Here is a 102,500-nt window from a genome sequence, read left to right as displayed (position 1 = left end):
CAGTCCCCTAGAAAGCACTTGCAAGTAATGTAGAAGCTAAAGCCAACATGCTGAAAGCACAGAGTGAGAATAGAACTAATTGAAAAAGTGAAACTGAATATGCCTTCTGTAGTTCAGAAACATAGATACCCAGTCCAAGGGAAGCAACTTGGTGTTACAGATAACTCAGTTCTTGGGGTACAGAGTGTTCAACGGGACACTGACGCATAAAGCTGCTCCTTAAGCAGACTGTAGTGTCCATTAGCTTGCCTGAATTATTATTAATATATTATTGTTGATACTTATATAGCACCCTTCTTTGGTCACAAACCAAGCTCTAAGCAGTTTACAAACACAGAGACATCAGTACAAAAGGCTGCCTGTTGAGACCCCTTGCTGTATTCCCTGTGACGAGCCTCTCACTGTGAAACACGTGCTCATTGACTGCTGGGATCTGCATAACATCAGACACAGACATTTCACGACAGATTCTCTTAAGACTTTGTTCCGTGCTGTCCCTCTGTGGACGCTAATGGACTTCTTGAAAGAACTGAACATTTTTAATCAGATTTGAATATCTCAAACTCTGGAAGATTTCTAAGTGTTGAGTTATTATTGTACTTTTTTTTTTTACCCTTGACTTGAAGTAGATGTTAACATGGTGATGGCCATGAGATGGTCTTAGTGGTTGGCGAGGCTCTAATAGTCTACGTACCATGATATGATTTGATTCGAGGCTGCCTGCCTGTGTAGAGCCGACTGACAGCTGCTGCCTTTCGGCACTCTTCATTTCCAGTGTTGACGGGCGCAATAGCCGAGTGGTTAAAGCGTTGGACTTTCAGTCTGAGGGTCCCGGGTTCGAATCACGGTGACGGCGCCTGGTGGGTAAAGGGTGGAGATTTTTACGATCTCCCAGGTCAACATATGTGCAGACCTGCTTAGTGCCTGAACCCCCTTCATGTGTAAACGCATGCAGAAGACCTAATACGCACGTTAAAGATCCTGTAATCCATGTCAGCGTTCGGTGGGTTATGGAAACAAGAACATACCCAGCATGCACACCCCCGAAAGCAGAGCATGGCTGCCTACATGGCGGGGTAAAAACGGTCATGCACATAAAAGCCCACTTGTGTACATGCAAGTGAACGTGGGAGTTGCAGCCCACGAATGCAGAAGAAGAAGAATAATTTCCTGTGTCATTTGGTCAGGCTTCAATCACACACACACACACACACACACACACACACACACAAAGCATGGGATTGAGAAGCATATCAGTCTCTAAGACGTTAATCAGAACGGAAGCGGCGAGTTTTGAGAGAGACACTATATATTCATCAGGTGAGGAATCCACAGGCCAGACTGTTTTTTGTTTTTTTTTCTATATTACTGGGTCAGTATATTAGCAGAAGGCCGTTGAGCTTGTCATCTTTTTGTCATGTCAAGGGACTGTTGTGAGTAATCTGTATGTATGATCAGTCGTGTCTGACTATGACCATCCGAACAGCAGAGGAGGCAACTATTGTCCTGAATATCTGGGCTTGAGTTTGATTTTAGTGGAGAGTGTCTTGCCCAGGTTACATACCCACTCTCTCGGCTAAGGGGGTTTTAGGACAGTCAGTGCTGGGATGGTTCCCAAAGGTCAGCTAGCCCCCAAGGCTGCAGCACTAAGAGCAAGTGCAATCTTTCCATCTAGTTTGAGAGTCATGGTCCTTCACAAAAGACTAAGCTGTAAATGATTTCCCATTGCAATGGAGATACCATTGATAATACAGCTCTCACTTTGCTGTTGGCCCAACTGTAAACTTATATCAATCTGTACTCTGTATATAGATACGTTTACACTACTTTCGTTTCAGCAGATTTTGTATACTCTTTACAAGTTTATTTTTGATCTGATTTTTGAGTTGTGACTGTACAGAGGTGACTGAATGAAAGTAAAACGGAGTTGAGAATGAATTCTAAAACATTTTGAGTTATGAATATACATATACGCAAACTTGAATTTACTTGTGAGTGCTTTATGTGTCGTAGCAATCCCAGCGTTTTCTGGTAGTTAGCAGACACACAAGAGTATAGTTTTCTCCAAATCATTGTTTAAAGTATGAAAGACAGTGATGATCTTGGGGAAGAAAAAAGTTTTTGGATGGTCTTATTAGGTGTGTGAACTGTGATATCTTTACATAGAAATGTTTAGTAGCAGTTTATCAGAACAGCGGTAAAATAGCTCAGTTTTAGACACGTTCATGTTGTTGATCTTTGATTTTTACATCTTTTTAAAATTTTTCTTTAACTGTAAGTGATATTAGATGATATTCATGTTATTAATTTTTATTTGTTTAGATTTTTGCTTTCGTTTTTCTTTTTGTGTGTATGTGTTCATGTTATTTGCTTTTGATTGTTGGGTTTTTGTCTTTCAGCAGGGGGTTGGGAGGGTGTGGGGGGGCATATTTTACCCGGTAATTTATGTGAGATGCTGTCAAGGAGAAAACCTGCTGTGCTCACACTCTCATTGCTGCTTGAGATGTGGAAGAGTGTGTGTGTTGGGGAGTGGTAGATATTTAGTTTTCCAGTTCTGCCACTAGATACTTGGTTTACTAGTTCTGCCACTAGATACGTGGTTTACTAGTTCTGCCACTAGATATGTGGTTTACTAGTTCTGCCACTAGATACGTGGTTTACTAGTTCTGCTGCTAGATATCTGGTTTACTAGTTCTGCCGCTAGATATTTAGTTTTCCAGTTCTGCCACTAGATACTTGGTTTACTAGTTCTGCCACTAGATATTTGGTTTACTAGTTCCACCATGGGTAGTGTCCATCACAAGTGAAACATGGGACCACCAGCACAAGTTTTGATGCATTCAGCCAGTTCATCAACATCCGGAACCGGACATTTTCCCCCACAAGCTCTGTTTTTATATTTCACTCCCATCAAGGGTAACTACTGGAAGCCCCACCCCCACCCTCTCTCTCTCTATATGTATATATATATGTATCTGCCTCATGCATCTCATGACAGAGGAGCTATGGAGTCAGAAACGTAGTGTTCAGTTTGTTGGGTTGGACTGGTTTGTGTGTTGAGAGATGAACAGGGGTCTGTTGCTCTTTTAGAGTTTGTATGTCAACTCCCTTCTTCTTCTTCTTCTTCTGCGTTCACTCGTATGCACACGAGTGGGCTTTTACGTGTATGACCGTTTTTACCCCGCCATGTAGGCAGCCATACTTCGTTTTCGGGGGTGTGCATGCTGGGTATGTTCTTGTTTCCATAACCCACCGAACGCTGACATGGATTACAGGATCTTTAACGTGCGTATTTGATCTTCTGCTTGCATATACACACGAAGGGGGTTCAGGCGCTAGCAGGTCTGCACATATGTTGACCTGGGAGATCGTAAAAATCTCCACCCTTTACCCACCAGGCGCCGTCACCGTGATTCGAACCCGGGACCCTCAGATTGAAAGTCCAACGCTTTAACCATTCGGCTATTGCGCCCGTCATGTCAACTCCCTCAGTACAGCCAGTCCTCTCTTCTCCTCTACACAGACCCCTCGGATGTCCAGTGGGTGTCTGAATGACCCAACTTTTAGCTTCCGTCGTCAGAATTGTGGTATTCTTTGTCAACATTCACCTCTTCAGTATAAGAGCCTTCCGCTTGCAATATTTTGATGATGGTAATTGGGGTGAAACGCTGTTAACGTCGTCTCTTTCGCCGTTCGTATGGAGAGAGTTCATGTTTGATTAACGGCAGTGAAGGAACGGGCTTCAAACAATGTGTAAATGGCAGTCACATTTCAGTAGAAATAGCATCCCCACTTTCCCCATCTTTTTGGAAATAATCTGTTAGAAATTTCCACGTTTCTATTGCTCTCTTTTGTGTTCTTGCCTGTTTTCTGCCTTCCGTGGTCTGTGATTGTGTTCTGTCTGTGCTGTTTAGCTCTGGCGATTAGGTATAGTGATATCGTAAAAACATTGTGATGGGCACCAGCTGTACGTTCTGCAGTGTTATTTGCCTATAATTACGGGCTTTTTTTTTTTTTTTTTAGGGCTTATGGGCCTTTTATGTATTTTTTGTGGGGGGTTTTCCCCTCCTTTTTTTATATAATAATCTGGGGATGACGAATTCAGCAGAAGGGCCAATGCCAGCCTATTAAATTACTGGTTGAAATAATAACTGTATTTTGCAGGCGTTTTGTGTGACAGTTTTGTGCCTGAATCTTTTTATTTTGTAGGTCAGTACCGATATGGCCCTAGGCCCTGTGTGGATGACTGGACCCTAATCAGCAGTATCAAATGGCGTCCATCCCCTTCGTAACTGTCATGAGGAAAACAGCCACACACACACACACAGTGGGTTATTGTAGGGTTTTGTGAGTCGGTGATGCTCACACAGTATTTCATTGATAACCTGTTTCTATCGTTCATGGCTTGTTGACAGATAGTGGGATTTGTGCATGTTTCATTCAGCTGCGAGAGCTTGTTTACACATGTGTGTGTATTTGGATGTATAAAAACTGATCGGTTTATATATGTATATATTGATGACGTAAGTTTTTTAAATCACTGTATATTTTCTTTTTCTTAAAAAGTGTTCAATGTATTTGTGGTCTTTTCTAAATCACTGTATATTTTCTTTTTCTTAAAAAGTGTTCAATGTGTTTGTGGTCTTTTCTAAATCACTGTATATTTTCTTTTCTTTTTCTTGAAGAGTATTCATTCGATGTGTTTGTGGTGTTTTCTAAATCACTGTAGATTGTTTTGTTTTGTTTTTGACATATTCCTTTTCGATGTTTATCTCTTGGATGTTCCAGTTTTTGTCTGGCAGCCACTTGCTGATCAAGCACAATTGCCTGAATGATTGTCAGTTGCCAAAAAAAAGTGTTGCATGCCTGGGTTACTGTATTTTGTTAATTACTTTTGAAATTATTACCAATGAACATTTTTGTTCCTCACCTGAGACTGGTCCTTTTTTTTTTTTTTTTCCATTTTAAACTGTGCCTATGTTGTCTTCTTGCTGGACTGAATCAAAAGCTGGGCAGTATGCCCATCAAGACATAGTGTCTTCCAACCAAGGGTTAACTACAGCAATGTCAAATGTGTCTAATGCAATATATATATATATAAATGTGGCCTTTCGTTCTTTTCTTTTTTAAGGATTCTTTTGTTGTCATTTCACAATTAGTTTCATTGTTGAATTCCTTGCGGCAAATAATGCTACATAATGAGAAACTCATGCCATCCAAAACTGTTCCCAATCTGTGTGTGTGCAAGTCGATCAGTCTGGGGTGATGTTCAAGAGACTATCAAACCTGTGGGCAAAGGTGTGCAAACCGGCCTTGCCTCAAGTAGATTTACACACAGGTACGCCTTTCCCCACGGGTATATGGTATATTGAATACCACCCCCTTGTAGGTATATCAAGAAGTGCCAAGAGTAGCTTTCTTAAAAGCATACAGAATGTTTTTATTTTATTGTTGTTGATTTTAAAAGAACCACTTAAGTGAATGGACCCAGAAGTCAGAAATAAACGTGACAGAAGAGTACTGGGTAATATAAAGGCCGGAAAGAAAGGTTCTTGAAGGGAAAAAAGCAAAAAATCTAAAAACACACAGCAAAGAGTTAGAACAGATTTTCCAGAATGTATTTGTCCCTTGATCGTATACTTGTCAATAAGGCAGTGCTTACAGGTCAGAATATCATTTGTCTTTCTTTTCTTCTTTTTTTTTTTTTTTAATTCTTTGGGAACTTCGCATTTCTTTCATTCAGCAAAATCAGTCAACCACAAACTAGTTACTCAAGAGTGTACTGACTGCACTTCACATTCGATATTCATGCCCCATCAACCTCATTTCACCAAGACTTAGTGGCAAATTAAAGGGTTAACTGAAATAACTTGAAGCTGGTTTCTTTTAAGAAGAATCTATTGTTTCTATGAGAACACTCAATCATATCAAGTTATGGTGCATAGAGCCATGCCAACCTATGTGAATGCTAGCCTAAAAGTTAATAAAACTGCACCTACAAAGATTTACTTTGCCAACATTGAACTCTATAATATTCTTGGCCCGAGTCCATCACACATGAATATTAAGAATTTGTTTTACTTGTATATCTACAAATGTGTAAACTGATGAACTTTCTATTCTCACTTGGCCCGAGTCCATCATACATGAATATTAAGAATTTGTTTTACTTGTATCTACAATTGTGTAAACTGATGAACTTTCTATTCTCACTTGGCCGAAGTCCGTCATACATGAATATTAAGAATTTGTTATACTTGTATCTACAATTGCGTAAACTGATGAACTTTCTCTTCTCAAGGTCCACGAACCTAGCCCCCCCACCAACCCCTCCCCTCAACACCCCCTAAGAAAAAGATGACCTGTATAACCTCAACTTTTATATGGGTAGAAGCTAAGACAATATTACTAGATATGTGGGAAGGTCTGTTCAGTGTCAAAGCACTGTGCAAAGACTCCTGCTGCTAAGTTTTATTTGTTCCCTGTACAATGCAATGTCTACAGTAACCCAGATGCGCACTTATGTGTGTGTGTGTGCGTGCGTGCGTGCGTTTGTATCCACTGATATAGAATGCTCAGAATGTTTGCAAATCGACTCCCTTTGTTTGCATATCGACTCCCTTTATTTTTCAAACACGTCAGAAATGTCAGTGATTGTCTTTAATATTTGTTGGTTTTTGCCTTTGTGGAGCACGTTGTTGTATTTCCTGCATATCAGATGAGGCACCTCATGATGTCAACAGGTGGTGGTGAAGTGTCTATAAATGTTTTTTAAGTTGAAATACTGCTTTAAGTTTACTGTTTAGTTGCTGGAATTACTTACTGGTTTTCTTTGAATTTAATCTTTGTCAGATTTCATATTTTATACAGTGTTAAACAATAAAAATGTATGGCTGTTCTCAGATTTCACTTGGTTTTATACAATGTTAAACTGTATGGCTCTTACTGCATAAAATATTTACAATATATAATATGTACGGCTTTGAGTGTCTTTGTGATGTTCAGATTAACTGAAGGGAGAATTCAAAGTTGAGTGAGAGAAAAGAGAGATCCTGAAAAATGTCGATCTGTTGTGATGTATAAGTTGGGATAAATAATCACTTTGAATTGAAGTGCTTATGTGTACATTTCTGCTGTTTATTTACATTTTTTAATGTGAGGAATAAATAAAATACAGTTTCAAGTGTGTGTGTGTGTGCATGCGCATGCACATGTGTTACATGACAGCCCTTCACTGATGAGCATACTCATCAGCAGCAGTCAAAGGCAAAAATTTTAATTATCAAAATACTTTGTAATATTGCACAATACTTTGTGTAACATTGCACAATCACAACTCTTTCATTTAATTTGTGGAATACCTTACAGTAACACCCTACAATCTCAAGTCTTGTTTTAATTCAGTGCGGCATCCTGTGTGTGTGTGTGTGAAAGGGCGAGTGCACACGTATGTCCGCGTGTTTTGTGTGTGTACATACACAAGACACAGAGAGAGTGCGACAGAGAACATGAATGCATGTTGTTTCCACACTGAAAAGCACTAACCTGTAAAGTTTTTAACTTTTATATAGTTTATTGGAAACTTTTTTTCTTTACTTTTTTTTTTTTTTTTTTGAATGAAATTTCCAATGCCACGTTATTTTAAAATACAGAGAGTGAATGGAACATAGATCACACAAAATAAACCAGTAATGTGAAGTACAACAGATATTCATTTCCCCGGTTTCCACACAAGCAAAATGATACAAAGAAAGAAGTAAGGTGACTGAGAACAGCAAATGAATACACAACATACACAGAGAAATGGAACTATCTACAATTACGAAGAATGTTATGTATGGACAACATGAATAAGATAGCATCATGATTTCTTCAATTATTACAATCAATGTATGGTACATCATGTACAGACACATATATACCAGATTTGTTACAATACATTTAAGTTATTAATACTGACAAAGTCAATATGTCGTAAACCGGCACACCCCCATGCACTGACATCAAATCATATCATGTTGATTTCAGCCTGACCACTAAGGGTCCAGTCAGGGCTGATGCGTTTATGTATCAAACGACGCTTGAACTGAAAGTCCGTAGATCTTATTAAAGTGGTTGCTTTTATCCAGCCTTTATCTTTTTGGCATAAACTCTTCACTTATTAAATACACATAAAAAATATTTTTAAAAACCCGAAGAAAAGAAAGAGAAAGAAAGGTTATTCACTATCCCCAAAAAGCCCAGCAAACCATGTGGCGCATCTTCAAGCCGATCAACACCAGACAAATTTTCCACAAAACTTGTCACTGACAAAAAGTAGACAAAGTACAATAGCCATTTATTTTATAGTCATATCAATTAACTACTAATAACACCAACAAACCTTTGAAACAATCTCCACACCACACAAAGAGTTTTGGTGCTTGTTTTTTTTTTATCACTCCCAGTCATTGGGGAGGGAGAGTAAAACCCAAGTTACAAAAAAAAAAAAAAAAGACTACATGGAGAATACAAGGTGAACAGAAAATGCCAACCTGGCAAACAACATTCAAAGACAGAATTGATTAAATAATGTTACATAAGTATATCATGCTGTGCGGTGCTTCGTGTGCAAGTTCCTGCCCATCCCAGTGCATGCAGTCACAGATCCCAAGTACGGCAGGGATTATCTTTTCACAACATACCGTGACTGCAGAATGCCGACAAACACTGAAACAAAGAAAGGAAGAAAACTGCAAAGACAAAGACAAAACAGAAAAGAATTACTATTCACAGGTGAAAGACGCACCTGGTGGCCCCACCGTGGATTGACAGCTTTTCCTTGCGGTCTCCACGCCGGGCTATGTGATTAATCTCAACTGATTACTTTTCTTCTTTTCACAACATTTTGTCACATTTCAATTACTGAAGATGTGTTTTTTTGGGACACAGTTATTTCTCTTATTCCACGATTTGAATATTTTCACACACACACACACAAACACAAAACAAAAAATCTGGAGATTTCTCAGACTGCCATAAACATCAGAGTGAAGTGAGAGAGAGAGAGAGAAAGATATGTTCTGCCTGTTCCAGCCAGTTAGAACACAGTTTCCAATACAAAAGATTAACCCCTTGACAACTGCTGAAGAGTGTGTGTCAGTGAAGGGCTGTTGCCTGTGATAAGATTGACTGAAGTTACAGGTCAGGATGTATTCACCATTCTTTAACAAGACTTCCTCTCTTGTGGTTGCATTACTTTCAATGACCAAAACCAGTTACACCAGTCAGGATATCAGTCACCATTCTATAAGCCGACTTCTCTTATGGTTGCACTACTTTCAATGTCCAAAATCAAATACACCACTTAAAGGTACACAACAAATAGTGGTTGAAATTTAAATTGATGCCACACTGATTCTATTTCAAAAGGTTCAGCGGTTAAGGGGTTAATGATAGCCATGGAGTGCAAAGAAGAGACATGTATATTTTCTGAGAAAAGCTACTAAACCAAAAAGCATATTTTCTAACATGAAAATCAGGTGTGGAACAAGGACTACCATATTTTTATCTTTTATGTTTTTTTTGAAGAGTGACAGAAAAGTTAAAATCAGATAACGTACAATGCCAAACTGTCAATTTATGCTGCTTAAAAAAAAAGAAAAAAAAAAAAAAAGACCTTCATTACAATTTTACAGGGGTGGGTAAAAAGAACACACACCTGCATCACTCCAATTTGACACAAGACATTCTGTCCCTGAAGAAGAAGACAGGCACACACAGATGAACTATCCAAACTCTTCAACCCATGAGATGCTCAAGGAGGCGCCACTGCGTTCAGACAAATCCATATACGCTACACCACATCTGCCAAACAGATGCCTGACCTGAGCAGTGTAACCCAACATGCTTAGGCCTTGAGGAAAAAAAGAAGGAAAAAAAAAAAAAGAGGTAGATGAATATCTAAAAAAAAAAGATAATAATAAATAATAATTCAAAATAATTACCTACCACCCTTGGCATTCCTGGCAGTTGGGTCAGGAGGTTGGAAAAGGAATCCATTCCTACCATCCTACACTTCCAACTCCCTACACAACACGCAGCGGCTCAAAGTAAGAGTACACACCACACACCAGAAACACAAGACAGGAAAATACAGATCATGTGATTACTTATTGACTGGGGGGTTGAGGGGGATTGGGGGAGGGGGGGGGAATGTAGCAATCTGATGTAGTTCACATCCAGCTTGCTGACAAAAACTCAGTGCTGACAAATCCAGTCCACAAATGAAAACTACCAGTTCATGGCTGGTGTTGTGACCATTTCCATTTATCTTTAAAATAAATAAAAAGTAAAGTAAATTTAAAAGAACAACAACAAAAAACAAAACAAAACAAAAAAAAACCTCTTCAGCTACAAACTAAAATTTCTATTTTATCGACCAAAAATGAGGAAACAAAAAAAAGAGTACACATTCTTATCAAAGGAAATTGGCCCTGAAGACATACCCATTGACACCGTACCCATATATCCTTCTCTCCAAACCAATGTCATAAATCCAGGCCTCCCTGACTCCTTTTTTGTTGTTGCTATTGTGAAAACGGGTGTCCAAAAAAACAGTCCTGGTATGAATTTCAGTCCTCCGACTACAATGGGAAAAGATCAATGAATGATACGTTCTTCAATCAGCACTCTGTCAAGGCCAACAGTTTCTTTCACTGCTCTACAGAGCACTTTCTGAGGACAATATTTATCTGTGTGCATACACATGCTGGTGGCTGCCAACACGTAAAACTAAAAGCCACCCCAGCTCAAAAAGGCAGAAATGACTATGATCCAGTGGGCTTTATTGGTAACCATGCTACTTTTTCTTTTTTTTTCCCTAAGGGGGCATGGTCAGTGGGGGGCATGGGAGTGGGGGGGGGGGAGGCTACAACAGCCTGCCCGGAGTGTTCATATTTTCATAATCCATAATGTACACTTGACATTGTTACTTATCGTCCAGCCCACCACCACAATATATGTGATATTCTGCCTGCATCACGTCCAATTACACAACACACACACACACACAAAGTGATCTGAGGCACTGAACAGATCTGCACATGTGCTGACCCCAAAAACTCGTACTGAAATCAACTGTAACCCTGGTTCAAACCAGAAACCTTTCAGACACATGCACCAAAATTCCACCACTCTCAACCACTTGACTGCCGCACCTGTTAGCCATTAAGCCCTTTGCCTTTTCTTGGTTAAAAAAACATCCTTTAAAAAGGAAGTTGGACTGGAATGGAATGCACAATATAAAATCCAGGAGACAACACACGGACCTTTTTTTTTTCTCTCTCTCTTTCTCTTCCAAATATTCAAAATCAGTGTCTAGCAAAGAAGAGATGACAGAAACAGAACTGAAGGCCAGAACAAAAAAAAGGAAAAAAGAAGAAAAAAAAAGGAAGAAAAAATTCTTCCATGGCCTGCAACAACAACAACAACAAAAATCACCTTCAACTTCATGACTGGACAATGAACGTTAATTCATTTCTGATTTGGAGACTGACAGCAACAGTACAAAAATGGAAAAAAGCCTGATGATCTCTTCCTCCCATCTACAGCATTGCTTGGAAAAATAAATGAATAAATAAAATAACTCACAGTGCGGGTTAGTTCGACCAAGAACAGCAAGACTGGTCACACATTTCTGTCATTACCCCACCCTCATTTTGAACATACTGCCAATATGTGATGGGACTTTAAAACAACCCTTTTTTTAAACAAGGCATCTCAACATCCAAGTAATTTTTCTCTCTACTTCTAAGTACACTGCTGATTGTTGAACTTGAAACACACATGGTGTTTGAATATATATATAAACACACACACAAATATATATATGTATATATATATATATGTGTGTGTGTGTGTGTGAGGCCATTGTACGCCAGAAGATTTTTTACGCAATGTAGCTGTCAATGCAGCATCTCTTTGAAGAAAGAGATGATTTCCTTTCTTTCGTTTGTGACTGGTGTGCAGCGGCTGAACATATTTTTCATGTTGGCACTACGGTTTGAAAAAACGTGATGGGGTTATCAGGCATGTGTATGTCTGCAGATGGAGAGTCTCTGGGACATAAAACTGACTCCACCCCTCCACTAATGAACCCTCATGAAAATTAATGCGGCCTAAATTTGAAGTGCGACCACCACTTCTTGTGTCAATTTCAAGTGTTATAATTGATTTTTTTTTTACTGAGCAAAAAGAAAGCAGTCCCACAAACGAAGGAGTCCAATTCAAGAATGGCGACCTTCTTCTGCGTTCGTGGGCTGCAACTCCCACGTTCACTCGCATGTACAGAGTGGGCTTTTACATGCATGACCGTTTTCACCCCGCCATGTAGGCAGTCATACTCCGCTTTCGGGAGTGTGCATGCTGGGTATGTTCTTGCTTCCATAACCCACCGAACGCTGACATGGATTACAGGATCTTTAACGTGCGTATTTGATCTTCTGCATGCGTTTACACACGAAGGGGGTTCAGCCACTAGCAGGTCTGCACATACATTGACCTGGGAGATCGTAAAAATCTACACCCTTTACCCACGAGGCGCCGTCACCGTGATTCAAACCCAGGTCCCTCAGATTGAAAGTCCAACGCTTTAACCACTCGGCTATTGCACCCGTCAAGAATGGTGACCAACAGGCCTGACCTGCAATGTCAATCTTATCTCAGTCAACAGCCCGTTGCTGAGGAGCTTGCTTGTCAGCAGTCGTGAAGAGGTGAAGTGGCTCTGTTCCTCCCACCCGCCACCCAAAATATTATCACGTGTTCCTCCCACCCTCCACCCAAAATATTATCATCACCTTCAATCAATGACAGTCCTTCAGGCACTGGTTACTGCTTGCAGACATGCTCCATCAGCATATACATGCATTCAAGTTCACTGCCTCACTTGCTTCTCTCTTCTTCAAATGGGGTGATCTGGGGGGAGAGGGGACTGAAATTTTTTTTTTTTTAATCTCACATATATATTTTAATTAATGACAGAAAAATTCTTATCCTGTTTGGATCAAGCAGTTTTCAAGAACCTTCACAGATTATCCTTTCCAGTCAACTCATTATCTGCCAACAGATAACTTTCAATATTCCATGACAAAAAAGGGTGGGGATAAATCTCATGTCCATGTACACATACATACATACATATATACATACACACACACATATATAAATATATATATATACATATATACACATACACACACATAAAGTATTAAGAGATAGAAAACCACACACACACACACAAAGTATTAAGAGATAGAAAACCACACACACACACACACACAAAGTATTAAGAGATAGAAAACCACACACACACACACAAAGTATTAAGAGATAGAAAACCACACACACACACACACAAAGTATTAAGAGAGAGAAAACCTGACAGTGTGAAAGCCATGGTCCCTGCATACGATTACTACTAGAGTCAAAATGGATTTTTCTTCTTCTTCTTTTAAATAAATAAAGTGCATCAATACGATGAAAGTCATACATATGTACGTATGCAACACCCCTCTTCACAGCCACAACCACAGATCTCAACAACAACACAAAGATGAACCAACATTGGACGACGATTCCAGGCATATACTGTGCACAGAACACAGAAACAATGCTCCTCCCCCTGAAGTATTGTTTTGTGCCTTTGGCAAGCCTGAGTTCATGGGGGAAAAAAAATGACGACAAGAGATTTGGATAGCACCACACCAAATAACAACCTTTGTCATGAAGAGTGGACTTGAGATTTGATTTTTTTTTGTTTTAAATCAGTGTAGAGACAGGCAAAAGTTGGCATAGAAGGGTGGGGGGGGGGACAGGTGTGAAAAAAACATTGACAAAACCAACTTTATATGTAATTAAAAAAACCCTGACAAAACCATCTTTGCGTGAAAGAAAATGACAACAAAAAACAAAACCAAACATCTTTGCGTGAAAGATGATGGGGAAAAAAAAAAAAAAAAAAAAAAAGAAAGGAAGGAAAAGACAATAACATTAGATAAAACAAAAAAAGAATAAAACTGAAAGAAAGAAATCTCGTAAGATCTCAGTTCTACTTTTCTTCACACTCAACAGCCATGCACATCTTTAAATGCACACACACACCTTCTGAACTTTAGTTTAATGAGATCAGTATCAAATGAATCTGAAGTGCAAGTGGAGCAATTTGTTTATTTCTAAGTAGTGTAACTGGCTTTGCTGAACAAACGTGATGATATTCCAATAAGTCAAAATAAAGAAAGGTGGCTCACATCCTGACCTGAAAGTTCAATCTGATCTCGGTGAGGTGACAGCCCTTCACTGACACACATACTCGTCAGCAGCAGTCAAAGGGTTAAGAAGTGAGGCAAAGTTAAGCTGAAAGTCAGCTTAAAAATGAACAAAGTCCCCAAAGAGTTTCACTTTGAAAATCCTCCAAGCCGGAAAACCATGACCACTTAACTGTAGTTGTGACTTTGTTTCCACTTGAACGCATATCAGAAAAGCAAGCTCCTTAGAAAATTATGAGAAAAAAAAGAAAGAAAAAGAAAGAAAAAAAAGAGAACAAAAAAGAAATTCCTTTTAATTATGTTCTTAAAGAAAAGCAAGCTCCTTAGAAAATTATGAAAAAAAAGAAAGAAAGAAAAAGAAGAAGAAGAAAAAAAAAAGAAACTCCTTTTAATGATGTTCTTAATGAGTATCTGACAATTCTATTAACTCTTTCCGGACGAAGGAATGCTCACGCATTCCTACACAAAACGTATTCGGTTTCGGACGAAGGAATGGAATAGCATTCTCCGAAAGTAAAATTCCATCATGCGCTGTACACGTGATTTTGTGATTAGCCAAGCAGAGCGCGCTATTCTGGGTCACTCCACAATCGAACAGTATGATTGGTTAATATGGGATGTGTGGCCTGTCTCGCACACACGCTGACAAAGTCACTGACCGGTTGTGACGGCAATGTTATAGGGTTGCCGAAGTACTTGAAATGCTACAAACTGAAGGGTCGGACACTGAAGAGGTGGATGATGACGAAGAAGAAAGCGAATTTAATGCAGAAAGCGAGCATGGGTATGGTGATTCGGGGTGAAAAATTGGCAGTATTTTCTACATATGGCAAAACTGTAAAAATAAGATGAGAAATTTGATTTTTTTTTTACATGTAATAGCTCAACACGTAATAACCCAGTTCTGAAAGATTCATTTTCTTATACAGTATTTTGTATTTTTTGTAATTTTTTCCCTAACCCTTACAAATGGGCCGTCTGTGGGGAAAAGCAAGGGAGAAAACTTGTCGTCCCAAGTGAGTTAACTCATGTGAACACAAAGTGAGTCTATAATATTTATCAACCCTTTTACGATCCCAAACAATTTTGCAGCACAACAGAATTTACATGTTTAAGAATAGGAGCAATATATAAATATATATGTATGTAGTGTTCCTCAGACAATGAAGGTATCCATATTTTCTACTGATATGAAAGTTTTGCAAGTCCTTGCACAAACCTGCACATTATAAATATTGATGAGGTCACACTTTATGCCTTTGGGTAATATTTTGGCTGTGGGAAACATTGAACTAAGGGGTATGTATGTACAAGACTTGTTATGTTTGCAGTAATCTAAGCATCAATGGACATGTGATGCACAGATCTAAATTTTGTGGGTTGTGAGCGTGTGTGTGTGTGCGTGAACACACACGTGTGCATGTGGTACATTTTATTGACAATACCTCTTTCTCAAGGGGGAATACCTCTTAATAGTGAGACAATATCTGTTTCATGAGGAAAGAAAGGATGACCCCCCCCCTGAAAAAAGCCCCACTCTGAACCTTCCTGCTCATCACAATCACAGATGTTCCAAATGTGTGCAAAGGCTCCCTCTACAAATGTGTCAGAGAAAACCTGAATCAGAATATAATTTATTACATACAGCTAACATGACTGAACAGGTTTCAATCCATTTCAGTACTGCTCAAACACACGCACACAACCAAAGTGATGCAATCAAAGTTCTCTTTTGTATCAAACCAACATCTGTATGACTGCCTACATGGCCAGGATAAAAAACTGTTATACACGCAAAAGCTCACTCGTGTACTTACAAGTGAACATGGAGTCACAGCCCACAAACGAAGAAGAAAAAGAAGATCAATATCCGACATTTGACACTGTCGCCTTTGTAGCAGATATCCAGATGTTAATCACCTGATGACAAATCCTGTTCCTGAATCCATAGTACATGCTAGTAACATCCCCTGAATAGGATAGGGGTTAGGCCCCCCCTGGCTCACCATGAACGCTTCTGTGAAACGAACTCAAGATCTGGATTCAAGATCTACTCTGTTCACAGATACACGGAACAAATTACAGCCTTATAGTCCAGGTGACTGCACAGGGCCATATAAGGAATGACAAACTACATTTGAAACGCTGACCGCATTAAACATATAACTGTTGCATCTGGAGAAGAAAAAACAACAAAACAAAACAGAATATTGACAAGTACACACACACAATGTATTGCAAAGAACTGGAAGAAAACTGCCATAACCACCATACACTGATGTAAGTCATGAACAACATCCAAAAAAACCCAGGGCACATCACATCTGTACAATACATCAACAGCACTTGTACAATTCAATTCTCCTCTGAAGACAGTCAATGAAATCTGACACCGTTTCTTATACAGAGTCCAGCCAACCGCAAAGGACTGTATCAGGACTGCCCAACTGTATAAAACGGTTAGCCACGTTAAATACAAAACAGGACCCAACCCCTCCAACCATACCACCATCTACAGAACCTTACCACAGTCCTGTACAACTTGACCTGATGGGCGTCAATCAACAGGTCATTTAACTCCATCAGCTTTGTCATAATTTTTCAGCTAGTGCCATGGACCAGTAACAAGTTATGTTTATCTTCATTTACTGAGAAGTGGATTGCGTGTCAGTGCACATGCCTAATAGGAAGTCTTAATTCCTGTGTACGGTCTGAAAAAAAGTAGCATTTTATACTGTGCGTGCGCACGCGTGTGTGTATGTATGTAGTGAACGCTGTGATTTGTGAAAGCAGGTATTTGCCAAATGACTAAAAGAAGCATCTTCAAAGTCAAACAAAAAGTGGGCAAGCCAAATGAACACACAAACAACCTGATGCTAAATAAATACAAAACAAAAATACTAAAAGATAAATGCTGGAGATAGAAACATCAGAATTAGGAGTTATTCCCATTACTTTCTCTTCCCAGGAGAAACACTGATCCCCTCTTTGGTATTGTACATAAAGTAGTACTTGTTAAAGCCACGTGGACAATGGGAGGCATTAACCCTCTATCAATCCAAACTCATAAACTAACCAAACCATACCTCACTACACCCCTGCACTAACCTTTCTTTTTTTTTTTTTTTAAACAAAGCAATATTTCCACCACAGAGTTCATACTGCGCACACACGAACACACACACACACACACACATGCACACATACAGAGGAAACTTCTGTGTGGAGTCCACTATTCAGAGAAAAACAAAACAAAAAAAAACAAGGGAGAAATAAAACCCTTGCTGAGGTAAAGACTAAGCCTCTGAATTTGTGATAACCGATAACAAGACTGAGCTAACAAACAACCGACAAGCAGAGAAGGAAAATCATTTCTAACACAGTGACAGAATGAAAACCATATACAAATTTACAAGACAAGAACTGTAAATACAGTGACAATGAAAATCAAATACAAGACAGCAAGAACTGTGAATACAGTGACAGAAAACAGTTTGTCATATAAAATTAATACGTGACAAGCCACACTTTGATTCTGAACAGAGCGCCACCATTCTTTTGATTTCACACTAGCTTCTCACTCTGACGACTGTTTAATAGTATTCTCAACAAAACCTATGAAACAAACGGACAGGAATGAGAACTCACTATCAGATCATCAAAGAAGTGAACTGAATGCATTAAAACCAAGGAGAATATTTATTTCATTCTCTAGACTCAACCCACACCATCATTCATATACAATCTTTTTTTCTCTCCTTCTTTCCAGAAATAAATGGACATGAAATTGCACAAGTAAGACTCAAGTATAGAAACAGAATATCAACAGCCGAACCAAGCAGACATCAAAATCTGGGCAGCACTTTTACCACCAAAGTAAATATTCACATTATTGTAATTATTTTTCTTCCCAGGTGAAAACTGAAACACCGTATCTTCCACTCTCAACAAGTTATACTGTATTCATTTCTTTACATTATTCAACAGCAGAAACATTCTCAGATATGCGGTTAGCTAATAAATCATTCAAACAGTATTAACTTGAGTTCTCTATCGCTGCTATAATCTCTTTGAACTGACTACTGCCAGACTACACTGAGAACTTGACCTTGGTACATTTCCTATCCTCTCTCCCCAAAAGTGGTAGAAATAGGACAGCTGCTTCCTCGTCTGCCTTCACTGACAGGAACTCCCACCTTCACTCACATGCAAGGGTGGGCTTTTACAAGCTTGACTGTTTTAAACCCAGCTTGTTCACAGCCATACTCGGTTTTCCGGCGCTATGCATGCTAGGTATGCTCTTGTCTTCCCAACTCACTAATGCCAACATGGAACACAGGATACCATGAAGCGGCTTCAGGCACTAACAGGTCTGCAAATCTGCTGACCTGGAAAATCAGGAAAATCTTGACCCTTAACCCTCCAGGCATATTGTTGGGATTTGAACCCAGGACCCTCAGATTTGAAGCCGACTGCTTCAACCACTTGGTTGTTGTACCCGTCACATGGCACAATAAAACATGACAAAAAACAACCTGACTCCTTTATCATTTGTTAATTTATAAAAAATAAAAAAAAAGAGGCCAAAATACAATCAGGAAGGGGGTCATTTCTTAATTTTGTTCTGACAGCTCCTTAGAGCATTACTGTTGCCTTCTGTGGCAAGGCAGACATGCATGCATTCAACACTGCCACCATCATGTAACTCCACAGGCCTCTTCAAAGTTCCACAAAGTGATGACAGTCAACACAAATGTTGAATCCTTCCATCCATACTGTACAGATAAGGGACTAAGTCAAATACTGACAAACTCCAGAACGTCATCAACATGTCCGAGACACATTACCGGCGTTAGGTGGCTAGAAACAATGTCAATGCCAACCTGTGCAAAAAATAGAAAAGAAAAAAATATTCCCATCAGCAAAGTTACAATGAGGAAAAAGAAAGTAGTGCTGGACTGGCCACACGCCCTGTGCAAGCCTACAAACATCACCCCCAGACAAGCACTGGAGTGGAACCTTAAAATGAAAAGTGGAAAGATATCAACTGGTGGACTACCAAGAAAGCTATCTCCAACCTCAGCTTTCAGACTCAAAACTTTTTATTGGTTTCAAGTGGAAATTTTGCAACCTTAAACACTGCCCAGATTGTTGCCATACAATTCTACAACTTGTTAGTCAGATCCATCCTCGAGTTTGTCACAGCTGTCTGGGACCCCAGACTGATGCTGAGAGAAAGATGAACGGGAGCCAAAACAGAGCAGCAGCACATATCATCACACAAGACATTGTTCGTTCCAGCAATAAGGTAGAAGCTACCCAGATTCGCTAGAAACATCTAAAGGTACGAGTAACCAAGATTTGCAGGCATCACCACCTTAGGGTTTAAGTTGCCAAGATGTACAGACAACTCCATCTTCCAAAGTCTTTAGACCAGACACAAACTACATCTAGCTTTCATGTACAGGTGAACAGGATGCTGGCAATGTCTCCTCTGACTTTTTTCTCATTTTTTGCTAGACAAACCCAACAGATGCCAAATTAACATTTTAAATCCCAGAATCAACAGATCTAGTGTCAAAAAATACCACTGAGAATAGTGTCTGCAACAACAGTAAATGCTTTAACTCCTTGACTGCTGCTGACAAGTAGGCTTGTCAGTAAAGGGCCGTCACCTCAATGATATAAGACAGCTAGCAGGTCAGGTAATTTGTCAACACATTCTGAACTTCTTCCTCTTGGGATTGCACTGCTTTTGCTTTGCAAAATCAATCACATCACAAGCAGTACACAAAACGTATGTCCCTCAACTTCAAACTCCTGCCATACTAATCCCATCTGACCAAGGTTCAGCAGTCAAGGGGTTACAGTACCAATGCCAACACAGACCAACCCAGGCACTCACTCCTTCCACCAGACAAGAACAGACTGGGAACCCCCTGAACTGCCATTTCAACACCAAGGTGTCCAGTCATTCCAAAAGCAGGTTGGTTCTCTCTCACCTCTTGTCCATTTCACAAAAACCAAAGTTGGCTTCTGAAACGTATTCATCAAGATCAAGATAGTGATGATGCACTGTGGACAGATAAGATGAAGGCAGCCAGACAGACATGGACCCAGCTGAAGAGGGCAGCCCAGAATCACACAAGTCCACCAGGAGTGCTATTGTGGCCCTATGCTACCGAGTTTTGAAGAATTAGTCAAATTGGTGGCAATGTGATACCAGAGACTATTCATCTACATATTTACAAACATTACTTTCCCGCCATGACTTGAACAAGATATTTTGTCAAATGAATACTCAGTTCACTCACTCTACTCCCCTACTCACACTGGCTCCATTCACAGACATAATTTGAAACTCAATTACTGGTATGTAATCTTACACTTTTGTATTGCGTGTTTGTTATATTTTCCCTTTTCACAAGGGTAGGATGAAAACAAGCCATTTGTACTTATCCCCCCCCCCCCTCATTCCACCACAAAAAAACACAAAAAACCCTCAATAATTTAAAAAAAAAAAAAAAAAAAAATTTCGAAGTTCATTCATCCAATAGCATTTGTTCAAAACTGTGCTTGGGAAGCAAATGAGAGTTTACCAAATGTGATAGTTTGAACTTATAAAAACTGCACTGGTACCACAGAGAACATCATCTATCATGGGCACATATCCATTTTTCTGAGAAACTCTAAATCAGTAAAGTTCCAGTAAGAGAAGGAACGGAGGAAGAAAAATGTGACATCCTAGAAAATGCATAAGACAAACTTTACAACATATGATATTGCATTGTTGGCAAAGATGCACATCAGTAGCACTGATGATATATCTAGTCACAAGTCAATGAGATGATGAATCAAAATTTCGAAAATACCATCTGATTCTTTTTTCTTCTTCTCTCCTTTACAACACATACTCCGAATATGAATCAGTCACCAAGCAAAAGGCCAGGTGATCCTCATAATAAATCACAGCATGTATTTACCTAGCTCATACACCAAATCAATGATGAAGTTTCAATCACCCGTAACACTGCACCACCTCAGCCTTCAGAAAACCAACAGCATTCACTATTAGCCCAACCAAAAACACATAAACTACAGTTTGGCAATGCTATATATATGTACACAATTTGTTTCATGACATGACAGAAACTCGACATCATACATTTTACATACACAATGGATCTCATCAACTGAAGAAGAGAGAGAGAGAGAGAGAGAGAAAAAAAGAAGACAAAAAAACTTTGGTGGACCCTTAGCTACAAGTCCTTCACCAGCACAGATGAAAATCCCTTCAAATCGAAATTCATGATTAAGTTTGACTGTGGATGGCTTTCATAAAACCAGATACAATGCACAACTTGTTTTCTGAGTCATGGAATATGTTGTGAAACAGAACTTGTGAATAAATGGATAACCTGACATCACGTTATAAATTGCACTTAAAACTGTTTCGAAGCAAAGAAGCTCAGTTTGCGTTTAAATGATGAAGATGTAACTTTTTCTACATGGCTTGGGAGATGGGGCAGGAATGGGACAGGAAACAGGGAGATAGATGCACAGGAAGTGGTGGTGGGAGATGCAGGAGGGATGCCAGGGCTTGAAATACACACCCTTCCCAGACAGCTAAACCTTCTGGCAGACAAGTGGAAATTCTCTCTTCTCTTCACTCGTCCTTTGGACAGCCAATTTCTGAAAGTCACTGAAAGGGTGGTGACTGTGCAGTCAGCTTCAGTGCAGACCGATCGCAGCTTCCATCTTCCCCTTTTTACTTAAACACCTCCATCCCCAACCCAGCTCTCCTTGTAATTCAAATTACTTATCGGAATTATGCCTGCTGACTGGCTACTGCGCAAAGTTGGCGGTAACTTGAAGCAACCGTCTCTTAATTATGGAAAGCAAACTTGTAGTAATTTGGAGAGTCAAGTTACTAAGAAATAAATCTACTGGTCTCTAGGGCAACAATAAATTATCTGGGAATTTCTAGCCCTGGATGCTGAATTATAGGCAAGTTTAGGAGGTAACATTCTGTGCTTTGTTTAGGTATCTAAATGGAAGTGTGACCCTCAGGTTTTCTTAGGTTTGAAAATAAACACACACACACACAAATGTTTTGTTACTGTTCCCATACACTTCCTCATATTATCTGGTAAACCTCCAAACTACTGACAGCTGACAAACAGAATAGGTGGTACATGGAATTGTTTTCGCCATAATGTATCAAGTCATGTGCCTCTCAAAAGTACACAAAACCATGCCGAAATAAAACCTCAAAATCTGATCACTGGTGCACACTGGATCAGAAAGAAGTCTAACACCTAACTGATTCTGCCATGGTGCATCTGCCTCTGCTGACAAAACAAAAGAAAGGGTGTTTTGCCAACGCCTGGACACGACAGTTTCAACAATCAGTCAGAGGCAAGTGTTAATCCCTTCAGTGCTGGAGAAAAAAAACCCAACAAAACAAAAAAAAAACACAGTAGAAAGTGGTGTTTCGAGTCATATAACTTTCCGAAACAATAAGCCTAAAACTGAGAAAATGGTCTGAAGATATACCACTCTAGATAAACTGTGTGAATTTTCAGCCTTCCAGAGTTATTTCCCTTCATCAGTGACGTTACTATGCACGTAGGTGATACGTGCTGTAGCACTAAAGGAGTTAATCTGGATAAGCACTGGAAAAGCTGGACAAATGCTGAAGACCATAACTGAAATTGACTCATCAGGAATAGCAGGCCTGATTTTCCTTTGACTTTGTTGCAGTAAAAAAAGGCATTTTGCCATTGTTCTTAAAAAGTTCCTTGATTACATTGGTTGTGCTGGTGATTACATTCTAGGATGGGGATGGCAGAGGAAATGTGGGACGATTCCTGCATATATTTCCGTGTTGCCTCTTGGCCTGAATTCCACGATCAAGTTTCAACGTTCCAATTTCAAAGTTAAAACAGGTAATTTGATCTGCTTTTAGTTTTTGGATATTTGATTTCATAAGCTGAAATTAATACAATTTTTTTTTTTTTTTTCCAATTCTGGTACTTCATTGCAAAGTGATGCAATTCGAAGAATACAAAACAGGTGGGATTGTAAGTGTATGAAGTGTCCTTCCCCTTTGCTGTCCAGTGTGCAACAAGTTTGATTTGACCTCATAACTATGTTGTAAAATGAGTGCACTAGCCTCAAGAATAAGGTGTTTATATACATAATAACATGTGGAATGATAAGCTTATACAAATATATATATATGTAGTATATCTGACTCTAAGGTTAAGATGGTGTACATGATGATATTATGCATGTGCATGCTAGTCTAAAGTGTCACTTTGAGTGCACTTGAGGATGTTGTCAAAATGAGCATCCTCCCACCAGCGTTTAGTGAGGAGGTCAACGACTGATGTAATCCAGCTTCAAGACAGGTCTACATTTTAGTCCAGTACCAGGGGCCAGATCGATACACCTGCACACAGCTTTCAATAAGGATCTACTGACTTAAAATGTAAGAAAAATGTTAACGAACCTTGCAATTACACTCCCACGCACATGAATCAAACACGTGAAGATTTCACACACACTATTGTCATTATCATTAGCAGAAGCTGACATCGTCCCCTAACCAGCAAGTTGGGTTCTTGCAAAGGTCAGGCATCTGTGGGTTTTTCCCCCCCCTTTGTCTCTTAAAGCTGGTGTGGTGCAGCATACATGGATCAGTTCGCACACTTTCCTCCTTGAAACTGAAACCGACAGTGCATCTTGTTCCATACCATTTTTGCTGGCTTAAACCTTATGACTGGTTAGATCCCTTGTTATGTTCTGCAGAAAGGGAAGCTTGGGAGCACAATGATGAACTGTACTGTCATTGTTGCGCCCATGCACCAAGAGACATCCTTACTTTTATTGCAGCATTGGTTCACAGGCTTTGGGGTTTTTGTTGTTATATCTAAGAAAAAAAAAAAAAAAAGAAGAAAGAGGCTGAATGATGCTCTGAAAAAACGGGGTTCTTCAAATCTATGGAAGGACCAACATATCAAATAAGTGAACAACACTGGAAAGTAAAATGAAAAACTAGGAAACTCTGAAAAGCACACTTTTGTCTTGCCTTTATAATCTTGTACTAGTTATTAGGCCTAACTGTTGCAGCAGCAGTTTAGGTTCTGGAAAACAAAAAAAGGACACAACACTTGTATCAACTGCAATGCAACGGCCAATACAAAATGAAAAGCCTCAGGTGGTCTTTGTCTATGTGGTCTGGCCTATCCAAAATAACAGAGACTGAACCATAGAGACTGAATAGAGTCTTTCACAACTTTCTGTAGGTTCAATTTGATGCACTACACCACTACCCCCCCCCCCCCTTTTTTTCCTTTCTTTTTTTCTCTCATGTTTTCAAATGAATTGAACACCCAAGATTCTGGTTCCAGAGCATTTTTTTTTTTTCGTCACTGAGTCATATTAGTTTAACAATTTCATAACGCTTTAACTTAAGCACACATGGAAACACTGATGGAGAAACAATATCCCACAGCCAAAACCTGATAAGACACAAATGAAGAACACAAGTTGGTTGAATACTTCAAAATACATATATATCTGGCAGCATTGCTTAACTCAATACTATTACTCATTTACTGCACTTGTAATATCTTCCTGCATTTCGTGAATTAAAAGTGATAAGTTCTGCTGTTGTTGTTTTTTAAAAGAGGAGATAGGGAAGTTGCATGTATTTCTCAGAAATCACACAAACATCATACTTATTCATTTTAATCAAAGTTTAAACTTAATTTTAATTCAAGTTTGTTCTTCTCTCTCCACATTCAAGAATAAACCCACAAGAAAATCATCAGTCATTTCCTCACAATCGAACCCCTACTGCCCCAGAACTGGTACTGAAATCTGTAGTCAAATAATGCAACAAGACAGTGCCTAAAATAACAATCTAAAATTACGAATAAATTATAAATAAAATATGTATGTGACATGTCTTCAAAGCATTCTTTCACAATACAAACTAGAACAATGCATCAAGTATTGTACAGTGCTGGCGGTGGTACTGGTAGTCGTTTATAAGGTATTCCAAATCGTTTTTACAATCACATTCACACAAAGCACCGTCACTTACTGAGGTTAGTGTGCCACACTTAAATCTTCCCAACAGCTTGAATACCACACCACAAATCAAAACTCCATTCAGCTCTGCAAACAAAAACTTGTTTTCCCAATTAAATATTCATGATCACCCATGGTCACTGGTAGTACACCATCCACAAACGAAATGTGTGAAATCTGTAAACCTTAATAATTTATAGGCACTTGGCTGATGATGTTATCTACACACACAGGAGGAATGTTGTTATCTACATTAACACTCTCACCATTACACTAGCCAAGATCTTTAAAGGTTTTTCAGGGTTGTTTTTGTTTGTTTTGTTTTTTTTCATTAGAAAACAATTAAACTAAACTTTACAAAGAGTTATTAACCCCCCTTGAAAAGAAAGACTGTTAATCAAACTGCGTGGTCAATCATCATCATCAATGCAGATTACCTCCACCACATCATCATCACTGGCTCGTATTACTGTCCAGTCACTGGAAGAACGGACTTTGTTCGAAGAAGACAGTTTCGTCTCCACATTGCACATCTTGTTAACTACAGATGTCTTCCCTCCAGAGACAGTAGAGGCAGCCACACCAGCAGCACTTTGCATTTTGCCAGGGCCTCTCAGAATGTTCGGGTGATGTGCGCCACTGCTGTTTTTGGCCAGTGCCTGCTGCTGCTTCAGACTCTGATTGCTCACAGGGAGCTGGGATGGACCCTGAAGAAGAGGAGGCTTGCTATTAACATGCGACGAGGAGGCTAAGGCTTGATGGCCAGTGTGCTGGGGTCGAGACTGGTGATCTCTCTGGCTTGAGTCATACAGCTTTGGGAGATCAGGTGGTATCTGCAGGAAGTTTGGCTGAACTGGTGCCACGTGTCTGGAAGAAGTGGCAGCCGCATGTTGTTTATGGTAGTCGCCTGCTCTGTGAACACCACCTGCGCTGTGATGTGGAACACCGTCCCTGCTCATGTTAACCCCGGTTAAGCTTCTGTTGTCTTCTGCTTCCTCGTCAACAGGCTTAAGTAGTGAAGACGCAGCTGTAGATCCAGAAGTGAACATGGTCAGATGTTTGCGAAGTTCTGCATGTTGATCCACAGATTCAGTGGTGGAGGACAGCCCGCGACCTAGTGGCTTTAAGCCTCCTCCCGATAGGGGTTCCATGTGGTGTTCCCAAGGGGAGACCGGTACCATGCCTGTTGGGAATGGCATCAGCCCTGACACCGGCACACCAGCCGAGGTGGAGTTCGCAACATGCAGCATCTGTGGCACCGGTCTGTCGGCCATGCCCCAAGAAGAGGACGACACCATCTCCCTAGCCCTAGACAGAGACAAGGGATACACTCCACTTTCCTGGTTCTCACTTGTTTTACACCGGACAGAACTGTCATGATCTTCATCCGAAGAAGAGGACGCAGTCTCTATGACAAACTCTTCACCACTGTCTTCTCTGTCTGGCTGGCGTTTACGCTGGCTTTTGGGACATGGACGCAAATGCCTGGGCAATGATTTCTTTATTCCACTGGAAGACTTCGGGAAAGGTCTTTGTGTTGATCCTCCTGCCATGTTTCTGACTGAAACATTGGGGTGCTGAGAATGTCCTGCCTCAGCCAGGGGAACAAACACCAGCTTTTGGGACTCCTGACCATTCTCTGTCCAGTTTTTGCTGACTTGTTTGACCAAAAACTGGGGCACCGGGCCTGAAGACGAAGAGGAGGGATAGGAGTAAGACAGATGATGGTTCATCTGTGAGTGACTAGAAAGTTGACGGGGACCTGAAGCTGCCATACTCTGGTAAGCCATGGGGTAAGCCTCCTGACTAGGAAAGTACTTTCCGTCCATCGGCTGGTCCCTGTAATGCATTGGTCGTTGAGAAGGCACAGACATTTTTCTAACAGCATTGAAGAGATGTTCAGGAACGTCCACCTGAACAATTGAAAGATCATCATCAATTGTGATTTCTTCATTGACAATTGTTCTCCTCTTTACTGTCCAATAGCGTATCACTTCTGCTCGCAGACGAGTGAGACGCACAGCAGACTTCTTTGTTTGTCGCAAAAGTCTCCGACTTCTTGCGTTCAAACCAGTTTTTAATGTTCGTAAAAACTCTCTCCTTTCGGCACTGTTGAATTTGAAAGTGTGGCAGTAACCTGTAACAATCCCCTTTCTTTTCCTGTGCATGATGGGATACTCGTTTGCACGATGACGGAGTTTGGCAGCCATTTCATCCAGCACAGGTATGGTCATACAATGCTGCTCAATGTCAGTGATGGGGGGTACCACAAGATCGCCCTTCATGTGTTTCTTCAGGCGCTGGCCAAGAGGTGAAGAAAAGTCGATGGCCAGCAGGGACACCTGAACTGAGCGTCGGGCAGCCGCCGAGTCCAAAGTCTCACTCTCACTGCCTTCCTGATCCTCACTGTCCAGGCAAAAGCTCAGGCGTTTGCGCACCGCTTCAGCATTCTCCCGACTCAGCTGCGACATAAGAGAGCGCGTGGTGCGAGGAGACTGCAGCGGTTCATCACACACAAGCCCTGTCACTGCCACAATCTGACAGTCCAGGTTCACATCCTCGTGCTTCTCACTGTTGGCCTTGATATCCACGGCACTGGTGCTGGACACAAGGCCACACTGGCTCATGAAATCATCCTGGCCCACTGAACACGATGGATGCCTTTCTGGTGATGCCACGCAAGAACGTTTGGGTGCCCAGAAGGCATGCACTGGTCGAGAGTCATCCCATTTTGGCAACTTTTTCAAACCAGCTCGGGCTCGGTTTAGAGCAAAAGCTCTGTACAGTCGCTTTTGATTCCTAGTACAGTGACCAGAGAAATTGTTGGCATGATTCTGTGACAGCCTATTACCAGCCACGTTGGGTTCATTTTGACTGCCGTCAGTATTCAGGAGGAGGGATTTCAAGGAAGTTGCATTGCCATGGACCACTTTCTGGTGCAAATCCAGCCTATGTTCTTCAATGAAATGCTGTCCACAGATACTGCAAGACACACCTCTAGAAACTGCCTGGGACATGGCACCTGAAACAAAAGCCAACATCTAGTCTGAGGCTGGTCGAATCCATATCTGCTAAGTATGCAGAAGGAATGGTGTAATGATCAAAGAAAGCAATAAAGCTAGGAGTATGAGGATTTTAACAAGATGAAGGCAACCTGATTAGAACTGCCAATTACAAGTGACACAAGAGAGGCAAGGTCTTCATGGCTCAAATGTGATTCTTCCCTCTCCCTCCCCTCCCTCACAGAATCTGGGATATTCTGTTTTCTGTATTCTGATGATCTTAAATGAAGACAGGTATGATGATCCTATTCCTATTAGGGTCAATTTAGGTTTGGGACTTCCTGCAAATCAAATCAAATTATGATGCTTAAAGTCTTGCTGACCACAATGGCCATCTCAAGGCTATCACCACATTAGCAACCACTTCCAAGTCAAGGGTAAAAAAAAGTACAGTAAAAACCAGTCACTGCTTCAAGCTTTTCACTCAAAAATTTTTTGTTTTTTTTAAACCTTCCAAATTAAAAATGTTCACTTCTTTTGAGAAGTCCATTAGCATCCACAGAAGGACATCACAAAACAAAGTCTTCAGAGAATCCGCCATGTAATGTCTGTGTCTAATGTCATGCAGATCCCAGCAGTCAAGGAGCATGTGTTTCACAGTGAGAGGCTCATCACAGGGAATACATTGTGGGGCCTCCTCCCCCTTTAACAAGTAAGAATAAGAAAGAAAAGTGTGCCCCATGCGCAGTCTGTACAGCAGAGTCCCCTCCTTTTAATTCTTCACAACGGAAGGGAGGATCTTTTTTAGGTCTGGACGAATTTGGAACAGCTCTAGAAACTGCCTGGGACATGGCACACTTAGTCTGGGTGTTCCACTCCTCTCGCCAAAGATCCTTAACAAAAGTGTTCACGTTCTACTTCATGTCTGTGTATGGTATGTAGGATCTTGATCATTTTTCCTTTACAGCATTCTTGGAGAGATGGTCTGCCATTTCATTACCACTACTGCCAACATGGCCAGGAACCCAGGCCAGAACGACGTCATACCCTTTCCTTATTATGAATGTAAAAATTTCCATAAAATTCCAGCAGTTTCGGATGTGTCAGATTCCTGCAGGTGACTGCCTCCAGGGCCGACAAGGAGCCCAAAAAAGATAATAAAGCTCTTGTGTTTTGCATGCTGAACCATTTTTAACACCAGAACCAGTGCGGTCAGTTCTGCAGTGTTAACTGAGCTGTCACTGATGTGTTTGACTGAGGGCTGGTCAGGAAAGGCAGATGCAGCGACACCCTCCTCCGACTTTGAACCATCAGCAAAGATTTTCTGAAAGATGGGAAATTTGTGGCAGAGTTCCGAAAAGCAAGTTTTGAAGGCCAGTGAACTGGCAGAGTCTTTATGGTATGAGGCCAGATCGAATCGTACTTAAGGTGTTTTAAGGTCCATGGTGGACTGTCAGGGAACTTAGAAAAATCTGAGATGCCACTGACGTCCAGATCAAGACTTCCTGACAAAGCTGCACTCAAAATATCTATCCCAGAATAACCACACCAGATAGATACCAGCAATACCAGCAATAATGGTCAGGAAATTTGAGCAACACTCCAAAAAGCCACGCATATATATGTGTGTGTGTGTGAAGTGGATGGCCGTCACTGTGTGGTGTCCCAGTCTTCCTGTTTGAGTCCACAGCACACTTGACTCCGGGTGGAAGCCAACCATAGACTGAACCCCCACCCCACCCCCCCAACTCCCCTCTAACAGGGCTTGAACCCATGTCTCCCAATCATCAATTTGTGATGCTAACCACTTCTCAACAGCAGCTGGTTCATGTGTGATTCCAACAGGCAGATGGTATTTTTTGGGGGGTGGGGGTGGGGTTGTTTTTCAAAGGGAAAGGGACCCTAACCCCTTTCCCTCCCAAACTCCCTGCCAAAATGTGACAAGAACTGAGAGCCAACCGGCAGCTAACATGAAGCTGAGACTGATGCCCAGAAGATCACACAGACTTGTAGAAATCACAAAGGTAACCACTCAACCACAGTTCCAATCAGCTGACAACATGAATATTCAAATGCTGAGACAAATCCACAGCAGTTTTGGTCAACAACACTTAAGAATTATAATCGACAGGAAAAATAGTCTGCTCTGGCCCTATTTCTTCACAATCAAACATACTTTCTGAATGAAAAATATGAATTTTCAAATGTAAAAATCACTGTTGAAAAGATTTACAACTTCGAACAATGTGCAGCATCTTCATTAATGATAGATAAATACCTATTGATATCGATCATCCTGCCTGATTTGTTTCAACACTTTCTGAGGTAATTGAAAAAAGCCAGTGTGAAAGCTTATCATATAAATAAATCGAACAGGATGAATGTGTAGACACACCTTACACCTTAGTCAATAATCAAACATGTTTCATGACATCTTCAGTGCAATACACCTGTCAGTAATCATGTTATTTGTAATGCCACTATTTCAAACTGGTTAACAAAACACAAAACTTTCAAACAAATCAAATGAATAAATAAAAGATAGGATTCAGGAAATTAAACCATAAATATAGTTTTAATATAATCTATCTGATCATAAAAATAGAATGACATACCATGCCGATCCAAATTTCCGCTGACAGTTCCTTGCTGTGGATACATCTGTGTCTGAAAAAGGAAAGAAAACAATAAAAGTAGTAAGAACTGCTTTTTGCAGTCATTCCAAAAAAACCTGTTAAAAAACAGAACAGTTCAGAATGTTAAACATTTCACAACAATCATAAAGAAATGAAGTATAGTGGAGTTAACACAACTATGGACAACACAATAACCTGTGGTATATGTCACATGTGAATTTGCCTCCAAAGTTTAAAGTTTCAGGCAACACTGAATGTCTGGCAAAACTTAACAACCATAACTGTTAGTATTACACAGCATGAACAAAGCTTCTACAAGTTCTAGTCATACATTCAACATTTCTTTAAACAACCTCCCTAACTAACTCTATGGTGCACGTATTTGGGCAGGCAAAATGCAATGGTTAGATTCACTTGAAATAATAAATTCTGCATTCCATCACAAAGAAATGGACATGTTTACAATATCCTCAACAAGCACTTTTACAGTCTGTGCTCGAACTGTCATAACAAATACAGTTTAGCTGAAAAGTTCACACTTTCGAAAGGAGCTGAGCATGTAGTCCAACACACAGAGGTTGTCATACAATCAAAAGATCAATATGTCGCTTGTGTAGTGTGGTGAGGAGACACTGTTCATTTATTCATTTATAGACTGTTCATCTAAGATGATGATATCAGACTGAATGGTGAGGAGACAGAGGTCAGTAAAGGTTGTAATACATGTCCTTTTCAAACTTGTTGCAAGACATTTCCTTTTCAAAGTTATTACCTGATTTATGAAACTAGATCTACTGATCAAACTGTTTTTCTTGAATGCGTAGCTAGCGCATGAATCGCACATAAACCCAAGAGAAACAAATGTGCACAAACCTTTGTCAACTCTGACAGCTATCAAGGTGTGTATATGGACAGAAGGACCTCAAACTCCATTAAGGGTACAAGGAGACCACAGCATGAAATAAACATGTCCACTCAAAAAATGACAAAGAAAGAAAAGAAGAAAAAAAAAGAAAGAAAAAAGAACACAACAGTCAGGGCCTGGATTTTTTTCTCATCATACAGAGCTACAATGGGAGTGCAGAGGGTGGGATAAGACAGACAAACAACTATGCTTTGTCAAATCCAAATTCTATTTTGAATCTATAGGTAAGTTTCTAGCTTCGCTTTGAAAGAGGACAGAGTTGGTGAGTGATAGAGATCCAGAGGAAGAGAATTCCATACAAACGGTGCTTGATACTGAAAAGCCCTTTGACCAAATGTCTTTGAAGATACTTTGGGGACGTGAAGGAGCTCTTCTCTCCAGAAGACAATGGAGAGAATGGGAAGGTTTACAAGTTATGAAGGACAGAAGATAAGTAAGATGGGAGAGAACATCTGATGTGATGATGAGCCAATATGCCAATTACTGAATTAGGTAAGATGGGGGAGAACATCTGATGTGATGAGCGAATATGCCAATTTTGTACTGAATTCTGTACTGGATGGGTAACCACTGAAGTTGACACAATAAAGGGGCTGCAACATCCTTTTTCGATTTTTTGAGAATGACTCTGGCAGCATTGTTCAAGATCATTTGATTGCATATCAAATCAGAGGGCAAACTAGCAAGAAGTGAACTGCAGTTGTCAATGAGGGTTCACAACCATCAAAGTACAGTTTCTGTAAGGTTCTACTTCTTCACCATCAAATTGTCAGAAAACAATCTTTCTCCAGTATATTTCTCTTTAAATCACAGAAAAAAGCACAGAATTTTCAACTGAAATTTCTGTTACTTGTACATATACAGTTAATACATACACACCTGCATGCTCTCACACACCATTATAACCATACATGCATGTAACACCAAAACTCTTGTCTACACTTTTGTTCTCTCCAGGCTTGACTATGACAATGCTCATCCACTTCACAAACTCTAAAACAGTAAAAGGCAGACAACAATGCTGTGATGCTTATTCTGAAAATGCCCAAATGTAAATTATATGCCATACCTCTTTGAAATCCTTGCACTGGCTCTTTACTCATTCAAGAAGTTTGTATGAAATTCATTCTACCAGCTTGTCATAACAGGCACTTACTAATCTTAATCACTATTTTGTGACTAGTAACTGTTTGTCAATATCACTGTTATTTCTATTATTATTATTGAATTACACACATAAACACCTGCCCTGGCATACAATCTGTAATCAGGCGACATGTCTAAACTTAATAAGTGCTTTCATGAATATAAATCACAGGACACACAACTCTCACCTTTGGAGAATACTTGGACTTGAAGGACAAGCTTGGCAACTCATCCATCATAACCAATGTTTCAACTGTCATCACGCTGCCATTTAATCACTGACCACTCACTTGTACTGCAAGGTATGACCCATTCTGCAATCAGATGCAAATGTGAGCTTCAGTAATAATGATGATGATAAGGATACTTATATAGTGCCTGTTCTCGATCGGAGACAAAGCTCTAACTCAAGTGCTTTACCAACTCGGGGCCATTTGCACAACAGGCTGCCTACCTAGGTAGAGCCAACTGACAGCTACAACTTTCGTTTCGTTACATCATTCGTTTCCTGTGTCATTCAATCAGGTTTCAGGCAAGCACACATACAGACAAGTAACATTTTACATGTATAGACTTTTGTGTTTATTTACCACACCGTGTACTGATGTAGGCAGCCATACTCTGTTTTTGGGGGTGTGCATGTTCTTGTTTCCATAACCCACGGAACGCTAACATGGATTACAGGATCTTTAACGTGCATATTTGACCATCTGCATGCGAATACACACAAAGGGGGTTCAGGCACAAGCAGGTCTGCAATTATGTTACCTCAGAGATAGGAAAAATCTCTAGCCTTTACCCACCAAGTGTCATTACCGAGATTTGAACCCAGGATCCTCAGATAGAAAGTCCAACGCTTTAACCACTCGGCTACTACACCCAGTGAAACATTTTGTTATGGATTTCTGCTGTTTCAAGCCACTAGAGCCAATTTGTGTTTCATTGTCTGTCATCTTGCATCATGAAAGTTTCTGAGAAGGATACTGATAATAATGTCCAGTAATTACAATCCAGAGTGTGACTGGCTGTTGCTACAAAGCAGATTATAAAAGAAAACATGTCGAGCTTTTTGACTGTGTTTTTTGGGTTGTTTTTTTTACTTATCGATTTTAAAATGTAACTGAAAAATTCTGAAAAGATGCAGGCATATATATTTGTCATGGGGCAAACAGCAATGTATTTTTCATTACATATATCATGTATGTCATGGGGCACTGAAGAGGTTAACTGTAGGTCAAAATCAATTCTCAATCTGATTAGTTTGACCTAAAATCTTTGTTCAATTGTTATTTGCAGGCAGCAATTATTAACTGGCACACACACACACACACACATATATATATATATATACACACACACACACAGACACACTTGCAATAGGGCATTTTTAATCCCATTCTTGTGACCTTGACCTTTGACCTTGGCTTTAACATGTGATTAATTCTGGCCACAATCACTCTAAAGTTTCACAAAACTTCTACATTGTTACCATCATGCTATGTTACTGCCTTTCAATCTGACCCCAACTCTCCATAATGTCTCTCTCTTAGTATCTGTCACTATGACCAATCATTACACCGGTTTTGATGAAAACTGCACTCACACATCATCTTTTCTGTACCCACAATCTTTACCTGTAGTCATTTACCATACTGTGACCATCAATTACCTATGGGTGTTACAAACATTGAGATTGATCAAAACAAAGTCTTTTTTCATTCAAGCAGTCATTTTGGAACACAGAGCCATTTAATGATACAGGAAACATTAAGCCTCAGAAGATGGTAACATTTTAACTGGTAAAATGTTACGGCCTTTTCATTTTGCCTAAATGCCCATGGCCTTTATGCACCTAAATACAGTTCCACAAGAAATGTTGACAGAAAAAAAAGAACATTCAAATACTAATACAAGAAACTTTACCAACATGTGCAATGAACTCAACTGTCACCTCATTTAAAACAAGCACCATCCGCTAATTCATTCAGGAATCAACTGGACAATTTCACAGAATTTGCAACTATGTTCAGAAACTGCCAAATAAATTGGATAATTAAATGTTGAACCATGACCCAATTTATATCAATGTTACCGGACAACAAAGGGCCCACTACCAGTATTCCTATTTTAGTATTTATAAGCTTCAAAGCTAGCTGTGTCCTTATCCTACTATTACAAGTTTGTCATGAATGTCAGTCCAACCATCACGCGAGTTTTCTGCTGATGTTAGAACCACTGAGGATGATCGAAATGATGCACTTACTTGAGTCATTTTACTCTACTGAATCACCGTAACCCGCAATACGTGATGGGTCTGTGGGATGCGTTATGAAATATGGACAGGAATTAACCACTGGTAAACAATGCGATATACACTTATCCAGGAGACAAGGGACTAAACAGGAAGTTGAAATAGGTCAGTGTTTTTATTTTATTCCGATTCCCATGGACTCTGCCCATACACCCATCGCATGATACATTCCTATCGAGCACCATGGAGAAAGATCGACTGATCGAGCAATGCGACTGCTCAGAAATCACCTCAAAATCCAATGATAAATTACATTCATCCAATTTTGCCAGTAAACATTACTTCCAAGAGTTCGTGAATTCCCGTTTAAAAATTGTATGTCAAGAAAAAAAATTCTTGAGAAGTTACAAAAAAAAAAAAAAAAGAAGAAGAAAGAAGAACACTTGGATCACGCGGTCGCATCGAACTTCGATTAAAAAAAAAACTTCTCAGAACCTTATGAAGTAACCATATAGTAAACCTCTACATCTGTATGATTTCCTCTGGTGACATCATTACAGATATTGGGGTAAATGGATAAACTGTAAACAAAAACGAACTCCACTTATCTAATTAGAAGACTGGATCACACCGAACTAATAACCGCTCCCTTCAATGTCCAAGTGCCTAACATTTGACAAAACTGCATACATATCACGTTGAAATATATTTGCTTCAAAAACATATAATTTTTCTTTGGTAGACTTGCCTCAACAAGACAGAAACCATTCGTAGTGTTTTCTGGGGCGTCGAATATCAAGTCGTGCGAATTTTTCTCCCTTTTCCGACAGCACCCCGTAAACCAAAGATGGCGGGCGTCAAGGAGTGCTCATTGCCGCATTGTGGGGAGTGACTTTCTGCGCGTAGCCCACTGGCAGAGTTGACGTCATGCACTATGCATTATCTCGCCGATTTTCGTTACTTCCTTTCAGGTATAGAACGTCAGCGAAACTGAAAACGAAACGGATGAAGAAAACCAACAATAAAACGGACTATATCAATGCCTTCAGATAAACCGAGGCATTACATAATTTACCGGATGCGTATTCCAACCTACGTATGGGATTCATACGTTCCTGTGAACAAAATACGTTACAAGAGGCCTTCCCAAAAACCAACATCAAAGTCGAGATATTGCGCATGTGCAGAACGCCCAGACTTCAACGCGAACGACCCGTGTCTTTAGATCTAAATCGAGTTTTATAGATTTGGATCTAATCAGGTGAATACGGAGTGCATATTTCCGTTTTATAAATACTCAAATCACAGATTCTTCTGTTGTTGATTTTGTTGCTCTGTCCCCCCCCCCCCGCCCCCCCTCCCCTACCTCCTTCCTTCACTGCGAAGCCCAGGCATACAAGCAGAAGTGATAACTGCACTACAATTTCAGTTGACCTCAAACACGATATCCATCTATTGAGTTATAGAAACGTATCAATCTATATTTACACACCCTAAGTATAGGTGATCTTGATGATATTCTACCTATATAATATTCTGGTTTCTTTGTCAAGTTGAACTGGAAATTATCAAGATTATTTTGGGGGGTATACCTTCATTCAAGATAGTCTGTTGACATATCATTGCTTGAAGATAGTCTGTTGACATATTGCACTTGTTGTCCAACAAACATTTACATGACCTATACAGTTACTGATTTCTGTTACCTGCATATAACGTGTGCTTTCCAAAGAAACCCTAATTGACAGGCCTTCAAGTGACGCTCCCCACCCTCCACCCTTAACACAGAGAGAGAGAGAGAGACTTCATAATTGACTGAATTATTAATCAATCAATCTGTTTCTAGAAACTTCCTATGTTTGTGATTCCTGTGCAGATCTAATTTATTATCTATGTCTGTCTTTCTCCCCACATCATATCCCAGCCTTCCCCCACAACCACCCCCCCTTCCTCACCCTCCACACCAACCCCATCTCCAGGTGTCTCCCCCCTAGCCCCCTCCAGTGTTATGTCTGATGTGTGGATATAATAAATAATATCAATAGAAAATATAGTGAACCACTTTGACTCGCATGTTTGAACAAAGCGAGTCTTTGTATTGATCTGGGGTCCATGTCATTGCGTCGACAGCTCATTGCGTCGACAGGATGTGTAGAGGATGTAGTCTGGGTATAGATACAGGATACTGTGTAGAGGATGTAGTCTGGATATACAGGATGTAGTTTAGAGGATATAGTCAGGGTATAGATACAGGATGTAGTTTAGAGGATGCAGTCTGGCTATAGATACAGGATGTAGTTTAGAGGATGTAGTCTAAGTATAGATACAGGATGTTGTGTAGAGGATGTGGTCAATAATGAAGGACGTTTGTCGCCATTCAGCATTCCAAAAGTGAACATAGCACAAATAAGAATTTACAATTGGAGGACAAAATCCACCTTTTCAAAAATGAAAATAGAACGCGATGAGCTGTCGACGCAATGAGCTGTCGACTTTACGGGTACCTCCCGTCTGTGTATGCATGTGTCAGTGGTAAATTTTAACGAAGTAGCTTGGCATCAATCCCGGATCGACGCAAAGCTTAGTGCTTCACGCAGATCCCGACATCCGGTAATTTTATTGGCTGTTTCATTCACCGTCTAACAATGTAACAAGAGTTTGACTCCTGGTTGGTCAAGCACCGGCCAAACTTTAACATTGACATTTTCTCAACCAATACAGGTTGCCGGCATACAGGAACCAAATTGGTAGGATGGCAGGAATATGAAAAAAACACCTTTGAAGGTTACGTACACACTGCAGTGAGCTCAGCCAGTTGCTGACAGCAGCTGACAGCTGTTGGCTGGTAACTGTGTGATAGCAATTTGCACTCTCATGCCGTGGATACAGGCGATAAGTGTTCACCCAGACAGGCGCAACAGCCGAGTGGTTAAAGCCGACGTTGGACCTTCAATCTGGGGGTCCCGGGTTCGAATCTCGTTAACGGCGTCTGGTGGGTTAAGGGTGGAGATTTTTACGATCTCTGATGTCAACATATGTGCAGACATGCTAGTGCCTGAACCTCCTTCGTGTATATACGCACGCAGAAGACTTTTGAATAGGCACGCTAAAGATCCTGTAATCCAGCGTTCGGTGAATTACGGAAACAAGAACATAGCCAGCATGCACACCACCGAAAACGGAGTATGATTCCCAACATGGCGGGGCAAATAAACAAAATGGTCATACACGCAAAATGTTATGTGTCTGTGTGAGTATATGTGCGCGTGACTGAAACCTGATTGAACTGATCACCATGACACAGGAAACGAATGACTGATGAGCGCCCAATGGCAGCTGTCAGTCAGCTCTTCCCTGCTAGGTATATATAGCCTGTTGTGCAAATGACTCCGTGTTTGTAAGGAGCATAGAGTTTGGTCTTCGACCGAGGATAGGCGCTATATAAGTATCCATAATTATCATCATTATCGTTATCATCAACACTGGCTACCAGCCAGCTTTTTGCTTCATGCAGTGTACACAAAACCTGACAGAGGGATTGCTGGTTCAAGGGACAGAACTCTTCAATGATACAAGCAGTCTGAATCCCTAGGATTGATAATGGACGACGAAAAACTTATCATTGCCGCTGTGCAGAAACGATCGGTTATTTATGACAAAGAAGATAAAAAGAAAATTTCGTTTACTGCCTTGTCAAATACTCTGTACATTTCTCAAGCAGATTTTGAAAAGCATCAACTAGGTCGCAGTCTGATGTGTTCTGTGGATAAGTCGCTCATCACCTGGGTTTTCAAATGACAGTATTCTGTCATGCTACAATCCTGATTAATGGGGTGAATACATTATTGACAAGTATTCCGTTTAAATATTTAAAAACCGTAACCACAGTAATCTTCGTTTCCAGTTCCATCGTGTTGTTTCCAGCTGGCAGCAACTCAGTAAACTGGCTGATGTAATGTCTGACTGAAGTGTGTTGCTGTGTCAGTGGTGTCAGTGTGTTGCTGTCAGGCTGACGGCAACTGCATGGCTGTCAGCAACTGGCTGGGTTTAGGCTACGTTCACACTGAGAAGCCCAGCCAGTGTCTGTCAGCAGCTGACAGCAGCTGGCCGACCGGAAAATGTGCGCGTCTGACTGAAGTGTGTTGCTGACGGCAGCTGGCTGTCAGCAACTAGCTGGGCTTAATGTGAACGTAGCCTTTGTGTGAATGTTGCCTAAGTCATCTGGTTAGCAGGGTGACTGGAGAGGTCAAAGGCCAAGGTCATTATTTGGCCAAAGCAAAGGCTTGACAGAGACAGTATACCTGATACTATCTTTATTCTATTTTTTATGAAAATGGTCAAGGGCACAGCATCGGACACTGGAGAGCGCCGTATTGTTTCCAGCATGCAGTAAATGGCTCTATGGTCTGACTGAAGTATGTTGCTGTGTCAGGCTGGCGGCAAATGGCTGTCAGCAACTGAGGCGCGTTTCCTGTGTACACGCAACTGAGTTAGGTTCTCGCGAAACACGCCAGGAAGGTGTGTTTCTTTTTGCCACATCGCGGCAAGAGTGGCTGGGTTTTTCGCGACGGAGTCAATGCTAGGTGGCCTTCGGAGCAACTTTACCGCAAGAAAATGGCCCGGTAAAATCGACTTCTCGCCTGGCATTCACTTCGTTGCGCATGTACTCCTCACCCTCGCCACACCGAGTCGCTCTCACGCTACTAGCATGCAAGTGTGCTTGCTACAAAGAAACCCGTCTCTGGCCGCCATGCAGGCTTAGTGTGAACCAACTTGGTGCGTTTCTAACACGTTAGTTAGGCGAGGTTCTCGCGAGACACGCCAGTGGGAAAGTGCGGGGTTTTTTTTTTCCGCCGCGAGCAAGAGTGGATGGGTTCTTCGCGAGCCAAGGCTAGGTGGCATTCGGAGCAACTTTGCCGCACGGTACTAGTAATGGTCAAATCTACTTCTCAGTTGCCTTGTATTCGTTTCGTTGCGCATGTACTAGTACTCGATCCTCTCGGCTCTCGCCACTCGCTCTCTCGCCACTAGCACGCAAGCGTGCTTGCGATTAAGAAACCCGTCTCTGGCCGCCAGGCTCACTGAGTGTGAACCAACTAGGCGCGTTTGTAACACGTTACTAAGGCGAGGTTCTCGCCGCGAAACACGCTAGGAAGGTGCGTTTCTTTTCATCAGTTCCACCTCGCGGCAACTGAGTGTGGCTGGGTTCTTCGCGAGTCAATGCAAGGTAGCCTTCGGAGCAACTTTGCCGCAATGTAATGGTAAAATCTACTTCTCGCCCAGTATTCGTTTCGTTGCGCATGTAATACTAGTACTCGATCCTACTGCTCTTCGCCACTAGCACAAAATGCGTGTTTGCGATTAAGAAACCCGTCTGTGGCCGGGCTTAGTGTGAACCACTTAGGCGCGTTTCTTACACGCTAGTTAGACAAGGTTCTCGCGAGACACGCTAGGAAGGTGCGTTTCGTTTTTCAACCTCGCGACCAACAACAGTGGCTAGGTTCTCCGCCAGTCAAGGCTGGGTGGCCTTCAGAGCAACTTCAGTTGCCGCGAGGTAAGCATGAAATCTACTTCCCGTCTCCGGCACCTCAGCCACTCACTCTCTCGCCACTAGCACGGAAGCGTGCTCGCGATTAACTGAGAAACATGTCTAAGGTTCATGGTATCCGCTGTATATAGAACGCAAGGTAAGAGGTCGAAGGCCAGTGTCATTATTTGGCAAACTAGAAGAGGCTTGATAGAGACGATGTTACTATTATTTGGCAAGCCATGCAAATGATGTTTTTAATACTTGTCTTATTAAACAGGAATACGACCTGTTATATTTGGAATTTAAGGGGGGCCATTGTTATTAATTGTTCATGATGTGCCAGACTTTTTTTTTTCAATTTTTTTTTTTTTTATCAAACTGACTTGATATTGTGACTGGTTATGGTACAGCGTGATCCATAAAGAAATTCAAAATCAGAGGTTAAATGTTAAGGTCACAACATGGCAAATGATATTGAAATGGAAAGTTTATGTGCAGGAGTATTGTTCACAATGTTCGAAGTTTGGCACAATGACTGGTCATGATGAGAACAAAACCTGCATAAAGAGACAACGTCAGAGATCAAAGTTCAAGATCACGTAGGTCATGCAACATTTCTTTTTCTTTCTTTTTTTTTCTTTTAGCTTTTGTTTTTTCATCCAATTTCATTAAACGGAGATGGCATCGTGACTGCACCAGTTTGGCCACTGGAAGAACTTTTTTTTTTACTTGCATGTGTTAACAAAGTGAGTCTGTGACATAAATCGGAAATAAAGTGAGTCTGTGACATAAATCGGAAACAAAGTGGGTCAGTGTAATGAAACATTGTGTGCGTGCATGTCCATGGTAAACTTTAACGTTGGCGTTTTCTCGGCAGAAACCAAGCTTGACAGGATTATGGTAAGTATAAATGAGACCTTTGAAGCCATCCCGTTTACAATGATATGGCAAGCTCAGATCATGCATAACTTAACTTAAACTGACCACATACTAGCTGGACTGAACTTGTTCCCTCAATTCTGAGGCCTTATTATCAGTCCAGATGGCCACTATGAGCTTTGCTCGACCACTGCAAAGAAAGAAAAGAACTGTTGCTTGATATTGTTTGTTGCCAACAGCGATAGGGAGAATATCACCCGAATATAGTTCAAGGAGATGTGACTGAAGTAAGCGCGGCGGCAATAAAAACAACGTACGCCTACATAAATATTGTCACATTTCCAGACGTCGCCAACATCATCACTGTAGAGAAGGGCCATTTAAAGTGAAACTGATAATTCTAGTCATTCTGAAAGAATAACAATATCACTGAGCAAGAGGGTCAATAGGACAGTGAATTGTGCTACGTGCCACTGCTTACCACTACGTTCAATGGCGCCCGGCATTCTACGCCGGCGTCGACCACGGACAATATACGTTCGAATCGTGGTGTCGACAGCACCAGCTCCGTAATCGATACTGTTTTTATCAGTATACTGATTGATAAAACTCAGTCGGACGAAAAGGAACACTCACATATGTGTGTGTGTGTGTGTGTGTGTGTGTGTGTGTGTGTGTGTGTGTTCTTTGGACGGGGAACCGACGTTTGTTTGTGGAGCCGTGAAATTCATTATCAACTGCAAACTTGACCGAAAGGACATTTACTGATTCCACGCGAAGTTTGTTATGTGCCACAAAACGGACACCCGACTGATTCAATCCGATAATTAACAATGATTGCTTCATTTCAAGTTAACTGGTGAGGACGAAAATTTCAATACTGATTGGCTGAGACATCTGAGTGATGAATGTAAGAAATTTTCCCTTTAGAAATTAATCTTATAATAATCTATTTGAATTACCGTCTCATCTGAAGAAGTTGCTTTCTTTTCCATTAGTGTCGGTGCAAACGCTGGACCGCAGTCACTGACGGAGTGTTGGGTTGGCCTGTTGTTACAAGGTAACTTCATAAACGTGCGTCACAGTGAAATCATATTGTTGTTCGCGCGCACTGATGCACAGACCGTCTGTCACACACTGTACATCACTTCGTTAAAATCTTCGTGCAAGCACAGACACCCACCTACCCCTCCCTGCCTTGTCTCCTTAATTGTTCTTCCTTATCATAGAATTATACGTATATAGAGAGATATATATATAGAGAGAGAGAGATATATGCCAGTCCGCTGCACGCACTACACTACGTTACACTACACACACACACACACACACACACACACACACACACTGACACACACACACTGACGCACACACCGTCAGTGGCTGCACTGACACTGACGCTCGCGGGTATTTTTCATTGGCCGGGGCCTGCTGAATCAGTAATGGCCTTAGCTCAGTATCACCTGATTGATGGGTAAGCCGACTGCAATGGCAAGATTGCCTGAGCGTAGGGCTAAAGGTTTAATGGGTGGCGCAGGCTACAGGCTACAGGCTACATGTCGACAGCTGGAGCAACGTGTCACTAGCGTTACGCGTCGCTTCGTACCATCGTCACAACGATGAATAGTGCTACGTGCCAACAGCGTTACGTGCCACTGCTTACCACTACGTTCAATGGCGCCCGGCGCGGCATTCTACGCCGGTGTCGACCATGGACAATATACGTTCGTGGTGTCGACAGCACAAGCTCCGTAATTTATATATATATATACTGTTTTTATCAGTCGCTCGCTGTCACATGTCAATGGCGCTGTCGCGTCACTGAGTGTCAGTGGCGCTGACGTGTCAATACTACTCAGCGCTCTTTGAGCAACACAATGACTCTGACGACTGTCCGATCGTGCTGCACTGCGTCAAGTCGGCCGTGCGCGGTATTTCTGCCTTTCGTTCTGTTGCTTGTGTGTGTGTGTGTGTGTGTGTGTGTGTGTGACGGTGTGTGTGTGTGTGTGTGTGTGTGTGTGTGTGTGTGTGTGACGGTGTGTGTGTGTGTGTGTGTGTGTGTGCCCGGTGTGTGTGTTTCTCAGTGTCCGTGTCAGTTTCAGTATCAGTTTCTCCGGGCAAGGAGTCATCTTTGCGTTCAGGACGAATCCATATTCGCTACACCACATCTGCTCGGCATATGCCTGCCTGACAGTTTCAGTTCAGTTTCAGTAGCTCAAGGAGGCGTCACTGCGTTCGGACAAATCCATATACGCTACACCACATCTGCCAAGCAGATGCCTGACCAGCAGCTTAACCCAACGCGCTTAGTCAGGCCTTGAGAAAAAAAAAGGAAATAAATAATAGATAAATACATAAAAAAAAGAACTACTACTGACAACTAATAATGATATGTATAAGGCGCAAAAACTTGGAGTCAACTATAAGCGTACAAAACAAAACGAAAACAAACAATAAAATAAAATAAGATAAATAAATAAATTAAAAAAATAAATTAAAAAACTGCCTGACAACTGACTGTCAGCATAACGGGGCGAGTGCAGTAGTCCGAGTCCTTGAGTGCGGCATGCATTTGACATCAGTACTATATATTTGTGTACTGACCTCCCAGGAAGGATTTCTTCCACAGAATTCCACCAGACGACAATTCCTTTGTTGCCATACGTTCTAACAAGTGCGCGGTTGCACACGGCGTCACATGACTTCGGTTTATCATGTCTGCCGGCTGATGTGATTTTCCACTGAGTCAAACGTCAGTGTCATCTCTCATGTCATCTGAACCGCGGGAAATAAAATATATAGGGTCGGCATACAGCGGACAACTTTTAGATATTGATCCTTTTGGACCCGTATTATACTGGCATGAGTGGCATGCATTTAGACCGCCAAAGTAAAAGAACCCACAGCAACAAAACCCACTCTGAACCGGAAATAAACATGCAGAGAGAGAGCCTGAGAGAGAGAGCCTAGAGAGAGAGAGAGAGAGAGAGAGAACCTAGAGAGAGAGAGAGCCGAGAGAGAGAGAGAGAGAGAGAGAGAGAGAGAGAGAGAGAGAACAGGTCAGTGATCACGAACTGCTCAGATTTCCAGTCACCGAATGGTTTCAGTTTCAGGGATCGACTGAGGTCGTGTCAAAGCTGTTGCCGGGACTGATCCATGATATACATGGCCGCTTCCGCCAGTCACATCTGCTGTAGGGAGTTAAGAAAGGAGCAGATGGCAGATGTCTGGTCCAGCTTTGAGAGTCTACTTTACTAGCTGGGTTTGCGTAAAACATTCACATAAAATGAATACTGGAAAAAATAGTTAAACAAAAGAATCAAGAATATGCATTGGTATATAATAAGGTGATACGCAGAACACGGTAAATGAAGACTGAAATAAGAATACGAATCTTTATTGTTCCAGCAATAATATAAATGCTCGTCAAGTTTAGCATATTAGACAGCTCTTGTTATACTCGGGTAAACGGGCGTACATTCAGGTGAGAACATACGTTGATATGCTGTGTGTGCAGAGTGTGTATGTATGTGTGTATGTGTGTGTGTGTGTCAGTGTGTGTGTGTGTGTGTGTGTGTGTGTGCGTGCGCGTGCGTGCCAGTCGCTTGTGTGCGCGTGCGTGCGTGCGAGTGTGTGTGTGTGTCAGTGTGTGTGTGTGTGTGTGTGTGTGTGAGTGTGAGAGAAAGAGAGAGAGAGAGAGACGCAGACGCAGATGATTTATTCATTAAGGCCATAGCCCCATGTGAATGAGAGGCCGATAACAAGATATGTATACATTACCGGAACTGGCAATAAGCATTCAACTGCTTACACAATTAAACTAAAGAATTTACTGAGGACAATACTATTTCTCTTAACTTAAAAGCTTTATATCAGTACACAATTAAACTATAGAAATTACTGAGGACAATACTATATATCTTAACGTAAAGTTCTTTATATCAGTATAATGCGAGGTTTCTTTTAACACCATCATCAGATGATGCCATCAATAGACAAAATTTAAACAAACAAGGGCGTTCAGAATATTTCTTTGAAATAAATTTTACACGAGAGAGAGAGAGAGAGAGAGAGAGAGAGAGAGAGCCTACACATGCATATGACACTTTTATGTATGTGAATATGTGTGCTAACTTTGTGTTCGATCCATGTTGGTACCTTTGTACTAAACCCCTCTGCCCCATCCCACAAATTGATATTCCTTCACAGTGACCCCCGGTACAATTGGTAATGAAGACATTCTATTACTATTTCTATCCTATTTCGTCTCGCTCAATGAAAACTTGACATCCCCCATATTCCCCTACAGCGATAGAACAGCCTTGTACTGACACTGACTGATGCCGCAGTGCTAATCGCGTCCACAGTCTCTCTTTCCTTGCACTTCAGATGGAGTGTGTGATGGGAGGACGGGGGAAGAGGGTGTTGGATTATAAGCCGGTTGGACGGACTGAGGAGGAGTCATAAGAGGACAAAAAAGAAAAAGAAAAGAAAAAACGAAGAAAAAAAAAAAAGGACTGAGGAATACTTGGCACAATAGATTTACCCTAACTCCCCACTTTGGTTTGGTTGCTTTATTATTATTATTATTAATTGATTGATTAATGTATCTATCAATTTACCGTTTATTTCTTAGGAAAATCAAAATGAGCAGGGTAAGACGGGGACATCAATTGAGACGACCCTCGTTGAAATATGATTTAAAGTACTCAAACTGTCACTCAACGATCGGCTTCAGTCGTATCCGCTCTGTTTACACATAGTACCCAGATACAAACACTCCACTGTTGGTCGCCGTTCTTTCTCTGTCTCTGGACCTTGCATTTGGAATGAACCGGCTTCCTCTTTCGCTTCGTCAGGTCTCCGCACCCAGCTCTTTCAAGTCTGCACGGGCCTTAAAACCCTCCTCTTCCCAAAATAGCATCCCTCCCCTGCCTCTTCATTGTCTTCAGTTTCTCCAGTTTTAGAGTTATGCCGGCTTGCGTGTGAATGACTGGTGTGAAAGCGCTTTGATTTGTCTCTGCACGGCAAGATTCAGCGCTATATAGATACTATTATCATTATTAGTCATTATTGTTATAATGATTGTATGATGTGGTTACATCGTAGGTCAAAGGCGTATGGGAAGGGAATCATTTCTACAAATCTTCTACTGTAGGGCCTTTGTAGCCTACACTGGTCTGTCCCAGTCCCATCAAAACTGACAACGGTAACACAAACAACTGAACGGTTTCCGTACCGACTTCTATGCCGGCAGGTCTTGAAGCTGAAGCCGAAACACTTACAAGTCCCGTCCCTTGAAGAACTTGAGGAACACAGTGTTGGAACAAGCGGCTGCAAGTTGAGTAAACTTCAACTGATTTTTCGTTCAACCCCGCCAAAGGTATAGAACATGAAAACAATAAATCATACTTTATCGGTAATCAGGCAAGACCGTGACACTGGCACCATCTCGCCTGAAATAAATTATGACAGATGCGCGGCAAAGACTGAGGCACCAACTCCCTAGTCATATACGTTCACACTTCTGTGAAATGAAGTTTTTGTTTTTGTTTGGATGGCTGGGTACTTTTGTTCTTCTTCTTCCCTGTTTTTTGTTGTTGTTTTTTTTTTCCACAGCATGTTAATTAATTAAAACAAGTCGCTGTATATTGTGTGCACTTGCATCAGTTGATTTTTCCCTTGAGCTCCGCCAAAGGTCTATAACTCATCATGAAAACACCAAATCAAACAGTTTATCGACAATCAGGCAAGACAGCACCATCTCGCCTGATATATGACAAAGTTGTACCGAGTCATACACATTCACACTGCTGTGAAACGAAGTTGTTGCTGCTTTTTTTGTTTGTTTGTTTGTTTGTTTATTTGTTTGTTTGCTTGTTTTTGTTTGGATGGCTGCCGGGTGCTTTTCTTCTAATTTTTCTTTTCTTTTTCACAACGTGTTTGAACAAGTCGGTGTATGTTGTGTACTCTTAAACTGATTTTCCCTTCAACTCCGCCAAAGGTCTAGAACTCATGAAAACAATAAATCATACATTACCAGGCAACTGGGACAGTACTATCTCGCCTGAAATATGACAGATGTGCAAACAGGCACCTACCTCCAAGTCATACATATTCACACACTTCTGTGTAATGAACTGTTTTGTTTTGTTTTTTGTTTGGATGGTTGGGTAGACTACTTTTCTTCTTCTTCTTCTTCTTAATTCCCTTTGTTCACGGCGTGTTAGAACAAGTAGCTGTATGTTGTGTGCACTTACATTGATTTTCCCTTCAGCTTCGCCAAAGTTCTATAAGTCAGTCATCATGAAAACAACACATCAAACAGTTTATCGACAATCAGGCAAGACATCGCCATCTCGCCTGATATATGACAAAGTTGTACCGAGTCATACACATTCACACTGCTGTGAAACGAAGTTGTTTCCGCTGTTTTTGTTCGTTTGTTTGTTTCTGTTTGAATGGCTGGGTGCTTTTCTTTTTTTCTTTTTCTTTTTCTCCTCTTTCACAGCGTATTAGATCAAGTCGGTGTATGTTGTACACTTAAATCAATTCTCCCTTCAGCTCCGCCAATTAAGGTCTAGAACTTATGGATGCAATTAATCATACGTCAAGTTATTGATAATTAGTCAAGACAGCAGCATCTCGCCTGAAATATGACATGCACAAAGAGGCGCGTACCTTCTAGTCATACCCATCCAGACTTATGTGGAATGAAGTTAGTTTGGTTAGCTGGCTGCCGGCTTTTATTTTATTTTATTTTATTTATTTATTTATTTATTTATTTTTAACGCAGTTCAGTTCTATACTTCTCATTTTTTCACCGAAAGAGGCTTGCTGACTTGTGATTTAAAAAAAAAAATTATTATCATTATTTAAAAAAGAAAATATTATCATTATTGTCTTTTTATCTGATCTTTATCTTATTTAATAATTTTTTTTCCGTATGTTATTATATTTCATTATCTGTCAACTTTCTTTTTTTTTCTGTTATTTTTTTTTTCTCAAGGCCTGACCGTAAACGCGTTGGGTCAGTTACGCTGCTCGGGTCGGCCGCATCTGCTTGGCAGATGTCAGTGATGTAGCGTATATGGATTTGTCCAAACGCAGTGACGCCTCCGTCCTTGAGTAGCTGAACTGAACTGAACTGAACTGACTCGTCAGTGATATCGCTGGGCTGGGAAGGAAGGGAGAGGAATTGTTCATGCTGTTTCAGTGTTCTTACATGGTAACAATCATTACGGGAAAATAGGCCATTCCCGAACATGACTCCAAATTTCAGACGTTTCCAGAAATGATTCATTCAAGCGGTCGTTTCTGCATGGGAACTAAACTGCCTGACCGCATCCCAGTAATTATTTCCCGGTGATGCCTGCAAACTGGGAAATTTACTTCCTATTCTGCCCGAATTTCAGGTCAGTGTGGGAAATGCCGGTTTGAATGACTGGGCGAAACTCGGGAGAATCGGTGAACTGATGTCAACTCAGAGCTGTTTTCTGAGGAAGTTCAGCGGTGGACATGAATCAGTAGGGAGGCTTTCTAGGAACATGCATGATGGCTCAGTTCAAAACACTATTTCATAGAAACCCAGAAAAGCGGGTCAATAATAATTTTCATCGAAAGCAAACTTGAAAGTACTTCAGTCTTTCCAAAGAAGAAATCAGTATTTCTCCATTGATTGATTGATATGGATACTGACCCAAGCGGTTGTTTCTGGGGCGAATTGACAAAAAGACAAATGAGAATGCCCCGCCCCCCTCCTCTAAACAACAACAACAACAACAATCAAGAAGAAAAAACAAACAAACTGAACAAACAAGAGGGATCACAGTACAAACAGCCCCAGTGTACAGGTTAGTTTCTCATTTATGTCCCTGTCTCTGTGTGTCTACCCGAGTCTATCTGTGTGTCTGTCTGCTCTCTCTCCCGCTCACACACACAGACACACACAGACACACACACACGCGTCTACTAATATCACTCGAAGTGAAACGACGTTAAATTGATTTAAGAAAGAATACACACATACACACACACGGCACACACACACACACACACACACACACACACACACACACACAGAGTTATGGTCGGACAACATTAATTATATTTACATCGAGTGTAGGTGTGAGGTGGGGATGGGGGTCTGTGGGGTACTAGGGGGACAGAGGGTGTAGGACTGGGAGAAAGATTACTACTGACAGTGAGGCAATATTATGTCACTGATTTGTGTGCTGCGATGTATTGAGGCTTTCGTTTGTGTGGGTTTACTTGATATAATAAAACTGTGCATGTTTGTCACGTGTGTGTGTGTGTGTGTGTGTGTGTGTGTGTTCAGCTGTGCCGGCGTGCGTGCATGCCAGTGCGTGTGTGTGTGTGTGTGTGTTTCAGTGTGTGCCGGCCAGCCGGTGTCATGGTGTGTGTGTGTGTGTGTGTTAGAGAGAAGGAGAGAGAGAGAAAGAGTGAGAGTCAGTAGCAGAAAATAAATGTATTTGACTGCAATGGCCGGTAAAATTGCCCTGTTACTGTATGCCAGTATTGATGAGAAGAGATAAAGATAACATGGAAAATGCAACAGAATGGGAGGCAGAAATACAGTAACAGCTGAGACAGTGCATCAGTGATACATTTTACTCACGGCTGGCACGGACACTGACATTGCGGCACCGCCGGAAACTGATCTGACGCTGAGTCAGTCACGGTCATTCAGTTCAGTGCTTCAGTGCATACTTATACGTGCCTAGTCTAGACATGTAGCGCTATCGACTGCTTTTGACACGCTGCGCAACCGGCTGATTGACACGTCACTGCGCAGCGACGGACTACTTAAAAAACAACAACTCAAAACAACAGAGAGTAGCTGGTGCTGTCGACACTGACTGACGTAGTGCCGGCCATTGAACGTTATGGTTATAATCCGCAGTCGCGCGAAGCGTCAGTACGGTAGCCGGGCGCCATCATGACACAACTGAACGCCGGTTGTCAGTCATAATAATACGAACTGCAGTTGATACGACGGAAGCGGCTAACTCGACACTGACATAGCCTGACGGCGTCTGTCGACACTGAAGTCACCGCGGGCACCCCGCGGGCCGGGCGGTCGCCGTCCATTTCCCGCCAACAATCAGACCTCAGACACTGACGACTGATAGGCTACTATGGGCTATACTCAGTTTACCGCCGCACCAGAGCCGGGTACTGAAATTACCATAGTGTCTCCGACCTTTTTTTAAAAATATCATTTATCTGTTTATATTTTGAAACAGTGGGGCCCGGGAGAAAACTGAGTCACTTTTATTTCTGCCGGGTAGACTCTCTGTGTGATGTCTGCCCGATTTGAGTGTTGACTTATATTTAGTTCACTGTACCGGTAACGGTTTGATACAAGACTAATCCTATTCATGAAATAACCCACGCAGGAATATGGTTCAGACTGTAAACTTGAAATAGGCCCCTGCATATCAAGTTCAGGTGTGTGTAGATATTCCTGAGGTTAAGTGGTAACTTGAATCACCTTGAGGGCCAGGTTTTAAAAATGTCCAGTCACTGAATCCGGCAGTCCAAACCACTCCATTTTGGGGGTAAGCCGAGTAAGCTGACCATCCAGCGTTAGGATCCTGTCGAGACTGGTCGCTCAGTCCATTGCGGCCTGGCACATGTGTGACCACTATATATATGCAATACATTAATAGTCTTAGTTGATTCTGCTGGCTTAATTTCCAGTGGGTGGGTCAACCGCAGTTCGCGAAGGATGTCACGTTTTGCGTTTGAGAAAACATAGAGTATTCATCGAAAGTATTGAATAAATATGTACCATACACACATTGTATGAGTATTTTCCTTTAGATCCATATCTGGAGGGATTAATATGGCCGTACGTTGCCCTGTGATAACTGAGCATCGATCCGTAGGCCTAAGTGTGTCATGCTGACTTCAACGTCTTTTCAATACTCGCCATTGAAAATTTGCTAAGTTAATCCCATCGACAGCATAAGAAGTTATTTACCATGAGTACTGGGACACCTTTTTGTTCTTACAATGACTGCCCAACTAACAGTTCGTCCTTAATGACCAATATATTGACCAACTGTTGACAAGTATTATTTGACAGGTCAAATCAAACATCCATTCTGACTGTGCTGAAGTTGCGCGGCAGTAATTTGTTCATTTATTGACAAACTGAGCATATGCTGGTTTCTTGTAGCAATCTTTTGACCAGTTCGTAAAACTGCCGAACTCATGAAGCTTCTTTGCGCTTCAAACTGAACAATTGTCCAAGACGCCGCTTGTCCTCATTCGAAACCCGGATGTTTACATCAGCCTGGCGGCCATATTGCTCTGGCCGACAGAAACCACGAAGACAACCCGTAAATTAAATGTAAAAAATGATGGTATCGAAACATTGATTTTGTGCCCCAGAACGTTTCTTTGCCCTTCAAGTCACTAAAGGTAAGTTGAAATAGAGTTTTGGTTGATCTGACGAATACAAGGCCACCTTTCGAAAAGTCTGACGTCTGCAAATTTGGACCACGAGATGTCCATGATCCCTTAACTTTTGAGGGTACCATGCCTTGGCCAGATGACTGCTGCTGTCGGTTCGATTGATGGTTTTGTTACCTTCTTGTGATAGTTTGGCATGATGTAAATGTTTACGAAGTACCAAGAGATAGCATTGTATCTTTCAAACAACAAACACTGAAAACAATCGCAGTGGATTCTGTTGACCTACTTCCGTCAAGATTGGCTTCAGAAGTCCAAGAAGCAGCCCAAAACTAGAGCCAGTTCATTGATCAGATGATATTCGCAGTAGTTGCCGTACAATCTTGACTTGAGGAAGGAATGGAATAGTTGATATACAGAACAATGCAATGATACCAATGCACACGTTGTTTGTTTTTTGTCCATAAATCTGGCACAATGTAAACTTTATGGACGAAAAAAGTTAGATCAGTAGATTGGCTGCTGACTTGGGAAAGTTGGGTAAATGACCGATTTGGTTTCCATTATTTAAATTCAGAGTACTTAGAAATTATAGTCATGGGTAGAATATTATTCATTTGTAAAATTGTTTGGTAAGTTTTGAAAAAAATGATGGTGTCTGATTCTGAGTATTTCTTTAACTTACTCCTTTTAATTGGTAAACTGTTCTTCCCTTGTGATGTTTTGTCTTTTATCATAATCATATTGTGTATGATCTATGGTTTAATGTGATCTTTGGTTGTACGTTTGGTGCCTGAAATTATGGTGAAATTTTAAGAACAATAAACAACCATTTTTACTATTTTGACACAACAAAAAAGTCAATAAATTTTGATTTTTGCCTTCAAGTTTCAACAATTGAGATCTCCATTTGAGTCTCTTTTTGTAGTATTGTACCTTTTTTCCTAAAGAGAGAGAGAGAGAGAGAGAGAGAGAGAGAGCCTACTGCCATTACTTATTGATTAAATGAACTGTTGCATAAACAGTCTGCCAGTCACACAAGCATGAGGATGAGTGCAAATTATATTTGAGTGCATTGAGAGAAGAAGAAATTTTTTTCTTTTGACTTCATTAAGATTTAAGCAAAAACAACTATATATTATACCAAGTATGAAAAATCACCCTCCACCTGTGTGTATGTGTGTGTGTTGTGTGAGTGCCCCAATAGCCACACTTTTACAAACACACACAGGCACAGACACAGACGGACGGACGGACGGACAGACAGACAGACAGACAGACAGACAGACACACACACACACACACACTCACACTCACACACACTCACATTTACATACATTTGTGCGTGTATACTTAGAGAGAGAGAGAGTTTTACAGCATGACAATGGAGGAAAACAAGTGCAGGTAAATCAGTCTTCCATTAAAAAAAAAAAACAAGAAAAAAAAGGAAGAGGAATTGAATCTTTGAATTAGAAATACAATAACTTGGTTTTCAGGGGGTCTTTTGATTTTAAAGTAGAGAACCATTTCTTTCATCTGATATACCGAATATAAAAATTGTTTATATGACTCATGTTTTGTCCCCTGTGTACTTGGAAGGTAGATCTCAACAATTCTTTTAATGGGGAAGTAGAGCCCTGCACAAATAGGTTTCTGTTTCAGTTTTATTTAGAATGGACTTTTGCCATGTTTTTAGAATTGTAAAAATGCCACTGCTCATTTTTAAGGTCTTGGACATGTTTTGAAGAAAAAACCCCAGGAAAATATACTAATTTGAATGACCTTCTTAGAGGTCAAGAATGTATTGGGTCACAGAGGAAGTGATTAAAAAATAAATAAGTTATATGAAAATTTGACATTTCATCATAGATTAAGCTATTTTTAATTCAGAAACTATTTAACTACTTCCTCATGAGTAATTTTGATTTTACATTTTGTTCAGTGTTTGCTTTTCAAGTGTAGCCATTTTGCAGTCAGAAACTATTTAATAAACAACTTTAACAGAACATCCCTTGATAGCCCAGCTAAACTGCGCCCAACAGCAACCTCCCACAACACAATTTTGATCAGCATACTGATCTTGGTCGTTAAGTGGAAGAAGAAAAAGAAGTATTTTGAGTAATTTTAATTTTAATTTGTTTTTCATTTAAAAAAAGTAAAAAAAAGAAGAAAAAAGATGATTGTCTTGTTGTACATGTGTAAACATGTGTGCTTCCACAAACAAGTGAGAGAGACTAGGAGAGTGGAATGGAGGGAGAGAGAGAGGTGGGTGGATGGAGAAAAGTATGAGGATATGATTATAAAACAAAGATTATTTAAGATATGAAAGATGTATAACAGACTAACAACATACTTTTTTTTTATTTGTGTGTTTTAGATGCTGTTTTAAACTGATGATGTGTGGATGCCTTGTTGTAATATTTTTTTACACATTGAATTATGATGTGAGCTCCAATCATTCATTAGTGTCTTGACTCATAATCATGTGGTCACCATTGCAGAATAAAATATCAAATATTTTTGTGCTTGTGGTTTGTTTACTAAACCAGGATGGTTGATATTTAAATTTATTTATTCAACATTATATTTCTAACTTTATAAGCTGAAATAATCAGAAATCATGTGACACCTTTTTCTTATATATTCCAGGACTGTTGCACAGATGGAGTAAACAGCAAGCAACTTTGATTTTTTGTATTGTTTCATAGCTATCTGGAAAGTGGAAAAACATGATTGTGTATGTTTCATATCAGTCTGGAAGATGGAAAAACAAGCATCTGGCAGATTTTCTGGGGCAAAACAGTCATCAGTGCCTCATTTTGTGGCCAGCCTGTCTCCTGCAATAATTGACACACTATCCACTGTGAGTTATTCTGTGTGGCTGGTACACTCATATTTAGTTAGAACATCTCTCTCTCTCTCTCTCTCTCTCTCTCTCTCTCTCTCACAGGTATTCAGCTGTTGTGTCCACATCCACATGATAAGCAACCAATTGCTGAACTTTCCAAGCTCAGAACAACAGCATCGAAGAATCCCCAAAAACATGACAGCAGGCCATGTAGTGGAAGGGAACTTCCTGGAATGTGAACTGTGACTGTCATTTGTGCTGGTCTTCATGGCTGAGGATCTGTCGTGGGTCTCATTTTTTTTTTTTTTTTTTTTTTTTTACCTGCCTTGCTTCATTTTTCCAGAGGCAGTGCTTGATAGGTACTCCCATGTTTCTGCAAACCACAGACCACTATGCATACTAAATTACAAAGATTTTGTGTGACCATGTGCATAATTTGATCTGCTGCATGTGCATCTGCATACAGAACATAGATGGTGTGTACAGGTAGAGGGGTGTGAAACTACTAGATCGGAATAAATATTTACTGGGTAGGTCTGTTAATAAATTTCCTTCCCGTACACAACAGGGACTACCAGGATTCAAACCCAAAGCCATTTAGATCGACACCCTATGCACTAACCAGTATCCTGTCACAGGGGAGAGAGGCAGAACAGCAGTTTCTAATTAAGGATGAAACCATTTGAGAAAGAAGTCACGAGATAGAACTGTGTTGAGCAAACTGACATGTTTGCTTATTTCATCACATCAAGATAACAGACCTCCAACAATACATCAAGATAACAGACTTCCTACAATGTAATGACCCATACTATTACAGCAGTTGCTGGACTGAAAAGTCAGTAAAGCTATAATTTGTGTATCTATCAATCTCTCTCTCTCTCTGTGAATATTTTATGTTTAAGCTTCATGTCTCCTTTGTGTTCCATGTCCATCCTAGAACACTCATGTGCATGCACACACACACACACACACACACACACACACACACACACACACACACACACACACACATGTAACAATTCTCCTGATCTCTATCCCTCCCATGACTGATCAAAGAGGATGGATCACATAGGGTGGTGTGCATCTGAAACTGAACATCATCTAAACAAAACAAAAAAAAAAGAGAAAGAAAGAAAAAATCCTCTTGAAACGCCACTCATCTGGCTAACCATACTTTTCAGCATAGAGAAAGCTGTGAAAGTTATCACATTATCAAATTACATGCATGCGTCAGTAAACTTGGAGAGGGTTGCTGCGCGTTAACACACACACACACACACACACAAACGCACACTTGGCAACCTGACAAACAAGTAAATATGGGAAAGACCAAGGCTTTTGGTACCAACTACTGTCAGATATTAATGAGCAAATTACATTTTAATTACAGATACTTAACTGTGACCCAAAATTTCCTTTTTAAGAGAGTTATATATGAAACTGTCAGATGTGTGATGTTGGTGCATAACTTTCTGAAATGCCGCATGCAGTGTATGGTGTTAATTGTATTGAACTCTTTATAAAGTTTTAGTCTTTATACACACATTAATTGGCATGGCAGTTGTTGAATAAAACTATAGTTCATAGTCAAGGTAATTGTTTATTCAAGGAAGATCTCACTGATATGGTTGGTTGACTGTTCATTGATAACACATCTAATTGTTGAATAAAACTATAGTTCATAGTCAAGGTAATTGTTTATTCAAGGAAGATCTCACTGATATGGTTTGTTGACTGTTCATTGATAACACATCTAATTGTTGAATAAAACTATAATTCATAGTCAAGGTAATTGTTTATTCAAGAAAGATCTCTCTGATATTGTTTGTTGATAAAATGTCTACAACTACAAGCTTAGCTAATCAGTGGTCATTCATAAAGTGATGTTCTATGCTTACCATTCACTGAAACTGAAAGTGACATTGTTTGTTTTATTAAAAATCATTAAAAATCATTCTCAAATAAAGTTACCCACTGTATGCTTTGTTCCTAAATCATTCACTGATAAAGTAACATTGTTAATCAATTATTCATTGATATTTGATAGTTACTTTGTATGTTTAAAAAAAAATCAATTATTCATAGATAAAGTAATGCCCAATATGCTTTATTGATCATTCACATGTAGCTTGATTCTCAATAAAATTAATGAATCCAGTCATTTGCCAATAGGGTGAGGTTTATGTATTTTAAAAGCCCGGCCTGACACACAAGGAAGTATTTTTCATTCATTCATGAAGTTGATCCCTGAACAAGGAAGGTTTCATTTACCACTGGTTTTGTTGGTTATTTTTTAACCTATTGACTGGAGCAAAAGATTGCTAACATTGTGACAGTGAAATATACCAGAGCAGATATCTTTTTCATGTACCAAAAGGAAAACAAGCACTGCTCAGTCATTTGTGTTTCTCTATACTTAAAGAAAAAGAAAAATTCTTTTTGATATTTGACTGATTTTGTGAATAAAAACTAAGCAGATGGTATTTTATGAATTTTATATATCAAGGCTACTTCGAATGCAAATTCTAAGCAAAATAGCCTATGCCGGATAAGTTACAGTGTAGGATTTTACAATAAATGCACAAACCCCTCCCACACCAGATTTCTGCGCCTTCAGTAAGAGGGTGGTCATTCTGAACAAGTCATACTTGCACAGAAGGACTGACTCTATAGTACTTGTTTTGTGACATTGTGTTTATCAAGTTAAGTTCTGTCCATAAGTGACAACAAAAATGAGATACTAATGGCTGATTTGTGTTGTCTTCTCCTTTGGAGCACAAAAATAGATTTCTGAAGTATTTGGTAAAAGCAGACTAATTTTAGATGACGCAAAATCCAAACAAATATGACCTTTTTTTATTTTTATAATTTTTTTTTTTTTTTTTTTTTAACCTCACAGTCAGACAAATGCAATACAAACACTTTCAAATCACTGTTTATGAAACAAAGCAGGAAGGTGGAGGATGGACAGACAGTACAGACAGATCAAAGGTTGCTTCACTGCAAACAGTTGGAGTGACTTTCCTCCAAGGAAAGACGGGCCAGGTTGCTGAGTCTGTGTTTTGACTCTCTCCTGAACCACACCCCCACTCCTCCACACTCCCACACCCTTACTTCTCCAACACTCTGCTCTGCTGTGTCACTCCATGCACAAATGCATGTTTTTAACTGCTGAAATGCAGTCTTCTTCAGGCTGCAAATCATCACTCTCACCTCCAGTGTGATCTTCTTTATTTCCATTAGTACTTTGTTCAGTAGAGATAAACAACTGAAACCTTGTCCCATCTCAGACTTTTCTTCTGCTTAATGAGACAATCTTTGGCTAAAATCTGATGGAAAAAGGAACAGACTATTTTATAGAACCTTTCCTTGGCAGATTGCTTGATCAAACACCACAGTTTCATTTCAGTTGTATTAGATTTTTTACTCATGCAAGATGTATCTGCATATGGCATTTATATAATCATTCAAGCTTGCAAACCTTCTCTCGGTGTTTGAAAAGTGTTTAAAACAATTGTACAGAAATGAAACTTTCAAGTTTGATAGAACTGTGTAAAAAACAGAGCAACACTGTTCTGAACCAAATACAAGGAGAAATATTCCATCTACACAAAGACAGAGCTTGGACAGTTGTGTGTTATCACAACAAAATTCAAAATGTTTGATTGGGAAACTCTTTAATTAGAATATCATAGGATATTTCGTTTAACTGTGCTATTATTATGGAATGCATTTTACATGCATTGGTGATCATACTATGCATGCTGGTCACTTTCAAAGAAGGCTTTTCTTGATTTTGAAATGCAACAAGATTCAATCACATTTCTGTATCACGTGCATTTCTTCCTCCTTAGCGTGAGCTTCGAAGACTGTTGCCACAGTTGGTGGCTGTTCTTCATGAGAGGGAAGCCAGGAGACCAGAGTGGTGGCCAGGTGTGCTGCCCTGGACTGAGCATCGACTCCTCACTGCTGTCAAGGTATTGTGTAATTCATCTTCTCATTGCCTTCAGTCTATTGCTTTCATCTCTTTAGTGTTGTCAATGGTATTGTATTCATCTCCAAAGTAGTATTGGATTCATCTCTTCACAGCTGTCAAGGTACTGTATTCATATTCTGCATGCTGTCAAGGCACAGCATTCTATCTTCAGTGGTGTCAAGGTATTGCATTTGTCTCTGGAGTGTTGTCAAGGTTATGCATTCGTCTCTCAAGGTATTGAATTAATCTCCTTACAGTTGTCACATGTTTGCTTCCATCTCCTTGCAGTTGTCCAGGTAGTGCATTCATCTCTTAGCTGTTATGGTCTTGCATTCATCTCCTCACAGTTGTCCAGGTATTGCTTTCGTCTGCTCACAGCTGTCAAATTATTGCATTCATCTCCTGGCAGTTGGCCTGGTATTGCACCTTCTGTCTTTCTTGAGAGTGTGAAGTACCAGTGGGACATGGGGCTTAGGGCTCCATTCTATTTTCCTTGAAAGTTTGAAAGTCGTCCGTCTTTGGACGATGGAATTCTGACACTCTTGCGTGTACTTGAAGAAAAATGTCGGAAAATGAGCTACTTGATGTACTTCAGTACCAAACAATAGTTAATTAGTTAGTCTGCTGCCATATTTGTTTCAGTTCCTCTTGTGTTTGACATTGCATCTTTCAAAGCCTTGTTTTTCTTGTTTATTAATCTAAAATGACTTAATTGTGTTCATAGTGTTGATGTGTTCTTGTTGTGTAATGAATATGAGTGACTATATAAATGACTTAATTGTGTTCATTGCGTTGCTGTGTACACTCTGTGGGTGAACTTGAATGGCTTTCAGAGCGCCAGCCAGTCATCGATGCGCAAGGTGGCCAAGAAATGCTGGAACTACTTGACCCAGCAGAGAGTGAGGGTGGTGCCAGCCCCAATGCCGGCGTTCACACAGCCCAGGGTACTGGACTGGGTCAACAGCCATCCACCCAGCCGTTGCTGTGTCCACCCTGCCAAGGTTTGAACCCTCAGACTCTGTTGTTGTGATGTAGAGTGGAATGATCTTGCATGTGCACATGTATGCATATGTGTAACATTTTTGTTTCAGTTTTGATGTCCTGAATTTCAGTGTCATGGAGCTAGCTAGAGGCAGTTCTGTGTTACGTTATAGTAGATTGGATCTGGTGACATGGAAAATAAAGGAATTATTGTAATTGTCTTCTTGCATTATCAATAGAGATTTCTTTTTTTATGTGGCCTGCTGCAATCAAAGTTAAAGATACTGTAAGTATAGTTTTTAATTGTAAGATGTACCATTTTCTCTACAGTTCTATACACGGGAACACAGAGCCTGATTTCAGTATTTTGCATTCATTTTGTGGGACAGAGTATGTCAGTGTTAACAGTGAAATATCTGCTGGAACATCACTGTAGTTAATTTTTCCATTTATTATGGGTGTGGTATATAACAATCCAGAAAATCATATAGAATGTCTAGAGGGCATGAAAAAAAAGTAATGATGAAAAACCTGCCTAATCTGCCTTTAGACTATCAAGTAGAAAGTCCTAAATATGCAAACTGTACAGATGCATACATACAACAAACGCAACATGAACAACATTGCCTCTTGATTGTGTCTTGTCGTGAAGCTAATGAAGAGCATAGCTGAACAGGTTACTAAGTGGTACAAAACAGACTGAACAGATGCATGGCAACAGATTTTTTGTTTGTTTGTTTGTGTTTCTTTGTTTTTTGTTGTGGTCATGTCTCTCTTCTAGCTCCAGAAAGAGTTCAGCATGGATATAGAGAAAAAAAAACATGTTAGAATGAGAGAAAGAGATGACGATATGAAGAATAAAAGTTGGCTAGACTATTGTGGACTGGAATTGATATTATTTGTTTGTTTTCCAGTTGGATGTCATTTCAAGCCCAAGGAAATCAGGTGCGGATTTCTGTTTGCTTTTAGTATGCTATATAAGTAGCTGCTTATACTTTTCTTCATGTTTGTGCACATGGTTGGCATGGTTGTGACGTGAATAAAAAATGTACAGCAATCAAACGATGTATGCTTTTGTGTGTGTGTGTGTGTGTATGTGTGTGTGTAGTTTTGTTTTTCCTGATTTAAGTTGCTTTGTGAAGTAGCAAACTGTGGAAAAAAAAGGAAAAAAAAGACACAGTAGGATGATATCACACATTCTCCCACATTTTTCTGTTTGTTTCCATGTGTGTATTAATGAGGGAGTAATTTTTCCTTATAAAAAAAAAAAAAAAGAAAAAAGAAAAAAATACTGGTATAATTAAAAATTGTAACCACGAACACACCATGACTCAAGTTTCTGTGTACTAACATTGTAATACAATTGCACCATAGCTCGTGTTTCTGTGCTCTCACTGCCATATTCCTGTTTCCTTTTTAGTATGGACTGATATTGACTACATCAGTTTGGCAAAGGCAGGCTTCCAGTGCACCAGGGAGAGGTGTTTCAGGGGAAAAGTCAGAAAGAAGGCAGGTAGCAGATACCATGAACCCAAACATGAACTTGCACACTGGTCAAGCCAAGAATTTGTACCTGGCCATAATCAGTGTTTCTCCATGTATCTGTTTACATAGTGCTTTGGGTGTATCAGTTTGATAATTGATTATAATAACTATTTAATGTTGATAATTATGATGGTTATTATGTTATTCTTAATAAGTGATTAACAGCAGCTTAAATATATGTTTATACAGTGCCTCAGATGTGGCAGTGCCTGTGTTTATGTTGTGCTTTAAATGTTCTGGACTATGTTCACATGCTGCTTTGGACTTGTTGTCTGCATGCATAAAAGTTTGTGTTCTCAGTACGATTTCATTACATCTGTATTATCATTTTATGTGTACTTTGAACATGTAACAGTGATAATTGTTGTAAAATATATTTCAATCAAAATTTAACTAGTGTCTGAGATTCTCCCTCAATACAATTGTGAAAAAGTGATTAAGAACATAAGCAGATAGTTCAACCTGACCTAACAAACTTAGTTGAGCTCACTCATGGATTCTCTCTCTCACACCCATAATTTTGCATACACACAGTTTGATTGTCACTTGCACCCATACACACCCTGACACTTAACCAATTTGCACAAATGTTCACTCAAACTGAGTGAAGTGTTTACTTTAAAGAACTACCTTGGGTAAGGTGTGTGCAATATGAGATTATGATAATAGCAGTAGATTTTATTTGTATTGCACTTTTCCCTAAATTCCTACTATCAGTAGACCGGATTATGAAGTCCTGCAGCTCAGAATTGAAATGGCATCCAGTTGATGCTTTGGACACAGCTGGACAACCCTGACATTGCTGATGATCTGGCCCTCTGCCACACCCAACAAGAGATGCAGGATCAGACCAGCACTGTTGTGGAAACCTCAGCTTGCCTGGGCCTCAACGTCCACAAAGGGAAGAGCAAGATCCTCGTGGTCAGTGCAGCAAACACAACACTCTTCAGGCCGGAAAGCATGGTGCTAGAAGAGGTTGAGAGCTTAACTTACCTTGGCAGCATCATCAACAAGCAGGATGGAATAGATGCTGACATTAGAACCCGCATTGGCAAAGCAAGGGTGGCTTTCTATTAGCTGGAAAATGTCTTAGAATCCAGAGATTTCACAATCAGCATCAAGATCAGGATCTTCAACATCATAGTGAAACATGTATTGTTCTATGAAGCAGAGACCGGGAGAACAAGAATCACTGCCATGAAAAGAATCCAAACTTTATCAATGCCTGCCTCAGAAGGATTCTTCAGATTGGCTAGCCAGAGAAAATCTGAAGAACTGTGGGAGTGAAAAATACAGCAGCCTGCAGAAGAGATTCTTCAGAGATGCTGGGGATAGATTTGCCAAACTCTGGCAAGCCAGCATCCAGCACTACAAGGCAAGCCGTCACCTGGAACCTTCATGGGAAAATGGAAAGAGGGCATCCAAAAATCACATAGCGCCGCAACTTGGAAGCAGACATGAATAGGACAGGCGGCACCCGAGGACAGCTGGAGCGACTGGCTCAGGGCCAAGATGGCTGGAGAGTGCTTGTTGGTGGCCTTTGTCCCAGATGGGGCAACAGGCGTAGGTGAGCTGACGTTTCCCAAATAATCCATGATGCATACTGCTCATTTTGCTCTCTTGTCTCTGGCATGTAGGGTAGGAGTGAAGAACTGCCACTCTTGCCTGTTTTGGGCCAGTCTCTGAATGGTACCCCAGGAGTGTTTCTTGATGATAAGTTGATCATATTGCATGTTTCAGGTGGTGTGCCATACTTGGACATCTACCTTTGTTACCAGTGTAATGAAGAGTTTTCCACCAAAGACACCTTACAGAAACACCAGGTCAGTTCTTTGAGTTGTATGAATTGCAACATGTTGTTATCCCAAAATAAAAGAATGTTCACGAAGTGGTGTTTTTTTTTTCATTGTAGATCAGTGTTATTTGGAATGGTGTGTGTGTGTGTGTGTTTGCGTGCATGTGTGTGTGTGTTTGTGTGTGTTTGCGTGCATGTGTGTGTGTGTGTGTGTGCATGTGTGTGTGTGTGTGTGTGTGATGCCGCACAGACTGTTTGAACGGGACCTGTAGCATGTTACTTGCATGTTACTTTTTACTTGCAAGCACTGCTTGCTTGGCATGTAGCAGTAACCAGTGTCAAGGTTGGTATGGAATATCTTCAGATTTGTATCACATGAATATTTTACCTTTTTATTTGATGGAAGTATGCTGTAAGCTGAGGTTCTTTGGAAGGGCAGCTGCTTTTTTACCCAGTGTTGTTTCTCTTCATCCTTCCTAGATAGTCAGAAGGTTTGAAAGTGGATGGTGTGAATCATAACAATATGGAACGGGGAAGTACAGCTAGGATGCATTCAGGGAGAGGGGGAGGGCAGCTGGACAGAAATCTTTCGGTGCACAGTCTTTGTAATGATTTAGCATGGAAAGACATATAATTGAGGAGTGCTTCAGTTACCCAGCTTCCATGTGACTGTTTCTATTGCATGTAACAGGTCCAGTGCCAAGGGGGAGTGCTGCCGTCAGCCATCCCCTCCACCCCTCCTGTCTCTGAAGCTCCAAGCCCCGCCCCGCCCACTTGCACGCCGGAAGACTTCAGCTCAGGGGCCTCTGGTGCTGTGTCTCCCAGCAGCAGGTCCTCAGTGTCTCAGAGCCAGTTTGTCACGGCCCTGGACCTGGTGCCCTTCCACAGGGCCCGCAAGATCCGACAGGCCCGTCGCCGCAACACCGAGTGTGAGACCATTGACCTGGAAGAACCCCAGACCCCGGTCTCTCCATCCACGCCTCGATCCCACAAAATCCTCATCACCCAGCTGAGTCGGGATGCCAGCAGCAATTCGCTGGCTGTCAATGGGAACTCTTCTTGTTTGGGCAGCCGTCGATCGTCGTGTCTACGTCTGTCACTGGACAAAAAGCCAGAGGGTGTGGTCACTGAGAAAGAAGAGGAGAAGTCCGTGGAGAGCGACGGGGACAGCTGTGAATCCAACGCGGAAGATACTGATGAACCCAAGATGAGGAAAAAGACCTTGTTCAGCATTGATGTCAGCTCTGGGTTGGGTCAGAGGATAATCAAGCACATGACTTCCGAGGTGCACGTTCCGGTCATATCCAATATAGGAGAATATTGCCGAACTCCTATCAAGGACAAGTACCAAGATCGACTTCGCAACCGTCAGACTACTTACCCAGTGACTTGGAAACTGACACGCAAACGCCAACAGCAGTTCTGTCATCTGTACAAGTTCACTCGTGCAGACAAGCTGGAATTTAAAGAAATGATGAGGACAGGCTTGAACCTTCAATCCAGAAACCTAAGATATAGTTTGCCCAAATGCTCTGTGGTTGTAAAGCGCCTTTCCAGGAAAACCCTGCTCAAATGGAACGCTGTCCTTCAGATGTCGCTGACCAGGCAGCTACTGTTCCAGGCCAGAGCAGGGTTCTCCCAACCATCGGTGTTCCCAGAAGGTCCCACCTTCCTGCTGACAGACGTGGACCGTGTGCTAGGCCTGAAGCGTAAAGATGGCAAACCTGAGCTGGCCAGAAAGCTGTTGGCCAGTCACTGTGTGTCTGAAACCACCAACGCTGAGTTGCAGTCTCAGAAGCTGACGGTTTACCGCTGCCTGCTGACCGACCTGTACAGCTCTGTGACGTCTGATGGTGGTCAGTCTCCCACAGGGAGCAGATGTCAGGCAGGGAGGAAGAAGACCATACAGAAGTACCCAGCTCTGCTGTCCATCCTGTCTGACTCAGCTACAGGATACAAGCATCCTTTTCACAGCAAGGCAGCTGACGATGCATCAGATCATGCGTCAGTGGACGTGGAGAAACCGCTGAGGATTGACATTCCGTCATCAGCTGCAGGGTTGTTACTGCCGTCAGAGAAATGCAGCCCCCTGGATGACAGTTTCTCTGTGAAGACTCTGTCTTCAGACGAAGACATGGAGAAGAGCTTCACCTGCTGCTCGCTGTGTGCCTTTCGTGACAAGTGTGGGTGTCCACTGAAGGAAGGAGCACCTCCTGCTGCTGTGAACCCTGTGACCTGCTCTCTTGGCCCGAGCTCCAAGGTGTCGTCTCTGTCCAAGGCCTCCATGAGCCCCCCTCATCTGGACCCTCTGAGTCTGACCCCCAAGGTGTCTGCGTCCTCCCATCCCAGCCTGTCCCCCCCCACTCTGTCCCCTGTGTCTCAGGTGGGCGACACCTGTCTGCAGTCCCCAGGGCACAGACCGGGCACCAGGAGGAGCATGTTGCTGCTGAAGACTGCATCCTTCCCTAGGCTGGCACTCTCCCCCGGCCATGAGCAGGCTGCTGGCGTGGCGGGGAGCGATGGCTTCCAGAGCCCTGCAGCGCCCTCTCCTGGCAGACTGGTGGGCAGGAGAGACATCAAGGTGACCACCCGGCAGTCTTCTCCTGTGTCAGTGAAACGGACCCACAGCAGTCCTGTGTTTTCACGGTCCACCAGCCTGCTTCAGCCAGTGCCGTCAGCTCATGGCCACAGACCCCACACCCGGTCCAGTGCTATACAAAGTGCACTATCTGGCTGTCTGTCGCCAGGGAAACCCAGTCCCAGAGGGTGTGTGAGTCCTGCATGCTCCAGTTCTACCACTGCAGTGAAAACCCCCAAGGACCAGGCTGCCTCCAGTCATTCTCCTTTGACACCATCTTCACAACACGCTGACAACAAAAAGAACGCAAAAAGTGAAGGTATCCATGAGGGTGAGAAACTCCCAAACACTCTGCAGGAGAACGGAATACCCAGATCAGAAAACTACTTCTGTACTGAGTCCATCAGTCCTAGAGAGGGAATGAAAGAAGACAGTTTGAACACAAAGGTGGAAGCTTCAGACCCAGTGGAAAAGAAGCCAGCCAGAGACAAAGTGCAGACAAGAGGCAGTTTACAAGAAAGCACTGGGGACTGGGCTAAGAGGACAGAGCAGAGGGAAGACCCGTCAGACTGTAAAAGACTACGGAGCGGGAAGTCCGCCTTTGTCGGAGATACTTCAGTCAAACCAGGCTGGAAGATGGAAGTGACCAACAAGTCACAGGCAGAGGATGGTGGTAAGGTGCTGAAGGAAGACACAGACATGCCTGCAGGTCTCAGAGTTGGAGCAGCAGGGGGGAGGAGGAAGGCTGCAGGCGATGGGGAGACAGGGGACAGGGCCACCAATGGTGGCAGAGCTTTGAGGAGCAGGGAAGTCAAACACAGTGAAGAAGTGAAGGAGGCACCAAATGGTCCCAGCACTCACACACAGACTGTCCCAGAAAATAGAATGAAGGGATCCAAAGCTGGCCATCAAGTCACAGACGAGCACTGTAACAGTGGAAAAGAGATTACAACTACAGTGGCTAAGAACACAGAAGCAAAGGAGGAGCCAGCAGGCCTGAGAAAACTGAGACGGAATGACACTGTGAAAACCTTAGAGAAAATTGAGGAACGGGATTCAAATGTTGCCTTCTTCAAACATGCTAACGGCAGTCAGTTGAATTTAGGAGGGAGACCACCAGAGAGTGACTCTACAAACAGCAGTCTCCTCAGAAAAGCTGTGAGTGAAAAAGAGCAGGGAACTAGCGCTGTCCAGACAGGGACAACTGTGCTGAGGAAGACCTCCAGCAGGAAGAGTGCAGTCAGCGCACAGACAGACACCTCTGTGGAAGCAGACCCTGCCAAAAGAAATCCTTTGAGAACCACCAGGGGGTCTTCAGTTTCCTTTACAGGAGCTTCTGTTGCAAAGAAGAGTGAACAGAAAATGGACATGTCCATGAGCTCTGCGGAGCCTGCAGAAGTGAAAAAACCCAAGCAGGCTTCTGATGAAAGCAGGACTAGGAAAAATGGCCTGGATTCTGGCACCAGCAACACCTTGCAGGTCAATCCATTTTTGATCAGCAGAGCACAGACAAGGTTGTTCTCCTCTCGCATCAGAGAGCAGGCCCACCGAGCGTGGAAACTGGGACATAAGTCTGTGATCCCTGCGAGGGGAAGGCCGAGAAAGGACAGAGGTCTGACGTCTGGCAACACGTTCAGGATGGCCAGTGTTTCACTCGCCTCCTCCACAAACAGTTTCAGTGGGAAACCAAAGCGGTTGGTGAATTCTGCTGAAGTCAGCAAATCCTTGATGCTGAATCAGTCCGCCACATTCGCGGGTGCCGTCTCTCCTCCCCACACTGGTGCACGGCTTAGCGAAACCAGACCAGTGTCTCCGACTCGTGCGCACCTGTCTCCAAAACAGATGCTCTCTGTGTTGGAGTCCACCAAAGGAAGCAGCTCTCAGTCTGTGAAAAAGTCCAAGAAGGAATCCAAAAGTAAGAACACTGGTGGTCACCATTCCTCTGCCAAACATGCTGTGGGCAAGGGATATGTGAGGAAAAGTAGCAGCAGTCCTGGGTCCTTGGCAAACAGCCAGGGATCCTCAGCTGCAGGTTTCATCACTCCCAGATCCACTGCCAGGCGTGTGAGCGTCCAGAAATTGCCAGTGAAGAGCTACAGCAGCCTGACCAAAGGCAGCAGCAGCAACCTGAAAAGTAGGGAGAAGCTGAGACGTCAGGCTAAGAAGAGCATCAGCGGCATCAGCAGCAGGAGAGGTGGTGCTGGCCAGAGGCAGCCAGAGACATGTGTGTCCAAGGTGGCAGGCAAGAGACCCATCTCCGACCTGTCTGGGGAGGCTGGCACTCCTCACAAGAAAATGCGTATTTGAGATAAATATTATCATGTGTGCCTGTCTGTGTGTGTGTGTGACTCACTGTGAGAGTGAGGGGTGTAGTGAGAGATAGAGAGAGAGAGAGAGAGAGAGAAAGGTGTGTGTTATGTGTGTGTGTGAGAGAGAGGGATTATGTAGCTGTTTATGAATGTGCTCACATGAGAAGGGTGTATTGTGTGCGTGACTGAGAGAGGGTTAGAGTGGGATTATAGTTGTGTATGTGAGGGAGAGACCGATGTATTGTGTGTCTGAGAGAGAGGGACCAGATGAAATGTTTCTAACCTTTTCAGTGGTGGATGCAGTTAGTTTTGTTTTTTCTTATGTGAAATACATAATATTTTGATTTGTGAAAGTTCACAGACATCTTCAACATTTTTGCCTTGCTGTTATTAATTTATGGAACATAGTTTGGATCATGAGTTTGTTGAATGATCATCTACCAGTGTTTTTAATGCAAACATAAATCCATCCCCTCTCCACTTTATAGTTTGTGAAATAACATCATTTTTATTTTAGAGAATCACTTGTTATACAGTTTTTGTTATGTGGAGCTTTATTTTTGTTCATGAATCTGTGGTGCTGTGAGTGGGAACAACTGAAAGACTGAGTGTGAGTGTCTTATTTTTTAAAACTTTTTTTTTAAAACAATAACACCAGAATTAGTGTAATCTTTCAAGCATCTATTTGAGCTTTGCTTGACAGATTTCTTCATAAACTTCAGTCTCTTCAGTAAAAAGTCTTTTCATTTGGTCTCTAATTTTTTATGGATGAAAAGAATGGACACCAAATTTAATTTTAAATGAGTTGATGTACATGAAAACCAAAGCCTCAAATGATAAAATGCAACCCACCACTTCTCTCCCCCTAGGAGAGAGCAGCCTGAAATTTCACTCGGAGAAATCTGTTGTTACAAAAGAGTGATACAGTACAATACAATACAATACAGTACAATACAATACATTACACAATACAATACAATAGAATACAATCAGATCCAAAAGGAAATTCTGTGACCAAGCAAAACCTGCTGACATGCTGTCCCTGGACCAAGCACTTTTGACTGAAGCAGTCAACACTACAGTTTTAAGGTGTCAGAGCATGCAGACAGATCCATATTGACCACACCACATTTGTTTTGAAGCACACGCCAAAAAAAAAAAGAAGAAAAAAAAAGGAGGGTGGGTGAGTGGGGAGCAGATATCTCCTTGTCTATGGCAACAGCCAAAACCAAAAATACAATATTGGTCATGACCAGCAATTTGTCAGTTGTGGTTCAAAGGTGCAGTTTTGCAGGACCGACAAGTTGTCTGTCATGGCCAGAAATGTGTTAATCAAACCACACACAGCAACATAAATTCACACTGCCTTACCATATATAGCCGTGATCCCTTAAACCCCATCTTTTTGTTTAGTGTGTACACCAGCTTTTTTCAGAATTGTATCTTTTACAAACTTAAGACAAAAAGTTTCAAAAGCCTCAGTTTACTTTGAACAAAGGGTCAAAGACATGGAGCAAGTTACAAAATACACTGGTGTGCGGTCACAAAATATAAGACAGTTGGCAGCTTTTGCTTGCCTGCATACCAAAGTTCTTGTGCCATTGATAAAAAAAAAAACAAAAAACAAAAAAACCCACCAAACCTCAAAGAGAGGAAAAAAGAATGAAGCCCAGCTTACACCCACCCACACATTCCAGAATGTGTTGGTTCGTGCACCAGACGTGGGTACCACACACACTCCCCCCTCAAGAACTGAATGTGCTCAAGCCAGCCTGTGTTGACCGGGACAGGTCACCACCATTAAGAAAATTTAAAAAAAATTCTTTACTGGACTGAGTTATCACTTCATGTCCAGTGGTTTCGACAGTGTGGATGATAATTGATATGAACATTATCCGTCTGAACTTAGTTTAAACAAAAAAAGTTGATATCACTTATTGACACTCTGTCATGTATGTTGAACAGATGTGCATATGAGTTTTAGCAGCAGTTTTTTTGGGGAACATAAGGATTTTCTCAGGAATCACAATTAGAAGTATTGCAAAAGAGGAAAAAATGAATGACATTTCCCAGAATTGAAGTGATAACGGTATCAGAAAAGTAAGGAGTGGGCTGAAGATGGAAGGGTAACATGAACACTGGGCATAGGGTGCTAGTTATACCCAGTGGCTGTGATGGGCAGTCATGATTTTCTGTTCTGCTTTCTGGCTCATGTCATTAAAAGTCAGATTCTCTCAAACTTTGTGTCCTTCATGAATAAAAATCACGCGCTTTTATCTTTTTGTTTCATGTGCCTATTAAATAAAAGTCATTATGATCATCTATATTTTGGGTTCCTGTCTTCATTAATTAAAAAAAAAGTATGCTATAAATTTTCATTTTATGTCCTTAAATAAGAATCACATTCTCAAAAATTTTGGTTCATGTCATTCTAAAATAAAAATCATGTTCTCTAGATTTTTGGTTCATGTCCTTAATAAATAAAATCATAGTCCCTGAATCTTTTTTGGCTCATGCCTGTATTTAAACCATATTCTCTCAAACGTTTTGGTAAGTCTTTTTGGTTCACGTCCTTATATCAGCTTCTCCCAAACTTTTCACTTTTTATGTTCTGTAATCCTTTTGGATCCTGTAATTTAAAAAATCAGTTTTGCTAAAACTTTTGGTCCTGTCCTTATCAAAATTCAGGTTCTCTGAAATGTTTTGGTTAACATCTTTAAAAATCATGTTCTCTAAAACTGTTGATTACTGCAAAGATAATTTTTTTTGTTTTGAAACAGCCCATTGTTGGTATGCTGAGATTCAACGGTATTTAATGCTTCAGTAGTTTATTACTTACCATCCATGTGATTGTAAATGAGCCTTAGGCTTGTAACAATTCAGAATGGAATTTCAGTTTTAACATGAAGCAGCTGTGCCACATTCTAGTATTAGTACTGTTATAATTCAGTTTATATACATGTATGTCTGTTTTCCCAGCAGAAACTTTGAAATGTTTTGGTTAACATCTTTAAAAATCATGTTCTCTAAAACTGTTGATTACTGCAAAGATAATTTTTTTTGTTTTGAAACAGCCCATTGTTGGTATGCTGAGATTCAACGGTATTTAATGCTTCAGTAGTTTATTACTTACCATCCATGTGATTGTAAATGAGCCTTAGGCTTGTAACAATTCAGAATGGAATTTCAGTTTTAACATGAAGCAGCTGTGCCACATTCTAGTATTAGTACTGTTATAATTCAGTTTATATACATGTATGTCTGTTTTCCCAGCAGAAACATTCAGAAAAGGGTACAGAAAGTTATGATCTTAGAATAATAGTTTGTCACAGTTTTAAGTATTGTTTTAATTTGGCATTGTTCTGAAATGAGCCAGATGAGGATCCACTGGAGTCCGATCTTTTCATGCTATTGTGATCTCTTGATTTCCCCTGACTGTTGATATGTGAACCAGTACTGCAAGAGAAAATAGTGAATAAAAAAGGAAAAACGGCAACAAAAAGCAACCACCTCAAAACAAAATGCATATTTTCGGTTCATTTTGTTTCCCCTCAAAATAAAGTTTGCAAGATTCAGTACATTCTTTGATCACTTAAGTCATGTGACATGGTTGCTTTATCTTTATGACTTAATTTTTGGAAAACTGTTTAACAGAGACTTGAGAGAGCATACTGATTAAAAAAAAACCCCAAAAAACCCTTTGGCTCTGAATATTGTTTAATTGTCCCAGTTTAAATTAAACGTTCTTATACATCATATTGACTTTTTTATTTGTTGATTAAATCTTTTATGGATACATGCCTGGATGTACATGCTTTATCCTGAATTTTCTCTCTTCATGAAAAATCCAAGTTAGTCATTCATTGTGTGTGAATTCACTGTGGTTGCTTTGCGTATGTATATATGATCTTTTTTTTTCATATGTAAACATGTACATGATTCATTCAGTTTGGAATTGCAAATAGCCCTCTGAGTTTGTGCAGTTGTGCTCTTATCAGTTTTTCAGCAAAGTTGTGGTTGAACACAGTTTTTATGCAGTGATGCTGTTGGGAACCTGAAGAATGTGCCCTTTTGATGAAACACATGAATTGTTATCTGTTTATAGAGATAAAAGTAACGTCCTTATGAGGTGTTGGACAGAATGAATTACTCACAATGGTGAATTTGACGTATTTCACTTAAAAAAAACCCCAACTCATTTAGTTACTTGTTCATATTTATAACACATTTCCCCCAACTCTCTGTGTAGCAAAATGGGGAACTAAGAACAAAATTTGATTGATTCTTCCGTCCGTCTGTCTTTCCGTCTCATTGAAATTTCATGTGTGATTGGAGAGTTCACTTGGAGCTTGGGTCTACTTATCTAATGGTGTTTGTATGTATGCACATGCATGCACCAGAGCTGTTAATGTTTTCTGATCATTTTAATGGTTTGTGTGTGTGTGTGTGTGTGTGTGTGTTCAGTTTCTTAGGTTGGTTACAAACTGAAATGGTAAAAGCAAAGGATTTTATGTATATGACAAGGTTTAATTAAATATTACCAACCTGCAAGATTTTTTTAGCCTTACGAAGTGATGATATAGAATACTATTACACTTGTGGTGAGCAGAACATTTAACTGTTAGTGTTATGTTGTATTGTTTTGCTTAGAAATTAATCTTGGTTGTTTTGGTTAGTCATACATTGCTCACTCATGGTGCAAAAGAACATCAAAAAAGAATCTTTTGCAGTCTTAACACACACACATACACACACACACACACACACACACAAACACACACATGTACAGAGATCTTGTATATATATCAAGTCCATTTCAAAATCTGGCTGTCATCTCAAAAGAAAGTGTGAAAGTGAAAATGTAATATGAGTGAATGTGGTTTGATTCCATGTGGGATAAACTAAAAGGGGACAAAAACAAAATTTTGAAACAACTGCACCAATACTTCTTCACCTCGAGTCCAAATAACATTCAGAGTTTATTTTCTTCTAGTGATTGGCAGTCATGAAATAGCTTCCTATTTTATTTCTGAAGAGAAGTAAGAGAGAAGAAAAGGAAGACTGAGAATAAGAAGTCACTTTTGGAATATACGAGACCAGTTTTAGACAAAACGAGGCAGTTATTTGAATGAAGATTAAAGATGAAAATACAAAAATGACTGCAATTATTTCTGCTTTAGGTCAGACAATAATTAAAGGAAATTATCAGTACATGCATTATCGTGATGTGGATGAAATGGAATTATCCTTGGAGATGAGCCTTACTGAAGGGGGAAAAAAAAGAAGAAAAAAAGTGGAAGTCCAAGAATTGTCAGAAAGTGGTTGATACCTAGCACACATTTCAGTTTCTCAAGGAGATGTCACTGCATTTGATCAAATTCATATACATTACACATCCGGTAGGCAGACGTATTGACCAGCAGCATAAAACCCAATACCTTTGGTCAGGTCTTGAGTGCATGCATTTATATATATATCTTTGTGTACCTATCTGAGTGAATGATTTTCATAATTTTGCCAGACAAAACTCATGTTGCAATGGATTCTTTTTCCATTGTGCCAAGTGCGCACTGCATGCAAGACCTTGGATTATCATCTCATCTCAATAATTAGATGCTGGGTTTGATTTTCCAGTCAAACTTGGGTGAAGGGGCGAGATTGGGGTTTGAACCCAGACTCCTATGAACACTGTATTGGCAGATACGTGTCTTAACCACTCTGCCGCTTTCCTGACAGTGTATGGTATACAATAGGATGGTGTTAGATCAAGAGCTTGGGATGGACATTACAAAGAATAAAGGTAATGTGAGGGACATAGCAAAGCGTAGTGATCATGTGAGGGACATAGCAAAGCGTAGTGATCATGTGAAGGACATAGCAAAGCGTAGTGATCATGTGAGGGACATAGCAAAGCGTAGTGATCATGTGAGGGACATAGCAAAGCGTAGTGATCATGTGAAGGATGAAACAAAGCGTGATGATCATGTGAGGGACATAGCAAAGCGTAGTGATCATGTGAAGGATGAAACAAAGCGTGATGATCATGTGAGGGACATTACAAAGGGTAATGATAATGTGAGGAACACAGCAGAGCGTAGTGATCATGTGAGGGACATTGCAAAGGGTAATGATATAGTGAGGGATGAAACAAAGCATAATGATCATGTGAGGGACATTACAAAGGTTAATAATGTGAGGGACGTAACAAAGCGTAATGATCATGTGCCTTGTTGCCCATTTCTTTCATGCAGTTGCATAGTGATGTTTTATTGTTATTTTGATTAATTATGTATTTATTTATACTTATGAAATGTCCCACCAGCTGTGCCGTTTTCTACTTTCTTTTCTTATACTTCATCCAGTGAAGTTCAGCCTGTTTTCTTGGGAAGTGTGTGTCAATCACAGTACAGCTGTACTCCCCCACCCCCTCCTTGTGTGAGTGTGTGTGTGTGTGTGTGTGTGTTGTGCCTGTTGTCCCAGTCTTGTTGCTGTGGATTCTTCTTTAACAGCCCTGACTACACACATAACATTGTTCTGGTCTAGCCTCCAGATCTCCCCAGAAGTCGAGTGGATGGAGAGAGATTATGAATTTTTTGTGGGGTCCACCCCACTGTGATCACCACCCCTCCACCACAACCATGAAAAAAAAGATTGGATGCTAAACCTTTGGATTACAGCTGTAAGTTAAGTTTTAAATTGAAAAAAAAAAAAAGATCTTTTGATTCTTTCAATCCCCCCCCCCCCCCCTGCCACGCTCCCCCCCATGAAATAAGAAAAATATGCTATGTGTGATATTAATTTATATCTTGTTGGTAAAGTAGACACAGAATTTTGACTTGGATTTTTTTTAAACTGTTTTTCTCTTGTGTCTTACTTTGATTATGGTAACTTTTTTGTGGCTTTTCGGGAAAAAAAATTGCCTTCAGTAATTAATATGATTCTTTACACTTTTCTTGATGTACATGCCACTTTTCTTGATGTACATGTGTCACTTTTTAAACTATCAAGATGAGCACATTCTTTTTCTTATTCATGCACAACTGAATTTAGCAGAAATGCTTTAATGGGCTCTGAGGTCCTGAAATGGATTTGTTTTTATAAAGATTTATCCTAAAAGAAAAGCTTTATGTGCTTAGCAAAATACAAGTGCTCTTGACTCACGATTACTTTGACTCGATAATTACTTTGACTCAGTAATATTTTGTTTGTCATGAACTGTGATATTCTGACTTGGGGAAAAGGAAACTTAAAAAAAAGAAGAAAAAGATTACTCAATAATTCTGTCTGCAGGAGTTCCTTTTTGTTTCCCAGCTTTACCAAGCCATCAGAGAATACATGGACATACACATGGTGGTGTAATCCAGACATATTGGTAGTTATATATATATATATATATATATATTTTTTTTTTATATTCTTAGATGCACCACTATTGTAAATTGGTTCAGTGCGCCAGCATATTTCTTGTTCAGCGGATGGCGGCTTAGGTTTATAAAAGCACGTTCTGTGCGGAAAGTACATGTATGTCTGTGTTTCTCCTGTCTTTCACCTTGAGACTGTAACTCTGTGACCACCCAGTACTGGTAAGTTTTGTGTTGGTATGAACCAATTCTGACAAGCTTGCCTCGAAGTACAAAGTTTTCTTGCCTACAAAAAAAAAGAACAAAGAAAAAAAAAAGGTCCATTCCAGGAACTGATCAGCAAACCCATGTACTGTGTGTGTGTGTGTGTGTGTTCCAAACACAGTATGTGAACTGCTTGCAGTGATGTGAGAGAGGAGAAAGAAAGTGAGAGGGTAAGTGCGTGAAGGTTGACCTTGGTCCTGTTCATGCATTGGGAATGTGAAAGGGACAGCAAAAGGGAATCAGCTTACGGCTTTAACATCTGTTTTTATCTGTACCTTCAAGCAACGCTGTGAATTTGAAACTGATTTCTGTCACTTCTTCATTTCATCTGTGTCTTTGTGCTTACCTTGGGAGAGATTCCCAGTTCACATTTTTACCTCATTATCTGATGTCGGATATTGGGTGCTTTTTCATGCTGACATTATTTATTTTATGGAAGTGAATACATGATAATCACTGCGTGCATTTGGACCTAAGTGAATATATGATTGTCAGTACATGCATTAGTATTGAAGTGAAAACATGATTATCAGTGCATACAAAGTATGCTGCAATGGTAACATTGAGAACGGTACGAGATAATTTCCTGTTGTATGTTTTCTGTCAAGAATCAGATTGTCTTTGCTGAGATTGTTGGGGATGTTAACTTGGGCAAGACACTTTCCACTGTAATTAAATTCTAGCCCAGATAGGACAGCAGGTGCCTCTGCTGCTCTGGTTGTCATAGTCGGACACAACGGATTATAATGAATTTAATGAAGTTTAATCAATTATGTTCACAGTTTTGTTTCAAGGGAAAAGTTCATTTATGACTTTACAGTGCAGTAACACTTCATTCACTGATTGGTAGTGATTGTTTGCTGAGCACCATTAACACAGCTTGATTTTTAAGTTTGGGTTATTTTTTTGCCTTTTGTTTTTCATAAGGAAATGGTAACTTTAATAAAAAAATTAAAAAAAATTAGAAACTATCTATTTAGAGTGTTAATGTGTACTAACTTGTTGGAATTCCTGGTGTATTTTATGTATAAATGAACCCGACTGTAGGAGAAAAGAGTTGCATTTCCAGGCTCAGTATGGATTGTGTGGATGTATTGATGCTGTGAGAATTTTGACAGAAGCGATGTTTTAACAGTGAACCATTTTGTTTAGTTCCTGCAGAATGACTATGCTCATCTACATGTCAGAAATCATGATGTTATCCTTTAATTCTAGATTTATTTTATCTTAAAAAAACAGTCATCACCTACTTATTTGTTGAAGCGATAGTTACTGACAAAATTACAGGCCAAGGACCACTGTTGGTATTTTACTATCTCTTCAGTTTTTAATTCAGTTTTGAAGTCTTTTTAGTATGTAAGAAAGACTCCAGTGTGAACAATGTCTTTCAGCAATACGCAGTAAGCCTTATGACTGATCAGCGCAGCATGCATTTTATGTTTAACTCTGACCTTCACCTTTCTCATAATTGACTCACCACAATAATTGTTACACAGTGTTGATATAAGGTGAACACAATGGGAGGGTAGATGTGCTGGTCAGTTTGAAAACTGAAGGGCTTTCTGAATTATTGCTGTTTGAATGCAAGAGGGTTAAGCAAAACACTATCATTCTCCTGTGTAAAACTGGTTCTGATAATAGTGATGGTTGTCCTCATCGCAGTTGACTTGAAATTGTGTACTTTGTAAATGGAGAGAGTCACTTCTCTTTATTGTAATGAAGTATACTTGTAAAAAGGCTAGAAACTGGGAAAAAAAAGAAGAAAAAAAAAGAAGCAGATGTAGAATATTTAACGACTTGTTAAAAGAATTGACAGAGATGAGTACCTGTTGCAAACTGTTTACAATATTGTACATATTACATATATCTTCCCCTGTTTCAAACTCTTGTATGCAAGATTATGCTTCTACTTGTTATTTCTCACATGAATGCTAATGATTACATTTGTCATTAAAAATAAAATTGTACAGTTCTTACCTTGCCCTGGTTTGCAGATTGTTGTTCAAATGAATGTGGAGGATCAGGTTTGTGTGCATGGTTAAAGAATACACACACACATTATTATTATGAGTATTAATGCCCATTTGTAAAAATCAGCGCTTGGAGTTTACAAAAAGAAAAACGTAAATACCAAAAAGGTAAAATTGAAGCCAAGATACAAAGCTAAGATACACCATTAAAAAGAAGAAGAGATTACTAACACACTCAAGTCATAGAAAACAACCATAAATAGTACACACATTCATCATTTGTGAGTGCGACAGAGTGCGGATGGTCTTTACAGGGGTTTCAGATTTTTTCTCACCAATAAATGGGCTCGGCAACCACCACCCCGAAGGCCCCCCCAACACAACACACTCAAAAAATACCACTCACTCTTTTCTGCAATGGCAATAATAGGCAGCGTTTTTATTGAAAGAAAACGGTTCCATAACATCTCATTCATGTCATCCTTTGCAGCAAACGTCAGTCAGAAGAAAAACCAATGAACTCAGACAAAAAAACAAACCAACCAAAACAGTGAGAGGAGAGTGAAGCTTTTACTTTAATAACAGTAACGACAATACCACACAGCGTTCCTGACAATTTCCTGTGCTCTATGGCAGTACAGAACAGTAATAAGTTCATTAATTTCCACTGTCATTCAAGATCTGTGGTAGAAGTGGCAGAACCAAGGGATGCACTCACTTTGTAAAATCTCAAACCTGTTCTAAATTCATGATGACATGACCAGGCATAGGTATACATACATACATACCATAACCTTCCACGAACAATGTCAGGAATGGAAAAACCACAATACTGCAGTGAAATTTGGTGTGAAAAGGAAACCGATAAGATGCAGGTCTGATGCTGAAGCATGCACATCTACGACAAATTCTTCTTTTTCCTCAACTCTGGTTCCAGAGTCCTTGGGCCACTGCAGAGAAGAACCGTTCACCAGATTTCCCCAGGCCTGTTGCTTGCTTGACAAAGTGTGGGTCCATTCTTTTGGTGATAACTGATCTGTTCAAAAAGTGTCCCTCTACCTGAATGCAACAGTCATACACATGAGACAGTAACTGATGACAATACACTGACCACTGCTGTACTGAGGACTACAGTGACCACAGCCCTATAAGAACAGTCACGATACACAGTAAAAGTATTTATGAAAGTCCACATCACTTATAATTTGTGGTTATCATCAAGACAGGCATATAATCATTTGACAGTGATAAATAGCATGACAGTGGTACATACACATTTCTTTATTCTTTCTCTGGTTGCACTTTTACAGAGGTGATAGGCAACAAGGCTATAGCTTGAGATAAATCACCATTCTCTCCCTCTCCCTCTCTTCACACACACACACTTTGTGTCTCCCATGCACACCCATGCATACATGCAAAGTGCATGAAAATAGCTTTGATTCACACACACACACACACAAACACACACAGATAGCAAGGCAAATGGCAATGTAAAAATAACTCATTCAATGCTTTGCAACAGAACTAAAACGAGACCGGATGTGTTAGCAAAATGTGTTCAAAATTACTTCTGATGCGAGAAACAAAACAAAACAAAACAACAGTGGTCATCATGCAAGGGTTACGTTAACTTTTGTGGTTGTGTTACATCCAGACACTGAACAACAAAATCAAAAGTGGCTAATGGTGTTTGGTCCTGTACAGAATATCTCAACGTCTGGTGAAAAACCAGAACAATGCAGAAGCATCAGAGTCAGTTATTGCACAAAACATGGGAACAGTTCCAACGAACACTCAGGACTGCATGGCAGAAGTACGGGGGAGGAATACTGAACCAAAACGTCCACTGATGACATGACTTGAGACAAACATTAATACAGCATACTGCGTTGGGGGGGGGGGGGTAAGAGGGGGAAAAGGCAGCGTACACGCTGTGCACGCTCAATTCAAATCAAATCAAATCATGTTGCTTACACCCAAGCCAACCCACAAAGGGTCCACTGTGCATGCTCAACAAACAAACAAAGCACAACACAGCCACGTAACATGGAGAATAAAGTGAGAGAAAGATACAGCGTAATCATATAGAGAAAGATATAGCGTAATGATATAAAAAGAAGGCTAATTCATTAAAAGAATAAATCAGTGAATTATTCTTTTTGAAAAAAGAAAAGAAAACCAAACATGTTTACATAAAATTTATTTTAAAAAAAAGAAGAAAAAAAAAAGTCATTTTGAGCAACAGTTTTCAGGGTGTGGGTAAGGAGGTGGGAGGGGAGGGGAGGGGAGGGGAGGGGAGGTAGGACCAGGGAGCAAGAAGGAAGTGAGAGGGGTGAGGGGGGTGGCAGGACAATGAGGAGGGGGAGTGTTACCTGCTTATTATTTCCCTTGAAGGAACAGTGCCATTAAAAAGTTTTTTTTAAATATTTTTTTTTTAAGGAGAATGAATTCCTTGCATAAAAAAAATGTCAGCTGCTGTGAATCTTCGAGCAAGAGCATTAAGTTCAGAGTATCCTTATCCCTGTTTGATTTATCACGCAAAGGTCTTGAGTGCTATGAAGAACAACTGAATCAGTTTTACTGACCATGTTGTGGTACAAAATTTCACTGTCATCCACGTTCAATGGAGACTTTAACTCACTCAGTACGGCCAGTCCTCTTTTCTCCTCTATACATACCCCTCGGATGTCCTGTGGGTGTCTGAATGACCCAACCTTCAGCTTCCGTCATCAGAATTGTGGTATTCTTTGTCAACATTCACCTCTTCAGTATAAGAGCCTTCCGCTTGCAATATTTTGATGATGGTAATTGGGGTGAAATGCTGTTAACGTTGTCACTTTCGCCACTCGTATGGAGAGAGTTAATTACCTGGCACTAACAGCGACAGTTCAGAATTGCTGCTACGATGGGTATCATGATTTCATCGTGTCACACCAACTCTTTATACCAGAGTGTACATGAACTTTGGGACTTTTCATTTCTATTATTGCAGGTCAACAGAGAGAAAAAAAAGAGTCCATTTTCTTCCTCTCTTTATCTGTGCCCACTCTTCCCATTTCATTCATGAAGTATCTTTCCATGTGACACATGCTAAATTGCGCTGTACGGTGTAAACACCAACACATACAACATGCATTGAAACAGTAAAGTTTCAGTTTCAGTTTCAGTAGCTCAAGGAGGCGTCACTGCGTTCGGACAAAACCATATACGCTACACCACATCTGCCAAGCAGATGCCTGACCAGCAGCGTAACCCAACGCGCTTAGTCAGGCCTTGGGAAAAAAACAAAACAAAAAAACCAAACAAACAAAAACAAAAAAAACAACAAAAAACAACAACAACAAAAAAACAAAAAACACAAAAAAAAACACACACAAAAAAACGGGGGAATAAATAATAGATAAAACAGTAAAACGACCTCCAACTCTACAATGCATGCTCTTCAAGTATTTTTTTCTCTCCTGCGTTTTCAACTTTATTTCGAAGTGATCTACCTTCTGCAACTTCACGGTCATTTGTTGTCTTTTCATGGTGAGGAATACGATAAAAATACTTAATACTATAAACAAATTCTTTCACCTTACCATCCAGGAATGGTCATGCCTCTTGATTTCTGCTCGACTTTTTGACTTTTTCAGTGATGGGCACAATAGCCGAGTGGTTAAAGCATTGGACTTTCAATCTGAGGGTCCCGGGTTCGAATCATGGTGACGGCACCTGGTGGGTAAAGGGTGGAGATTTTTACGATCTCCCAGGTCAACGTATGTGCAGACCTGCTAGTGCCTGAACCCCCTTCGTGTGTATATGCAAGCAGAAGATCAAATACGCACGTTAAAGATCCTGTAATCCATGTCAGCGTTCGGTGGGTTATGGAAACAAGAACATACCCAGCATGCACACCCCTGAAAAAGGAGTATGGCTGCCTACATAGCGGGGTAAAAACGGTCATACATGTAAAAGCCCACTGCGTGTGAACGCAGAAGAAGAAGAAGAAGAAGACGACTTTTTCAGTCCATCGTCTCACCTCATTCTCTTTCTTCTCTCTAATTTTGTTGGTCTACGCTGGAGCTGTTTCCTGGCACTGTCTATCGACCAAGACGGACCCCATTTCATACCACTTACATTCACACAACATCTGAACCGAGATGCACCCCTTACTAATGAAAGGGATGACAAAAAAAATGTGAGCAATGAGTTTGTCAGGTAAAAAAATGCCACCACATCAAAACAGTGAGCAAGTGATTAGAACAGGAGAAGGACATGGATATCAAAACATAAATAGGCAGGTATCTAGGTCACAGACTTTGTAAAAAAAAAAAAGCTACCACCCTTGCACTGTGTTAAAAAAAAAACAACAAAAAAAAACAACCCCTCTTAGGAATGCTGAAACAACCACTTTACAGTTAGTTTTTAAATTCATACCATACAGAACAACATAATATGAAAACCATCCTACTCCAATTTCATTTGTAAAATTATATTTTTACCTTCTTGATACATGGATTCTGTGCATCATTGGTGTTTAAAAACACTGTATTTCAAAGCACTGAACACACTAACAAAGTGAAAAAAAAAAAATCAAATAAAAACAACAACAACAACAAACTCTTGTCTGTTCAAGTTAAGTCATCTACATTAATAAAAATGAAACATGCACAAACGTGCACAAACACCACGCACACAATGTCTTGCTTTGCAGGTTTTTCACAGGGCATACATGTAAAGCTGCTTGTGTGAAAACCCTTGTTGATGTTGACAGAGTGAAAGAGGGAGGAAAAAAAAAAAGGTGGGAGAGAGAGGGAGGGAGGTGCACATCCCCCCAGCTATATTCAAAGCAAAACACTCAAGACACACAATAGTTCTCTGATCCCCCCCTCCCCCCCCCCCCCCCCCCCCAAACCCTTCTCTCCCCGAAATGGATATTCCACGTTCAGCCAAGGCTCCGCTCCCAGTCGTTACAGGTGTCATAAACACAAGTCTCGCGTCATGTCACTGCATGCCAAGCCATCAGTGAAACACACACACACACAAACACTAATGCCACACTGTCAACGACCATCAAACACCCCCCTTCAAATCAAACCCACTGGAGTAAATGATTTTCGTCCCTGGCAAGAGCTTTAGTTAACCTTTTCCTTCTCCGTTTATTGTGTGTTAATTTTTTTCTTCCCCCTAGTAAGCGCTTTGGTTAATGTTTTCCTTCTCTGTTTATTGTATGTTAGTTTACTTGTTCGCTTCCTCGTGCCCTCCCAAACAGGTCACATCTGTAAACAGATCCGATACACTGACATCACTGCTTATCGTCCTGCTGACCACACGGAGGCTGTAAAACAGGTCACATCTGTAAACAGATCCGATACACTGACATCACTGCTTATCCGTCCCGCTGACCACACGGAGGCCGTAAAACAGGTCACATCTGTAAACAGATCCGATACACTGACATCACTGCTTATCGTCCCGCTGACCACACGGAGGCCGTAAAACAGGTCACATCTGTAAACAGATCCGATACACTGACATCACTGCTTCTCATCCCGCTGACCACACGGAGGCCGTATCAGGACTGCCCAGCTAAGGAATGAAAGCAAAACAAAACTGTGAACCCACATGTCATGATCATCAGGGAAACGGAGGAGGACACATTATAATGCAGATGTGTAAGGAAAGGGGGTGCGAAATACACAAACACTGACACATAGACACAATGTGAGTATTTACAGGTCAGTTAATCACACTGCATTGTGATTGATGTATACTGCAAAACCGGGTTCCGTCATGTTTTTATTTTTATTTTTTTATTTTAACAAATGTGTGTCAGTCGCCACCTGTTTGGGAGAAAAAGAACAGAAAAGAAATGAACAATGATGAAGAAGTAAAAAAGGTGTTAATGCCATCAGTGAGCAAGCAGTTTCTTTTAACAGCAGTACATGATTGAACATGCATGCACACACACACACACACACACACACACACCTATACATCTAATAGTAATATCACTCAAAAAGTGAAAAGACTTAAAGAAAGAAAGAAAAACAGAAACACACACACACACACACACACACACACACACACAGAGTGCATGTGCACACTCACGCTGTTCGGCACATCAATACTGCCTAGCCGTGCAGATCACCATCAGGAGTGGAGATTGTGTCTGTGTGTGACCCCCACCCTGCAGCACACCTGGTCAGCCCAGTTTCCTCCAGCCTTCAGGCACACATTCCACAGATGAAAAAAAAAAGCTGGGCTGGGTTGTGTGAGCATTTTTAGCAGTGCAAAGTTTGCTTTTTGCGTCAACTCTTTAGCTGCCAATTGCCATCGGTGACATTAGTCGACTGGACAGTGCACCACCATACGTGTCTTTCGTTGACATCAGTTTGTCATGTTAAAAGGACCATTTTCCACATTGTCATGTTAAAAGGACCATTTTCCACACTGTCATGTTAAAAGGACCACAAAACTTGACAGCACTTAGCAAACTTAGCACTGCTCACTCATGCACCCCAGCAATGGTGCGCACAACAGCAGCTTAATGGCCGAGGGCGCTAAAACTTTACAACTGAAAATGTTCAGAAAGTTTGAGACAAAAAGGCACCACAGAATAACCGCCTGACGTCAAGATTCAGTGGTATGCAGGTCATCAAGGATTTCAGCGATCAACAGGGTTTTCAATTCCCTATCCCCAGCCCCTGAATTTCAATGATCAAAACCCAATGGGAGCTGTAAGCTGTCAGAAATACTCAGGACCATTTCCGGTTCCTCTCATTGAGACGGGGTCCTAAACCTGTCCCCGACCCCTACACTGCTGAGGAGTCAGATCGCCATCAGCTATTTTCCCCACAAGTAAGCAAGCTGTGTCCCTTCCCACAGACATAAAAGAGTTGAACAGAGATAGGAAAATGAACATGATAGCTTCAAGGAATAGACAATCTTTCACAGGGAGTGAAAACTGACTCAGACTGAGCACAAACTCACAATAACGTACATCGTCAAGTCCACATTCACAGTGCACATACTGCTGTGCTTTTCTGTACCACTACTACTGGTAACCAGGTCTTTTTTTTTTTTTTTTTTTAAAAACCGGCTCTGAATATTTCATGTCCAGTTAAATGCATGTACATGAGTTACATATGTGCACATGCAGACAGACACACAGACAGACACACATGCAAATATTATCAAAAATAAACTCACACTGTCTAAAAATGCAAATATACAATACTGAATGCTCAACCACATACACAAACACGGATGAACTCAATTCATGCCCATCTACATGCACAATATACACTCTCTCTGGAACCTGTCAAAACAAGAGCCAAGAGACTAGCTTTCAAATTCAAGGCAAGCCCTCCCCCATGCTTGGCTCAAAGCACACTCTTTGCACAAACCTCCACAAAAGCAACCCCCCAAACCCCCCCCTCGGAAAGGCAGAGAGGCGGGAGGCAAGCAGTTAACTGTTCCCCACACAGCACACACACCAGCCAGCCAGCCAGACATCATCACACCAGCCCACTGATTCATCTCGGTGTGAACAATTTCAAATGACCCCCCCCCCCCCCCACACCCCCCCCTGATGGGTTTTTACCCAGGAGTCACTCTGGACCAGTCTCCAATGACTCTAGGTTAGTCAAGATCCACCCCCACTAGTTCAAATATTACATGTTTTCATCAAGCTATTGAAAAAGAAAGGGGGATCTTTCTGGACTAGCCTTTACTGACCTCCACAAGAACAAACTCTTTCACTGCTTAGAGTCATTTTTGTTGACTTTAGAGAATTTGCCGACATAGGTCACATTTAGTTGACATCCAGGGGTCATGTTGAAAGGAAAGTTTTTCACATTGCAACAAAGTTTGACACCTGCTGCCAACTTTCCCTGTGTAACAGAACAATGACTTTTTTTTTTCTTTTTTTTTTTTTTTTGTGGGGCCTCCATCCTCTTTTTTCCCACTTTTTTTTGTTTTTGGTGGGGCCTCCATCCTCTTTTTTCCCACATCTTTCTTTTTCTTCTTTCACAAACTCATATTTACCTTTCATGCACCACTTTCCCCCACACACCTTAACTAATCACTTCCATTCTTTCCCCTATCGTCTGGCGCAGCAATTGCCCCAGTGTGTCTTGAGGCATGCATTTTTAAGAATATTCGATGTCTGTGTACATTTGCCAGGTTTTTTTTTGATGTTCTAGTGTTCTGATGTATGCATTCTAAACATGTATGACAAGTGATTACATCTGTCTGGGTTTACTGTTGCCCTAGTGTGAGTTGTTTGTTTGATATTGAACAGAACAATGACTAACCTTCACCCCTTAAGGACCGAGTTGTTTTGACATGAACTGATTCTAACTAGGGCTCCTGGGGTACCTTCAAACTGAACTAGACTCCCATATCCACTGCCAGGAATTTGGGTGGGGGGGTGGGGGGGGAGGGGGAGGGGATAAAAAAATCTAACTAGGAGGAGGGTTAGTTCTGATCTGTCAAACTTTACCCCCATGGGGTCATTCTACACAGACCCCAAGGTTGATCTGGACTAGCTAGATCTGACCCCTGAGGTAAAAACCAACAACAAACGAGGGTATAAATAGGTTGCCACACCACGTCCACACTAACATCCAGCAATGACAGTTGAACTGCCACACCATGTCCACACTTAACATCCAGCAATGACAGTTGAACTGCCACACCATGTCCACACTTAACATCCAGCAATGACAGTTGAACTGCCACACCATGTCCACACTAACATCCAGCAATGACACAGTTGAACTGCCACACCATGTCCACACTTAACATCCAGCAATGACAGTTGAACTGCCACACCACGTCCACACTAACATCCAGCAATGACAGTTGAACTGCCACACCATGTCCACACTAACATCCAGCAATGACAGTTGAACTGCCACACCATGTCCACACTAACATCCAGCAATGACAGTTGAACTGCCACACCATGTCCACACTTAACATCCAGCAATGACACAGTTGAACTGCCACACCATGTCCACACTAACATCCAGTACTGACACAGTTGAACTGCTACACCATGTCCACACTTAACATCCAGCAATGACACAGTTGAACTGCCACACCATGTCCACACTAACATCCAGTACTGACACAGTTGAACTGCTACACCATGTCCACACTAACATCCAGCAATGACACAGTTGAACTGCCACACCATGTCCACACTTAACATCCAGCAAGGCAGCACTGACACCGTTGACACAGTGAGCATTCTCCCTCCCTTCACACTAATGAAAGAGCATAGAACTGTCAGCAGCTGAACAGTTATTGCAACCCCCCCCCAAAAAACACACCAAAAAACAAAAGCGTCCACTTTTGTACATTGGTGATGCTGTGTTCAACCCCTGAACAAAACAAAACCAACCCCCCCCCAAAAAAGCCCCCCCAAAAACCACAACACAACACACGCTAACACTATCCCAAGAGTGTTCAGACCACCCTCTGATGATGACAATGTGATAAAACAAAACACACACACACACACACAAACACACACATGCCAACAAGCTGGCAAACCCTACACGTCATGAGAACAACGAAACTTCATTCTTTAAAAGTCACTCGGAAGCCGTCTCATACCCACAAAACCAAACATCAAAACTATCATCCCCCCAAAAAATTACGACAAAACACTTGGAATACACGACACTCCAAAAACGGGTTCCTCTACTGGCTCCATCTGCACTGGTTTAGTACACCATTATGTTATCTGACTGTCCCCTCCTCACTATCCAATATACCAACACAAGGATAGACTTGGGCACAAGATAAAGTGATTTTCAAGATTTTTTTTTTTTTTTACTAGTCCAAGCAGTTTGGCTGAAGTATATGCCACTCCGTGATGGGTAACTCTTCATAATTTCTTTTACTGGTTTTACATGACCACCCTCCTTCACCCAATGCCCCACCACTCCACTGGTAGCTGCTGCTTCTTCTTCTGCGTTCCCCGTGATCATGGTCTCAGACTTGCAGTCCTATGCTGGAAATGAAGGTGGTGGTCTTGATGAGGTCTTCTTTGGTGCCCCAGAGCTTTTCTGCCAGTGTGGCTCCATAGGGCCACTGCGGCGTCCGTGCATCTTGATACAGGGGGCAGGACTGCAGGATGTGCTCCGGGGTTTGTGGGCCTGTCTTACACGGGCAATCAGGAGTGTGTGACAGCTTTATTCGGTACTGGTAGTGATTTTTTGTTGTTTTTTTTTTTTTTTTTTCTTCTCAGTTCATCCCCCTTCCCCAAGTCCAATTTCTAACCTACTCTCCACACCCATTGTAGGAGTGTGTATGCGTGTGCTTTAAACTCCGCATCTTCAACTCCAATGTGAAGTCAATTCTGCTCTACAGATGCGAGACATGGCGGACAACACAGACGATGCAGCAGAAGATTCAGACATTCTTCAACACCTGTCTGGGGCGCATCTACAAGATCCGATGGCAGGAGAAGATCCGAAACGAAGATCTGTGGGAGCGAGCGGGACAGGAACCAGTGGCCAAGCAGATACTGCGGAGGAAGTGGGGCTGGATCGGACACACCCTCAGGAAGCCAGATTCCAGCATCACACGCCAAGCCCTGACCTGGAACCCGCAGGGAAAGAGGAAGAGAGGCCGGCCTCGCAACAGCTGGAGGCGAGATACCGAGGCAGAGCTGAAGCAGCAAGGGACCAACTGGACTGGAATGGCCAGAACAGCCCAGAACAGAGTGCGATGGCGAGGGGTCGTCGATGGCCTATGCTCCACCAGGAGTGATGGGCAAAATGAATGAAAATGAATGAATGTATGCGTGTGCTGAAATAAGAAATGCAAACATGTCTGAATCACCTTGCAGTGAACAGACAATAAAGAGAGAGAAGAAGGAGAACAAAAAAAAACCCAGTGTGACTTCTTTTTTCTCTCAACACCCCCTGCCCACCCCCTGCCCACAACACCACAGCCTTCCCTGACACAATACACGGAGCACAGGAGGGCCCAGCAGTCTAGTTCACTGCTGTTTTGATGACCCCTGAGGTCTACGGGTTTAAAATCCTAATAACACTTGCTGGGTCAATGGCCTTCAGGTTCATGAAAAGTTATTTACAAAAAAAAAAAAAAAAAGAAAAAAAAAAAGAAGTTTAAAAATTATTTCTAAAGATTAAATTTAGGTATTAAAATTTATTGCCCCCCCCCCCCCCCCACCTCCATGAAATTCACAGAATACTACACTGCTCACACCTGCTTGTGCCTGCACCTGTGTGTGTGGAGATATGAAAAAAAAAAAAAAAAAATACATAAAAAATCCTGTGCTCCATGTCACTGATGGCTACAAAAGCTCAACATACCAGATGTGTTTACTGCAATAAACTACCGGTTCTTAGTGAAGCTAAAATCTGTGACCAGATTTGAACATCAGCACCACAGGTAAAGGTAACTTTATGTCTCTGTGAATCATTCTGCAGTAAAAAAAAAAAAAAAAAAAAAAAGAAGAAAAAAAAAGGAGAGACCCCACATTCTGCCACTGAACCAAGACACCAAAGAAACCTTACTGAAGTTACCTGCAGACACAATGCCCATGTAATCTGCTAAAGTTGTGGGTGAAAGCGCCTTGATCTCTCTCTCTGCACAAGATTCACTGCTATATATAAACACACAGAATTTTTACAATTATTGTTATCTATAGCTGTCTAAAAGAGTCACTCAGTCTTTTTTTTTTTTTTTTATCTATTATTTTTATAAAATATAAAATTATCATTAAAAAAAAATATTTCCTCATCTGCTGCTTTCGTCCCGTTTCTCTTGAACTTTAGCAGAGTGACAGAGAAAGTGTGTGAGTGGTGTCAACATCAGATGAAGGCCAAATTCAAACCAGAAATTTAAAAAAAAGAGGAAAAAAATAAAGGGTAAGACAGGAATTGTCAGATCAAAACTGACATCACAGTTTTCGTTACAACTTGTTTAACTCACTCAGTACGGCCAGTCCTCTCTTCTCCTCTACACAGACCCCTCGGATGTCCAGTGGGTGTCTGAATGACCCAATCTTTAGCTTCCGTCGTCAGAATTGTGGTATTCTTTGTCAACATTCACGTCTTCAGTATAAAGAGCCTTCCGCTTGCAATATTTTGATGATGGTAATTGGGATGAAACGCTGTTAACATCGTCTCTGTCGCCGTTCGTATGGAGAGAGTTACAGAAAAATAATACATTTTTGTTAAAAAGCTGATAAATAAAGCAGTGAAGAGAAAGTTTATATATATATAAAAAAAAAATCAAAAAAAAAAATCAGTAAATGACTGGAATCAGTGTGTGTCACAAGGTCTGACATACCCAGCGTGCTTCACTCCAGACCTATTTCACGGCCAGATAGGAAAGCCCTACACACACACACACACAAAAGCCTGCTCACTGAGACGAAAAACTGCAGACCAAGACAACAGTGAGGAAAAGGTAAAAAAAAAAAAAAAGGTTACAGATCCAACAGCGTTTTACGGCCACCAGACCAGGGAATTCATTATCAACTGTCTAGGGCACAGGGAGACAGGGCCCCATCCTCTGTGGACGGAGAGCAGTGTGGTTGGGCAGGGTTTTTCTCCCAGCTTCCTCACTGACTTCCTGTCCTCGTACCAAACGCAAGATACTGTCCCACATTCAAACAAACACACAGCTTTCCTTTCTTGTTTTAGGGCGCTAGCCAGCTGGACAAAGGGGAGGTTACCTACTTCCGGGAGGTTATTGGCCGTAGTTTTGTTTTCTCCGCATAGGCGGATAGTAGTTTGCACAGGACAGGAATGTCAGACCCCCTGCCGGAGTCTGCACTAGTTGGGTCACGGTTAAGTATGTGTAATTAAAACACAGCTTTCCTTTCTTGTTTTCTCCCCCCCCCCCCCCTTCTCATACACAACATGACATCTCCACAAATCTGGTGAACATTCAATCCATCCTCTGCTAACACTGGGATCAAAACATCCTGTCCTAATCCACATGTCTTGTAAAATATGAGAACATGTCATGGACATAAAGGCCTCCTTCACTTTTCTAACCCCAATGTGCATATTCGAAACAAACCCCCCCAAAAAAAAACAACCACCATATTCTAGATGCATCATCTTCACCCAGAACCTATCCCATAACCAAGTGAAGGATCATCGTCAGGGCACCACAGATGATTTCAAGACCAGTTCTCTCCAAAGGTTCCCCGTCTAGATGCATAAGAAATATTAAAAAAAACAACAACAACAAAAACAAACAAAAAACTTTTAATCCTGAAAAGGATGAAATTTGCCCACAGAAAGACTTGGGGCCTTGCCCTCATCAATGTATTACTGGACGTCAGACCAGAACTGTGAAGTCGGGGCAAAAAGTGTCAGGGGACCATGGTTCAAATCCTTCAGTCCAGGTCACAAACTGTGGATCCTGGACCAACAAAAAATTTCTTTTGGACACACACACACAAAAAAAACCCCGCTAGCTCAAAACTGTCTTCACATTTTCTTTTCTTCAAGGACTCTTGATATATGTTCCGACATGACTCAAGTTGTATACTTCATGTGATACATGTTTTGGGTGTTTTTTTTGTTTTTTTTTCAGACTGAGGGCTTTGAAATAATATACCGACACTGCTTAAGCTGTACCTTTTGGTGATATTCCAATGCTATCATAACCTCTGTTCACTGCACCCTCACCCCCAGGCCCTTGAATACTGTTCATGTGGTTCATATTTATCATCCTTCATACAAGATTCTCAGGAAAAACAACAACAAAAAAAACAACAAAAAAACAACAACGTACAAAGTGTAAGGAAAGAAGTCCAGATTGTCCAGAATGATTTAAACTTTCTGTACATGACTTTTGTTGTTGCTGTTGTTGTCAAAGGCCTGCCATGACCATCTTGCATCGTGACTGGATGGCACGGCAGAGAAAAGACTTGTTCCTGTTCTTCTGCCCGTCTTACCCAGGGGTGAGCACCAAACTGTTTCCCTCCTCCTCCTCCTCCTCATCACTGCTTGGTGCCAGTGGTGGTGGTGGTGGAGGCGGGGGAGCGGCTTGGGGAGGGTGAGGTGGAACGGGGAGGGTGGTCGCCCACAGCCGAGAAATCGGGCCGGGGGGGCTTCTTCATGACGGGGGGCTTCACCTTGATAGGGGGCTTGGGCTTCTGGGCCACAGGGGGCGGCGTGGAGCCTCGCCGACCCAGGTCCGACCTGGCTACGGGGAAGGGGGGCGTGTGCGTTCCGTGCGTGCTTTGCGTGCCGGCCGCCGAGGCGGGTCTGACTGCACTGCCCGCCACGCTGTTGCTCCGCCCCACTACCCCACCCCCACCGCCCCCCTCACCCCTGCCCAGAGGGGGGGCCCGGGTGGAGCTGGTGCCCCCAAAACTGGCCCGGCCGGGGACGCGGCGACTGAGTTCAGACTGAGACACCAGCGGCTGTGTCTGTACGCTGCCGGGCGGCTGGTGGTGCTGGTGGTGGTGAAGAGGGTGGTGGTGGTGGGAGAGGGGGGGCCCTGCCTGAAACCTGCTGGGCTGATGCACGCTGGACGGGTGTGTGCCTGTCTGGAGCGGACCACCACCTTGCAGCACACTCGACTGGTACGTGCTGATCTGGTGTGTGCTTGCCGGGTGCTCGCCGGATTTGTGTGGGCTTGTTCTGGGCTCCAGCGGCGCACCTGGTGACTGGTAGATGCTGGACTGGAGCATGCTGGGAAGACTGGACTGGTGGTGGCTACGGTTGTAGGCCGAAGCGGCGAAGGAGGACACCAGTGCCTGGACATGTCGCTCCCGCCCCAGGTCCCCTGGCTCGCTGGAGATGCTGCCTCGACCCACCGCTTCGGGGGTAGGAGACACCGTGCGGTGAAATGGTGACCCTGACCCTAGACTAGAAGTACGGGTGGGAACGGACGGTGGTGGTGGTGGTGTGGGGGAGGGGGAGGGGGCGCCAACGACGATGGGGGCGTCGGCCTTCTTCAGCGTTCCTTGGTTGGACTTGGCGAAGGTCTCCGCGGCCGTGGTGGGGCTGTCCTGGTCGCTGGAGTCCTGTGAGGACGAGGGCGAGTTCGAACCCTCAGGTAGGTCCAGCACCAGGTCAGGCGTGTGCTTAGGCGTCTGCTTCAGCTTGACCACGGGGAGGCTCATGCGCTTGTCCGACTTCTGCTGCATCTCCAGTGACTTAAGCCCCGCCATCACCTCCTCCAGGGCATGGTCAATGTCCAGCGACAGCTCGTCCGCTGCTGAGTCCGTCAGGGATGGGGAGGAGGAGGAGTCAGCCGTGGTGGAGGAGGTGGTGGAGGTGTGGGAGGAGTCCATGGAGGAGGTGGACTGGCCCAGGAAGGAGTCGGCCGTGGAGCTGGACATGCAGGACGTGGAAGAGTCCATGGTGGACGACGAGTGGTAGGAGGAGTCCATCGCCGCTGGCTGCTGCTGGGAGACGATGAAGGAGGTGGTCATGGAGGGGGCAGCGGGGATGTTGGTGGTGGTGGTGGAGCTGGTGGAGGTGGTGGAGGGGAGGATGGTGAGGGGTGGGGGATTCACCTCGTGGTCCTCCTGGATCGGGGACAGGTCGCTGCCCGTTGAAGCGCTGGAGCTCATGTCCTGAACCATCGTCGTCACCCCCACTCCCCCAGTCCCAGTCCCAGCAGGGGCGAACAACCCGGCAGGCGGAGCCTGGTCGGGACTGTCCACACCCAGGATGTCCGTCTCTCGGATCACCTCCGTCTCCCTGAAGATGTCCGTCCTGCGGATGATGTCTGCCTCCCTCACAACATCCCCCGTCTCCCTGACGACGATGTGGGTCTGTGGAGGTACAGAGGGCAGCACAGGGCGGTCGGCAGGCTCCCCGGCCGACTCGGTGCTGGCCTGGCGGACCAGGGTGCGGGGGACGAGGGAGGGGGTGGAGCTGCTTCGGTCATCCGTCGTCTGGCTGCCCGTCCGCCCCTCATCTCTCCTGGAACACACCCACACACAACATGGCTTCAGTTTCCGTTTCAGTTTCTTGGACGTGTCTCAGAGTGTGTTTGGACAGGATCCACATATGCTACATAACATCTGCTGGAGGAAAAAGAAAAAAAAAAAGGCAGACGACAGATCTTTGCATGACCCAAATCGCCGACAGGGCCTTGACAATCTATTCTCGGTGAAAAACGAAAAAGGGGAAACAAAACAAACACTGAACAAATCAGTAATTATATTAAAATATAGTGAAGGGACTGTGACTGTAGAGACCGATGCGAGAGAGACAGTCTCTGTCGCACCGATCACACAGGTAAGCTGATGCTGGTCTGTCGGCTGCCGTCCCTTTTCTGCGAGCTCGCTTTTCTGCTGCAGCAGCTGACAGTTTGTCCTCACCAATCCGTAGCTGATTTTTGAGAGTGCTTCTCTATCTGTTGCGGTCATCTGCAAGGCCCTTGCAGACATACACTAGTTTCTACAAAAAGTGGTTCCCTTAAAAAAGTCATTACAATCACTGTAAGCAAATGTTTACATTATGTACATGCTTATATACATATATGTACATGTGTGCATGCATTGTGTATGTGTTTGCATGACATATATCTGTTAAAGAGTGAGCTTTCTTGTTCTAGATTAATTATCAACCAAAAGTAGAAAACTGGTCTGACGGGCGCAATAGCCGAGTGGTTAAAGCATTGGACTGTGAATCTGAGGGTCCCGGGTTCGAATCACGGTGGCGGCGCCTGGTGGGTAAAGTGTGGAGATTTTTACGATCTCCCAGGTCAACATATGTGCAGACCTGCTAGTGCCTGAACCCCCTTCGTGTGTATATGCAAGCAGAAGATCAAATACGCACGTTAAAGATCCTGTCATCCATGTCAGCGTTCGGTGGGTTATGGAAACAAGAACATACCCAGCATGCACACCCCCGAAAACGGCGTATGGCTGCCTACATGGCGGGGTAAAAACGGTCATACACGTAAAAGCCCACTCGTGAGGCATACGAGTGAACGCAGAAGAAGAAGAAGAAGAAGAAGAAAACTGGTCTGATTAGACCAACAATGAATGGACACAGTAAATGAAGCGAGGTGCATTACTGTCTGCATAAACTCATGGAGGTTGGGGGGGGGGGGGGGGGAGTGGGGTTGTGTGCACATTAACGTGCACATGTGCAATTTGTGCGTTCTTGCGAATCCACTACATTGTTGAGATGTGTAAATAGATTTATGTCGTTTCTTGTGTTGCATTTAGTGTATTTTTTGTCAAAGATCAATAAAAAAAGAAAAAAAAAAAACGAAAAAAAGAAAAAAGAAAAAGCATTCCTCTAACGAGGATCAGAAGAAGAAAAACTTTTGAAACACTTGCATGGGGCAATCAACGTAGAGATATGAGACAGTGTCTGCATGTACGTTTATGTGTATTTGACTGTGCTTTCATATCTGTGAAACTGCATGTTTGGTGCGTATCTATAACGCATCTCAAGGCCTGACTAAGCGCGTTGGGTTACGCTGCTGGTCAGGCATCTGCTTGGCAGATGTGGTGTAGCGTATATGGATTTGTCCGAACGCAGTGACGCCTCCTTGAGCTACTGAAACTACTGAAACTATTATGCATGTGTGTGTGTATATGTGGGTGTGTGTCTGCGTTTTTTTTTTTTTTTTTTTACATTTGTTTGCTTATTTGTCATCATTGTTGTCTTTTTTATTTATTTATCTTGTTTGTTTATTTATTTATTTTATTATTATTATCATCATCATTATTATTATTATTATTATTTATTTTTATTAAAAAAAAATTATCTATTTAGTTAGTCATTTAGCTAGTTATTTTTTATATATATATTTATTTTATTTTATTTTATTTTGTACGCTTATAGTTGACTTCATCAAGTTTTTGCACCTTGTACATATCATTATTATTAGTAGTAGTAGTTCTTATTATGTATTTTTCTTTTTTTTTCTTTTTTTTTTCTCAAGGCCTGACTAAACGCGTTGGGTTACGCTGCTGGTCAGGCATCTGCTTGGCAGATGTGGTGTAGCGTATAGGGATTTGTCCGAACGCAGTGACGCCTCCTTGCGCTACTGAAACTGAAAACTGAAACTGTCTGCGTAGGAAAAAGAGCAAAATTCTGTGAAGAAATAATCTGACACTGAGATCAGTCAGAATGTACCATGTCAATGCACACAACACGCACAGAGAAACTCTTGTCACAGACCTTCAGTGATCAACATCCCCAATTCTGTAAGATGCATTTTCCTTTCTTTCAGAACTGATGATTTTTTTTTTTTTCCTTTTCAAATTTTACATCTTCGGGTTACTATTTTGGTCACTGCATCACAACAACAACAACAACAACAACAAAATCATTCTGTAAGTCATTCCATACCACATTATTACAAATTCTTTCTAAAACTGTAGAAAGATATATTTTTCTTCATTCAATACCGGATGTATGTAAGCAGAAAGATAGATTTTTCTCTATTTAAATTTCAATACTGGATATACCTAACTAGTCCAATTCAAGACATACATAGATAAAGCCACAAATCACTAACATACCTACACCCTCACACACAGGCTCGCACGTGAGAAAAACAATAATCCTAAAAAAAAAAGCAGTGTGGATGTTTGTTTTACAGTTCAAGCCCCAGTTTTCTTGAAGAAAAGAAAATACACATCATATATAGTGTTCGGCTGTATTCAAGGATTTGAAAGATTCAATCAAATAGTTCTTTTTGGTGTCTTACAATAATTATGGAGCATTTATCCTTTCTTTTTTTGTGCTGTTGAAGTGATCATTTCAGACATTAAGAAATGAATGACGGAAGATAATAATAATAATAATGGTACTTATATAGCGCTGAATCTTGTGCATAGACACCAGTCATTCTCACGCACGCATAACTCTCACAACTCTAAAACCGGAGAAACTAAAGACAAGGAAGAGGCAGGGAAGGGAGGCTATTTTGGGAAGAGGTGGGTTTTAAGGCCAGACTTGAAAGAGCCGAGTGTGGAGACTTGACGAAGCGAAAGAGGAAGTTCATTCCAATTGCAAGGTCCAGAGACAGAGAAAGAACAGCGGCCAACAGTCGAGATATGACGCAACAAAGGATATCCTGAATCATTATCTATTCTTTTTTTTTTTTTCTGCAGGTGCACACCAGGTGCTGATTTAGAACTGTTATGCACACACACGAAAATCTTCAATTTAAATAACATGTGAAATGTGCACACACACAAACATCCTGAGGGACCACTTGTAGGATTGTAAATGGGAGCACACGCGCGTGCGCGCGCACACACACACACACACACACACACAAATGTAAGCACAACTAGAATGAGAATATTATACTGCAAATCGTGTGAATTAATGTCAAACCAATACCTTTAGGCAACATAAAACCCAACAAAAAAGGAAAAAAGAAACTTGCGATATGACCTTTTCCAGACCAGGCAAATATTTCAATACCAAATACAAAGCCAAACAGAACATATATACATATTCACATAAAACTTCATCTGTTACACCACTGATGAAAGACTCTTGAATTCTGGTATCAGTGTTCAATTTTCATCATTTTCGTGTTTGTTCAGTGTACAGATGCCTTCATCACAGAGACAGGGATGTCCATTTAAAGAATGTGAAGATTAGGAAAAAAAAAGTGTTTTTTTTATTTTATTTTATTTTTTTATAAATGTACCAAACTCTTTGTTGAATGGTACTGGCCAGGACTTTTCCAGCCCTGGAAATGGTTCTCTCGTGTTTTTTTCAGACTGTAACAAAACCCTGTATTTTGTTTAACAGTAAAAAAACAAACAAAAAACAAACCATCTTTGTGTGTTAGTCCAACAGAACAGGGGAGGAGATTCCACACAAGCACCACACTTACCGACCAGTTTTCTAACCTCTTCCTCTGGAACACATCGCTAGGTTCATACTGTTCAAACCAACACAACACAACACAGGTCTCACACACACACATCTACTGTCCATGTTTTGACAAGAGAGATAGCGGAGTGAAAGGGATGAGAGGGAAGAGAAGCAGAGAGAGAGAGAGACAGACAGACAGACAAGAGAGGAATAGAAAGAGTGTGTGCATGTGTATGTGTGTGCATGTGTATGTGTGTGCATGTGTGTGTGTGCATGTGTGTGTGTGTGTGCATGTGTGTGTGTGTGCATGTGTATGTGTGTGCATGTGTATGTGTGTGTGCATGTGTGTTGTGTGTGTGCGCATGTGTGTGTGTGTGCATGTGTGTTGTGTGTGCACGTGTATGTGTGTATGTGTATGTGTGTGCATGTGTGTGCATGTGTGTGCATGTGTATGTGTGTGCATGTGTATGTGTGTGCACGTGTATGTGTGTATGTGTATGTGTGTGCATGTGTATGTGTGTGCACGTGTATGTGTGCATGTGTATGTGTGTGCACATGTATGTGTGCATGTGTATGTGTGTGCATGTGTGTGCATACGCAGAGTGGGGATAAAGACAGAGAGAGAAAAAGAGAGAGAGATGGGCAGGAAGAAAGATGTGTATGTGTAGACAGGGGGTGGAGAGAGAGAGAGAGAGAGAGAGAGAGGGACTGAGAGAGAGGGACTGACAGAGAGAGAGACAGAGAGGGGGGACTGAGACAGAGAGACAGAGAGAGAGAGAGAGAGGGAGAGAGAGAGGGGGGGGACTGAGAGAGAGAGACAGAGAGAGAGAGAGAGAGGGACTGAGAGAGAGGGACTGAGAGAGAGGGACAGAGTTATAGAGAGGAGGGGAAGTTTTCAGTTTCCATCAGAGAAAGAGAAACAGAGAGAGGGACAGAGAGAGAGAGAGACAGAGAGAGAGAGGGACTGAGAGAGACATAGAGAGAGAGAGAGAGACTGAGAGAGAGAGGGACTGAGAGAGACATAGAGAGAGAGAGGGACTGAGAGAGAGGGACAGAGAGAGAGAGACAGAGAGAGAGGGACTGAGACAGAGAGACAGAGACAGACAGACACAGAGAGAGACAGAGAGAGAGGGACTGAGAGAGAGGGACAGAGAGAGAGGGAGTGAGAGAGAGAGACAGAGAGAGAGAGGGAGAGGGACAGAGATATAGAGAGGAGGGGAAGTTTTTAGTTTCCATCACTCTGACCCGACGTGGGGATGAACCACCCAACCAAAAAACCCAGTGACCTCCTGAGTGCAGGTCCATGAAGCATGCATGTTTAAACAGAACGTGACCATTCACACATTAGATGAATCAACGCTGACATAAACAAAAAAACTTTTACATGCATTTGTGAACATAACAAAAAAAAAAAAAAAAAAAAAAAAAAAAAAAAAAAAATCAAACCTGAACATTTTCTCGACAATGAAATTCCAGAGCAATGTATTATAATACAGTCAGAAAAAAAAAAAAAATTGTTCAAAACATCTTTGACTCACCAACCTCTCTATCTGTAACGTTTCATCTTTACAAAACAGTCCCATAACCAAATACTTACAGAAGTGGGGCTTTTCTTCTTTTCTTTAACCTAAAAATCACATTAAATGGATAAATATCAAAGCAGGAAGAAATCAAGACACACACACATGCATGCATGCACACACACACACACACACACACACACACACACACACATGCATGCACATATGTGCACCAATATACACTCAGGCCACTTCTTCCATATCCCAATTCATTTCACTACCACAAAGTTTCCAAAGAAGTTTTTTTTTTTTGTGTGCAGTTGACAGGACCAAGGGGGCTTACAGGGGTGTGTGTGTGTGTGTGTGTGTGTGTGTGTGTGTGTGTGTGTGTGTTGTGTTGTGTTGTGTTGTGTTGTGTTGTGTTGTGTGTGTGTGTTGTGTTGTGTTGTGTTGTGTTGTGTTGTGTTGTGTTGTGTTGTGTTGTGTGTGTGTGTGTGTGTGTGTGTTGTGTTGTGTTGTGTTGTGTTGTGTTGTGTTGTGTTGTGTGTGTGTGTGTGTGTGTGTGTGTGTGTATGTGTGTGTGTGTGTGTGTGTGTGTGTGAAGCTGGTGTGCTTGCCTGGCACCATTCCCTGCTATTACTGTATTTGTTCTGTATTTGTATTTCTTTTTATCACAACAGATTTCTCTGTGTGAAATTCAGGCTGCTCTCCCCAGGGAGAGCGCGTCGCTACATTACAGTGCCACCCATTTTTTTGTATTTTTTTCCTGCGTGCAGTTTTATTTGTTTTTCCTATCACAGTGGATTTTTCTACAGAATTTTTGCCAGGAACAACCTTTTGTTGCCGTGGGTTCTTTTATGTGCGCTAAGTGCATGCTGCACATGGGACCTCGGTTTATCCTCTCATCCGAATGACTAGCGTCCAGACCACCACTCAAGGACTAGTGGAGGGGGAGAACATATCGGCGGCTGAGCCGTGATTCGAACCAGCGCGCTTAGATTCTCTCGCTTCCTAGGCGGACGCGTTACCTCTAGGCCATCACTCCACATACATGTGTGTCAGACGGAGAGAAACAGGTACACACAGACAAAAGGAGAGAGCTAAAAGAGCTAAAGACGGCTAAGGAAAAAAAAAAAAAAAAAAAAAGCATAGAAGGACAGACACATCCACAAACTTGCAGACTGTGCCTGATGGAAAGAGCTAAAGACAGCTAAAACTAAAGACAGCCAGAATGGAGAGAGAGAGAGAGAAAGAGCTAAAGACAGCTAAAACTAAAGAGCAGAACGACAGAGATGTTCACTCACTGAAGAACTAAAACTAAAGACAGCCAGAAAGGAGAGAGAGAGAGAGAAAGAGCTAAAGACAGCTAAAACTAAAGAGCAGAATGACAGAGATATTCACTCACTGAAGAACTAAAACTAAAGACAGCCAGAATGGAGAGAGAGAGAGAAAGAGCTAAAGACAGCTAAAACTAAAGAGCAGAACGACAGAGATGTTCACTCACTAAAGAACTAAATCTAACGACAGCCAGAAAGGAGAGACAGAGAGAAAGAGCTAAAGACAGCTAAAACTAAAGAGCAGAACGACAGAGATGTTCACTCACTGAAGAACTAAAACTAAAGACAGCCAGAAAGGAGAAAGAGAGAGAAAGAGCTAAAGACAGCTAAAACTAAAGAGCAGAACGACAGAGATGTTCACTCACTGAAGAACTAAAACTAAAGACAGCCAGAAAGGAGAAAGAGAGAGAAAGAGCTAAAGACAGCTAAAACTAAAGAGAAGAATGGCAGAGATGTTCACTCACTAAAGAACTAAAACTAAAGACAGCCAGAAAGGAGAGACAGAGAGAGAGAAAGAGCTAAAGACAGCTAAAAACTAAAGAGCAGAACGACAGAGATGTTCATTCACTTTCCCCCTCCCCCTCTGACTTACAGGAGGTATTAACTCACTCAGTACGGCCAGTCCTCTCTTCTCCTCTACACAGACCCCTCGGATGTCCAGTGGGTGTCTCAATGACCCAACCTTTAGCTTCCGTCGTCAGAACTGTGGTATTCTTTGTCAACATTCACCTCTTCAGTATAAGAGCCTTCTGCTTGCAATATTTTGATGATGGTAATTGGGATGAAACGCTGTTAACGTCGTCTCTTTCGCCGTTCGAATGGAGAGAGTTAAAAGTGCAATGTTTTTTTGGGCACCAATCCCTCCTAGCTGTAAGCCAAAGACAGCTAGCTGAAGCTACAGCCACAGATAGATGAGCTAAAGCTAAACAGAGCTAAAGCTAAAAGAGAGTTAAAGGTAAAAGACAGCTAAAGCTACAGCCACAGACAGATGAGCTAAAGCTAAAACAGAGCTAAAGCTAAAAGAGAGTTAAAGGTAAAAGACAGCTAAAGCTACAGCCACAGACAGATGAGCTAAAGCTAAAACAGAGCTAAAGCTAAAAGAGAGTTAAAGGTAAAAGACAGCTAAAGCTACAGCCACAGATAGAGGAGCTAAAGCTAAAACAGAGCTAAAGCTAAAAGAGAGTTAAAGGTAAAAGACAGCTAAAGCTACAGCCACAGATAGATGAGCTAAAGCTAAAACAGAGCTAAAGCTAAAAGAGAGTTAAAGGTAAAAAGACAGCCAAAGCTAAACGGGAACTACAGCTAAAGAGAGCTGAAGACAGAGCAAAAGACAGTTAAAACTAAAAAGAGCTACAGCCAAAGACAGCTAAAGCTAAAGAGAGCTAAAGCTGAAAGAGCTATAGCTAAAAAAAAAAAAAAGGGGGGGGAGCTAAAAGCTAAAGCTAGAGAAAGCTGAAACCTGAGACAGCTAAAAAGAGCTGAAACTAAAAGACAGCTAAAAAGCTAAAAAAAGAGAGCTAAAAGTGAAGACAGCCAAAGCTAAACTAAAGCACCAGGACAGACACCCCCCCCCCCCACCCCCCCCCCACCCCCAACCCCCGCCCAGCAGACTCACAGGACAGACACAGCCCCCCCCCCCCCCCCCCCCCCCCCCCCCCCCCCCCCCCCCAGCAGCAGACTCACAGTGGATGTCTGAAGGTGATGTACTTGTCCGGCACCAGCCCCTCCTGCCCGTGACAGCACCCCTCCCACCAGTCCACCGAGGCCTGCGTGTACAGCACCAGCGTCTCCCCCTTCTTGAACGACAGCTCTCGGCTTGACCGGCCCTCGTAGTCGTGCAGGGCCACCGCCTCTCGCACGGACTCTGCACGCACGACGGTCCCCCCATCATCATTATTATTATTATCGCATGCTGAAAGAGAGAGAGGGGGTGAGGGGGGAGGGAGGGAGGAGGGTGGATGAGTGAGAGAGAGAGAGAGAGAGAGAG

At 41.6% G+C, this 102,500-nt stretch overlaps 4 protein-coding genes across 7 annotated transcripts in view; 2 read left to right on the top strand and 2 right to left on the bottom strand.

Annotated features, from left to right (window-relative positions):
• LOC143299369 (uncharacterized) overlaps nucleotides 1–1,018 on the top strand; it is a 4,759-nt gene extending 3,741 nt beyond the window's left edge. The window contains exon 4 of the mRNA XM_076612518.1: nucleotides 1–1,018. This exon is cut by the window's left edge and continues 859 nt beyond it. The gene's annotated coding sequence lies outside the window, so the exon portion shown is untranslated.
• Nucleotides 1,019–4,605: 3,587 nt separating this feature from the next.
• LOC143299368 (uncharacterized) lies at nucleotides 4,606–36,225 on the bottom strand. 3 transcript variants are annotated; one of them, XR_013057521.1, is made up of 5 exons: nucleotides 36,112–36,225; nucleotides 33,301–33,426; nucleotides 31,021–31,072; nucleotides 25,417–28,425; nucleotides 4,606–8,709 (listed from the first exon to the last, which is right to left on the bottom strand). XR_013057521.1 is itself a non-coding variant. In XM_076612516.1 (4 exons), exons 2-4 carry the CDS (start codon nucleotides 33,370–33,372, stop codon nucleotides 25,814–25,816), a joined length of 2,736 nt encoding a protein of 911 aa, XP_076468631.1. In that variant the 5' UTR covers nucleotides 33,373–33,426; nucleotides 36,112–36,225; the 3' UTR covers nucleotides 24,747–25,813. The 3 variants fall into 3 exon arrangements, 1 of the variants encoding a protein (XP_076468631.1); XR_013057522.1 differs by lacking the exon at nucleotides 25,417–28,425; XM_076612516.1 differs by lacking the exon at nucleotides 4,606–8,709 and having other exon boundaries at nucleotides 24,747–28,425.
• Nucleotides 36,226–52,097: 15,872 nt separating this feature from the next.
• On the top strand, nucleotides 52,098–71,230 carry LOC143299384 (uncharacterized). 2 transcript variants are annotated; one of them, XM_076612556.1, is made up of 7 exons: nucleotides 52,098–52,221; nucleotides 54,966–55,075; nucleotides 58,918–59,040; nucleotides 59,873–60,040; nucleotides 60,935–60,965; nucleotides 63,306–63,388; nucleotides 64,052–71,230. In XM_076612556.1, exons 2-7 carry the CDS (start codon nucleotides 54,974–54,976, stop codon nucleotides 68,243–68,245), a joined length of 4,701 nt encoding a protein of 1,566 aa, XP_076468671.1. In that variant the 5' UTR covers nucleotides 52,098–52,221; nucleotides 54,966–54,973; the 3' UTR covers nucleotides 68,246–71,230. The 2 variants fall into 2 exon arrangements, with proteins under 2 accessions (XP_076468671.1, XP_076468672.1); XM_076612557.1 differs by lacking the exon at nucleotides 54,966–55,075 and having other exon boundaries at nucleotides 52,128–52,221.
• A 19,690-nt stretch (nucleotides 71,231–90,920) lies between these two features.
• LOC143299792 (SLIT-ROBO Rho GTPase-activating protein 1-like) overlaps nucleotides 90,921–102,500 on the bottom strand; it is a 180,388-nt gene continuing 168,808 nt past the window's right edge. The window contains exons 18-19 of the mRNA XM_076613227.1: nucleotides 102,197–102,377; nucleotides 90,921–93,777 (exon numbers count right to left, since the gene is read on the bottom strand). Of these exons, the coding sequence (XP_076469342.1) occupies nucleotides 91,839–93,777; nucleotides 102,197–102,377 (2,120 nt within the window). The 3' untranslated portion in view covers nucleotides 90,921–91,838. The remainder of the gene's footprint in view (nucleotides 93,778–102,196; nucleotides 102,378–102,500) is intronic.

This window comes from Babylonia areolata, chromosome 25 (genome assembly GCF_041734735.1).
Source record: "Babylonia areolata isolate BAREFJ2019XMU chromosome 25, ASM4173473v1, whole genome shotgun sequence".
Classification (NCBI taxonomy): domain Eukaryota; kingdom Metazoa; phylum Mollusca; class Gastropoda; order Neogastropoda; family Buccinidae; genus Babylonia; species Babylonia areolata.
The sequence above is the reverse complement of the archived record's forward strand: the minus strand, read 5'-3'. Positions and strand labels throughout refer to the sequence as shown.

Excerpts from the sequence above, each read along its gene's own strand:
- LOC143299368 (XM_076612516.1), bottom strand. The coding sequence starts at position 33,372 with ATGACAGTTGAAACATTGGTTATGATGGATGAGTTGCCAAGCTTGTCC. Across the intron at positions 31,073-33,300 it reads AGTCCAAGTATTCTCCAAAG|ACACAGATGTATCCACAGCA; the intron begins GTGAGAGTTGTG and ends TTCCTTTTTCAG. Across the intron at positions 28,426-31,020 it reads CGGAAATTTGGATCGGCATG|GTGCCATGTCCCAGGCAGTT; the intron begins GTATGTCATTCT and ends CTTTTGTTTCAG.
- LOC143299384 (XM_076612556.1), top strand. The coding sequence starts at position 54,974 with ATGGAAAAACAAGCATCTGGCAGATTTTCTGGGGCAAAACAGTCATCA. Across the intron at positions 59,041-59,872 it reads GACTCCTCACTGCTGTCAAG|AGCGCCAGCCAGTCATCGAT; the intron begins GTATTGTGTAAT and ends AATGGCTTTCAG. Across the intron at positions 60,966-63,305 it reads TTCAAGCCCAAGGAAATCAG|GTGGTGTGCCATACTTGGAC; the intron begins GTGCGGATTTCT and ends TGCATGTTTCAG.